This window comes from Tachypleus tridentatus, chromosome 1 (genome assembly GCF_004210375.1).
Source record: "Tachypleus tridentatus isolate NWPU-2018 chromosome 1, ASM421037v1, whole genome shotgun sequence".
Classification (NCBI taxonomy): Eukaryota; Metazoa; Arthropoda; class Merostomata; order Xiphosura; family Limulidae; genus Tachypleus; species Tachypleus tridentatus.
The window spans coordinates 153,334,206-153,467,064 of NC_134825.1; the positions used below are offsets into that span (position 1 = coordinate 153,334,206).

The 132,859-nt window shown below is 32.5% G+C and overlaps 1 protein-coding gene across 1 annotated transcript; it reads left to right on the forward strand.

The window, feature by feature from the left end:
- Positions 1 to 3,318: 3,318 nt before the first annotated feature.
- LOC143227681 (cAMP and cAMP-inhibited cGMP 3',5'-cyclic phosphodiesterase 10A-like) lies at positions 3,319 to 93,141 on the forward strand. Its single transcript, XM_076459024.1, has 20 exons — positions 3,319 to 3,344; positions 10,554 to 10,653; positions 18,109 to 18,142; positions 18,981 to 19,043; positions 22,835 to 22,944; positions 28,927 to 29,037; positions 37,419 to 37,546; positions 43,074 to 43,166; positions 43,710 to 43,837; positions 45,711 to 45,769; positions 50,932 to 51,074; positions 55,003 to 55,089; positions 56,629 to 56,779; positions 57,696 to 57,851; positions 66,625 to 66,675; positions 72,326 to 72,447; positions 73,015 to 73,126; positions 76,211 to 76,291; positions 81,022 to 81,110; positions 86,635 to 93,141. Exons 6-20 carry the CDS (start codon positions 28,930 to 28,932, stop codon positions 86,948 to 86,950), a joined length of 1,824 nt encoding a protein of 607 aa, XP_076315139.1. The 5' UTR covers positions 3,319 to 3,344; positions 10,554 to 10,653; positions 18,109 to 18,142; positions 18,981 to 19,043; positions 22,835 to 22,944; positions 28,927 to 28,929; the 3' UTR covers positions 86,951 to 93,141.
- Positions 93,142 to 132,859: the final 39,718 nt, after the last annotated feature.

Here is a 132,859-nt window from a genome sequence, read left to right on the forward strand (position 1 = left end):
ATTATAAAGTTGAATCAGAGAGTACTTTACAGTATGTGAGAATTAACACAGACTTAATTATGAAGAAAAACACAAACAATTATAGCCCAAAACATGCTTTCAAATATTATTCAGGCAGCATCAGGAAACCTTACAAGTGTTTGTTCGAAACTAGCCATAAAATAATTCCTAAAATACTAATGCTTGGATCCAGATCAAAGATAATCAAAGTTCAACACTGTCTCTCCACTTACTGTTTGCCAGAACACAGATTGTTCTAACTGGCCAAAGTTATAAAGGATTGCTTGATACAGAGTAAGATTAAATAAGGTATTGACAACTCCAATATCCATTAAAAACTCAACTTTACATCTATATGTCATTATTATCATATATTACGTGACATTAAGTCCATGGTTTTCCAGACTAGTCATCATAACATTAGGTACAAATAGACTGCTGCACTCATTAAACATGGTAGCTGGGCCCAATACAAGCTTTGTTAGCTCCAAAACAGTGTATGTACTCCTCGCACATAGTAGGTATTCTTTGCATATCTGTATTTGAGATTTTGCACATGCTGATAGCCTTAAGCTACCTCCTGCCCAAGACACATGTTGTAGCCAACAGAAGGGTAAAACACCTTCCAAATGCAGTAGTTTGTTGTAAGAATATATATGTGTAATTTACATCATTCTTGTCCTCAACATTGTTTTTATTGGACATGTTTCTTTATGTTTGAAAATAATTTCATAAGATCTTTGATTTTTCACAATATTAACTTTCTCCAGTTTCTTTTCAGTTTGTTTTAACTCCAATTTAAAGCTACATTGCCATTAAATAACTAAATGAAAATTTTTTCCAGAGAATTGCACACTGACAGTCAATTCTCAGTGACATCTACTTGCTAGTTTATCCTGAGATTATGGTGATGGTGCTGACACTGCCCTTATTTGGTTTGCTACAACTGGAGACTCATTGACTGTGGATAATATTATTGTCATAGTTCTAATATACCTTTTTTGCCCCATCTCTTTGTCCCTAAGTCTAATATGTTTTCTCTTACTTCTGAACCCAGTCATGAGGATAATGACTTTGATTGGCTTTTTCCATCTCTCATGTTTGCACTAGGTTGTTTACCTGGTGAGGACAGTGTTCCTTCTTTAAACCTCTACTCAGGTATATTCTTTACTTTCTCTTTCCCTTATGCCTGTAAATTTTTCTTTTTTCTTACTGTGTGATCTGATATTGACGATTATGTGCTCTTTCCTCTTTGTCCAGATGTATGTATCTATGTGATGTGCTCCTAGATTAGTTTCATTTCCACTTTCAAAAGCCTCATTCTCCTCAATTCCAGGATTCCTTCATCCATTTTGGTGCTTACTCCTAGGCTCTAGCAATACTTTTTGTGCTCAGTTTTTTCCAGACTTTGCCTTTTTTTTAATCTTCTTCATTATATATCCTCTTTTTATCTCTCATCTGAAGCCAGACCTTGTTATCTCATTTGTTTTTCTGGAAATATATGGTCAGTTCTTTTCAGTACTTTGGCCATTGTTTTGTCTCTACATGCTTGGTTTCTAGTGTTGTTGAGACCTTCTAGGAGTTGATGCTCTTTCCTCTGCCATTTGTCATCCCCGTACTTATCTCGTGACTTCTTTTCTTCACTCCAACATCTTTGAGGGTATTTCTAACACCATGGAGACTTGAACCAAGGCTGAATGATACCGGTCCTTTCTTTTTTTCTTAGAATTAAATCCCTCAGAATTTGTTAATCCATTCCCATTTCTTTAAAAAATGAACTTTCTATCTCTCTCTTTTCCTTTCTTGTATCCCTCTACCACTTCTCATCATTCCATTGGGTTGGCCATTACATTTCTCATTAGTGACTCCCTCTCTTTTTTACCCAATTAGTTTAGACCCTTTAAAGCATAACTGTTTCTGTTTGTAGTCCTTTAGACCCCTTTTGTGGCTGACCAGAGGGTCATTCAGTTTCTTTTTGCTTCTCATTTTTTCCTTCTTTGCATTCCTTTTCCTCTTCCTTCCCTTTCTCAGTGCCTTATGCATCTCTAAGCTGCAATAATGGATTTTTGAACATGCTAACCATCAAGAGGGTCTTTATCTTCTCTTCAGTGTTTTAGTATCATCTTTTTGTTGTTCCCACATAGATCAGGAACTTACATCCAATCATCATATTTTTCTCCCTTAATCACTATCTGGTGGTTTTTTTGGTTCTAGATATAATTTATTTTTCTCTCTGCTGGTTCTTTCCTTCTGGAGTATGGATGACCAAGGTCAGTGTATTGGATGTCTTTCTATATATTCCAATTGCAATGTCTTTCCACCATTTCCTTTGTTTCACCAGAATCAGAGGTACCTGTTTCAAAGTCTCTCCTTAGGCATAGTTTCAGCTCCTTATGTCCTCATCTAAGTCATGGGAGTATTTTCTCACAACATCCATATTCTTGGACTTTGTTTCAGTTATTACAGAGACAACTGGCTCCTCATCTTTTCTCAGTAAGTCTTTCTCATGGCCACATCCTCCTGGAAGTGTTCTGCAGAGGAACTTCTTTCTCAAAAGAAGTCTTGATTGATGGAGGGACCCAGGTTACCTCAGAACTAATGTGAGAGGTGTGGAGACTCACCGGTACTAGGAAGTTCTTTAACCTGTCATACAACACTAGATGTAACAGATTTTGTGAGAGAGTCAGCAGAGTGTTAAAGAACATGCTGAAGAAGGGCCAGGAGAGATCATGTGACTAGGACAGGTACCTGCAGGTAGTAACATTTGTTTGCTGAAAAGTCCCATAAGCAAGTATGGGATTTTTACACTTTGAGTTGCTGTACAGAAGAACATTATGAGGCCTGATGGAAATATTGGAAGAACTGTAGACAGAAGAAAAAAAGTCAGTTAGACCTCAAAAACTGACTAGAGGAGACCTGTCAACTTATTTGAGAGCTTCTCTGTAGTTGAAGGCAGTCAGAAGCACTTCTGTGACAAAAATGCCAAGGATCAACATTTCAAGGTTGAACAAAACAAATTAACCCTGCAGTGTCAAGGACCTTTTGAAGTGCAGAAAGTAGTCAACAGATTGGACTATAAAACAAAAGTGGATGGAAAGACTTAAATCTGCCGTACCAGTCTGTTGAAGAGGTACATGTAATATTAAAGAAACAAATATCAGATTGAAGTTTGATACAAATAGAACAGGTTTTAGAAAGAAATATATTTTTAAAATAACTACTACTTGTGCTGTATTCTTTAATTATTAACTATATTTGATCAAAATATAAAAGCTCATACAGTTTAAAATATTTCTAAAATTCTTTTTTAAGGAATTGGTGGTCCATGACTTTGAAAATGAATGGTAAGTTACCTTATTTCCGTGATTTTGTATGCTATTAAAATCCTTAGAATGTTAATGTTAAAACATTTTACATAAATTACAAGCCTTTGTGAATACTGAAAATAACAAAAACAGTTATTAAATTGCTGGAAGAGAAAATGCATTGTGTGGTACATGTTTTTGTTAAACAAACAACCTTTGTAAGAATCAATGTCAATCATTTGGATGAAACATTGAATGAGTAACTTATTCTCCCTTATAGTGATTTTAATCAGTTCTCTGATATCGAGTAGACTTACTTATAAAATACTAAAAGTCTTGTTGTGTTGCTCTTATACTGTTAACAGTCATGTAATTGAAAGTTCTGAATGTCCTTGTAGCAATGCAGAACATGCTTCAACTTACCCATGCTTCTTTACTTTCCCATTGTTCATGTGACATATAGAATATGTATTAGGAGATCTTATATAAGTTCTGTTTCCCATTGTAATTCAAATTTTCTGTTTATAGTTCTACTGTTAACTTCTTGAACTTAGTAACCAGCATTACTTCTTATTGAAATTCATCTATAAATATTGGACATTCTACTCATTCTTTGGAGACATTACCCACTTATCTTGATCACAGTATGCTTGGAGAAACCTATGGCTGCATCGTAAGCATTCATTGAACAATGTATTTAGGCAGTTAATGCTGAATTATATGCTGTGTTCATGATCTTGTTGGTGTTGAAGTTTCAGAATGGTCAGCATTTATTTTTTATTTTGAACAATATTATTTCCTCAGCCTTTTTTCACATTCAATGCATGCATAACAGGCTTTATCTTCCAGATATAATCCTGAAGAAGCTTCTATTCATATGATTTCCTTTTTCTCTCAGGTATTTTCTGTTTTAGATCTTGACTTAACTTCTGTTGCACATGAGGGTAAGATTATGCATTTCTTTTACTTTCTGATACATGGGATGTTGCTATAACGCTTTTAGAAAGTAGAAGAATGTTAATTAACTTATTATTATTTGCATTCATCATATGAGTGGCATTTTAGTGGGGTTATTTTCTACTGATCATCTGATTTCTCAAGTCCTTTTTCATCAGATGTGTTATTGTGTGGGCACTCTTCCACTTTTTTCTGCTCTACAGGCTGTTATTTATCTTGTTTTCAGACTTCCTTCTCCAGTGCAGTTATTATCTGTCAGCTATCTTCATTGCCCTCAATCTTTTAAGATAGAATTTCTACTGTATGGTCTTTATTAACTGCAAGTCTTAATAACAGTTTCCTTTAGCAAGTGTCTTTTATATTCCTTTAAACTTTAATCTGTCTTTCTTTCTTACAGGGAAATTGTCTATTTCAGTATTTAAAATGACCTCAAAATAACTTCTCTCCTGCATCATTTTTTGTCTTTGCAGGAATTTTGCTCAAACTAGTTTCCTGTTCAGGAAATTCATGTCAGCAGCAGCTGATTAGGGCTTTAGCATTTTGTCTGACATCAAGTTATCATCCTTCTTTGAGGCAACCAGCTCAGCTCAGTCTCTCATATGAACTCAGTTGACAATCTAGCTAGCCATTCTTCATGAGAGAATCATCCACAGTTTCAAATTACATTTAGTGTCAATACAGTATTTAGTACCTCTGGCATTTTTGGTCAGCATGGTTCATTTAAGGAACACTCCAGCCATCCGTGACATTGTATCTCAGAACGACTGGTAGAGGTATTAACACTTTTACTAATAAAACAGAGAACAACCTTTAAACCTTCCTAAGTCATCTTCAGGTTAACAAAGAGAGTTTGCAATTGACTGTTGCTTGGCACATGAATTAGGGATGAAAATATACATGTGTACAGGATTGTAATTGTAGGTGGCATTGCAGTCGGATGTTAGGTTATTAATCAGTATAGGTATAAAGGTGTTCCTTTATATTGATTTAATTTTGGTTTTAATTGTTGTATAAGTAGGGCTTCTTTGATTTTGCATTTGTTTTTCTACTTAGGATCTGGGGTTTTCTATGGTTATGCTGTGTTTATTTGACTTGCAGTATTCGATGATTTTCTGTAAATATGATATTTTACAACAGCTGAATCTCATTTTCTTTTCACATGTGATTCTTGCACAGGTTGAGAAATGCTATGTTGGGAATTCAGTGTTGTGTTAGTTTTTGGACTTCTCACAAAACAGCAGCGTACACCAATGCATTAGAAAATTGGGCTGTTTAGCATGCTTATCTTAAGCATCTGCGCATTCTTCACCATCACTCTATGTTAGTTATGACATATCTGGTCACCAGGTTTTCACTTTTCATATTCTCTATGCATGAAAGGTTTTTTTCCTCATTTTGTTTGGGGCACACTCTCGTGTACCTCCTACAATGGATTACATGGACTCATTGTATTCTCTCTGGGGTTCTTTGTTCTTTTTTGTACACCTTTTATCAAGGTATTGTTATAATGATTTGACCCTGCTCATACTTCTTCCTACATTTCCTTATTGTCTATCAAGCCAGATTTCCCCCTTCTTTGATGCTAATCTTATTTATTGAGGTAAATCCTTTGATGAGGATGGTACTTCCAGCATTTGGACAATGCACAAAAATTCACTACATATCAATGTACGTTTACTTTCTTACTTTTTACTAGGCATGTTCCCATTCATGCTCATACTGATAATTCACTTAGTCAAGTTCTACTATTCCATGGTCTTGTGCTGCTCCAACCATCCTTTTGGATCCTGTTTCAAGGCCTTTTTATCTCTGGCATTAACTATACACTTTTGATGCCATTCATACGTTTTGTCAGAAACCTCAGTCACGGCGGAGGACCACATCTCTTGGTCATTGTGAGGTTTGCCTTTGGTTGGACTCATCCATCTTGGATGATTTGGCCACCATTCTCAATTTTGGGATTCCTCTCTCATGGTCTTACTGCTTTCTCTGTATCTCTGTACCTACTCCACTATTCATCTCCTACTTTCAGGCGACAGATTTACATACTACTCTCCTTTCATGGCCCTATTGTTTCTATATCTTTCACCATCTAAATCCACTTGACATTTAGACTCCATTATCCTCTATTTCCCTTGATTCTCACTCTCTTGCTTTCCTTCATAGAGAGTGCAGATAGCCCTTGAGTAGCTTTGCACAAAGTTCAAAACAAACCTTCATAGAGATATCTTCCCTCCAACCTTATGCATCAAATTCACCCAATTTGCCATCTGTTGAGTAAGACTTTCCATTTATGTAACATTATTGTTGTCACATTCTTGTCATTTTTTCAATGTATTTGTCTTTCACTAACTTTTACCCTTTTCCTTCTAGCATTAATTTTCCTTTAATTACTAGACTGTTTATCAGTGGATTCTTGGTTCAGCCTTTCCTAGTTGTTGGGTTGCCCTATTCATGGCTTTCTCCTTTTTTTTTACCAAGAGGTAATTCTTTCCCTGTTCTCTTCAGTCCTCCTCACTCAATTCCCTTGCCTGACTGAAACCGAAATGAGATTTTGCATGATCTTGTGAATGCCCTATTTTAACAATTTACTTCCTGGCTCTTGAACCATCTTTTTCTTCTTACTTGTTTCTTCCTACTTTTCTCTTACAATTACTATTTTTTTCTTTATATGCATCTTGCACATTTTTTCACAGCACTTATCTTTTACTCTTCCTGGATATTTTCTTACTTGGACTTTGACTTCTTAGGATGTATGCCATGTGTCTCTTTTCCTATCTCCTTTCCTTCTGTCTTTTGCCTATTGAACCATTTGCACCAGGCTCGAATTCTGTCCTTTTGAGCTTATTGATGTGCATTATCACAGATCTGTCCCTTTAGGGATTTTTGCCTTCATCTGTTCTTGTCTTGTAACCCCTATTTTTCCATGGTCCTCTTTCCTTTTTCCATTTTGGGATTGGTCCATCAGCATTTTTGTCTTGAGATTTAAATGCTTGCAGATTATTTTTCTTTTCTTCACATTCAGTTCTCTTCCATCTTTTTTTGTTGACATCTCTTGGATGAGTTTTTCCAAGTAGGCATGTTTATTCTTTACACAATCATCTTTTCTACACTCTAGCTATTTTATCTCCTAATGTTTTTCAACTTCCATATGTCACAATTCTTCAACTATCCAGTCATTTTTTTGAAAATAAAACATTTTCTTTCAGAGTCCTTCTTTCATTACATAAGTCTAAGGTGTTTTATGTTGCTTCTCAGGGTGTGCTCACCCAAAATCTGTATCAGGAAATAACAACAGAAAGCACTAAGACTGTGTACCCTGGTTGTACCTGTTCTCACTGTGAGATGAGCTGTTACGCAAGACCACTTTAAGTATCCATGTAGTGTTACTGTATCTCTATTCTATTTCTTGTCTGATCCAGACCATACCTGTTTTTTAAAATATTTATTAAAGAGCCAGTACCTGAGAAATGTTTATGTCCACTTTCCTGGCTTTTGCTTGCTGGCTTTTGCAAATAGTTTTGCAGTTACTCATTTCACTGTTTTCACAAGAAGTCTTTCTAAACTCAAGGGCCAATATGGCTCTGGGCACCTTCTCTAAGTCTCTACAATACAAATTCTCCCCTTTTCATGTTCCTAGCCACTGGGTTGGTGGACCTTGGAGAATCCTCACTGATTAGAACCTAACCACGGGGAATTGAACAAGTGTTTCCTCATCCATGGTCAGATAGTTTGTCCTGTTGGGCTATTGAGTACTAGTGTTGGATGTTTTTATTGGGTGTTGTGGACATTGTATCTGATGCTGGTGTTTGGGTATAGTGCTGATAAAACCACAGCATTGCTGCAGTGTCCTTGTTTGGCATTGTTGTACATTCATTAATAGGACTCCATGGTGGGTGGGTTCAGTGAGCACTCTTTCTCTATTTATTATGGATTCTCCAATAATTGAAAAAATAATAAAATTGTAAAAAATAACAGCTAATTGGAAAACAACCACTTCATTGCAGATCCACCATTGCAGTTGGATTCTGTACCTTGATTTCTCATTCTTCAATTGTTATCTGAGAAATCCTTAGAGCAGATGTTTCTCTTTTTCATTTAAAAGGGATTAAAGAGTCTTGCTGGCTGATCCAAGTCAGTCAGTAATTTGCACTCTAGCAACATTTTGTGGAAACATCTACACCACAATACATTGAACTCCTTCTGAATTCAAAGGCCATTTGGGATATACCCATAAAAGTTACTCCCCATGCTACTTTGAACTCCTCAAGAGGAGTAATTGTTGAGAGGGATTTAAAGAACATTCCCAAATTGGAGATTAGAACAAGCACACATCAAAGAACCATCACATCATAGTTTTGAATGTCCAAACATCAAAAAGAGTTAGCATTGTATGGTTGTACCTAACAGTTCAAATAACCTGCCTTGACAGAGGTAGGTGTATGTAGTGATGTGAACATCAAAATTAAGATGCCTACGAATGCAAACTGGAACCACACTTAATTAACTGTAGTGATTCCCACCTCTCTTACTTTTATTTTTGTCCAAAATGGGTGGAGAAAAAAGAGGTACAGTGTTTAAAAACTTTTAACAACATACCTTACCCTGAGGCTTGGAAGTTTATTGTCCCAAACTCCATCTTGGACATATGCTGCTATGCTATATATCACTGTTACAGTGGGAGTGCATATAGATCTTTCTATGCCTCTATAAGAGTGATTCTTAACCCATGTGAAGAATCTTTTGCCCTATATGGATAAGCAAGTTGACCAGTCACCCTCTACTCCTGTCTATATCCCCATAGTTCCTTCCAGTGATTGCTCGGATTCAATTCTTTCAGGCTTGGCTTCTGGCATCTTCTCAGGCCCACCTTCTTTGGTCCTGAGATGTATAATGATTATTTGCTCATGCCCTCAGTCACTGGAATCTCCATGTACTTACAGATACCTGCCCACTTGACCTAGGGTAAAATCAATGGACGTTGATAGACCTCCTTCTATTAAAGTAAAATGACATGGTCAAAAATAGCAGTGTTCTCCACTCTGTTCTTTTCCATCGAAGTAAGAGTGGCCACTTTCATACAACAGAACTGTCAATTTTTCTGTTTTAAAGTGGATAACATTAAGGATTTGGTTGATTCTGGTCATCCTACATGTCTTTCCTTTCAGAAATATTCTTGAAACCTATCAACACAGTTATCTTTTGGCAGTTTCTTTTATGCCAAAATAACAGGTTGTGTGATGGACAAGTGCATGGAGGGATTGCACTACTGGTCTTCCAGTACATGTCCACCCTGTCTTTGCCACTTAAAACTGTCTGACCCATTTTTCTTTATCTTCCATTTCTATCCAGTTTTTCTGGGTCATGTTGGTATTTGTGGGAATGAGCTTGCTGACACTGCAGCTAAGTTTGTCTGCTCTGGTGTTATCACTGCTGTCCCTGCCCCACATATTGGCTATGGCCCTGTATTCAAGGTTTGGCTTTGCACCAGTTGGCAGTCAACATGGAGTGAAAAATATGATAACAAGTTTTTCCTGATAAACCTTCTGTTGCTTTTTGGCCATTTTGTTTCTGTAAGGATCCAAAGGAGGAAGTTGTCCTGGGTAGACTATGCATTGGTTACAGTTTATTATCTCATTGTGTTCTTTTACCTGGGACTGATCAACAAATATGTGGCCTTTGTGACACTCACGCCATAATAGCCCATGCTTTACTGTCATGCCATTGTTACAACTCTGAACTGTGGCACCGTTTTCAATGTTTTTCTATGGGTTTACCCCCCTGATGCTGGACAGCGTCATTGGCAATGGTGACACTGTCCAACTTACTTGCATTTATACATTTTTAAGAGTCATTGTCGTTTTTACTTTTATTTAAGTTTATTACCTGCTTTTTGAACTTTTTTGGTTTTTACCTTGATTCATTTTTACATTTTGTTATGATTTTACCTTTATGTTTTTTTACCGATTGTTTGGTGTAGATAGCCTATTTGTTTTGTGCCAATAAGTACCAAAGAGCCAACCTTTTTGCATTAAATACAGTGACAATAGTTTATTGGTAATTTGAGAACACCATGGTTTTTATGTTTCACTAGTATTGTGAACCAAAAGGAACAAGTATTATAACAAGATGCAAAGAAAGAGTACATTGGCCTTTTTTTATATGTTTTTAACCAAGATTTTTTTGCAAAGTTTTATTCTTCTGAAATTTATGGTAATCTGAAGTATAATTGTTTCTATTTTGAATATACTTTAGGTGTATTAAAAGTTTTTCTGCTGTTGTTTTTTACAGTGAAGACTTTAATTTAGTCATTCCAATTACTGATGGTGACACTGCTGCTGGGAAAGCTGCTGCAACACTAGAAAGCATCATTGTAGAAAATCTTCAAACTGTTTGTGTTGAAATTTATATATATTGTATTTTAGAATTAACAAGAATAAATAATGGGCATTGGAGTTTTATCTAGAATGAAATCAAAAATAAACAACATAATAAGCTAAGAAATAAGGGAAATGTGACTTCTTAGTTTTAATACTTTTCACTTATAAACAGTAGTAAGGCTATAAAATTGCTAAGAAAATTATTGTAAAGTTAACTTATAATTAGCATTTTATAATTTCCATTTCCTATTAACTTAAATTAAGTACAGAGTTTTTGTAATTCTTTTATTTTGTGTGGTACATTGTATATTGTATGTCTTAGTAAAGAAATATAGGGCTTATTTATGGTATTTTTATATTTTATTTACTTTTACAGTGTGGTAGCTTCTTAATAATTTTGTTGCATATATATTATGTATGTATATCTTTTTACATTGATATACTACACAGTTTAGGATAAGTTAAATTTAATTGATAACACTATGCAAAAGCAGTATTGAGAACTGATAAAAAGCATCATTATGATATTTACTTATAAAAGTTACAGATTCAAATAATATTAGGAATTTCATAGACATGTAGTGCATGTATTATTTATCACTGATGGTTTCATTTGAAAGCATCTTCAGTCTGGTCAAAAAAGAAGACAGGATGCATTCAGTGAATAAACAAATGAAATCAAGGAGTAAGCTGTAGGTGGTTTGAGGCTCTAATTCCTTCTGGAATCTTTACCAAGATGTATTGGTGATGCATAAATGAAGGATAATTGGGACTGCTTGTTTCTTCTTGCAACTTAGTGGCTAGTGAGAGAGATTGTTTCTTCTTTCCCAGTTCTCTTCCATCAGCGTTAGCTTTTTGTGATCATACTGATCCTGACTATCTTTTATGTCCAGTTTTAGCAGTCAGGGGCTGCTTGGCACACACAGACTCATTTCAGAATATATTCTTTCTGTGGGACTATTCTTTTTTCAGGGATCTCTCATCTTTTATGCTTACTGGATGGATTTATCAAATCATCTGGATCATATATTCCTCCCTCAGTGGAGATGTTACTGTTGATATGTGTTTATTTATTCAGTACACATGTACAGAAAAAAAATATAAAGTGTGACATCACAATAATTCCTGTTCCTGTGATGAATGTTTTCCTACAGGTGGCAGCACTTCCCTCAATATTTTTAACACTCCCACTTAATTTTAAGTTTTACACAAACTTACAGTTACTGTCAATCTATTATTATAATTGTTACTTGACATTGCTTCACTTAATGTGCTTGGCTCTAACATGCTACATAAGTTTGCAGTGTGACAAACTGATTCATCTGCTACTGCCATATCAGCATACTCATCATATCCGTAGCAGATGGGGGTTTCCTATTTCTTGCTGGTCGTTCACCTTTATCTTTAGCTTTAACTTCTGTTTCTTGGTGAACTATCTGTTCACTTGATGAGATATACTCATTTGTCACAGGCTCTTGACAAAATTCTGTTTCATTAAAGATAACATTTTGCTGTATGAAAATCTTCCTGGATTTTTCATCATACAGTCGATATCCCTTGGTGCAGTTATCATATCCAATGAAACATACTTTCATAGACTTCATGTCTAATTTCTGTCTTGGCACATCTGGCATGTGCATATGCAAGACATCTGAACAATTTCATGTGTTCTACATCTGGTTTCTTCCCATACCATCTCTCATATGGTATGCTACCATCTTTTATTGCTGATGTGGATATTTTGTTACCCACATATGCTGCAGTAGCTACAGCTTCCGCCCAGTACATTCTTGATTACTTAGCATGTGACAGCATGCTTCTTGCTGATTCCACAAGAGTTCCGTTCCTTCTTTCAGCAACACCATTTTGTTCTGGACAATATGCAACTGACATCTCATGATGAATGCCTCTTGACTTCAAATATTGCTGGAACTCATTTGACGTATATTCTCTGCCATTATCTGTGCACAGGGTTTTTATGTGCTCTCCAGATTCATTTGAGTACAACTTCTCAAATTCCTTGAATTTCTCAAAGACTTCTGACTTCTGTTTCAAGAAATGCACAGGAAGCCATTTAAGTCAGTAGGAGAAATCAGATCAAAGAGAAGACTGCAACTGGTACACAGTGATATCTGTGGTTCTATGCAAACTCCAACTATTGGAGGTAGCAAGTACTTTGTTACATTTATCGATGATTACTCAAGATGCTGCAAAGTGTATTTCTTGAAACAGAAGTGCATCACTCACAGAAATTGGCTTCATCAGACTTCTGGAATTTGATTCCACTTACATTTCCACTCCTGACAAGCTTCTGTAACTATGAAACACTGACATGCCCTAGTTGTTGATGCCATATATATCCAAGCCATTCATGCTGCTGTTTGAGGCTACTGAGGCATTCTCATTAACACTGGTCTTACAGTTCAGTTGGTATAGACCATCATCCTTTCTTGAACCCATGCCATGGAGTTGCCCTGATTTACCTCGGATGTAACAGCGATGAACTCCAAACTGCACAATATTTCCTTTTTCAGAAGCAGCTCCTACTGAAAATACGTTGCTAGCTAATTTTGGTATATGAAGGACACTTTGCATTGTGACATGCTTTGAATTACTGACATTGAATGTCATTTCTAGTTTACAGTTTCAAACTCCAAGAGCTTCAACAGTTCTTCCATCACTAATCCTAACTTGCTGAGGTGTGCTAAACTTGTGATAATTTGATAATATTTTCCTCTGGTGTGTCATATGCCCAGATGCACCAGAATTCACCAACCATTCCCCATTTCCTATTCCTTTATCCTAGTTTGTTACAAAGCAACACCATTGTTTCCATCAGCATAATCTTCTGCCACATTAATATCCACATTCTTAGCTTTGTGGACCATTTTCTTCAGTGTTGGACAATTGTGTTTTATATGCCCCTCTCTGCCACACTTGTAACACTTGAAGCTGTTACCCCTTTTCTTTGTTTCTGGTGTTCCATGTGGTTTGAAGTTGCTGTGAGTGGCTAATATAGTTGATGATGTTTGATTGGATGTGGTCTTTTTCTCTTTTTGTTCTTCTTTTATCAGTGCCTGTTGCACAAATTCTAATGAGATATCATTAATTTTGGTTTCCAGGACTGTTACAATTGTATCATAGACAGCTGACAGACTACCAAGTACGGTAACAATCTGATCTTCTGCTATTTCTGCCCCAACTGCAACAAGCTGATCCTACATTTGTTTGAAATGTTCCTGGACCGTCATGCTTTCTTTCATCTCACATCGAAAATATTTCGTTTTCAGGAATAGCTTATTGGCTAGTGTGTTCCTATCAAAGTGAGCACATAGTACATTCCATGCTTCCTTAGGAGTTGTGCATGAGGTGACAAGATAGAGTTGTGCACTTTGAATATTCAGAACAATTATTGAAAATGTTCTTTCCCTTTTCCTGTTGAAATCTGCCCTTGTTTGATCATTTGCTGTCTCTGCCATTACCTCTGTTTCAGTCACATGGCCCCATAGGCCTTTTTCTCTCAATAAATGTTCCATTTGAAATTTCCATGTGGCCCAATTATTTTCTCCCAACTTATCAATTGATATTTTATCTTCCATTGTAAAACTATTTCATCCACAACTGGAATATTCCTTTCTTTGATTTAGATCTATTTCTCCCTTTATATGACTTGAGAAAATAGTGTCAATCAATATTTTACTTACAGTTTATCTTGGTATTTCACAATGGCTTTCAGACAAAGAAACGAATCACCCAGCACATGTGATAAAGTATCCATGTATAACATTGAAAATATGTGCCATCCAACAAAAATTGTCATCCAAAACTGTTCTACAGTAATCCTCAGTATCTCCTGGATTATTTGTACTAACAATTTTAAAACAGTTTCATCTGTTTAAGTGCTATTAGAGCATTCCTGGGCCAATAACCTGTTGATACGTGTTTATTCATTCAGTACACATGTACAGAAAAAAATATAAAGTGTGACATCACAATACTTCCTGTTCCTGTGATGAAGGTGTTCCTACAGGTGGCAGCACTTATCTCAATATTCTTAACAGTTACATTGCATCAAATCTACTATTTGATCCACTTTTTTTTTGAGTGGACAGCATAGTGCATTGGGAAGTAGTACAAGTGTCCATGTCACTGTGGTGTGGATTACCACCTCTTATATAACATGCAAATTTCTCAGCAGTTTGATCTGCTGGATGGGGCAAAGTATTTTTCTTTTCTAACAGAAAAGAACCTTTGTTCTTGTTCCTCTAATGTACAGTGGGTAAATGATATATCAGAATGCATACCCAAACTGTACAGTCTAATCATTGCCTTAGCTATACTACACATCATGTCTTACTGACTGGTTGTTTGCAAATGCTTATTTGGTTACACTTTTCCACACATTTCTGCAACACATTGGCTTTGCCTTCCATTTTTCATACTTTCATCCAGGTGAAGATGAAATGGCGGGTAAGCCTCGTCTATAGGGTATCATACTCTGTGGGCCTTCCACTTCAGTTTCCTTCTAGGTTTTCTCAATTACACAGCCCCTCCACCACATCAATGAAATATTCTAGCTATTGTGTACAGAATAGGTACCTCACAGAGAGGTGAGGATATTGTTTTGGAACTCAACATTTTCCTTACCTGAAAACATATTTCTGATAAATACTTGCCTCTCTGTACACATTTTTACTGCCATAACTCATTATTTTTGCCTCATCTAAAATTAGTTGGTATTAAGTGCAATTTCTTACAGGATCTAGTGTGTATTGAGAATATGTTGCTCTCCTTTTGGTGGAGGGCAATCATCTCATGATTGATTGCATTACCCACTTGCACAATTCATGTTAAAACATATTTCTAAGGTGGAGGATTACTCAATGTTCATGGCAGGTACAAGAAATAGCTATTGCATGCAAAGGTTTAAATATCTACTACAAATGTAAGTTCTGGTAAGGAAAATGTTAACATCTGAAATGTTTATCATAGCTACCACAAGAAACATTACTGCATTTCGTTTAACCTAAAGCTATATCTTTCTTAGTATTTATAAAAATAGTATTGTTATTTTTGTGGGAGCATAATGTACATTCTGTATACAAAATTTCTATCTTTATAAAATATTTTCAGTAAAAACAAGCAAGTTAAGTTTTTTTTAGCCTACAGATGTGTTATGTAGCTAATTATTTTCATTAACATGACAATAATTGGTATTTCAGCATGACATACACTAAATTTGAGCATTTGTGATTGTATGTATTTGAACAACAAATGTTGAAGGGAGCAAATACTGATTACTGACTGAAAAACTACTACTAAACTGTTGGATATACAAAACTATTTAGTTCAAGAGTTATTATATAGTGATTTAATATTTAATGACTATTTAGTTTTCATGTTATTTTGAAACAAGTGGATTATGTGCCATCTGTTTATTGTTAAAATTTATCGCTAACAAATCACAGACATCTTCTGCAAAGAATCTGACTCTATAAAACCTAACATGAATCAGTTCTAGAAATCAAGTAGTTTTAGTCACATGACCTGTTGTGAGAATATGCAACTGCTATGATACATTTTGTGCTTACTAATTACTCTTAGAAAGTAGTACCATATTTCATTTTCAGATTTTATAAACTGCTGCATTAGTCATTATTTCAGTTTTGGTTATTGTTTTGTACATTTGTTTAGAAACTTGGTTGTTCATTTTGGTGTATTCAGGACTGGACATACTAACAGGTAACTGGTCAGTACATTGAACACTAAAGAAGGTTGTGAAATGGCAACTATACAGTGTAATAATCACTAGCACATTAATTAGGGAATGCTGGTTCATTGATCATGGCTTTAATATGTACTTCAAGGTAGTAACTTGAGTGACTTATGAATATGATAGTCTGCTTGTTTTCTGTAGATAGTACCATACATCTAAGTTGATACGTTTTTTCTAATCACTTAGAATTTTTACAACCACAACTTGATATCTATACTTCTTTCTCTCAGATGAATTGATGTTTAATGTGTGTATTATTAATCAAAGGCCATTAGTTTTATTTCTGAAGAACTAGGTATAAAGATATGCCCAGTGTAACTGTTACATTTAACAATTTTAGTGGCAGTTCATTTCAATGTAAAGTGATGTATAAATGTTATTGTGCTTCCAAAAGCCAGTTTAAATGTTAAAAGTTTATTAACCTGTTCAGTGCCTTAGGCGAGATAACTTGTCCAAGCCAATCGGTAACACAGTGCCACGGAAGAGTTAATTTGTTCTCAATAATACCTAACTTCAACGCTAGATGTCATCACCATACATGCATTTGACCTACTTACAAATTGTATCAATTTCGATTCAAAATGGCATCACGAAAAAAAGTTACAAATTGAAGAAGCATTAGAGTTGTATTGTAGCAGCTGAAATACTTGGCAGTCAACAGGTTAATGTAGTACTTCATTGAACTGGGCTTAGTCTTGATGCATTTGTTCTGTTGGTAGGATTAGGTTTGACTGCCTAAAAAATGAAACCATAGAATTTATGAATTGTTCTGGAAGGAAGTCTTGATCTAAATCACAAAATACTACTACGACCTAATCTGACACTATTTACATAAAACTTAATCCACCATTTGATATCAGAGAGCCTGGCATTACATTGACTGAGGAAAGGAACAAGATTCTTTGTAAGGTCATCTGTTAAATGATCAAGAACATGCCTGGCTGATGCACAGATTTTATAAGTGCCAGAGGCTCTTGTACTCGTTACTAAGTTTTTTTTTCTTTTTCCAAATGTGGCTCTTCCAAACAAGTTGATTCAGTCAGACCTTATAAATCTGACCACTTTGAATTTGTTAGTGAAGCGGTTATATATTAATTTAGTTTTTCTTATGGTTCAATGAAAATTTAACTACAATAATTTGCTGCTCTACATTTTCAGAGCAGTTTATACATGAATAAAACTACAGTAAATTATACACTTTCATTATAGTTCATTATTGCAATTAAAATAATTTTATAAGTGCAGAAAGAAAATTTCTGTGATTTAATTTCTGTGGTGGTAATTTTTTTACCTCAGTTTATATAAGTTTTTAATGCTATTACCTATAGCTGTTGATTAAAAAAAATATTTAAGGCCTATGAATCTGTATTAATTCAAATATTGTTGTTGAACATGCAGTTTATTAGGATTTTGTAATAAATTTATATAATTATTGATAATGAAGGATGTAATGAAAAGTAATATTATGCAGAAGCATTGTGACTTATTGGTCAGAATGTATGATGCAATTTTTATTGCAGTAAATATCTATATTAACATTCATGGAAAGAAAAATTAATGGAATTAATGTAAATCAGATGGAAAATTAATATATGGTTTCCACTTCTTATTTATTTAACAGATATTTCATTTTTCTAATTGTCTTAAAAATAACATGTCAGTCATCAATAATTATTGTTTTTTACACCAGGATTACAGGTTTAGTAGGAAAGTTATTTTTGGAAGTAAGTAACATATTTCTCCTACATTAAAAAAATCATTTGGTAGATTTCAACTAGAAAACTGGTTAAAGAAATTCAACACAAAAAGAATAATATGACTTGAAGGTTATTAAAATTTAGAATTGAAAATTATTTTTGAATACTTAATTGAGTGAGGCATGGTTCTTGGATTGAAATAACCCTTGTTTCCTTAAAAAATTAAGTTTGTTTACAGACTGGAAAGTTTTATTAGTCTTTTGTTTTTGTTTTTCAGAGTTTTTATGGAAATTTTACTGTAATGTTTTTTACAAGAGAGAGAGTAATTTATTTTTATAATATACAATTCAAGTTTAATTTAAGAAAAAAGAAAAAAAATATATTTTTAAATATATTAATTTAGTTTGTGGAACAGCCTCAGTGAACTACTAAGCATCTTTTTATGTTTAAATGTTAAGGTAAATTTGATTTTTTTGTTTGTAAACATTTTATTTTATTTTGCTTATGAATATCTCTTATTATTTAATGGTTACTAATATTTGAAATCAAATAGAAGTATTATTTGTTGAACAGGTTAAAAAAAATGTAACAAGCAAGATTTGTAGGAATTAAAATAACAGTTTTATTACATTAAAAATGGTTTTTATTACTTTTGATTAAATGTTTTTTGTTTTTTTTCTCATTTCCATATATTTTATTTACAAATGTATCTGTATATATGTATGCATGCATTCACATCAAGTTGAGATGTATAGGCATTTATAACTATTTTACAGATGAAAGTGATAGCTATCTTTCTGCATGGATATTTTTCCATTGCTAGATACTTTTCTACCTTGGTGATGATTGTTTTCTTATTCCATAGATGAAAATGATATTCTGTCACTATTATGTTTACCTCTGATACATCCAAAGTATAATTTGCTAGGTATGTGTTGTGATATATCTTGGTTATGTATGATGGGTTATCTTGTTTTGTAGAGTGAGGCCATTGTTTATATAGACAAATCTTTTTCATAAATTTGTAAACTCCTGAGAACCAACAATTTGTACAAAGACTTGTGTGACTTTAAGTGCAATCGTAATAACGTTTTCCAAAATAAAAGTTTTATCTGTTAAGAGTGAAAATATTTTTATTCAGAGATGAACTTAGATATATTTTATATTTATTATAGTATTCCAAAACAGGTTTCACAAACATTAACTAATGTAATGATGTAATTTAAACAGTAATCTAAATTATCACCAAGAGTTCATTCATATATTAATCTCAAAAACATTTATCTAAATTATCACTTTACATAATGTGTTATATTGTAAGTAAAAATTTTTACTGTGTACTGTAAAGTTTGAAGAAAATGTTCGTCTGTCTATATAATAAATTGCTTTGAACAAAATATTTGATGGAAATATGTACAAATCAGTATGCTAATATTTTTCATCTTCATTCATGTAATAATCTTCATATTTTGGTCAGTTGTGCTTACATATGATAAGCAGCATCTTTGAAAAGAGTCATTTAGATTTTACTTACTAATGTATTCAAACAATAGTACCTAGCTTATTTTAAAGTAGTACAGTGCTATTGATATAAAAAGCAATCATGTATCATGCATTTACTTTGCAAAAAAATATGTTTCATATTCTATAGAATTTTTTATTAGAAGATTATTATTTTTTCTATTAGAATATCATATGTTTAAATTTTTAGATAGTAAGTTGCTTTTTACAAAGATCAAATATACTAGCAAAGATGCTTGGCAGTGCTAAGCTTAAAACTAATTATCTAAATAGAGGCAAGGTCCTTTTCACCATTTGAACGATACCATATATATGTTCTTCTGAAGCCAAGTTATTCTTGTGTTTGGCATTAGCTTCATTATTTTGGTAGTGACCTTCTTTTCCAATTCAACTCTTTTTTGACATTAAGGTGTTGAAATTTAGATGTTGTGAAATCATTTGTCCAGTAGCTTATTCATGAAAACTGTTGGTTTTATGGAAGCTGAAGAACTCTTTACAGTAAGTGTCTGTGATTTGTTGCCAATAAATGTCAACAAATAAACAAACAGCACACTTCTAAAAATAATTTACTTTAATGCTTGCATTATATAAATTAAATAATACTTTTGTGTTAAACTTGAAATGGACAGCGATATATATCTAATAAAAATTATCTTTAGGGGTGATTGGGTATACACCTGAATTTCCCAACCAAATTTCATCAAAACTTGTTCAACCAGCTTCTCACAACAACTTTTGACATCAGACAGACATATGAACAATTCTGCTTTATCAATGGATAGATAAAGTTCTAATTACCTAAATTAAAGGTTCATTAGCACTTTCCTAATTATTTAGTCTCAGTGTCTGTGAAAAATCACCTCTAGGATAGTCTCATTTTTGACACTCCCAATGACTTTGAGCATATTAGGAGAAATGTTTTTGTTCAGTGGTCAATTTTATGAACAGATTGTTGGAGTCAGTAGGAGGTATAGCTTATCAACTGTAATGGCTAATGTTTTCATGCAGTCTCATGAGAATATTTGGCCAAAGGATTGTCTCACTGAGCTCAGACTGCGTATTTATAATCACTATGTGGATGATGTATTTGTAGTACTCAATAATGAAGACCAGTTAGTGAAATTTGTAGAATATATAAACTCTAGATGTGTGAATGTTAAATTCACCAATGAACACCAACCAGTGTACAACAAACAAGGAAAGTCTGATATTGATTGTAACCAAAAACCCACTTACACCAGTCAATACATTCATCTTGACAGTTCTGATCCTCTGCATTTCAAATAAAACCTTGAGAAAAGTCTTGCATCCCATGCACAAGGAATCACCAGTTTCTATGAACTGTAACAGCAAGTGTTAATTAAACTGATATCATTTTTATAACTTAACTCCTCAAATAACTTCATAGATTCTATAATCAATTAAAAACCATTTAACAACGAAACTCTACCTAGATCACTGAACTCTGATGTCCCAAAGCTACAAGTAATTATCTACCATATACAGACTCACACTCACAAACCTTGAAAAAAATAATTGATTGCCATAATTAGCAGAGTCCATTCACAAGTTTACCTTCAATGTTTGTTTAGAGAATTCAAACTTTTTTCAAGTTTAAAGATCAAATACAGTTCTTCCAACAGTCTTGTGTCAATTCTGTTGCTCCATGTGTGGAGGCACTTACATTGAATTTATTGACAGTCAGAAGACTGGGAGATTGTTTAAGGGAACACTCTAATCCTAAGTTCAAGCATTGCTCAATATGTGCTAGGCGAATGTGATATGGTCCTGTCCCCCACCCCAAAATGTTTAAATTATTTGAAAATGCCAAAAATGAGATTATGCTAAAGGTGATTTTTTTTCAAAAGAAGCCAGGATTAAACAATCAACAAAGCACTACTTAATTTTTATTTCAGGTAATTGAACATTATTTCAACTTTTGAGCTCTATATTGTTTGTAAAGTGTATTTAAGACTTTAAAGTAACTCTGGCTAGACATAAAAATGTTTCATTAGAGTTTTCATCTAATTTGCCTACTCTTATATACATGTTCATGGAATGAGATCTTTTTCCATGTTGTGATTCACTGTAATGTGATTTTTAAAATTTATATGAAAAATAGGATTAAGGGCAATAGAGAGAACATTGCATTAGGGAAATGTTTTTTTTTTTCTAAAGAGTGAGTGATCCTATTCATATCAAGAGTTTCAGTAATTTATATAACACTGAACATATTACTTTAATCAAGAATGTACTATCATAACGTTTTTCAAGGAGAATACTGGTAATCTGAATCTTACTGAAATTGAAATTAAGTTTTAAACCAAGCTAAAAGTGTTAGGAAAATTTGTACTGACCATGCTTCATTAATTACTTCCATTAAGTTCTTGATAACAGCTTTATGGTATTTACCTTCTTGTGTTTCCTTACAATTTCATTAATAATGTTAAACAAGGTCAAATGTTAGTTAGAATAATAATAATAAAAAAATTATATGTATATATCTGCAGTGTAAAAGTAATTTTTTCTAAACTATTTCATCAAAATATGTAAATTCCTCCAGTGTACACTACAAATTTGGAAAAAAAAATAATTAATTCATTTTTGGATTATTAGTCATAAATTATCTCAAAGTAAGCATTTAGATAAATAAGCATATATATTAAATATTTATAGATTATAATTAACAGCTTATGTGATCATACAGCAAAATGCTGTATGAGCTCCTTTGTGACTCATAATAAATATTAAAATAAATTTAGATAGAAAAAGATGTTTACATAACAGTTTGGGACAACATGGAACCTATTGGTCCATTTTTTCAATTAAAATAATTAAAAAAACAATTTGATTATCATGTAAATTTTATTAAGGAGTTTTTTGCTTTAAAATATTTTGATACCCATATGTTTGCTGATGAACCTTCTTGTTTTTAAGGTGAACAGTTGTTTTCAGTTTGTTTGTAGGCATAAAAGAGGTGTACATGTACAAATACATAAACCGTGAAAGAGTTTAGTTTTTTCTGAGAATAAGAAAATTTATTTTTCAAAATATGTTTGAAGGAACCTTAAGGTCTATAATGTCTTGCTTTTCTGAGTTTGACCTATTCTGTGTTTATAATGTGAAATATTGATATTATGAGAAATATATGATTAATTATTGTTGTATAAACAATGTTGTTGTTATCACTCTAAATAGGTGTAATTGAATTGAGACGAAACAAAACCAAAAAACCATTCAACATAACAGATTTTGAATATTTGACAACACTTACAACATTTTTGGGGATCTGGATAGGTCAGAATCTGGTTAGTATTAAAAGCTTTTTATAGTAGTAACAGAAGATATATGTATAAATAGATGAAATGTTTAAAATTCAATTTGTAAGCATTGCAATTCTATCATTATAAAGATAAACTTTTAACAATGTGATTCAAATACCTGATCATGATATTTAGTGTAATCTTTATAATTTAATTTTCTGAAGAAATTATAAAATTTGTTTAATGTATTCTTTAAAAATAATGAACATTTTAGTATATTTTCATATGTAAGATAAAACTTAAAATTACTTAGCCAACTCACATCTTAATTAAAGATGGAATATTTGTTACACAGTTAATTAGCAGAATGTTAGTGTCATGTTTTTCTTTCTCTTTTTTCAAACATAACATAAGCATTATTAATTACATCTATAAGGAACTTTATTTTTTTTCTTCTTAAAGGGTTATTTTGTATTAATTTAAAATTTTTGATTTTTAGAGAATTTTGTGTTATCTCGAACCACTAGCAATGTGTGATAAAGAGGACTTTTGAGATGATACCTCATCTCAACACAGAATATAGTTTCATTTGACATGCATTTATCTGTGAAATTTCTGTACCACTGTTATTGAGCTAATTCCTCCATAAATATAACATGCATGATGATATGATCATGTGACAATAGCCCTTCATTAATTGGAGGGCAACACAACCTCTTCATATGGTAATTCCTCTTAAGCAATTGCACATAAAATTGTTTCGTTGGCATTGTCTTGAGCAGACATGTTTTCTTTTATAATAACACAATTCAATTTTGTGAGATTTATGGTAATAAACAAAACTTGAATTTTGTGTTAGTTTAACTATTGCTCTATGTACTACGGTTTTGAAAAATAACATTTACACGCATTCTCAAGTGATGGTAACAGTTTTATTAACATGATATCTGTGTTTCATCTGTGGCTACTGGGAGCCTGTTGTCTGTTGAGAACATTACAGCTATTATTTAATGTATTGTGGGTTTTTTTATGCATCCTGGACCACCTCTTCCCATTAATTAGGCAGATGATTTTTCTTTTCTGTTTGCCCATAGCCTTAACTTGTGCCTCTGTACTATGTGGTACATTTGGGCATGTTTTCCAACTCTCATCTCAGTGTGGCTCAACCTTCTACACTTTGTCTTTGAGCAGTGGAATATCTAATGGCTAGGACTGGCAGTTCTCATTTACATCATGCTCACAATGTTTTTTTTCACTTTTAGAGACTCTCCCTTCCCTGGAACCACTTGATCCTTTGAATCACAAGCATGTGTCTCCTCCAGTGGATCTTTTGGAACCAGTGAAACCTTTCTCAAGGTCTTTTGTCCTTGACTGTACATCCCTTTTTCTTTTCTTGAAGACTTATTATGTCAGTTTGATTGTGCCAATACCACAGGGATGTCTCTTTGCTGCCCCCTTGAGCTGATATCCATCTTTTCATTGATGCTTTCTTGATGAACTTGTGTATGTCTCTGAATGACAACATGACTTTTGGCATGTTGGCACTGGATGAGTATTTATTTTACATCAAAATACTGAAATTCCTTATGTGTTGTTATGCATGTAAATCAGTTGGTTTTTATTCCCTTCAACACTTGCATGGTTGTTTCTCATATCACCCTTCAGAGGGTACCTGTTCTAGGAGTTTTTGCTTCCAGACATTGGACTTGCTGTTCTGGACTCATTTCTATCAAACAAATCTCACAGCTAATCATGTAGGGGGATCTGAACCTAGTGGTAGATCACCTTTCCTGGCCTGTCCAAATAATGCCCAGAAAGTGGTCCCTCCATGATCAGATTTTTTATTGGGTTTACTATCATATGGGCATGCTCTTTATTGATGACTCTGCCACTCCTTTCAAAACCAAACTTTCATCTTTCTGGTCACCACTTTCTCATTATTTAGCTTTGGCAGTGAATGCTTTCAGCCAGGACTGTTCTCACTATTTTTTCTGCATGCCTGTCATTCTTTTCACCTCCTCTCCCATGTCTTGACCCTGATATCTGATATTCATTGTCAAGTCTTGTTGGTGTCCTCTTTTTGTCCTGCACTTCCTTAGTTAGCATCTATGCTCTCCCTTTTTTTTCTGCCCATTTCCCTCTCTCCTTTGCTTCAAAGCTTCAACCTCATGTTTCTTTTTTATCAACATGTGAAATTTGTCCACTTTGTTACCCACTAAACCTGTATCTTTCATGATGTAGCTTTCTTATCCCATACCTTTCATTCTTTAACTTTGTACCTCAGTCAATAGAAGTGGTCAGTTTTTGATTTTGGTTCATCTGCTACTCCCATCCTTCAGGCCCACCCACTGTGGCAAAACTTTCAGCTTTTTTCACATGGTTTGATCATGGGTTGTTATTCTTCACAGCAACTGGTTGCTGTATAGCATTGTATATTACCTTATGTTTTTATTTACCTGACCTCTCCACCTTGTTACAGTCCCTCCTTCTTTACTCATCCCCCCTGGTAGCACAGTAGTATGTCTGCAGACTTTTACTGCTGAAAACTGGGTTTCGATACAAGTGGTGGGCAGAGTACAGATAGATCTTTGTGTAGTCTTATTCTTAATACCAAACATTCACTGACCCACACATCCAACTCCTGTGTCTGATAGGGACTTTAATACAGTTTTGCATACTGTTACAAATGCCTGGTTCAAGTTATTGGTTTCTTGTTCTTTACACCATCTTTCTCTTAAGATGTAACTTCCTTCTCGTCTATGGTTACCATCATCAAGATGCTTATACCATTGGCGACTTCCATACTTCTTCACTCTTCTACTGAGACCCAACTTTCCTTTCTAAGACCTCAGTTGCTTAGGAGGGAAATTATTTTTCCGTTTTGTCTCTCTCCTTTTAATTATTCATCTCTGTGCTTATTTGGACTTGGAACATCTTCTGTATTTAGACCATGTTGTTTAGTTTTACTTGGCATGGATGTCATCTTTTTAGGGTTTCCACCATTGTTTATTTCTGCTCTTGGACTCATCTCACTTTTTACCCTGAATGTTGATACTCACATTTTTCAAATTTCATCACACAAAGTTTGTCACCTATTTCATTTTCGTTTGTTTCATTTTAACCACCTTTGGATAAGATCTTTCAAAATGGCATTTGGACAATTCCACATGTATTCATCATTCATTATTTTCACCATCTGGCTGTTTCGTTTCCTGCAGAATTTCAGATCCCTTCAGTTACTGTTTCTCATTCTACCTACTGTCTTTGAGAATGATAAGTAAATTTTTTGTTTCAGCACACTTATCAAATATTTGGGTCCTGCCAGGTGGCTGATAACACTTCCAAGGGAATGCTTATTTCCCAAAATTTACCTTGGCCCAGGAGTAACAGAAAACATTCAACCCATCTACCCTGGTTCTAGTAGTGTTCACTGTTGAGATGAGGTGTTTCACAAGACTACTAGTGGTATTCTTGTGGTATTCATATTACTCAAATACCTGATCCAGACTGTATCTTACCCTGGACTATCATCAAAAAGTTAGAACCAAGGTTGTGTCTGCCCACTTCTTTCTCTTTCACTTGCCAGCTTTTAAAAATAGAATTTTGCAGTCATCCATAGTACTTTCTTCAGTAAATGACAATTTAAACAGGTATCAGACGAGGGTCTGTGCATTTCTCTGGGTTTTTCCACTGCAAATTCTCTCCTTTTCTTCTAGTAGAGCATAGGAGACCCTTTCCACTTACCAGTTTCTAGCCACTTGTTGATGGATCTTGAAACGTTTCTCATCATTGTACACAGCACTGGTGGGAAGTAGTGATACTTTTTGCAAGAGGATAAGTCTGTAGTAAGGTAGAAAAAGTGAAGAAACTTATCTATCATTTTTTGAGATAGTTGCACTGTTTTCCTATTTAAGTTTTTATACAGGAGATAATTTGTAACTGCTGTGTAGAGCAGAGGTATATTCCCATTCTAGTTTCTGTTTTCTGATTGGTCAGCTACAGAGAGAATGCAGTCTTGGCATTCACATATCAGATTCATTTCAACTTTTGAGGTAGATAATTTGTTTCCTGAATTTAAAAGAATTAATAAAGATTCTCTGTAAAAGCTGTCTTTTGTTCCAATACTTTTTTTTTCCTCTTGCTAATTGTCCTTCTTGTTTTAACTTCATTTTACTTTCAATTTAAGTTTGTTTTCATTTGTGTTTTTATATAAATATTGTTAATTTTTTGTACCTTATCTTCAAAATAAAATAGTCATCATTATTATGACCAGAAGTGACATTTTATGTCACTCACAATTCAAGCCTTGTTCCGTTCATTTCACCTGTAACAAATCAATACTTCTCTTATTCTGCTTGTAAGATCCACAAATCTTTCGTCTTTATGGAAATTACACGGCTTTGTTCTGGGTTTACTTGAGGGATTACATAAAATTACCAGACAGACAAACAATAGTTATACTTTAATGCTGGTTTAGGTTAAGTTACTCATTTTTCTTGGACAGTGTAATTTCTAAAAATATTTAGTTATACTGCTGATTAACAAACAATATGTAGAATCATATGCTTTTCTGCAGAGCCTAATTTTTGTTGCTATGAAAAGCAGCTTTGTTTATTTTTAATCTACAGTATTATATACAACAGTCTTACAATTTATATTATCAGCTTGTCATACTGTTAAACCACTGATATTTTGTTTGTGTATTCAAAAATACGTACTTTTGTTACACTATATTGTCGACAAAGAAAATAGTATATAAATAACTTGTAGAATCACCCAGTTCTGCTGCAGAGCAATAGCTGTTACTATGGAAAGAGAACTATACGTTATTCTTCTGGAACTTCTTTTGTAAACTGCAAGATAATATATCATGATCTGTATTATTTATGATAGTATTCTTAAGTTGATATTTTTTCTTAGTCGTGTGTGATGTACATTATTAGTTACTATCTAAGTTTAGAGACTGTGAAGTTGTACATGATCTTTACTGTTGTTATGTCTTATTGCTAATTCACTGATTATTTGCATTTTTTACCGTGGTTGAGAAATAAAATGATAATTCGTAATCAATAAAATGTCACTACTAATTTGTGCAGAGTCACAGTTATGTTCAGCTGGTAGTGGGTCTATATACTTAATGGACAACTTAGTTGAGTAGCTAGAACATACTGCATGAATTTATTAAGCTGTGTGTCATTTTAAAAAGTCATTGGTTTGTTTGGTGATAGTGGAAAAAGTTAATCTCCTTGATGGAAAGTAAAAAAAATGCTAAATAATTTGAATAATTACCATTTTTACTAATGAATCACCAATACATTTTGTAGTTGTGGCCCTTAACATTCTTGGTGGACATCTTGTTTGAAATGTTGGGAAGTACTACATTACTTAAATATTCACCCAGGTATTTTCTGGAATTCTGAGATATATATTCTGGATAGACAGCCTGGATTTAAGTAACTATCTTATCCTTAGTATGTTCTGTATTTAAGGGGTTGTATAAATCACTTGTAGACAGTATTTTTGGAAACATTGAAAATACCACATGACTTAACTTTTGAGTACTTGGAAAATACTACATGACATAAATAACCATCCTGTCAGGCTAGTAAATCATTGGTTTGTTACAGTAGTATTAAGGCGTGTGTATTCTTTATGGACTGCTTGCTTAGGAAATATTTTGTGACATACACTGTATTCTAGAAAAATTACCAGTATTGTGTTCATATGAAATTTGTATTAGTATCATTGTTGATAAGTGTTGTAATTTTCATTACTACTTTAAAAACATAAGCTTTCTTTGAGTGTTTTGATACATGTGACTACATTCAATGTTGTTGACTTTATTCTTTCTGTGAAATTTTGAATAAAATTTAGAATATTTGTTTGAGAATAAAGTTTTTGTATATGTTTGCTGAAATGAGCCTAAACATGTACTTGTATATTTTAGTGTTTTTTTTCTATTTTTATGTGTTATGTTAAACCTGAATGAACAAAAATCATTATTTTTATCTTGTTTCAATATTTTAGGCAATGGAGAACATGAAAAAGCAATGTGAACTTAGTGACTTTATGCTGGAGTTCACGAGTCTTCTTCTTAATGACTTAGGAGTTGTTCGTAAGATTATTTGTAAAATATTGGTATGAATCTTTTAAGATGTTTTTAGAAAAATTCTCATTAATCTAAAACAAATCTTACATTTTTTCAGTAGAATAATTAAAGTTAGGTTTAGAATCCTAATAAACAGTGATTTAACTAAATATCATCTTCCTTGAGTGTCAGTAATAGATTTCTTCACTTATTGTCTTAAAACTAAGTACCTAATGGCTTGTTTTTTTATTAAAATTGAAAGGATTTATTATGAACTTTAGTTTTTCCAGAATAAAATTTAATTTGAGACCATGAAACTAACCTTGATCTTCACTGAGCAGTTAGGCCTGGCATGGCCAGGTGGGTTAAGGCGTTTGGCTCTGAGGGTCGCAGGTTCAAATCCCTGACACACCAAACATGCTCGCCCTTTCAGCCGTGGGGCATTATAATGTGACGATCAATTTTGCTATTCGTTGGTGAAAGAGTAGACCAAGAGTTGGCAGTGGGTGGTGATGACTAGCTGCCTTCCCTCTAGTCTTACACTGCTAAATTAGGGATGGCTAGTGCAGTTAGCCTTCATGTAGCTTTGTGCAAAATTCCAAAACAAACAAACAAACAGTGAGCAGTTAACCAATGGCTTAATTCTACTGAAGAAAATTTTTTGCAGAAGCACCAATCCACTGAAAGAGCTCTCACCTATGAGTATAATGATGGGTAGTATTTTATTCTCTGTTACAAGCATCGTTAAACTATACTCTTTCACCAATAAGAGGGTAACACAACCTCCTTTTTTTAAATCTAAATAGGGATTTTGAACTCTTTGCAACATCTGGAATCTAAATTGCTCAACATTGTGGGTGAATTCACATTAGTTTTAAGGCTATGAGGAAGTAAACCCAATATAATATCCCATACCAAACATTGTAGTTCCCTAGTATTTTAAGCACTACAAAATCAGATTCTTCAACTCTCTAAAGCTGATTTTTGTATAGAATGTTATTAGTATAGATGGCCAAGGAAGGCTCAACAAAACCTGCTTATTGCTGTCAGGTGGGTAAGTATAATACCTGCCTTAATATGGTCAGCTCTACTATTTTTTGCATGAGGAACACTGTCTAGCCATCTTCTTTAATTCAATATCTTCATGGACAAACACTACTAAAAGGTGGATTCTTTTGGCAGTAAAGTGTGGTTTATTGAGATTAATAGCTTGAGCCTTTAAACTGTAGCTCACAGTTCACCTTAATTAGGTTGTATTGTCTTACATTCTGCGTATAAAGTCCAAGAAAGATATAAAAAATATTATTTCAGTTCCATCAATGCTGTTAACTATGAATTCTTTTATTCAATATTTCTGAATCTTATAAGAACCAGACACTCTTCAACAAGAGCCATTTTATTTTATTTCAGTGGTGACTGGAGGTACTCTGACAGTGAGCAATGTTACAGTATTTGTTTATAAAGTAATTGGCTTTATCCTACACTTTTATCTCGGCCCCAAAAATCATGGCCTCTTGTTTTTGTTGAGCCTGCTCCATATTTGAACAGTTTTGACCTACCTTTGCTTTTGATTCTTCTGTTTCCAATGAAAATTAGGTAATCCCTCTTTTCCTTATTTCTCAGGTATCTGGACATTTTTTCTTACTTTAGTTGATTTACAGAAAACTTTTTTACATCAGTCTCAAACTTCCTTTCCTTTCCTCTTTCACATTCATGGAAATTATTTCTGCTTAAATTTCACATTGACTCTCATTTGCCTTGACCTCCCCAACCTTTAGATTCCATGTTCTTTCATGGAACTCAATGCTTTCTTTATTTTTTTCTTTCAGCTTAGGTGAAGATCATTTTCTCTTTGAGTCTTCTCTTTCTTTTCCTCTATATACTGTTCTTCATCTTTTATGTACCCCATTTTTTTTGTAATTTGTCTTTTTTATACCTCTTTCTCAAGTTCTGCATTATGACTCTCACAGCATTGTTGAAGAAAATTGGTCCTATTTATTCTCCATGCTTGTATCATTAATTTCTTACTCAACAGTTGCCCAGTTAAGTTTTCATTTTGGGGTTGCTTGGTTACACTATCTTAACTACTGTAATTTGACACACTCAGTTTTATCCTATGGAACTATTTAGTACTCTTATTTCACCTTGACCAGACTTACATCTGACAGAGGGGTGTAGCACTGGAATCTTCACAGTTTCCAGTATTTGTTCTCCAGAGGAGTAATCTCTGCATGTAAAGACCCTTAACAAGTTGCATTTAACTGGGTTTGCCACCACCTTGTATCACATTTGTTTGATCATCTTATTTTGATCTATCCAGACAATATCACTGTCATTTCATGTATCAATCAAACAACAGAGAGGTTCTCACTCTTGGGATCTCTGATTTCTCATTCTAGAGTTTTTCTCTTGATCTCACATGCTGTTAACATCTGAGTTTTGGTTTGCCATGTCTCAGGAGCTTTAAACTTAGTGACAGATCAGCTGTCTCACTTGAAGTAGATTATTTCAACAGAGTAGATTTTATATCCTTTGGTATTTCAGTGGATTTGTTTGTACTTTGAATTTTCTTTCATTAAAGCATATTTGACTTCCCTCAAAATCAAGTTTCCACTCTCTTGTTCACCACTTCCAGAGTCTACTGCTCTAGTAGTGGATGTTCTGAGTCATGATTGGTTCAACCTCTCTCTGTCCCTTTTTTTTTGTTTTTTTTAAATCCGTTCTTAGGTTCTTTCTTTAAATTTGCAGCATTCCATGCCAGGTTCTTTTCATATGGCCAGCCCAGTTTTTTATTTATTTTGTCTCGTGATCCAGAAGTCTCTACATATCTCATCTTGGAGGTCTCTCTTTTGTCAGTTTTATCCATCTTCCACTAAAACATACCATGTTTTCTTCCTTGTGCATAACTTTTGTCTAGTCCCTTCCATAATGGGCAGAATATTTGCAGAGAGCAACAGCCTATTTTTGTGTTCTCCACCATTGCAGTTTTTCAGTTCTGGTTCAATTGGTACACTCTTTAGGTTGTTCAACTGTTTCACATCTCACTTTTTTTAATCCAATATTTAGAGATCAGTCTACTGATTTCTGTAGTTGCTGGGTGTAAAGCAGCTTTGTTGATATCTATCTTTTCTCCCTTTATTTCTCTAATTCTAGAGGACCACTTCAAAGTCTTTCATATCAGTTATACCTCTTCTCTAATTTTCCTTCCAGAGTGGACAGTTTAGTTCTCATAGCTGTCACAAGTCTTCCATATTAAACTTTGATCACTTGTTCTCTATATTACATTTTTCTCTAGAGATATTTTCTTCTTCTTATAGCTCATGGGAAATATTGCTCCATTATTTTTGCTATAAGAACCTCTTACACACTTTTTGTCAGGGTCATATTAATTTTACTTGTAGACCACTTCTTTCTTTCCAAAACTTGAGCTACCTAGGAGGGTGCTCATATATTTCTCTTCTTTTGTATACAAACATCTTTGATTCAAGCCATCTCTTTAGTACTGAATGGGCAGTACAGTGTTAGCTCACGTGCTCATATCTGTTTAGATGCAGTATAGTATATGTCATCATTAATGTCTCAGCATGAAATATTGAAAGAAAATATTTAGCTAACACCTGATACATGTGGGTTATATTACTTACATAACATTGTGGTTTTCTTTCTGTTTATATGCCAATCTTAGTTCTTCTCAGAGGCTTTAAGAAGGTGAGTTGCTCACAACTGCTTTTCATTACAGCTTCATCATTTACCATTTAGAACTGATATAAAAAAAAAGAAATAAAGAAATTCATGAGAGACTAACCTAAAAATCCATATCTAGTGAAGGATAACAGAAAGTTATTTGATGTTACAACATGCCCAGTGTTAAGATAGGATTTTCTGTAAAACTTCTATGGCAGTATATATTTTTTTTATTACTTTCCAACTTGTACAAATGAAAAGGAATGGCTAAACAACTGCTCAGTAAACAGGTTCTTCCATCAATATTTTCAGTAATCCATTGTCTTGTCTCTACTTATGGGACCTTATACAGGTGAGATAATTTGTGTTTGGTTAGATGTTTCATCTTTCCTTTGTGAATTTCTTTCTTCTAAGGTTTTTTAAAAAAACATCTTCCCCAGTAACAAGGTCTGGGGAAGGGGTTAGTAACAGAAGTGGATGGATCAAAAGTAGGGCAGGAGTGTCAACCTGGAAGAACAATATAAGTCACCTCAACACTAATAATCAGACCATTCTTAGTGGTTGTGACAGCCAGATGGGTATTGAGTTGTTCTATGAATGCTGATGATAGATGTTTCATTTTTGAACTTGCATATTATTGTAGGTATGTTACATACCTATTTGTTCACATATTATACATCTTGAAATGTTAGACGTTTGTGGAACAGAGGAAAAGCAAGAGAAATGAAGCTGAAATGGTTTGGTTAAGTGAAGAGAATAGAAGAACAAGCAATAAGGTGTATGTATGTGTGTTTTTCATATAGCAAAGCCACATCAGGTTATCTGCTGTGTCCACTGAGGGGGATCGAACCCCTGGGTTTAGCATCATAAATCCAAAGATTTACTACTGCTGTCCCAGTAGGGGACAAGTAATAAAGAGAGCATCAGAGCTACCAGTAGACGGAAGGAGAAAAGAGGAAAGGCCATTAAAACATGAAAAAGATGTGATTAAAGAACATATGAACAAGCAAGGAGTTCCAGAAGATTTGGTACTGAATATTTATGATTAGAGGAGGACGACACGTGTGAAGGATGGTAACCCCTCTTAAAAGAAATGCCAAAGAAGAAGCAGAAGAGAAAGAAGTATTGTTCTAGCAACACGTAACTTCTGTAGTCTGTCTGGGATACAGAGAACAGTTCAGCAACTTCCACATTTTGATAAGCTTTGCAGTATTTTTGCTAAAAAGGCAGGAAACCCTTCTGACTGAACCTTTTTAAACAACCACATACATTTGGTGAAGAGTATTCCCTGCTTAAGATGGATGCAATCTCTTACTGAATCCTGTTTCCACAAAGTCCTCACCCATCTTCTTTCTAGTTGCTATAGTCCCAGAAATTCAGCTCATATCTCTTTGTTTTGTTTACACTGACTCTCCTACTACCTTTTTATGTGGGACTCCAGCTAATTGCTCAATGGAAAGGTATCACAGTTTCTGCACTGCTCTTTAAAATGAGCATAAACTCACTCCAGAGTTATGCACCATACAGAAACTGGGCCAAGTGAGTAGAATGCTTTATATAACAATCATGGTATGTAACATTTCTCTAAGCAAGAAGATTAGTGCAAGTTTATGACCTTTGAAGACATAGTTTCCACAGGATGTCACTAGCTATGTGCAAAACACCACAATGGAAGTTTGAAAAATATACCTAAATAAAGATATATTCTTCACTTGTTATGGAAGGGTAAAATGTTATATTTCTAATCATTACATGTTTGATGCTTAAATAAAACAGATGAAGTATATGTCAGCTAAGAATTTGAATTAGTTTAAGAACCTATAATATTAAAATTAAAACATGTTAAAGTTATTTTTATATTTATATTGTTAATTGTACAACTGATATAAGGGTTAATCTAATGTTACAAACTACCCTGTGAAGTGATCACCTGACCCTTTTTTGAAGGAATAATATAAATGTTTTAGACCGTGAGATAAATATAGTAAAAAAGAAACATATTTACCCATATTGAACATTTATCATATTAGTACTGCAGGTTAGAGCTGTATAAGTTCTCATCAGACCAACCAGGCTGATGATATGGAATATTATCCAATTGGGCTATATATTTCTTTAGAGGTTTTTAACAGCTTAGAAGACTGGTGTGGTCTGCTGGTTAGGGTACTCAATTCACAACCTGTGGGCTATGATAATAAAAGCCATTCTCAAACATGCTTGCCATTTCAGCAATGGGAGCATTATAATGTGACCGTCAGTTTCACTATTTGTTGGTAAATGGTAATCCTAGTGTTGGAAATGAGCAGTGTTGACTAGTTGTCTTACCTCTAATATATTAAATTGAAACTAAAGATAGATCTCAGGTTGCTTTGAGTGAAATTCAACAAAACAAACAAAACAAAACAGCCTGATGTAAATTTTATTTACACATGTACAACTTTTCATCGAGTAATAAATATCTTGAGACTATATATATATATAACAATTTGTTCACCTTATAGCTTGAAATATAAGGCCTTGTTGTTTATATTAGATGGTAGATCACATACAATGATCAGCTAAGTATTCCACTTTTTACACTATGTTAGCTGTTATCAGTCCAGTGAAATTGTTAACATTGAATGTTTTTGTTTGTTGAAAATCCACAGTTTATGTATTAATTATTATAGAAAGTGTAAGCCTACTGATATATGATGAATGCTCATCTATATAAAGGACTAAATAATAATCAAGTTTCTTTGTTTAAAGTTAAGCATCAAGCTACACAATGAACTATTTGTGCTCTGCCCCCTCTGGGTATTGAAACCCAATTTCTAGCATTTTAAGTCCACAGACATACTACTGTGTTACTGGGGGGGACTATAATCACAAGTGCAGTTACTTAACACAAAAATAAAAATCTAAATATATGTGGAATGCCGTTTAAATGAAAATAAAAAGAATAGGCCTGTTGATTGGGCATAGTAAAACTGTTGTTGCAAACTTCTTAAAAGACCCTGAGGGATACGGAACGAGAATTTCAAGTGGTCGGCCCGAGAAAATTTTGCTGGCATTGAGCAGAAGGATTCGACGGGTTGTCTAGCAAGACACCAGTCGATCGTCGAACGAGATTAAGGCCCTTACAGATGCAGGATGCATCTCAAGAACAATAAAACAGCATCTACGAGAGAAAGGCTTTAAAAACTGTAAACGTCTTCAAAAGCCACGCCTACTTCTACACCATGAAACAGCTCTGTTAAACTTTGCTGAGAAGCACCAAACATGGGACATAGAAAAGAGGAAGAAGGTTTTTTTCTCTGATGAGAAAACATTTAACCTGGATGGTCCAGATGGTTTCCAGCGTTACTGGCACAATAAAGATATCGCACCAAAGACATTTTTACACAACACAGTGGAGGAGGTTCCATCATGATCTGGGATGCTTTCTCCTTCCATGGAACAATGGAGCTTCAGGTTATATAGGGGCATCAAACAGTAGCTGGCTACATTGGGATGTTGGAGAGAGCATCCTTATTGACTGAAGGCCCTCGCTTGTGTGGAAATGACTGGATTTTTCAGCAGGACAACACTGCAATCCATGATGCCCGCAAGACAAAGTAATTTTTCATGGCGAATACCGTGATTCTTTTGGATCATCTAGCGTGTTTGCCCAAACTGAACCCCACTGAAAATGTTTGAGGGTGGATGGCAAGGGAAGTCTATAGAAATGGACGTCAATTCCAAACAGTGCATGATCTTTGTGAAGCCATCTTCACCACTTGGAATAACATTCCAGCCAGCCTTCTGCAAACGCTTATATTGACCATGCCAAAGCGAATGTTTGAAGTTATTTTCAATGATGGCCGTGCAAGTCACTACTGAGACCTCTTGTTGGGTATTTCCTACCCTGTTTAGGACTTCTTTGTGGTGCGGTCTTAAACATTTGACCAGCTGGTATTTAGGCTAATTTTCCCTATGAAATGCTAAAAAAAAATTTTATTTTTATTTTTCCTATTCTTATTTTCATCTTTTGAATTTCTACTCAAATAAGTATTTGAGTCTAACAATGCAAAATGCATATTTTTTCTTTATGTTCATTGGCCTTAAGATTTTGGCCAGCAGTAAATTTGTTGTAACTTTATTAACATTTTTACGTGTATATTGTGAGCTACAAATGCATGCTTCTATAATTTCATCTTTTTTATGAACTCATTGCTGTCATAAATTTAGAATCTTCTTTTTAACGAGTTCTTAAGGATGTTAAAAAAAAGAGAGAAAGGGGGTCTGTTAAGGATGTTTGTCTGGGGGCCCATGATGCTTCTGAGAATTAAGACAAGTAGGTTTTTCATAAGTGGATGATCTTAAACTATCTATTTATTATCAGATTACTGTGAAACTTTAAGTATTATTATTGATAAATATTGTGAAGTCAGTGAGAAGCATTCAATTAAGAAATGTGGCAATCTGTTGTACTTTTATCATCTTATATATCCCTGGCTAGAACACATGAAATGGTGTGTTTAGGTATCTGATGACAGCTCTGACTGAGCAAAGTATAAAGGTGTGTTTCTTTTTTTTAAATCTTTTTTTCTAGATTTGAAGAATTACTTTACATGAAATAGGAAAAAGAACAAATTTATAACTAAGTAGAGCAAAACTACAAAGGTTTTAGTGAATATAACAATGGATCGTAGCCTAATCTCTATGTTTTACACAACTTGAGTTTGTGTAGATTTATTATTGAAAAACATATACCTCTTTTATTTAGCTTCATGCACGTCAATTGGTTGATGCAGAAAGAACAACTTTGTTTATGTTAGATAATGAGAAGCAAGAACTAATAGCAGAATATTTCAATGAAGGAGGAGATATGATCAAGTACAATAAAGAGATTAGGTGAGAAAACTAAGGTGATTATAGAGTGGTATATGTTTTAACTGTTTATTGGAAAAATAATTCTGTAAGATTAATATAATTCATAAATTGTATGGTTAAAGCAAATATTAGAATCCATAACTTATTTTCTGTAAATCACCTGATTTATAATATTCAGATACATTAATGCAGTTATTAATAAAATGCAGGTTCAGGACTGTTAACCAAAAAATAAATTGAAAATCAACAACAAAGGAAAACAAGTAAACACAAATGATCATATGAATATTTTATTCTTTAGTTACACTATAGTGTATTACCAAACTGTCTGAGCTTATGTTCTGTGAGGTTTAGCCAGCCATCATACCAAACATGCTCACTCTTTCTGCCGTGGGGGCATTATAATGTGAAGGTAAATCCAACTATTCATTGCTAAAAGAGTAGCCCAAGAGTGGGAGGTGATGATTAGCTGCCTTTCCTCTAGTTTTACACTGCTGAATTAGGGACAGTGATTGCAGAAAGTCCTAGTATAACTTTGTAGGAAATCCAAAAAAACAACAACAACAAAGGTCTAACCAATAGTCAATTACTGGAGCACAAGAGCTGTCAAGACCAGAAACAAGACAGAAGTGAAATCAAGAGACATAATAATAATACATTAAGACTAGAGCTTGAGTTCAGTAATTTTTCATTCACAGAATAATCTGCCTGTTACTATTTTAATCAAAGTCTTCAGAATGTTGCTTTTATTTCTTAATACACATCTACAAAATGGAATAATAGCATTCTTTCTACCATAGAGAATCAAATCCTAGTTTTTTATATGTACTAAGTCCATAAAACTTATTGCTGAATTATAAAAGGATCAAAATATTTAGAATATTTATTATGCAAAAATGACTTTGGGCATATCTGACAATTATAAATTACCTTCAGGCAAATAGTTTTCAAAAGTTATGTTAAAATGTACTTTAATTAATGCCATATAAAAAGATTTTTGATGTAATTAGGTAATAAAATGATAAAAGTAATCTCATTCTGATAAAACAGTTATCTGGTTGTTATTTTGTAATATTAACCTCTTTGCCCATGCATGTATGTAATTAAATGGAGTCTTGTTAGCTTATATAAAATTTATTTTCTTGGGGACTCGTTTATTGCATATATTTTAGAATTGACTGAACATTGTTGCCAGCATGCTTAGTTTAAGACATTTATTTTCAAATAAGTTGTATTCCTTCTTTATGCCCATCAGTGGCACAGTGGTATGTCTACATACACCAGTAAAAACTATGTTTTAATATCCATGATGGGCAGAGCACACATAACCATTGTGTATCTTTGTGCTTAATTCCAAACAATCAGTCACCCCTTCCTTAAAGTTTTTGTCCATATATTTTGTGATGAGGTTTCGTGGATGAACAGTTTCAACATTTTTGCATGCTTAAGTTTCCTTAGATCCTTCAGGTTATGATTTCTGTACTTCTCTTCTTGAACATATTCTCTTGCTCTCTTATTTTTGTTCTTTAATAGCTTTACTTTTTTCCCATTTGACCTAGTATGCTTGGCTTATTTATAAGAAGTTTCAGATATTTTTTATTTCAAATAAAACAGGCAAGTTGCATTAAATAGTCATTTTAAGAAAGGAAGCTAATTTTTGTTTTTCCCTATTATTAGGTTGTTTGTGACATTTCAAAAGCTAAGAATGAATCAGTAAAATCACTAAGTAACCCAGCTAGGTTTTTTTAAGATACTCACTCTGACTTTAATATAATGTATCTTGCGTATATACAAAAACTTTAAACTGTTCTAAAGTTGTAATTTTGAATATATAAATCCATTCAAGATTGTATACTAATTCAATCACAGGTGTTTCTTTCTCTAGTAGAGCCCTTTCATAGGAATGTTCTACTACCTTGTTTTAGCATTTTTTAGCTAGCTTTATTTCTATGTGGGAAGAGACAGCTCTTGCTGTAAAGTATTGTGGTTATTACTTTTTGATTTTAGATTATATGTATATCATCGTCTTTTATTTTAATTCAGTTTATTTTCAATTAAAGTTTATTCTTATATTTTCTATTATTTAAACATTTAACATTTTTCCTATGTATCGCTGCATCATAATAGTTCACTTGACATTCTCCTGACTTTACCTTTTGTTTTCAGTAAATAGTATTTGTTTTCATTTCATTTTTACATTATGTCTTGTCTCTCACTTTGCATGCATCAAATCACTACCTTTTTCCTTCTACGTGTTAGGTCGACAAATTATCAGATCTGGTAACTTTATGTTTGGATAATCACTTGGAATACCAAAGCTTCTTATCCCTCTTCATCCTAGTTTATTTGTGTATATTTATATTAGAACATGGTATATTAACTCTACACACTTCTGTTTGATTAGAAAATCATTTTAAAATTTTACTAGTGTTCCAGTGACTCAGCAGTAAGCCTGATGACTTACTGTGCCAACAACTGGGTTTTAATTTCAGTGATGGGCACAGCACAGATGGTCTATTGTGTAGTTTTTTACTTAACAAACAAACATACTTTGTTGGCTTTATGAGCAAAGGATTGATTTTCTTTTCTTATTTAACTGCCCCCCAATGGCTCAGTGGTATGTCTGCAGACTTACAATGGGTTTTGATACTCATGGTGGGCAGAGCACAGATAGGCCATTGTTTAGCTTTATGCTTAATTTAAAACAACAACAACAACTTATTTAACTTATTTTTTGCTAATATGGTTCAAATGAATTTGAACAAACTTTTTAATAATAATTCTTATGTGGTAGGTATCTCCACATACTAAGACTAAATTAATATTCTATGAACATATACATTTTCAGTAATCATAAATCACTTTTACAAAATAAAATCACACTACAATTTGAAATTGATTTTCTGTAAATTCTTATGACGGATTGAGCAGCTGTTTATTAGTATAATGATACAGTTGTGTAGGTAACTTGATTTTTTTATGTGGATTAGGGTTGTACAGAGAGGATAGATTTTTAATGGAAACCGATGAAATTGATTTAAATTCTATAATAGAATATCAAGATGGTAACAGTATCAGAGATTCAAAAGATGAACAAAATGGAAAAGATAGTGAGGAAATAGAAATTATCTACTTCATCACATGTGTTAAGTTATAGTTCTGCTATCAAATTGTATGCAAAAATGAAGGGAGAAAATGAACTTAATGAAAGGCCATAGAATTGGCATTCTCTTTTAACTGCATGAGAAAGCCCATTAAAAAAACGAAACAGTTGTAATTGAACACTTTCTTCAAATAAATTTGATAAAGTTTTGTGTTCCTATGTACATTTTGAATGTATATTTTTATTCTTATTCTAATAAATATAGCATAAACAATATAATAACTTTATTCACAAACATCTTACTTCTCATGAGTCAAGCAAGTATAATATTTTGCTAAAAAATTGTATATAATGAAGGAAATATATGTTCATTGTTTAAGTTGGAAATTTTACTCAGTCCTGTGTGATTCCACCTTAGATAGGTTTTACTGTATATATATATTTATGGCCTTATATCTGTGTGACATCATCATGCAGTGAAGTCACACTCATTTCAAGAGTGGCACAATCTTGTATAAAGGAATACAGAGAGTTAATTATCCTTGAATGTTTTATAATGTTAATGCTCATTGATTTAAGTAATCTCGGATTATGGGATACTGCAGTAGGATTTTGCTTTGACTTCAGATTGTAATACTGTCATGATTATGTTCCTGGTAACTGTTTCATTCAGATGAGCTCTCTTCAGCTACTGCATCCAGAGAATTTCTAGATAATGAATATAAAAACTGCCAGTGTGATGAAGACCCCAACGTTTATTTGCTGTGTAAATAAAGATTTGATTTTATCTGTCCACTTGTTATTCCTCATTTTATTTGATTAATATCTTCTGAACCTTGACACTTTTCTGTTGGTGATAAATGTACCTTAACATAATATATTAAGTTATTAAGTCACATTTTGCTATCGTATTTTTTAGTTTATTACTGTGAAATTGAATTTGAATGTTCTTGTATTTTTAAATTTGACTGATTCTGTTATGTTTATAAATTGTGGTCATAGAAGGGTAGTCTCTATGACCAGATAGATCTTATGGTAGAGAAGAAGTAGGCTGACTGAAATAAGATACAAACATTTTTTGTAAACATTTTCTCATGTAACACAAGCTTTTGCTAGTCATGGTAAGAGCTGTGTGTGTATTCTTTACCCATTCTTGGAATTGAGAGACTTAGAAGTATTTAAAAGAAACCCAAGTTGCTTTGGTTTGACCTCAAATGGCACATAATGTAGGTTGGACAAAATTGGTCACCATTGGAATGATCACACTGGATATCCCAAGACTTATTGTAATGTCTTATTTGAAACTTCTAGCCCAGGTATTGCTAGACACTGGTCAAAACTACCTGTGAATAAGAAGAGAGAAATATTGTTTATAGCATACAATGCTCACTAGGAAAAGCTTAAACATCATCAGGAGGGGAAACCAACAACTAGCTGTGATTCTGCAAACTTTTAGTGTCGTCAAGAGCTTTTCAAGCTAGAATTTGAGCATATTTAAAACACTGAATCCTTTTCTAGTACCTAAGGTCAATGCAAAGATGATAATCCGTGTGCATCATAGTTTTCTGCTGTCATTTTATCCTGGGCCTCTGTATTTGTCAAGATGTTTATATCTCCTGGCTTGAACAAAGAGAGTTACTTTACTTCAAGGCAAAGTCAAATACATCTTTTGATAAAGTGATGATTACTAACACAGCTGAGAATGTTTCCACAAGGACAGATAAGCTACCTAAAACAGCAGAAGTCACTAGGAGGCTCAAATGTCTGTGGGACTGTATAATTTATGTGTTTCTGTATTGACATAATTGCTCAGTAGAGCCTATAAGCAAGACATACACCCAAACTATAATAATACCAAATGTGAGGTTGAACCTTTGATGGTGTCACCTAGACTGTTTGTGATAATTAATAAAAGTTAATACCTTGAACTAGTTACAGATTTATTAAAGAGCATGAAAGTTAAAGAAAATAAAGTTTTTGAAAATATTATCTTAAACTGTTAGTTTTATCTATAATTTATACTATAAAATTACATAATATGTTTTGTAAACTAATTCCCATGTGTAAAGGAGATTCTAAACTGAGCTGCTTAAGGTTTGGTGACAAAATTTGATACCTGTAGTAGTCCTTTGTTGAATAAGGAAGTGATTAAAATACAAACATTATTAAACATTTTTTTCATTTCCAGTTTTCATATGATTGTTGGTAGTGCTCGGATTAACAGGTATCAGGTGTTTGAATGGAGTCATCATTCATTTCAGTGATAGAAGGTATCGAAAGCTTTATGTGGTTTCTATTACAGCAGTGTATCTTTTGTAGACTAATTTTAAAGTTTCCATGTTGGAATATATTAGTCAAGTATTAATGTATTAAATACTTTGTTGAATGTTTAAGATTTAGCTGTGGGACATTGGCTCTTCCTACACTTATATTTTTGTTGTGCAGGGTTCCTTTGGATAAAGGAATTGCTGGTTATGTTGCCATAACTGGTTCAACCATAAACGTCATTGACTGTTATTCTGATCCTAGGTTTTTAAGGTAAGATATTTTTCTTTTAATTAACTTGGTCTTAGAACTTTATTTTCATTCAATGGACTGTAAAATTTATAATATCAGTGGCAATTTAATAGTTTTTGTTTAATTTTAAAATTGCATAATTTCAATACACTACTCTATATAACTGTGGTAATATTTGAATAAGGCTTTTTTCAACAATTTTCATATCAGAATGAAGTGTAATTCAAATATCCCCAATATGATGAAACAATAAGTTATGTGTGTGTATTTAATCAAACAGTTCTCCTGTAAATTCTGTTTTTGAAAAGAAACATATGTAAATAAGATAATTAAATTTTCCTGTTTTATAATAAATGACATATGATAAATGTTTATTTAAAAAAGAATTTCTTCTCTTAAGATAACGTTGTTACCTTATATCAACACTGTAGATCCAATAATATACTGTATTACCTCAGATTTAACCAAGTTATAAGTTGGATAACTGTTTTTGAAGTGATTAATTTTTTGTCATTTATGTTGAGGGTATGCTCATAGTAAATTATTGTTTTTCTTTTGAAACAGTACAATAGACAACAAAACTGGTTATGTGACCAGAAACCTCTTATGTAGTGCTGTTAAGACTGAGGGAAGTGTTGTTGGAGTGCTGCAAATCCTCAATAAAAAGGCGGGTACTTGTTTTACAGAATATGGTATGTACTGAGAATCAAACTTTTTCCTTCATGTACTGAAAACCTGTATTTAGTTTTGTCATTTATAAAATTTGCAATATTTGTTTTAGAAGTAGGAATGGATACAATTCTCTTATACAACAGCAACATTGATTTTATGTATTTTAATCATGTTTTAGAATTATCATCATGGACATTAGATATCCAAAACATTAGGTTGAGGGGTCAATAAGTCAAAATAAGCATGTATTTTCTTTAATAAAAGAACTTATATGTATAAGTTTGCAAACTCTCTTTGTTAACCTGAAGATGACCTAAGAAGGTTGAAACATTTTGTGCTTGAGAGTACATTTTTACTCCAAGTGGGTTTCTCGTCATCATGAAATCCAATACTTCACAAAATAATGTGTCATGCTAATGATCTGTGATAGTTAATATGACTTCGATTTTAAATGTATAAATTGTACAGGAAGTGTTCAGAGTAAGTAAAATTCAATACTGTGTTCTGTTCTTTCAGATGTTGCCAAAAGTTTCCTTGTTTCTTATGCTTTCAAGTTTTGAACTTAACACTGAACTGAGTTCAAAACATTTTAAGGGGCTTATGCTCCTCAAGCCTAATGATATTGGTTACCAGTATGAGTATATATCAAAGTTGTATAAATAACACAAAAATTAAAATGAATTGAAATGTAGAGGAAATTACCAAAGCAAAAACCTTTTCCTTTTCACTGTATCTACTGAAATTAAAGGTTATAATAAAAGCCAGCTAATTCTGTGCAGCAACTTCAAACTCACAACATTTCTTTTCAGTTGAAAAACAAGTTTATGTACAAAACGAGTCTAATTAACTTAAGTCATATTTCATTTAGCATTTATTACACTTCTCAGATAACATTAGATGTGTTACAATCATTAGCTTGATATGTTAAATCCAAGATGCAAATTAGTAGTCTGCTTTGTCTTGGATTTGAAGTCAGAATCTTTAGAAGTCTTGCAAGTGAGCTGTGCAGACTCAAATTTCATGTGACAATTACCAATCCTTACTATGAAATTTAATAAGAAGTAGAATACTTTGTAATATGAAAACATTTATATTTAATAACTCATCATAGAAGAGGATTTGAACAGTGTGTAGTTTAACAGAATTTTAAAATATTTCATTATTTATTATAAGAAAAAAATGGAAAATCATTTCATATATTGGTTTGTGTGATAATTAAGACAAAGAAATGGATCATAAATAGTTAACTAGAAATGTTTTGATGTTAATTTAAGTGACCTAATATGCATTAGATTCCATGTCTGTACATGCTAATGTTGACAGTCTTGCTTTCAGCTGTGGTACTGATTTTATGTATTATCACAATGAATAAACATTGCAGAAAAGCTTGAAGTATAAAGTAAGTTTGTAGGCTAATTTCATAGTGTTCACATTTTCACTATTAAATGCTAAAAAGTTTTTTATTTTTATTTCCCTTCTCTTATTTTCATCTTTTGAAGCTCTACTCAAATAAGTGGTTGAGTCTAACAATGCAAAATGCATATTTTTTCTTTATGTTTATTGGCCTTAAGATTTTGGCCATCAGTGTATATATTATTGACTATATTAATTTTGTGTACATGTTTGCATAATTAGAAATAAATGTAAAAGAGAAAATGGAGTGTATAACTTTTAATTTGTTACAGTATTAATAAATTGTTATAATACCTAAATGTGCATAGATAAAGATTTTTTTTTTTTTTTAGACCATCATTTGGTACAATATCAAAGATTTGATTATTGAGAATTTTCTGAGTAATAAGATATTATATAACAATAAAAATATTATGAACAAGAGTGTATTTTTGTTTGTAAAAGCTTATATGCTTAAAAATATTTATTTTTTGTTTTTAGATAAAGAAGCAATGGAAAAATTTGCAAAATATTGTGCACTAGCTTTACATTATTCAAAGGTGGGTTTCTAATTGGTTTCATCCAGCATGTTTGAAGACTTTAAATGCTTCTGAGCTGGTCAGAGTCATAATCTTAAAAGCAGTGTTCATCAGTAAAAAAATATTGTTACTGTTTTAAAGTTCAAGTTAAGTATAACCTTCAGGTAATAGACCCCATGTGTTTTGTAAAATGGTAATATAGTTTCTTGTATCACATAATCAGTAGTCTTGTCAACCCAAGATAGATCACTATCAGTTTATTATAATTTTACTGAGACCAATCTGGGTGTATCATCATGCAGCTTTAAAAAAACCAAAAACCAGAATAATTATTATGCTAATTGTTTTAGTTTTTTTACATATGTTTATTATTTTTTAGAGTATTTTTATAACTACTGCTTGATTCTAAGGACGTAGTACTGCATAAAGTTTAGTGTAAGAAACCAATTGAAGGTACCAACTGGAATACAATTCAAACTAAAGAGGTCCAAGTACAATTCAGCTTGCATATATAGGTTTGTTTGGTCCATGTGTTGTTTCAAAATAATCAGACATGCTTGTGGTAAGTTAGTTTCACTGATGATTTTCAATAGAGCAAATCTTTAATGTATAACTTTATTATTAAGATAAAGTAATATTATGTTTTTCAAGTTTGTTCATTAGCAGAACATTTAACTGTTTATTAGCTAAATATTTAGGTTTTTAAGACAAATTAAATTCTAAATATAATTATCCAGGATATGTTTTCATCAAATACAATGTTTAATCTTTCAAGGATTAAGCTGTCTTTTGGGTTTTTTTAGTGCACAGTTTAAGTTATTTATGGTTCTGTTACGTTTGCTCACTCTCCAGTCTTTATACATAAAAACTGTCATCTAACATTTTGGAACGTTAGAAACTGAGTTATAAGAATTACATAAGTAAATATAACTATGAGATAGTTAGAAACTGAATTATAAGAATTACATAAGTAAATATAACTATGAGATAGTTAGAAACTGAATTATGAGAATTACATAAGTAAATATAACTATGAGATAGTTAGAAACTGAATTATGAGAATTACATAAGTAAATATAACTATGAGATAGTTAGAAACTGAATTATGAGAATTACATAAGTAAATATAACTATCTCAGTTCTAGAATATTGATAACAAAGTGGTAGAATAAACTCTTAATAAACTTCTCGGACTGTCTACTTCTGTAACATTATGTTATTAACATTTTTTTTCTGTTACTTTTAAATCTTTGTTTTATGTGCATTTTAGTAATTTTACACTTTATAGTTTTATTGGGTTAACTTGGAGGGCTGGGAAATTTGGTATTACAAACCCTGCTGTTTAGAATAAACATCTTGAATGTTTTAGACTTTTTTTGAGATAGAGAATGTATGACCTTGAAGACTTTATACTAAATACTATGAGATTATCTAATTAATGCTGTACACCAGTTAAGTACCCAGTACTTCAGTAGGGTGGAAATTCATAGTAAATGTGGATTTTTTTATCTTGATATACTCATCATGGTTTTAAGATATATATAACATTAACACTTTTTAAAAGTCCTTTAATTAGTTTTTGTGCATGGTAAAATTTGTATTTTGTTAGTCCTGTAAATATATTTTTATTTTTAATTATTTTTGTAGGTTTCAAGGAGAATATGAAATGTTTCAGATGTTATATATGTTTAGTAAAAAGTTTTGTTTATATACATATATATCCGTAGTTGTCAATATGAAATAGCCATCATAGCTTACCAAAAAATTCTTTTAACATACAAAAGTTTTTTGCAGTAACTGCTGATGTGTTCTGGTAGTGTATCCTGTTCTTCTGAATTCCGAAGCTATTGTTGAAATACTAATAGAAAGATCAAAACTCTCTTTACCCTGGTTTAGATAGAGTATGTTTTGTTATGATGCTGATGCATGCTTTATTTGGATTATTAGTTGTATTGTTTCCAACAACAATTGTTTTTGAAAGAATCACAATTTAAGAGATGTGGTATTTAGACACAACCATCTCACTCTGTCTTACAATGTGTAATTCATATTTCAAGATTTTTTTGTAGAGCTTTAATTTGATACAAAGTAAATTTGTTTGAGGTCATGATTCAACACTAGATGCTATTCTCCACAGTAGTCTTTGTACTCTTTTGTGCAATTTTTAATTTTTTTTATTTATTGAATTAGTAAATAAAGAAAACAAATAATAATGATATAAACAATGTATGTTAAATATGTTATACATTCTAAAGGAAAGAGAATAACTCAAAATCTTTGACGATAACTGAGATGGTCAAAGTGCCCATAAGGTTCTGAGGGCTTGGATGGCTATGGTTAATTATATTCTATTAATCAAGGTTATTTATTATGCCTGACGTCCATCTTATGTACATATAATTTACTCAGTGCATTGTATACTTCACACTGTCATGTTGTTTACTCATATCAGTCTCCTGCTTAACCAAAGAATTAAATTGTCATGCATTTTTTGTAAACAATGTAGTAGTTCTGGCATTAACTTTAAATTAAATATTCCTTCAGTACAAGTCTAAAGTAAAGGAAGAATGGGTACATTGTACAGATATTATATGTATCCTACCCTCATATATATTTAACACAACAAGAAATAGTTTTCAATTTAGTCTTAGAAGTATTCTTAAGTGACTCCACCTTTATTCTGTATAATGAGTCAATCAAGGATGTTATCCCCTGCTTCAAGGGATATTTGTATCCAACATTTCCTGAATGTGAAATAGGATATTTTATAAAAACCAGCTTTGGATGCAATTTTCAGACCCTAACTGTTTCCAAGAAATGGAAAACAAGATGCTCATAGTTTGTGTGTTTTTAAAACTATATGCTGTGTGCTATTTTACATGTAAACTGAGCAGGGTTTTATTCATGGAAAAGTATTAGCAACTATTATCTTCTGAGAAAAGCAGTTTATGAATAGAGTGGCTTACAAAATTAAAGTAATTTGAACTATGGTTGAAAAATTAATTCTGCAGTAGATAGTATATAGTTCAAACTTTAATCAGAAATGAATGGAAATATATAAAGAATAAATTTATTCAATAATTGAATTTGATAGAGATAAATCAAGCTTTTCCAAAACAGTCGATAGATTACATTGCTTCAGAGACAAACAGTTTTTAATCTCAAGTGGAACTGATGGCATAGTTTGTTCATTAGTGAGTGAATGCATTCATAGGTTCATAAAGAATGAAGTAATTGATTACTGTTTCACTCCTGAAATCCATAATGTGGCAGTACAAATGCTTTCAAAATCAGGTATTAATGGAATTGTTCTAAAAATTAAATTTATAAGTATTCATAAGTAATGAAGTAATTGATCACTGTTTCACTCCTGAAATTCATAATGTGGCAGTACAAATGCTTTCAAAATCAGGTATTAATGGAATTTTTCTGAAAATTAAATTTATAAGTATTCTCTCTATGTTATTGGACTATACTTATGACAACGTAATCAGGAGTAGTGGTTTGTATTTTTAAAAATGATGAATATTCAAAGAATGAAAGTAGATGTTAAATAAATTTCCTTCATTCCTGTCTAGAAGGCAAAGACTGTGCTCTAAGTCATACTTGAAGATCTCCTATGGCATGAAATTACATTACAAAAATTGCTGAAGTAATGGATGTGATAATATCACATATTTGAGAGGCTAACTCAACATTATGCAATCTAGGTTCTTGCAGTAAAAGCAGAATGATAGTTTTCATTCTAATGTGTGTCACTATTTAAAAGTTGTACTGTGTGATGCTGCAAGTTCCTGCATCTGGTCAAAAGTTGTTTTTTTCTGTTTGATTCAAAGGATAAATGTGGTTTTGTGGTGTAAATTGGCAGATGAGCACTTTTCAACTTCTTTGCCAGTATCAATAGGTATGTTTGGTCAGATACTAAATCAAATAAGAAGTTGGTAGAATTAATGAAAGTGAACTAAATAACAATGGATAGTGTAGCCTATTCTGAAGTTGGATTATAAGAAGATGAGTTAATATATGCAAGTATCTAATTTCTTTAGTAGTTTGGTATTGTATTCTTTTACAAGTCTCATCAACAGTCATCTTCATAGCTCAAATATAGGAACTGAAATTGCTAGTAATTATGTTTTTGAAAGCACTATTACAAATGCTAAAAAACCTATCAAAATTGAAATGTTATCTCACTAATGTTAATAAAAATAATAGGTGAACTGTATCTTCAAATAATATCCTACAATTCAGTAATTATGATTCACTTCATGTCACAGTATATTAATTGTTTTTTTATTCATATGTTCCTTAAGAGCTGTGCTCTTTTCATGATTGCTTTATTCATGTTTCAAACACTGTTGATCTTATGTAGCATTTATACACTTATATGAAATTCCACCTATATGTTTATTTATATATTTGTATTGTTATTTACATATATCACCAATACATATTGTCATATACATTAGTAGCAGAGGTCTCAGGGAGGGCTTTTATAAACAATGTTCCAACCATTACTCTGTGTGTTGTAACTCGCCAGCCTGAAAAATTTCTAGATTGGATGAAATGCATAATTAACAATTTATATGTCGACTATAACATAATTAGAATAATATTGTTATACATTATTCTAGTTCTTGAAAATCCCTATTGGTCTAGATTAAGAATGTAGCATTCAAAAGTAGAATAGGTCTAATAACATTGTCATATGACAAGTAAAAATATTATTTCTGTATAGGTAAAAAAACAAAAAAAAAACTTTTATGGCAAAAATATGTATGTTTATAATTAAGCATGTCTTTAGTATTTTAATATATGCTGTACATGACTTGTATCTGCATATTTGCTAAAATTGTCAAAAATATATAAAGAACAACATGTTATCTAAACATTCCATGGCACAATCTAGATAAAGAATGTTTTTTAATGACAGAATAGATTCACACTGTGACAATTCTTGAAGAAGAAAAAAAAAACTTTAGCAGTTGTTGTTGAGGAAGTTTAGAAACCAAGCAGATGAAATTTGTGAATAACAAAAATATCATTAATGCAGTACTATCCATATGTAAAAGTATTATCAAAGATTTATAACTGAGTAAAAATGAATTTTCTTTCTTTTTTGTATGTGTGTAATAAAGTCAAATCCATAATCAATTAAAAACCCAAATTTTCTTTATTTTTGTAAGCTTTTTCATGAGACAAAAGAAAGAAAGGAACGACTAACTGTTGTGCTGGACATGTTTTTCTACCATTGTACTGCAGCTGAAACTGATGTTGAAGAAATGTATGACACTGTACAGAAATCTCATTTAATTCCTCATTTAGATGAGTATGTTAATTACTAGGATATTTAAAGGTCTAAGCTATTTTTAACAAGTATTAGCTAAAGTACCTTAAAATTTAATTTTTTTTTAAAAGTTAAGCACAAACCTACACAAAGGGTAATCTGTACTTTGTGCACCAGGGGAATCAAAACCCAGTTTCTAGCATTTTAAGTCCACAGACATACCACTATGCTATTTTGGGGGGTATTTAAATGTGAGTATCATGTTTAAGATAATATTTGTTCATAAAGAGGTTAATAAAGATATGACCTGTGGCACCTGTTGATGTTTCAAAAAGAAAATATGCTATCAGCTTTTTAGAACTTGAGGGAAAAAAATCTAAATAATTTTTTTCACAGAAATGAATAACTGATTCTTGGAGCAGGGGGGGAGAGTCTTTGAGAAAGAATGCATTTCTTTTCATGTATGCTCATGTGGAGTAAAATTTCTATACTCTGAAAATAATTTTTGTCTGCTCCTATTCTGTTTTAGTATATAATGGAAAATTAATAGAGTACCAAACTTCTAAGAATTCAATGGCTTTATCAGAAAGCTGGATTTTGCATCATAAATAGAACTTATGAGGCAGGTAGCTTTCATCTGATCTTGTTCTGTTAGACCATTCTGTACACATCTGATGTTTAAAGATAAATGAAAGCATATTAGTTAATATAACTTACTGTTGCCTTTGTTAATGTTTATACTACTTTTGTTTTTGTGATCACAAGGCACATGTTAATGATATTAGAGACTGTTGGCAATAGAATGAATATATGTAAAACCCATTTATAACATGTTTGTATTTGCTTAGTTATGACATTCAAGGGATTCACGTTTTTATTGTCTGGATATAGGAAAAAAAATCTTTGAATCAATTCCACTCTCTTGTGTTTATATTTCCTCAGGACCATTGTAGTTATAGAAATAGCAAGGGACCTGAGTTAGGATAATTTGTAGTTGTATTTTCATTTACATGAAAAGCATATACTTGAGACAAATGAGTGTGAGTATATTAAATAATAGCTAGTAGGCTTCAAGTTACAAAACAGTTAATCAAATTATCCTAGTTAGATTCTATCATATAATGGTACCAAATATGTAAAAGGGGAATTTATAACCCATATCATTTTGCTTGCAAAATACTGAAAGACAGTATGTATACTAGCTTGCATCAATTTGCCTCTAATTGGTTCTCAAGAGGAGAGTGCTTGTAAGTGGCTATAGATACACCACATTATCTTAGCTTGTCATATTATCTTTAATGGCGATACCTGCAGTTTTGAAAAGGTTTGTGCTTTAAAGCTTTAACTTCAGTGAAAATAATCATTCAGTGCTCTGAAAGACAAACTAGTAATATTTAAGTTTAGTCCCAGAAAAGGGTGACTGGATACTTGATCATCTGGAACACTTACTGTTTTTCATACAAATGTCAGAAATCCTATCTTTTTCTTATATTTAGTTACTTATGCCACATTTGGCCCAGATCAAATAATTTGTTTTAATCATCCAGCCTATTAATAGTATGTAATTACATTACATTAAGATTTGATCAGTAGTCATTTTTAATCAATTATGTTATTGCAAACTTGTTACTTTTATTTTATTGATGAAGACTGACAAATCTTGAAAGTTTGAGATTAAATAAGTTTACACAAACAAAACTTGGTGAACTTACATACTTTGATATATCGAGAAACTGTGATGTTCACTTTTTTAGTTACAGCATAAATATTCAGTCAAGAGAAAATATACACCATGATTTTTATTATTATAGGCTACTTATTAGTTTATAACTTAATTCAAACTTACGTCTATAACAGCAATAAAAAGAAGTGTTGTGCTCCTTTTATGCTATTTAGTTTTGTGGCACCCTCTAGTGGGAACTTCAGGACTTTGTGTAAGTTATATTGGACTGTTTGGTTATGCTACTCAGAAAGAAAGGAGGAGAGATAGTATTTTATTTTCATCTATAGTTTTCAATATTCATACATCTTTTATCTAACATTGGAAATATGACAATTTCATTCCAGTTAACTGTACTCTGGGTCATTCTATTTGGCAATATGGTATATATAATTCATATCATGCATTTTCTACCTTCTTATTTCAATAAAGCATTGTTGTCTTATTTGAAATTTGTCAGTTGTGCTGGTATGTGCAGTTTTCACACAACAGATGATCAAAAAAGATGTTAAGTTGCCTTCATCCCAGCTGCTTTTGTTCATTGTCATTTTTTTTGAAGTAACATCTAGTCTGTAATTCTGTACATTGTATAAGAATACATTCATCCTGAAAATACAGCATCATAAAATCAGTTAATTCTTTCTCAGGCTCTTAGTTTGGTAAGTGAAATTTTACTTCTTTCCGTGAATAGTTATACTCTCTTAAGATTGAATTTATAATCTTAAATAACTCATAATAAATCTCTTTGTAAGTTTTTAGGAAAGTTTAGGGAGTTAGTTATCAAGTACAGTTATTGTTCTTCTTCCATTATGCACATTACTGTGATGTCCTGTCTCTTTTTTTTTTCCTCAATTCAGTCAAAAATTGAGGACCAAGAATTACTTTTCAGTAAATACAGATCTTCCATTAAGGTTAGATTTTATAAGGAAATGTTTGTAAACAGTTACATTTTTTTATATATTTGTATTCTCTTAGTCTCTTCTAGAGTTTTTCCATAACTCTTACTATCTTGGTAAGGTCTGCTTTATGGATAAGAACAGCACTATCCAGTTTCCTGTGTTCTTGTTAACTTTGATTAGTAGTTCTAGTTAGTAAAGATTATTGCCTATTTTGTTTTTACATTATGTTTGGTCTCATTCACCAACTCAGTTTGTTTCAGAAAATTCTGATTTATTCCTGTATAACACTTTGTAATGTTCCTCCAGCTTCTGAGGAACATATAATCTTATCTGAATGAAAAGTAGTACATGTGGAAGTATGACTCGCTTTTAAGTACAAGAGACTTGGCATACTCCAATTTAAAAGATACACAGGTGTGAAGAATATATCAAATATTTTAAATTGGGTTTATACAGAATGCTTCTGTTACTTTTTAAATTTATTAAAATAGCTCAAATGGTTTTGAAGTTATTCCAAAAAGGTCTTTTCCTCACTTTTTCATTAGTGTTGTTTTCTGATAGTAGTATTTTGAGTATGCAAACTAGATTTTTTAATTTTCAGATGACCATTTATATACTTAAAACAAGTTTATACTGGCTGTGTATCAGTTAACAATGAATAACAGCTTTTGACACAGTATTAAACCTTTATTTTATTTTAAGGTTAGCTGAATTAATAAGGTTACTTGACATTTTTAATTTTACATATTTTTCATAGACATGAAAACATAGATGTACCTAATGAAAAAAATTGTATGCAACTTTTTGCTGTCATATTTTATACTGACTATATTTATTGCTAAAAGAACTCCTATTCTCAGTATTTTAGTATACTTAAAAGGCTGTGAGATATTTTGTAGAAAATATGTAGAGTAGTAATTTCTTATTTTTTTTATTAACAACACTTATTCAATAATTTCTTTATATTTTTTCAAAAGTTTTTGTTAAAATGTTTTATGGAACGTTTAAAATGTCAGAAATAAAAATTTAGTTAGTACAAATTTATGATTCGATTATACATGTGAAAAAACTACATATTTTTGTATCAAATTAATAATCTTCTGAAGAGAATTTTCAGTATAAACTGACAATTGATAGAAGAATTGTTTCATTTTGATTTGTAAGTCATAATTGATTTTAGAATGAAATGATCTGCTGTTTATTGAAAGTGAATGTGTTCATTGTACTTGAATCAAATGTAATGAGAAATACCACTGAATAAACTGTGAGGGATTTTTCGTGTATTAACACCTATGTAGTAATCATCACTTTCTAAACTGCACATAATTTCTGTGTGTCTGATCTTTTCCAGGTTTACAAAGTCATTACATGATCTAACAGAGAGAGACTTACCTTTAATTTTTGTACAGATGGTGGAAAACTTGTTAGGAAAGAACACGTAAGCTTTAAACATTTAGACAAAATGTACTTTTTTATACCCATTACTTAACATATAGTTACTTCATATGGCTTTACGATTCATTAAGAACTTATTAAAAATCACTATGTGAGTCTGTTTTTAACCACTAATAATATAAAATTAGCATTTGTTCTAGAAGAGACCTGTATTTTTTGTTATGAAAGAATGTTAATCTTGTTAGAACATACATTAAACACTGTTAAAGCAAACATGAGTATATGATTAGTTATTATAGAAAGAAATTATTCTCTGTAATTTGTACTGATTATTAAAAAGGTAAAGAGAAAAAGTATGTAAGTGTCCTAAGAGCACCTAACCCTACAAATAGTGTAGAGACTTATAGGGTTAGGAGTAACCATTTAGAAAAACTTAAAGAGGAGATTGTTGAATTGAGAATAGCAACTGCATTTTAATGTTTAGTGATAATTAATTCAAACACACCATAGCAGTAACTTTTTCAACAGGTAACTTCTTATTTTAATAATTACAACATTTCAACTCATAGTGTTAGGTCATCATCAAAGCACTAATAAAGTATTTGTATTCACACTTGACTTGCAAGAAGACTTACCTGTGTTGTGTGTAGTATAATGCTACAAACATTGTTTGATTCCTTTTTTTTATGAACACTGCAGGAATACTTGGTCTAGATTACACTAATTCATTGATGCATTCCCTGACCTCTTGTGCAAATAGACTTACCCTTGAAGTATAGACCATATGTCCTCTGTTTGTGAGAAAATACTGTTGATTCAAAGGATTCTATTGTAGTAGCAGTATAGTGAAAATGAATTATGTTGAATACAGAAAAGAAGAAATTTCAAGATAAATGGGATGAAAATTATTTTTGTTCAGATATTAAAGAAAGGACTGCCTGTCTAACATGTTAGAAAATCACTTCTATAACAAAGGAGTACAATTTGAATTGGCATTGTGAAACTAAACATTTATTGTCCCTCTAGCTACATTGTAGAAACTCTAATGACCTCCAGGCTTAAAAGCTTGGGAACCTTTCCTTCAAATAGATTTTCAGTCACTTTTTGAGGACATTTGTGGTCTTGACTTTATGCCAAATGGAACTTGTGTGAGTTTTATCATTATACAATATTTACATTCCTCATTCAGTAACAACTATATCCATACTGTAGAAGTTATGGTAATATTTACTTATCAGGATCATTACTAAATTATTTTTTGTTAAAGTTGGATACTCAAAAGTAGCACATCAAAAAATTCAATTTCCACAAGAAAATGTCTTCATGGTTCCAAGTACTCCCTTTAATCTTCTTACAGCTGACACCAAAGCTGTACGTAGGTACTTTCTGTTTATACAGCCACAGTCTTATAAGCAAAATTAAATTAACAATATTAAAAGTTCTCAATTTATATATTTATTTACTTATCAAAGCTCAACAAGCATTGATATGAATAATTTAATTTTAGAAGTCATTCATGTTGTGATCATTTAGTATTTTTAAAGATAAAATACTACTCTATACTTAACTGTATTCCCTGTAGCTTTTCAGCAAAAAAATTGTGCCGATTTATTCTGGCAGTTAAGAAAAACTATCGTCCTATGCCATACCACAACTTTAGGCATGCTGTCAGTGTGACTCATTGCATGTATTGTATACTGGTACGTTATCATGAACAATTCACTCAACTCGAGGTAAGTCATATCTTTATGAAGTGTAAATTTAATAAACTGGTAATTTAAGATATTTCTAGCTTTTGATATTTCAGTGGTACAATTTTAGGTATTTTTTAAGGAAACTAAAAATGTTTGATTAAAATTATATGTTCAGAAGCATGTTTATATATGTAATAATATTTTAAAATGCAGTGAAGTTTGAAATTATTTACATAAAACAACTGAAAAAGTTTTATATTTCAATTATACTGTGTGTTTTATTCCTAAATGCTAAGCTATCTTGATTATTAATTAATGTGAATGTAATTCTTCACTGGTACATCATATAACAGTACTATATGTAGCTATGGAATACTTATTTTTTTCGTTCCCCAGTGACACAGTGGAATTTCTGCGGACTCACACCCATAGAAACCTGGTTTCGATAACCGTGGTGGGCAGAACACATATATCCCATTGCGTAGCTTTATGCTTAATTCTAAACAAACAAACAAACTTTTTTTTAAACTACTAAACAAATTTTAATTACTTTTTACAAAAGCTTAAAGGTCCTTGATTCATTAATTTAGTTTGGATAAGAGTAAGTCAAAGGTTGTAATTTCTAAAAGAATATTTATATCTAATGTTAAAAGTCAAAATAAGTCATATTTATGGAATGTTTTAACAGACTCATGTATGCATTTTATTTTCTTGTCATCTAATTTTAAGTTTTGTTGTTAGTGAAGAATCTGTGTCTCAAAGTCAACTGTCAAAAAATAAGGACCAATTCTTTATATTGGTTTTTTTTTTCTATTGAGTATTATTAAATATGAATACAGTACTTTATAAGATACATCCAGTAATTATACTGGAATTATATTTTGAAAATAAAGTTAATTGTTTTAAATTATATTACTGTGTAATCTAGAGTTTATAAACTAATTTATTTTTCTAGTGTGAAGCACTGTTAATTGCAGCTGTATGTCATGATATTGATCATAGAGGACTAAACAACAGGTTTATGGAATTCACAGAGTCTCCACTGGCTGCACTGTACAATGTGTCAATAATGGAACAGCATCACTACCAAGTGACTGTTTCTATTCTCCAGGTTAATATAGATAGTTTTTGTTTGTAATCTTTAGGTTACATTGAAATCTGACTATGTATATGGGAATGGAAATTGAAAGACTTTGAAACGTGGAACACTGAATATTAGTTGATGTTGATTTTTTAGACAATGGACCCAAAACAATGAAATGTAGACATAGATACAAAAACTTGATGTATAATTAGTTCAATATTATATAATTTTAAATAATTATTATAGTCAGTTCAATGCTGTAAATAACTTGTCACTTTACTATCATAACTTTAAATTGCTAATATTTGATACTATCAAGAGAAACTAATTTCATGTAAAAGTGACAAGATAGATCTGCAGGTTAATAGGAGATTCAACAAGATATTTATTGGGAAATTAATTTGAATTATCATAGTAACTGAGTTCTTGAGAAAGGGATAAAGAAACTAGACACAATTGTACAATGGAACAGTTTTTTTTTCAAACAGTACACAAATACTGTATATTTTATTTATCAAAGAGTACACTAGCACTCTCTGTATAGGAATTGCATGGACACCTGTACTGAAGCAGTACAAAAGTCACCTGGATTTTTTTCTCTAGGTTATCAGAAGCCAGATATGGAGATCTACCTGGTGTAGTTACTTCATCTCTGGTGTATATGCTAATTTTCAGCTATCCAAAGCATCCCAAGGTCAGAAATGACAAATAATCAAAGCTGAAATTGCATACTTTAATTCATCATTATCTTTCTTCAATATGCCTAGTACCTACCTAGTTCTACAGTAATTATAATTTTATCATAATTTGATAGAGCAAAAGAGTCTTCATGATCTTTGACTACCTATTTTTTTATTGTTCTATGAAAAATGTAAAAAAAACAAAAACATTATTTTAGTGTAAAGGATATTACTACCCCTTGGAGATAGCTTTCTTATAGAAATATAGTGTTTCTATAAGAAACTTAAATACAAGGTGAAACAGGAAATTCAACCATTAAGAGATAATTGTAGCATTTAGAATATTTAAATATTCAAAACTTTGTGCACTATACAAGTGGTGTCTTTAAGAAACCAACCTTTATATAATGTATGAAGTGAAGGAGTTAACACAACATGTACTGGTCATCAGACTTTTCATAGTTGCTCTATCTCCAGTGTATATGCTGTTTTTTAGCTATCCAGAGCATCCTAATGTCAAAAATAGGCAAGTTGGGCCAAAGCCATGGTTTATTATTTTTATTCATTATCATCTTCCTTCAACAGGCTTAGCAGCTACCTAGTTCCAGCAGTTACCATAATTTTATGAACATTAGATATAGTAAAGCAGTCGTTCTGATCTTTGAGTATCCATTTTTTTATTATTATTATATTGAAAAAGTATTAAAATACAATCTATATCCAAGTAACATATTTAAGCTATTTTATAAATAAAAGTAAGCAAACAGCTATTAGAAAAACTAAATAAAAATGACTACCTACTGTACTTGAAAAAGGAACAAAACAAGATAGGGATGGAAGTTGAAATATCACTTGATCTGGCTAATGATCTTACAGCAGACTAAGCTATGTTGACTTTACATAAAGAATAAAATTTCTAAATTACTGGCTTCTTCACTGGAAAAACAAATCAAACCAGAATTTCCAGTTGTAAAATGCTATTTTATTGTAAAATAATCCTAACAATAGTATTCTAAAATTAACTAAAGGAACAGTATAATGATGAAAGCTGAGATTTTATTCAAACACTAAGCTTGCAGTAGATAAAGTGAGGGAGCCAGTAATGAGTGGTCATTTCCATTGTAACATAAAGGAGGTTATAACTTCAAGTAATCACCTGTGTGCCAGTGAAAACAGTAAGTGAAAAAAACAATAGACAACTAGAGTAGCAGTAACATCATGACCAATATGTTATGTTGCAACTGCAAATATGTTTGCATAATTGAAAGATTTTGAAAAATTCTGGTATTAAAATAAGATTATAGAGAACTTTAATTCACGCTTGTCCTCAAACTAGCATTAATCTTGAACTTTAAAATCAGTTAGATCTATGTAAGTACAGTGATCAAATAGTGGTGTAACTATAAAACACTTACATGTAACGCAAATTACAGCAATGCGATACAACAGAGAAATATTGTTAAACATAGATTCACTCTAAATGAAACATAAGCACTGTTTTTTTATGTTTAAGATTTTTTTATGTTCTGAAATGCATATTTAGAAATTTTTAAATTATTTTTGGGACATTCAAATTTCTGAGTCTCATTGAGGCTTGAAGAATGGTTTCAAGTACAAAAAATTGTGAGTAATACAAATCCTTGTTTTTTTCATTAATTTTATTAACACAAGTATCTAAAATTTATAAATTTCTTATCCTAGCCTAACAAAACTTGAGTGTCTAGAATTATCCAAATTCGAGCTAACCTGTGCACATGTCATGGAATCACATGCTGTTTATATTACAGTCTGCTGGAAGCAGCTAATGTTTGCCACTGAGATTTAGTTCTTTGTAGAGATGATGGTTGCTGCTTCAGTAGGTACAAAAGTACTTCAATAAAACCATATAAGTAAACATAAGTGAAAAGGTTAAAATAATTTGGACATTTCTTGTCACTAATGCAATAAATTCACAGAAAATAATGATATTATTAATTTTATATCATATGTTTGAATTGTTCATTAATGATTTTATTACAGACCCAAGAATTATTAGTGTTAGAGTAAAAAGAATAAGATATTAAATATAAAATATTACTGTTAAAAAACTAATTACATCCCTTAGAAACAAGTATTTTTATTCTTAAAAATGAAAATTACCTTTTAATGAAGTTTTACTCAGATTCACTTACTCGGTAAAGCTTTTCAGAATTCACAAACAGATATTTAGTTTATTTATATCTGTATATAGTTGTATACACATTTCACCAATACATATTGTCACATACACTACTAGCTTGGAACAGACTGTGTAAATAATGTGGCAGTCTTCTCAAGTTGTCACACACACTACTTCTCCATATATATAGTACAGTAATTCATAGGAAAACACATATTTTCAATAAATCAATTTAACACAAAAATATGATACCCTATAACCTTTCAAAATTACTTAGGTTATATGGCATTATGTTTTTATGGTACAGTAGTATGCTGCTATGTAGTTTGATTTCATTTTTAGACATACAAAATAAATAGTCATTGTCAGAACTCAACCTAACTAAAACTTTTCAGGTAAAATTCTTGTCAAACTGAATTACGATTCATGCTGTTACTTCAATGAATATCAACATACAGTCAAAGGAAACATAAGTTCGTCATTGCATGTGGAGAAGTTATATAGACAGTTAAAAACTGAAAAGAATCTAGCAGAAATCATTTGGTATATTTCATAGACACTCGTCACTCAGCTATATTAGTATAGTGATTCTCCTAGAATATCTTATGATATTTTATTTCAGAAAAATCACTTCTTAACTCAGAAAATGTCATATGACTATCTAAGCTTATGATAAGCAATAAGTTATCATCTGAAACTGCTGACTAGTTCAGAAACAAGCTCTTTTAGTTCCATTATTTCGTAATTATGATTAAAAGACCTTCCTAGTTAATGTTCATCAATAACTCAGCCATATCGGTTGAGAACTTGTCCTGTTGGCAGCAGCTCAGTCAACTGTATAAGCCACCTCTTGTCTCTTTATCTGGCACTTCCTCATCTGGCTCATCATGAACAACAAGATAAGCTCATTCTTTATCATCCTCTTGTTCAAGAGGGATAAAACAATATTTTTGTCTTCCTCTCCATCATTGGTCTACTCTGATTCCATTGTGAAGGTGGCTTGTCTGTAATGTACAGATACAGCTGTTTAAAAGATGTTATGAACTTTTGCATACCTCTCAACTGTTGTAATTAAATGTCATTCATCTGGTTTGTAAGAGCACATAATAAAATTCTGTTCATCACAAGCTGAGCTGCATTCATATTGCTGATACATAATAAAATCACACCAACTTTCCACAATGGTACATCCATTTCTTCACTGTTTTATCATGGTACATCTTAATTAATGTGGCAATCTTTCCTGGTTGTTCACGTGTGAACTTATGTGTTAATTAATAAAAACTAACCACTCCACATATCTTTGTAGATTTTGTGAAATGTCTACTTTAAATGGAGGACTATACATCATATCTGCAGGAAGCAAGGTTTTCCACCTGAACATGAGGATCTTCAGCCAACAGTGTAGTGATATCTGTTCAGTTGCTTCATATGCCATCATAATATGTGCTAATGTTAGTCAGTTTTTTTGTAATTAATAAACTTTGCAAGCATACAATTGGCAGCTTGTATTACCCATTCTACTAAACAATCAAACTAGGATTGATAAGGTGAAGCACACATCTATGTCACACCTAATACTTAACAAGATTCATAGAAGTTATCTTTCTGTTCTGTATGATACCTCTCTTTTAAAGTACTACAAAGCAGGTTATACAGTGCTTTACTAATGCATCAGCTACAGACTGTGACAGTGTGCTGGTCAGTGGATAAGCTCAAGCTTACTTCATTAAGAGGTTGATGAGCACAAATCAGTCCAGACAATTTTGTTTCAATTATGAGGGCCTGAGATGGCTTGATGGTTAAGGCACTTAACTCACAGTCTATAGTTTACAAGTTTAAATCCTGTCACTTTTAGCCTTGGAAGAATTATAACATTAAGGTCAGTCCCACTGTTTATTGGGAGATAGTGATTCAGGAGTTGTTGACAGGTGTTGTTAATTAACTGTCTTCCTTTTAGTTTATAACTTGAAAATTATGGATGGCTAATACAGATAGCCTTTTAGTAGCTTTACATAAAATTCTTCAGAATATACCAGCAACATCCAGGGCTATTTGCTTTAAAGGAGAACTTACACCTTTTTATTGGAGTTAGGTCAGTTTTTCCTAGTGCCATATATTACGTATGCTTCATTTGTTATTATGGGGAATGACCCACCATTATCTCACTGCATGGCAAGGAGTGTTTTTCAGTTGCTTTTCCCAAAATTCCTAGTAATGTTACTTCTTGAACCTAGTTCACGTGAATCAAATACTGTATGGCTTGACTTTATTATGGTAGAAATAGCTTCAATTCCCACAGAGTGTCCAGGGTCAGGACATTTCGTGGATGTACATGGTCTCACTATAAGGTGAGATATTCCTTTAGCATTTATGCTGTGGGCCCAAATTATGCTGTGTGTCTAAAGCTTGCTTCTGTACTGCTAGTATCAAACTTGTAATCATCTCTATCAGATTTCTAATGTTCAGTAACCATATAACCAATGAATGGTTCATCAGAATGGTTAACTTTCTATCATAAAAATGGTGTCAGTAGTGTTTTACAAAGATTACAACTGAATGCAGTTGTTCCTTTGTCATACATTATTTGCATGAACAACCATAAAAATATGACTAGCATGCATGATTATACATTCAGCTCTATCTTTCAACTGAGTTAACTGCTACACAGTTTCACAATCACTAATATCAGTATCTAATGATTACAGCATTGGAGCTTCTACTAAAGCATGCTTCTGGGATTAGAATGCTTTCTCATATTTCTCACTCAGTCTGAAGCCTGTTTCTATTTCAGTAAAAGCAAATAATAATGTCACAGGTTTGGAGAAGTTGGCCCTAAATTAATGATGATATGATTCAAAACCAACACAGCTGCTGACTTCTCACTTGGTCACAGGTTAAGGCTATGCTCTCACAGCTGTTGTTTTAGTAGGATCTATGGAGAGTCTTTTCCTACTCACAATATGACTGAGATATTCTGCTTCCATACATGTCTGCACATTTTCATGGTTTCATTTTCAATCCTGCCATTTTATTTGCTGGAACACTTTTTTTAGGTTTTCTACCATAAACTCAAGCAAGTTGATCACAAAGACCAAATGGCATGACATAAAATCATACAAGCTGTCTTTCATGCTAAAAGTCTTAGATCTGCTTTTCTCAATCATTTTGACTTGCCAGTATCTCAATGCTAGATCTAAATTGCTGAACCAGGAAGAATATTTCATAGTATCCAAACAGTCAGCTGTTCATAGAAAGTCAGATATCAGTACAGAACATGAATATACTTTGCTTAACATGTCAATGATTATTTCAGCTGTCACCTGAATAATAACTGATTACCCATAGTTACAGAACACCAGGACTGTTTCCCTTAATGGAGATACAAAGTGGCCCAAAAGTAGGTATACAATGCATTTCTTGAATCTGTTGAATTGTTTTGAGTTGCAGAATCTATTAAATTGTTTTTAGTGATGAGAAGATAATGAAATGTGTGCCCGAACATGATTGAAAATCAGAAAATGCTGAAAGTGACAGGATGGAGTGGACTGAAACGTTTGAGGTTTCAACTCCAAGCAGGCTGTCAAAACTGTATTTTTTTCTTAAAATAGTGTGTAAAAGCAAGGTAGAAATAAGAATATATAGGATGCAGGTGGAGCAAATGAACTCTTTTCCTAAAGGTTTGGTCAGTGTGACTGAGTTCGTAACCACAAATTAACCATCACATTTTCCACACTAATTTATAACAGTATACATCTGTTTATACTTTATTGTTTTATCACCCTTTGGATGGTGTCTAACTAATAATTCAGCAAATGTGCAGCTCATGGTACCACATTATATTGTGTAATATACATGCTGCTCATACATATATTTCAGGACATTTTTTAAAATTATTTTACCTATTATAACCTAATAAGTGTCTGAATTTTACATTCTAGCTACTTTATAATAATAAAGAATGAATACACATGAAAAGAAAGAAATATATTACTTAGTTTCCAAAATTTTGCAAGCCATCCCACTTCTTCTTTTCCTTCTTCACACACTGAATATAAGAAGTTTATTGTGACCCAACATTCTACAGACAAAGTATATTCTTTTTCCTTTCCTTGGAAAACAACTGGATAGAGGAATAATCAGCGTTGGTTGTAGAATGAAAACCTTAGACTGCAGCACCAGGATATGTGGATGGTTGGTTAACCCTTGCCGTGGCTGGAACTTGGAGGTATCTGGGCTGAATAATATTTCTGACATTTAACCATAGTAGCTGCAGCTTATTCCCATCTCTGTGGCAAATGGCTCAAATTTCTCACTTTGTACCTTGTCACAAGAGAAACTGTCATTGCAGTTTTTGTTGGCAACCCCTTCTCTGCATCTTGAATGCAGCCTGATTTACCACCAGCTTATATTTTTGGCATAATTCAGCAATGAATGTCTCTTCAAGTGTTTGATAGAGTCTGGGGCTGGACTATTCAGACTCAAAATCAAGCATTGGACAACTTGTTATGTGGATCAGCCATTCCAGGAAGCATAAACTGCTTTACTCCACTCATGGGTTTTCATGGCAGTAACCAAAGGTTCTCCTCTGTGAACTCTAAGCTAATATCTAGCAGAGATGTCATCAATGTAACAGATAGAAAGTAGTAGGCATTCTGAGGGACCCTCTACTATGGACAAGTTGGTGGTTTTCTGGTCCATGACAGTACAATGAGAAGCATACTGAGGATGCCATTCATTGGCTCTGTTTAACCCTTGTCTTCTCACTTGGTACATGGTTGCTCTGGAAGGATACCTCTCAAAAGATGCTCAGGACTGCCCCATAGTTCACCATCCTGACTGATTCTGTTGATGGAGTTCACCCACCAGTGGCATTTGTAGTCTTTTTTGACTATTCCTGAATGCTTTTGACCAGACCTTGGGTTGAGTTACTCTGGCTGGTAAAGGCTTGAGAGTTATATTCAGGCTCTCTCATTTAGTCTGACTCACCAGCATCACAACACTATGACAACTTTCAGTCATTACTGCTTCCCCTGCATTAAGCTTAGTCTTCAAGGGGAGAACTTGATTAATTTTTCTGGGTGCACTAGATGTTGGTAGTTCCTCTTTCTGAGCTATTAGTTGGAACTTGAAAGAAGACATAGATGAAACTAACAAAAGCCCTACATTCAGGAGAATATACCTTCTAGACTTAACAACTCTATGTAAAAAACATCTTTTTCATGGAAAATGATATTTACTTAAAAAGAAGCTTTTTTAAAAATAACAATAAGTGTTGGAGCAAAGAAACAAAATGTTCGGTTTCCTGTACCGTTATTTTGATAATAATAAATAAATGTTCGGTTTCTTTTACTAATATATTTGTAATAGTAAATAAAGAATAGAAATGAAAAACAAGAGCACAGAAATAAATTTTTGAGTTTCCTATAACATTGCTCAAAATTTTATTACATTTCAATAATAATTTTTAGCTGCTATTTTTAATTTAATTAACTTGAGGAAAAGCTGAAGTATCTTCATTATATGAAGTAAAAATTAAATTCAGGTGCACATCTAATAAAGATACCTTTATTAAGTAACCCTTGTAACTTTAGAACAGGCTAGAATTGGTGATTATTCAGCAGTTGAAAAAAACCTTGAAGGCTTGTTTTTAAATTCTTATTACTTCTGAAGTACCTTAAATTAGTATTTCAAAACTCTCACTATCAGTATCTAAAAATCAACTGAAATAGTGAAAAAAAACAAACATTAAAGCACATTTTTCATTTGTCTGTTTGATTTGATATAGAAGGTTATCTTTTTTATTTTCTTTAATTTATTTGGATAAAAAATAAAACCTGAAGATTTATTTTTGAAAATTAATAGTAACAACACTGATCTAGTAAATAATGTGTACATATTATGTTATTGATCAATAAAGGAAATACTGATAATTAATTTCGCATTATTTTCTTCTATGCAGCGAGATGGCCATGACGTTTTTAGTAGTCATTCCAATGAGGAATACACAAAGGTAATTGTGTAAAATGCTGTAGTTAGTTTTACTTTGGCTCTAAGAAGCAGTCAAATGAATCAGGTAGCTCATAAATTAATAAAAAAGGCATAATTATTTTTTTTTACATACAGATAGAACAAAATTGACTTGTGAAAATTTAATTGAAGATGTTCAAATGTGAGATAGTCTGTAAGAGTTTTTTCTCATAATGGAAAAACGTTAAAAATTCCTTTAATATATGTTACACAGTTTTATAATAACTATATTCAAAAGTTATAGACCTTATAATGTGTTTTATGGTTTTTTTTCTTTTTTTACTATCCAATGTATTGTTTGTATTATGTTTTTAATCTTTCAACAGAAAACATTAGTATCAAATCTTAGTTCAAGTTTTTACACTTATTTTACTGTGTAAAGTATTTACATCTGACCTGGTTTGTAAGATTAGTAATTTTTCAAAATAGTAAACATTGTTAATTTCTTTAATATGTTGCAGAGTTTTCTAGTATTTGCAAATTGCTGGATCTGTAATGAGTTATATGTTATGTTATTTTTACAGTTGCTATATCTTTGTGTAGTTTATATTTTTTTATTATTTTCACAGAAAATTATACTACCAAATTTTAGACCAATGCCGTAATATGTGTTTTATCTATTGAGTAATAATATTTAATGTCATCTGTAAACAGTTATAGTAGAATTTGTTTTGTATTGTAATTTGCAATAAAAATTGTATTGTCCATAACAGCTGCTTTGTTTAATTTATCACATGTTTATTTTCAGAATAAACATTTTCACTTGGTTTTTAAAGTTATAAAAAAAAATAAAACAGTTAAAAAGCATGAAAAAGATGCTATAAAACACAAGTAAAAACTAAATTTCGAGTTTAATTCGTAATAACTTAAAAATGATGATTTAACTTTCTATCCTGAAAGACCATTTTTAACACTTTTATATTTAATTTGTTACCTTGTTGAAAACACTTTAGGCAAAGAATTATTACTAAAACCAAATTTTTATTTTATATTGTATTTCACTGTTTATTTCTAGTTCCACTATAGTTTGTAATATGTAATTAATTCATGTTTTTATCAATTTATGAACTTAGTATCTAATCATATATAAGTTGCTTCAATTTAAAACTCGATCAAAACACAGAATTATGCTATCATATTTATGAACTTTCTTCATATTACTTATTCTGAAAATTAAAATGCATTTGACACTTATTTCCAGAAAATGGTTTGTAATATAGTTATATATTATAAATAGGAGACTATTAATAATAGATCTGTTTCCACTGAGATTATACATAAAACCCATAATACCATGCTATCTTGATAAATTCAGCAGCTGTTACAGGAATCTCTTGGAGTCAAGAAAGAAATTAATGGACTTTCAAAGGGAGTTGTTTACATATCAAGTTTTGTTAGTTTATGTGTGTGTAAAATTTCACCTTGTTTACTCATACCTATATTTACCCTTATCTCAATTTTACCTCTTTAAGTCTATTCATTATGCAATATTTGAAATATTTTCAGTCATAGACACCTGAGAACTACTAGCTTCACCATGTTTCAGCTATCATGTTTTGGTATTACATTGGTTCATAACAATAATGTAATGCCTATATAGTTCATTGTCACTGCTACTGCAATTTCTTTAACCACTTATGGTATTCAGGACGTGAATGTTCAGTGAACAGAATTACAACACAAGATAGAGAGATAAATCATCAACGTTTTCATACTGATGACGTAGATGGTATTGTTATTTGTATGGTTGCAGCCTTGTTATCTAATGCTCAGTCATATCTTTCATATTTTGAAATTCATTAGCCATTTCAGTGACATATTATGGTTAAACAAATGCTACAGGTGTAAGCACTTCTTACTGTGTCATTTAGGAGCAGTTAACACATAACTTTCATATGTAATTACTATTCATACCATCCTGTACATATGATGAAGCTTCACCTGTATCAAACTCCATTGCTTCTGTATCCAGGAAGAATGAACAATCTTGATAACAAAACCCTAATACCAGTATTTTTACTAAGGTGACTTCAAGGACTAGAATGCATCTTCACATGCCCACACAAATCACATGTCAACCTTGGTTAGTGTATATAGCACTACAGTTGTATTGTGGAAAGGGACTACAAACCATTAAATATAAAACACAATACCTAGAAAATTGCAGGTTTCTAATTTATTAGAAAATAGATACCAGACTTAGACCACTACAATGTTTACAGGATCAGTGCATGCTCAGTCTCTGTTGACTTATGTGGCCAAAAAAATTAATTTACATTTCTATGAGTGCACAGTTTCAATTTCAAGTTTTCAATTTTGATACTCAGATAGTTGCATATTTCTTCTCTGATATAATAAGGTGGCAGTTAACCTAGCCACTCATCAAAAATGTTTTGTTTCTGCCTCTGATACCATATTGATGGTCATTCCAGTTTTAATCTGGATGTCTTTTGTTACAGATTATACTGTTGCAATACATGGTGCTGAGACAGATCCTCATTCCATCAAGTGCATGCAGTTTTAACAGCCATAAAACTGTATAAACTGTATATTTCTTGCATCATTGCTTTCACATCAGTAGTGCACTAGAATTTCCACAATACACTTTGGGTTACTGCTTGTACATTAGAATGTGTTTGTTCATCTTTTTTTATGGTTATGGTTATGGAACTGTTTCCACAGTTTCCTGTCACTAGATGAATTTACTGCAGAACTACAGTTTTGCTGTTTCCCAAGCAAATGTGACTGACAACTTTTGCAAAAGATCCATCCATAAGATACCAGTGCCTGAACCCAGATCAGAGAGAAATAACTTCATTCATTATTTTTCAAAATGAATTTGGCAGTACTTGTCCAAATTAGTGGCTTTCCATGGAATGCCTGATACATGATATAGTCAAGTAAGGTTCTGGCTTCTCAAATATCTACTAAACACTCATTGTTCTACCCATGTAACCTTTTGGGTACAAAACACAGGTGAAGCCTATTCCACAGTTTTCTGAATCTTCCACCATAATGTTGCATGTCAGCTTATTACTACACTTAGCCAAGTTAGAATTCAGATCTAACTCAGTTCTTTTAATTTAAATTAGCTTGAATAGCTACAGCCACAGATTATATTGTTCCCTCTTGCATTTTATCACAGTGTTAATTGGAATGACACTCAAACCTGATTGCCTTTTCTGACAACAGGATATGGGAATTCATGACACCAATAACCAGTGAAATTGCATATGTAGCAGATGCTGCATCACTCATGCTCTTGGTGCCTTCAGAGATCCAACAGTGATTTGACTGGACTAGTTGTGCCATCTGATTATAGATTACCTAATTAATGACTGTTCCAACTAACATTTACAAATGAGTAGACCCCCAACTTCTATAAGTGTTTGTGTTACCTCTTGAGAGAGGTCTGCCCAGTACCAAGAGTTATATACAGACAGGAGTTCAAACTAGTGCAAATCTCCATTGTTGTATGTGACTTTTATGGAAACAAAAGCTGTAGTATGTGTGTACAGCTATTTAGTATTCATTTTACAGTGATGTTATTAGATACATATAGAAAATACACATTTTTTAAAATCTCATGAGTATACCTTACTAAAGAAAGGCTTATAATTGTAAACTTCTGAAGAATGATACTGGCCAATTAAATGTGGATTTTTTTTTCTCCACTGGTTGCAGTTATGAGTCATGAATGGCTTGTTTAAACATTCTGTATGCACTGAAAGTATCGTATAGAGGAAAAGCATACCTGTTTTTTAGGTATAATTTACCCACTTATCAAGTGATTATTTGAACCAAATAATGTATTGAGTCTACCATAGATAGTCCAGAGCTTTAACTTAAATGTTATTAAAAAACTCAGAAATATAATGTAGCGCTGCTGTAGTTTTAACAGTAATGGTGCTCTATTCCATCAGATTTGTTCCAGTGTTTAGTGGTACAAGTTAGTGGGAGATAAAATTATGAGTAAGCCAATGTGTACAGTACCCCACCTTATTTTCAAGCTATGAAGTTTCAATATTTTCACATACAAGTTTTTTTTAAAAAACTATAAAAATCTTATAAGTTTTCAGCAATGTAAAATTCTTCTTTCCAGTACTGATCTCAGTTAAGTAATGTATTTATTTTTAAATAAAAAATATTGCTAGTTACTTCTTTTCTTAGATTGTCATATATTAATTCATTTCTTGTCCCCTGAGGGCTCAGCAGAATTTGAAGATTTCAAACTAATAAAATTCAGTGTCTGTTCTTTGAGGTAGACACAGCACAGTTTTGCATCTAAAGAGAGATAAATCATATTCTTAGTATGAAATGTTCTTGTTTTTTTGATATATTACTATGGTACAAGCTATTTTGTAATAGTTTTCTTCATGTTTCAGTGAAATTTTTGAATAAGTAATTAGCATTGACAGTGGTATTTTAAATCTAAAATATATATAAGTTTTCAGTTTCCTCTCAAAAAGTGTGAATTTGTTAATACATGTGGTAAATTAAACAAAACCTTTTTCAATTAATAAAAGTATTTGTATTAAACTGAGTTCTTTGAATAGTTATAACAATATGTTAACATAGTTCTCAGTACTGAATAGTAAATAGCAGTTATTTTAGTAGCTTTGTAAAGTTCTAATGTATGTGTATAACCAATATATAATGTTAGTTTAATGTAATTCTTATAACTTCAGTTAACTGCTTTTTCCATTGATCTGTATAAGTGAAGTATGCTTAAACTTTATTGGAAAAATTCTAACAGTGGTAACAGTTCTGGATTTCTTTACCATATCGAAACATGAACTTCATGAATAAAAAATAATGTAGTGGCTTATTCTTTGATTCAGTATTTACGCTGCAGCAGGCTAGTTTTGATGAATTCAGAGCTCATAAATTATGTTTGGAAGTGTAAAGAAAATAAACAAAGTAGGCCTCAGATGTGGTGGAATACAAGCAGTTTGAGTGGTTTTAATGTATAGTCCTTTACTAAAACCAAACCAAGCAGCAAAAGCTGTTAAATACCATTTACAAGTAGATAATAACGTAATGTGTCTTGTGGAATGGTCTTCACTTCATATGTTTTTCATACAATTTAGACTTTACATGGATGAAAACATAAAGTTTTCTAAGGCTTCAAATATGTTGATGATGAACTTATAATAAAAATTAATATCAATTAATTTGAAATGCAAAAGGTTGTGATTATATAACGTGTAATTATTCCTTATCCATTGTGTTACTGTTGTATATGAATATGCAGTAAGAAATGTAAATGTTTATGAATATTAGTGTGGAATAATAATTAGTTATTTAACATTTTGGAGTCAAAACACTGTTCTTTGTCTGGTCATTTGAAGGGGATAAAAATTTGGAAATGTTTTCAGTCATGATTATCAAGTGACTAACAAACATTGAAATTCATTAAGTGGTTGTAACAGCAGGATATCTGTCATATTAAAGAAAAATATTTTTGTTTTCATTAAGCTTGTACAGAACTACCATACACTACAAAAATATGAAAAATTGATACAAACATTGTTTTTCTTACTTAAATGTGTTGAAATTGTAATCCAAAAAGAATGTTTAAAAGCTTTGTTGTCTATATTGTTTACAACAGCATGATTTTGTTTTTTTTAAAGATCCTTCGTATTATCAAGAGAGCTATATTAGGAACTGATTTTGCATTTTCTGTGAGTAACAATGATAAACTAAAGCAACTGTTGGATGCTGGAACATTTGATTTGACAATTCAGGACTGTAGGTAAGTCTTGATAAAGATTATCCTAAGAGTTCTTCCTGGTTTAAATAGTTTGTCTATAGCTTCTACCTGTTTTTTGAAATAAACATACTTTTTCCTCACATGTGAAACTTACCTATATAAACAACATTTTCTTGAATTGAATCCATAGACACAGAGGTTATTTAGATTTCCAGCAAGAATCATCACTATATCTTCTGTTTCATGTATGCTAAAACTCTTTATTGGCTAAAAACAACAAAAAACACAGTTTTGAAATTCATGTTTGTTTCTTGAAACCTTAATGATGTATTTGAAAGCATAAAAATTCATAAATATACAATTGTCTAGCTGCTAACCTTACAATTCTTCTTGAACAAATTGTGGAACTAATGTCTTACCATGATAGTATTGGTTTGATTGATTAAAAACACTAGAAATAGAATAAATGTCCTTAATAAATTTTACATATGAAATTTTTGTTCATTCTTTGAAAATTTTCTTTGTGTTACTTATAACCACAGGTTTCAGTGGTTATTATCAAAACTTTATCTGTTTAAGTAATTCTTACACATACATGGTAATATGTAGAAATGCTCTGATACCAGTGATGATGACCTGCTGTGATTTGGCTTCAAACTGTAAAGTCTGGGAGGATTATCAAAAGATCTTACCCTCAATTCTTGAAGAATTCTATACCCAGGTACGTGATTGAAGAATAAAACTCCATTTAAATCTATATATATCTTATACAGGGCATGGCCACTAACTGTTTTGGCTGAATGGACTACACATGGTGTAATCCAGTGTAAACCAAGATACTTCCCTTGGTACATACATTTAAGGGAAAATGGTTGCATACACATGAAAAAAAAAAACGTGAGAATTTGTGGCACATTTAACTGGTACTTGGAAATTTATATGCAAAAACGGCTCGTTTGGGTTGAGAAAATATTTTACATAGAAGGGCGAACAACGTTTCAACCTTCTTCGGTCATCGTCAGGTAAAATATTTTCTCAACCCAAACGAGCCATTTTTGCATATAAATTTCTCAACAAGTGGGTTTCTCGGCATCACTGATGGTACTTGGAAAGTAATGATGCCAAAAAGAATATTAATAGTTTTTGAAGTACTGACTAAGTAAACAGTATATGTTGCATAAAACAGTAAAGAACTAGCTGTTTCAATTGGATAACAAAATATCACATAATAAACAATTAATACATAAGTAATAGCTAAACTATCAGCTGTAAAACACATTATAATTTCATATATGCATAAAGAACATTATACTTTAATGCTGACCATTTTTAAGCATTCTCCATTGTCATATTCAATTCCTTTAAGCTTGTCATGATATGAAAGACTATTTAGTTTACCTATTATTAAATTTGTTTATTTTGTGAATGAATATTTTATGACTGCTCAGTTGTTTTATTATTATTATTATGAGTTAAAATCAGATGACTACTGGAAGTTATTTGTAACTCATCAATTTTAACAATACAATGAGCAGTCAATTTAATAATAAATATATAAATAGAAAGACATGAGTGAGAAACATCAGATAAACAAGAGTAGAATATTTTATTTTGTCAAAAAGAGTTCTAAAGTCTAAATTCTAAATTAGCCTTAATGGGCTTTGACAAATAGACAAACGATTCCCAGAAATATAAAAGAAGAAGGGGGAGCAGACAAGTTTTTATAAGTATAGGACACAAACATGGTAAGTTAATGACAAAGTAAGTGAACTGTTATTTGGATAATTTAGCAACAACAATAGAGAAGATAGTTGGCTTGTAAACTGAAATTCTGAAGTAATTGAATAGACCTAAGTGGACTTTTGACAAGAGGAAGAGAACTATATATATATTTTTTGTTTATAATATGCCTGTAATCTTCACAGTGTTAAGAATTTGTAGTACATACGTTTAACTTATTCTGTATATATATATTATTTTGAAAACAAGTGAAGTGCATGCTGTTCAGTTATCATTGAATTTATCACCAGCAAGTCACAAACACCTACTGTTGAAAAATCCTAAGCTCAACAGCAACACAGTATACATTTATACTATTTAAAAGTATAAGTAAAAACCTTTTTATTCTGAACAATATTTTTAATTTTATTTTTTTGCTTGTTGTATGGCCTAGTTGCTTTGCACCAACAAAAGCTGAACAACTAACCAACAGACAATTGAAGAAAATAATTTAATTTTAATATCTAGCAAAACTTGGTGGCAAACTTGCATAAAACAAATCAACGAAATACCAAAAATAGTTTACATTGCATATTTACATTTCAAAAGAGGACTGTATTAAACAGCAGTGATAATGATATATAGTAAAAGGTTATATTTTACTTATATACTCATTCATAAATGAAGTCTATATCATTCTGTCTTTTTGGACAAATTTTTCACACTGACAGATAAATGTCATTATTTTAAGCCCTGCAGATTGTGGAATCTCTCCTGTTTTGAGAGTAAAACCAGTGCAGAAAGCTCTGTAAAACCTGTCTAATCGTGACTGAATGTTTTATCTATTTTAGTACAGAAAAAAGTTCCAATAATGTTATTATGGTAGAATTTTTACTTCAGGTAAAAAGAATAAAATAAGTTCTCAATTTTCATTGAGCCAATTTTGAGACCAAGAGACATGATTTATTATTTGGTGAATTGTAGTAATGAGTTAAAAACTAATGAAGAGAAAATTCGTAGAAATTGTTTAAAATTTATTACTTTAAAATCAAGATAGGTATTTTCTTGAAAAGAACAAACCTAAATGGCATATTAAAGGCATAAATGAGAAAATCAGGCATAAATACTGTTAGTTTAACCCTATCACCATGAGTCAAAGGCCAGGTTATTACCTTTGTTGACTTGAATTCAGAATGTTACTGAAACACTTATGAATTTATGTCAATAAGTTTGGTATCAAATTGTATGTTATAATTCAAGTTCTAATAGTATGTATTAGTTAATTTTTAACTTAAAATTAAATATTAAAAGACCAAACCTAAATATTGATTTATGTCTTACATGGTATGTTGAATGAAGTGTTGGTTCAACTTAAATGTTTGTGATATCCAAATACAAAGTTTACAGTTTCATACGATTTAGAAACTCAAATTAATGATATTAACAAGTTAGAATATAAAATAAGAACCTCATATCTTTTCTCTTTGTTAAGATATGGCTTTTGTACTGGATCAGTCTCAAAGGTTCCACTAACCACTTTCAGTTTTGGAAACAGTCCCTTATATATACTTATTTCAGTATATGACATGTGAATAACCAATTGAAAGCCCAGAATGTCTTTCTAGTAACTTTCTCAGCCATTTTAAAGTTCTAGAAATCTTCCTCGTTCTTTCAAACCAAGAGTTCAAGTTGATATGTTGTGTCTTTAGTTTGCTCGAAATTGCATATTTTTAGACAAAGTGTTGCTTAGTTACTGAGCCTGATAAATTATAGTAGAATTCCATGTTATCGCTAAATAGTTATTTATATTTTTTTTGTTTATTTCAAATGTATGTATAAAACCTAAAAAAATTATTTTGTTTCACATCCTCTTCTTATGAAATTTGAAACGGCTTAGCAACCTGTGGCAAGCAGCAAACATGTACATAGGTTTTTGTAACTAGAACGAGAAGATATTATTGTTTGCTATACTGTTATTATTTGCTGTTCTATACTTTAAGAAGAGTTTAGGAACTGTATTTGCAAATAGTAATGAATCTCATAAAGCCTTAAAACATTGATTGGATGTCATATTGCTTATTGGTAGGGAGATAAAGAAAAACAGATAGGATTTAAACCTCTTCCAGTGATGGATCGTGATCGCATTGACAAAATGCCAGAAGATCAGGTAAAAATAACTCATTTTAATTTTCATTGTATACATACTATGTTTTTAATGTTACTTGAGTATGATGTAAAATAAATGTTTTTGTTTGTTAAAGATTATTAGAAAAATACATTACAATGAAAGGGGATAGATAAGTATTTAACTTTATTACATCTTTTATTTCTTGAAGCAACCTAATGAGAAGGGTTAAATAAAAACTTCACTGATGTTGCAACAAAACATTAAAATAATTATAGGTGAAAAAATTCTGTTTTTGCATGCCATGTACTCAGGATTGAACTCAGTATTTGTTGCATAGCAAAAGATTATCAGGTGAACTAATGAGTTAACCCACTAATAATCTTATAACCTTATGTATGTGACAAGGTCAACATGTGGATGTCTTATCCTTTCAGAGAGTTATGTTCAAAATTTATTAAAACAACTTTGTTGTCAGAGTATGCTATTATTTGTGGTATCAACATGCACACAGAATAACTTGAACCCGTATGCATCTGCCTGTGAAATTTATATGCCACAAGGCTTGAGCTAACTCCCACATAAAAATTGTGTTAATGTGAACTGCACGAGTGCATGATGACATCATTCTCTATCAATAGGAGAAGGATGTATCCTACTTGCTCAGTACCTTACCTAAGGACTTACACTCAGAATAACTTTCTTTCCTAAGCATTGTCTTGAACATATGTTTTTTTACACATTGTCAGTTTTTGAGACTTGCAATACTTGAAAAAACTGAATTTTGTTCAAATTTTACTGATTTCGTTTTTTTCTAAAGTAAACAAGAAAAATATTTTTTTTGCTTACCTACAAATTCTCAAGTGATAGTAATTTTTACTTTGTTCTATGATGGTGATGATTTTACGTGGGATCTATATCTACTGTGGTTACTGGAAGTTAATCTGAGGAGGATATATTAAACATTGTTCAACATGTTGTTGGTTTCCTCATCTACACTGGGTCTCCTCCCTTTCATTTGACTGACATTCCTATTCTTCAGTTTGAATGTGAAGAGGATAATAAGTTTTGACCAGCTTTTTTCCCTATTAGGGTTTGCTCTTGGTATTGCTTTATCTAGAGGTATGTTGTTTTATTTTCTTTCTCTTGTGACTTTCGACTACTACTGTTTTTTTACAATAAGAAATTTGTTCTCAAAGTACTTTGTCTTCCCCCTTCACATGATGTTATGGCTTATACAGACTTATTTTTTGAAAAACTACATACTAATACGTCTGGTCATCCTATCTTACTTGCTTTCATTCTGATTCTTAATTTCATTTTCTTGATCCCCAGTCTTTGGAACCTTTTTTATCTGCTTTGAAGTGGAGGGACATATTCCTTAATTTCTACTTCACGTTTTAGTACTCAGCTTTGATACTTTTCTTGTTTTTTCCAACACTTTTCTACATTACCTTTTGTTTATTATTCTACCTTCCCTTATTTTTGAGGTACTTCATGTTCCAGAATGGTTTTCTGGAAAGTTCATTTCCTCATTTTTATCACTTTAGCTTGTACTAAATCTTCTGTTTTATTCTTTATTATCTGCTTCTTCTTTTTAGGACTTGTTGATTTGGAATGATGCTCTCCTCATTGATGTTCACCTGCTTAATTCTTATCTTTGTGATTGCTAACCAGAGGATTTTGGAGGTGTCCTGTCTCCCTGGAGACCCACCCCGTGGTGTCCAAGCATCAGTTCTTGTCATCTTCCTAAAAATTTCATTTTTCTCTACCTCACCCTTTTGTTCCTTTTCCAAGGACTGCTCAGTATACATTTTCCCTTTCCATTTCAGTTTCCCAATCTTTTTCCTGTTCTTGCACTTTTTGACATCAAGGTTGTGGATAGTCAATGATGAAACAAACCATCTATTTCATTTTAGAAACCTTGGGTCTTCATTTTCAGCTGACAGATGGGTTGTTCTTGTTCTTATCCATTGCCTGTATCTACACTTCTTTTCCACCTCTTTACCCATTTCCTTTCCTCTTGTCACCAACATTTTCTCTTCTCATTTATATGCTCTGCACAAGATTCTTTTGCATTTAGGAACTTTGGCTTGTGAGACTCCCTTCTCTTCTTAAGGACCTATCTTTGGTAGTTTGATGTCTGTTAGGTTGGGGTGCATCTTTGAAAAGTGACTTGAGTTTGTTTGTGTGGTCTTCTTAGGTGCACTCATTCTATATCAATATATTCAAACTTCACACTGTTAATGAAGAATGTTCTCATTTCATATCTCTTCTCATGAATCAGTTGGTCGTAATTCACTTTGAAAATTCTGTGGTCATCTCTCATATAAATCTTCAGAGAGGTAGTTGTTTCAGGACTCTTTGCATTGGACCTGCAGTTTGGACTCATTCTAATCAAGTATTTCTCTTGGCTTTTCATTTGCCAGAAACTCTGAACCTAGTAGCAGATTGCTTTTCTTGACCAGACCAGATTCTACCCACATTGTGGTTTCTCCACCTTCAAATGTTTTGTTGGGTTTTCTCTCAGTTGGGCATATCCTTCATCAATGCATTTGCCACCCCTCTCTTCATGAAAGTTACACTCTTCTAGTTCCTAATTTCTCATTCTTTGGTCTTGGAAGTCAGTGCTCTCAGCTAGGACTGGTCTCATCTTTTACTGCTATCCTCCTCTTTTTCTCCTCCCTCATGTCCTCACCATGGTATGCAATGCCCTTTATTGTATCTTCTTGGTGTGTCCTCTTTGGCTAGCACAAATCAGGTTTCCTCTGCTTCATCATCTGGTATCCAGGCCTCCTCTTCTTCTGCCTTGCTTACCATTTTCTCTAACCAGACACACTTCTTTTTAACCCAGATGTTTTGTCCTTTCATCTTCGCATGTGGATTTTGTCTAGTCCATTACCCTAAAACTGGACATGCGACCTATTTCTTTCCCCATTCGTATTGTAATTCAACTTTTTTTATCTGTCAGTGGAAGTTACAGTTTTTCCACATTGGGCCACCTGCCACTATTTGTTCTGAACTGTCCTACTGTAGCATCCCTTTTGGCCTTTTTCACATGGTCTTTTGACCATGGAATGTTATTTTCTGTCATAGCTGTTTATCAAGCTGCTTTGCCAACTGTGTTTTGGATTTCCTGTTATCACCAACTGTTTTTTCCTCTATCCTTTCCGCTTTCTCCAATCCTTTCTTTTTCTTTGACCCTTTCATCTAACTCCCATGTCTTACTAGGATCTTAATGTGGTTTTACATGCTCTCACAGATGTCTTGTTTGAGTCATTGGCTTTTGCCCTTTATATTATCATTTTCTGAAGATATACATCTTTATCCTTCTCATCTATGATTGCCATTGTTTGAATGTACAGGTCATCAGTGCTTCTCACACTGTTTCACCATAATTATTTACTCTTCTACCAGACTGGGCTTTTATTTGCAAGGCTTTGACTGTTCAGGAAAGTGATTGCTCTTTATCTCTTATTTATCCCTTTTTTTATTTTTTATTTGTCCAGGGACTTATTGCATTCTACCCTTGCTGGATTGGTCTTCCAACTCCTCCCTGTGTTACGTTCTTCCATTGATATTGATACCCACAGGCTTTTTCTCATTTTGATGTATCAAATTTGTCACCTGTTTCATACTCTTGCATCTCATTTTTACTGACCCTTGAAAAAGATCATTCAGGCTGGTTTGTAGATGATATAGATGTGGTAAACTATTGTATGTGTCCAATAAAAGACTTTTTCCAGCAGGTGTTTGATAGGGATCCAGGCACTTCTCTGAATATCCTCTGTGTGAAATCTTCTCCTATCTTCAAGTGGACCATGTGAGACCCTTGGCAATTTTCTGTTCTTAGCCACTTGTAGAATTCCTCACATTGTACACACCACCAATGGGAAACAGGACAGTGGTGAATTTAGGTGCATCATGGATAGCTCCTCAAACAGCTAATGTGCCTTCTTCCTGCAGCAAGATTGGTTGATTGACCACACCTCAGTATATCTAGTTCACTGTGTGAAAGACACACACAGTACAATCTGATTGCACCCTAACCATTCTACACTTCTTGACTCACCAACAACTTATATTTGGGTGTTCAGTTGAATTTTAGGTGGAAATTAGCTGAAGGTTAGTGGAATGAAAATTTCTTAATAATTTTTGGACACTTTATTCTAATTTTTATGTACTTTTGTGTTCTTTTGTGCATATGCGAAAACTAGATTAACTAGTTTTTGTATAATCAACACAGTGAGAAAAAGGAGGATTACTGAACCTATGACATCCAAGCACAAAACAGGCACAAGTGTTAAATTGCTAGTATATGCATATATTTTAACAAAGGAACTGAAATGAAGAAATAAGAAACTTCTCATGTAAAATATCATAAGATCATTTGATTTGGAAGCTACTGAAACTAGAGGTGAGCGAGTGACTGTGACCTGATCATTTTATTATCCTAAACTTTAATTTTGTGATAGTTAAAACAACTGTAAAATTAAAAGAAAGCAGATGCAAAAAAGTTAAAAGGTGGGGCTATTTATTACAGTAAAAAGGCATTACTGGCATATGTAAGATTTTTCAACTTTGTATTTCACTACACATTGATTATTATGTTAGAGTTATGTAAAGCTTGAATTTAGTGTTACTGAAAATAAATTTGATATTCATTTATTCATTTATGAACAACTGCATTTCCAATGTAGGCAAATAGTGCATTTGGGATATGTTTATAGACATGTCTTTTGTGGTAAGTGTGAAATGTCTTATTATTTCAGATTTTTTTCCTAGAAGGAATGTGCCTTCCTCTTTATGAGACTTTGGTTAAGTGTCTACCTAAGACTGAAGTTTTACGAAATGGTATAAGGTAAGTCCATATAATGAACCAGCAACTTCCAAAAAGCACCTGTTTTACAATTTAAAATAAATATGTATGCTAATTCAGAATGATTTTAATAAAGTTTTTTATGCAACTGGTTTACAAATAAATTTGCATTTGGAATGAGTATGTATCCCTTTTTTGATATTATACTCTTGGTACAGTTATTTGTACTTTTCTGATTTAAAATTTTATTATTTACACTCAAAGTAAGTTTAAATTTTAGGAACTAATAATAACTTTGTATTTTAAGTAATAAAAGTAAGTTTTTTTTTAATTTTCTGGATATTTGAGCTGAGTGTGAACACCAAAAGGCTTATAGTGAAATTGTTTAATGTAATGGTTTGAAGTACGTGTAATCAGTAGTTTAAGGTAAGTGATTATAATTAATTCATATGTCATTTTATGTTGCTATTTGCTTGCTAATTAGTTTAAGAAGACTATGTCCTGGTTTAAAAAGAATACTGTTTAGTTGTGTAAAGTTATTAAACATACTCAAAGGTTTGAAACTAGTTTTTTTTTTTCATGATATTAATCATTATACCACATAAAATTGTTTGATGTAAGTACACACATTGTAAATGAATGAATAATTGAGTTATACTCAGTGGTTTATTATAACATGTAGTTTGTGACATTTTTTTTTTCTTATAGTGTTGTGCTTAGTGGTATAAAATTAGAAAATTGTATTCATTACTTTAAAGTATCTTTCAGGGACATTAATTATTATACTATTTTTATATTGTAATAATTTGAATAGATGTGGTTGGTGAGGAATTGAACTTGTTAAGTACAATTTATTATTACCATTATGAAAAAGTCCTGTAGTATTTCCATAGAAAATTGGAATATTTATTTATAATTTTAATTTTTTTCCTACAAATAATTTACTATTATTCTATAATGTATTTACTGCACTTTTATAGCTAAATTACTTAAATATACAGTTTTATAGGAAACTGTAATATCAGTGTGCTTGCTTAGTACAATTACTGTAATTTTATAGAAGCATCACTGCAGTGTTACTACTATTTTTTTATATTAAACTTATTGTAGTATTATTGTTTTCATAGAAAACTTAATTCAGCTTTTATAGTAAAATTTCTTTGGTGTTACTGTTGCATTGTAAAATTACTCTAATATGTTTGTCCTTTTACTGCAATGAAGTTATAATTTTATAGTATATTTACTGCACTGTCTTGTAAAATTTATTAGTATACTGTTCAAATGTAATTTTCTTGCAATATTAGTCTATTTTCATAGTAAAATGATTACATATATATATGCATTATTATATACTTTCATAATAAATTAAAAATTGACTAACTTGAACACTAATGGTGACAGAAGACACTTATTAACACTCATAATGAATAATTTATTATATTTTAATGAAATACAATAGATATTAAATTGTTGAATCAGATTTTTTTAGTATATTAATGTCTTGTCTTGTTTAGTTTTGAAATTATTACTTGACAAACATCTCTCTTTTTGTCATGAGGGGCTGTAAAGAAAATAAACAAGAAGTTAAATCATGTGGCTTATAATTTAAATTTTAATGTTATATAAGTTTCAGTGCTTTAATTTAAAAAAAATATTTAAATAAATTCCCAGAATAGGTGTCATGTGATTCTTCTCTGCTCCAAAATGTTAATTTTAGAATTCCTATCCACACCAGATTTATCCTTTTAGAGTCTAAGGACTCACACAGTCATAAATTTGATATCCCTGAGCTAAAATGAAAACTTTCCCTCCTATCACATGCTGTCTTTAACAAATGTGAATAACTCTTTCTGCATCTGTTATTGGATTATGTATTGACAATAAAATAGAAAATATTTCAATTTACTACCTTATAATTTTAGCTTGATCGTTCTTACAATCGTTTTTGAGTTTTTCTACATTAATTTCTTTAGTTGCTATCAACATGATCATCTCAACTAGATGAAGAAAATATTTTAGCATACATATAGAAATATATATAGTTTAATTAGAAAACCTGTTAAAGTATGATAGTTTTGGACAGTATTCTATATTGTGTGTTCTAAGTTTCATATTTAAAATACTAGAAAATTAAAGTGTTAACATCTCTACAAGAAATGGGGTTAACTTTCCTCGATACTTCCATAGTAAAACAGTGCAGGACCGAAATGTAAATGTTAACTTTCGTTTTGTTTTTTTCATGTATTTTTTATTTACTGCTATCAAATTAACAAAATATAAATATTAAAAACTTATTAAGTTAGATAAGAAGAATTTTAAAAACAAAATAAAAAACACTTCATAGTATGTTTTTGTCTGAGCATCTTGTAACTCAATGATATGTTTATGGTAGACTTCCCCACTGTGATAATTTGCTTTGGCACTAATCTGAGTAGGAGGATTAGAGTAAATTAATCTGTGAGACCTTTGGCATGTTCAAACACATTATAATGAAGGGTTTGATCTCCTGAGTCTAAAACTGTAATTAGATCTCAAATTGGTCAAGAGATGATAGAATTATGAAATATAATTTTGTACTTCAAAAAAAACAAACTTGGAGCCATTCTATGAGCTGCTGTAGTGCAGCAATAAATAGTAATTTAGATTTCTTTCATGTTTAGTTATGGTAGTTACAAAGTTTGTAAAACGGATCTAGCCTGTATACAGTACTAGGGATGAAAAGAAAACAGATAAATATAAAAGTTTACTTAAGAACAACTTATGACATCTTAGGAGGTTACTATGCAAATGAAACCTGAAAACTATACAATGAAATAAACATTATTTTAAAACTTAACTTACCAACCACTTTGCACTCAGCCTAGTCTGACAACAAATCTTTAGTACAAATATTAATTTTAAAAAATCTTTTTTTTTCTGTTTAATGTTTACTAGATATTTACCAAATCTTCTGAAGACATACTATGCACATTTTCACACGGCACCTTTTGTACAGTGGGTTGTGGGGGTCTTTCATGATTCCTGGACCATTTTTTCTTCTTGACATACTTTCACCTGTGGTCCTTGTTTGTGGCAGAAGAGTTTTTGACAGTTTTTTCTTTCCAACCTAACTTTGCCTCATCTTATACCTATATTGTGTTTTTAGCCTTTTTCATGATTTTCTGACCGTGTTTCTCAGGTATGTTTTTTACATATTCAGTTACATTTACCACTACTATGGGGCATACATGCCTCATTCCATTTATTTTATTATTTCCTATGACCAAATGTGCTTTATTGCTTTTGTTTAGCTCCTAAACCCTTGAGTATTTTCTTCAGATTTGGAGGTCATATCCTCTGTTTTTTGTTCATTTTACATGTGATTAGGTTTCCCTGCCTTTGTCTTACACACACTTCCCTTTTCCATTATTTTTCTTCTTTCCATGTTATTCCATCATTTCCCCTATATAGTTTTTGAAAGATGCTCATTTACTTATTTTTTTCTCAGTGGTATGTGTTATATGTTGTAATTTATCTCCTGCAAGCTTCTAATTTATGTTATGTGTTATAATCTAAAACAGTCCAAAATTAAGTTAAAATGTAATTTAAATTCAGAAGTTAATTAAACGTTGAGGTGTATCAAATTTAGGATATTAGTCAACAAGGAATGAAGACAGCTGGAACACTTCTGATACCATAGACCAGATAACAAATACTCAATGTCACCCAGTTTTGAACTGTAGTCGATCTAACAACTACAGTCAGATGCATTCTAGCCTCTCTACACTATCCTATTATTGATTGGACTGACATCTTTTCCACTCAGTTTCTTGGCATGTTATCTTTATAACTGGCAAAGAGTATACCTGATACAGATGGATATGGTCTCCCACAAGTGTGTACTCTGTATATTAGGATACTTTACTCCATGGACATTCTTTGAGTTAAGATACTTTACTCCATGGACATTCTTTGAGTTAAGATACTTTACTCCATGGACATTCTTTGAGTTAAGATACTTTACTCCATGGACATTCTTTGAGTTAAGATACTTTACTCCATGGACATTCTTTGAGTTAAGATACTTTACTCCATGGACATTCTTTGAGTTAAGATACTTTACTCCATGGACATTCTTTGAGTTAAGATACTTTACTCCATGGACATTCTTTGAGTTAAGATACTTTACTCCATGGACATTCTTTGAGTTAAGATACTTTACTCCATGGACATTCTTTGAGTGATTTCAGAAGAACCTCATCATTGACAGCATCATCTTCAAGGGTCAGGAAGAATTTTATGACCTTCTGAACCTTTTTTGAACACAACACTGTACTTGTGTTTTTTCTTTTCCTTTTTTTAGCAACCATTTCTCAAATCTTCTTTTCATTTAAATGAGAAAACTTTTGAGAAAGAAACAAATCACAAAAATAGACATAAATATTTACTTTTATTGTAAACATGATAGATAACCTTTTAAAAATTGGAAAATGACAAAAATAAGTTTTGTGTTTATTAAAAGAAATACTTTTCCATAAACAGAACTATTTTAAGTTCAGATTAAATGTAAGTGAAATATAAAAATATACAACTTTCTTCAATCATTTTTCATGAAGAATAAATAATTGTTTGCAGAGAAAGAACAAATACTGTACTCTACTTTAGATTAAAGTTTACTCTGCTAGGTCTGAACACAGAATGAAAGATAGCAAACACAGGAATGCTGGTCAGCCTGTGCCTGTTGTAATTGATGATGTGATACATATTATTTTGCCCTTGTTATTCATTTTCTCTAATGTGACATTTGTCAAATTGTCCTACATAATTCACACGAGTTCCTTGTTTATTTCAAAACCTAATTGATCTTCACTGCACCTATGGAAAGAATCATGACCATAAGGCTGCAATAGGTACAGATATTCTAAATGCCAACAGGAAGAAAGTAATAGATGACAAACTATATTAGTACATAATAAACTACATTGTTGCTGTTTTGGACGAATACATCATGTGAGGCTTGGGGCCCAGATAAAACTGGCCACACGGCCCATAAGTTATAAAATGAAAATCAGTGTTAAATATTAGTAGTATATTCAAATATGACAGGATCCTGGTGCAACTGCACTAGTGTGCAATAGTGAGCCTGGCATTGAAGCTACCTTCTACATATTTTGAGTTTGTGACATACTGAGATAAAAATTTCTTTGAAACAAAAACTGGACCTATCCAGTATTGAATAAATGATCTAAGAATATTATCAGTGAAAATAGAATAACAATTTTAATATTGCAATCGAACTTCCAATATCAAATTAGTTATTGCAATTTTTGTTGATAGTAAAACATTTAACATATCAGATGCATATGTTGTGTAGTACCAGCATTTACAACAACAACAAAATTTCAGTATTTGCAAATGCATACAGTCATTCTGTGATTCAGTGGAAAAAGCTATAACTTTAGTAAATTGTTATTATTAAATGTTGTGTGTTTTGGAAGGTCATGTATTTCTGCTAATTAAATTGATTTTCTCTTTTGGGGTTAAAAGCTTCTAATTGTGACTTTCATTAAGATTAAATTCTTCCTAGGGAAAACATCAATAAATGGAAAGTTCATCTACAGAGTAGTAGTAAATATGGTGAAGAACATGAAACTTTAGAAGAAAAGGATGAAACTGTGGAGAATTCAGAATTTAAAGAAGATGACAAGATACAAACCAGCTTCTTAAAAACCAATGAAAATGAATGTGAAAATAATGAACAGTTATTTTCTTTACAAATAACTGAAGAAGAGCATGAGAAAACTGTAATAAGTGACACGACACAATCATTAGTGGAAGAAAAATATTATTCAGTAGAAAAAGAAAATGACAACAGTTCTAAAAAGTGTTGCTTTTGTTTTTAACTATTGTTGTGTTCTGATGTTGACATTGTGATAATTTTAAGTTTGATGTGTAAATAAATATAAAACTAAATTATCATAACTGTATTTAACTTATTTTGAAAATATTATAATTTTTCTATTTTCATCATGTAGTGTATTTTATTGTACTTGTTTAGATTTTATTAATCTTCAATGGATATTACAGTATTATAACATTTGAATTATGTGTTTGTTTAAATGTATTCGTAGACTGCATGTTTGACTCATTTAACAATTTCTAAAATACTTGGAAGTTGTGTTTGTTTAAATGTATTCATTTGGAGTATTTTGTATCTTGTTTATTTGGTATAAACACTGCAACAGTGTACTTTTAATAACCATAAAACGTGGAGGTGTATATTTCTTGAAATTTCACTTTTATTGTCACATCTTTTTTATTAAACTTGTATATCTATGTAAACCATAATAAGTTTTATAGCCACTTTAAAATCTTTATGTTTGGTACAGATACTCAAAGTGAATTGTAATTATAATGCATGTAAAAACAGCTTTAAATGTTTCAATAAAGGAACCCATTAATAAACATTATTTATACAGATATATAAATGTATATTTGTTAACCTTGTAAGCAGGCATGTGGATGATACTTAGCAATATAGTGTGGACTTGGTTCAGGAATGTCAAAAAATAAGTTTATGGAGGTGGCTGTAAAAATACTTATGAAACTTTAAAAAACGTTTTTACTTGAGAAAGTTATTTTTAACATATCAGAATGCATTTATATTATTTTTATTTTGGAACACATCTGGATATATCCTTACAAATAATCTAATTACAAAATCACTATAATTACAAAAATATACATTTGAAAAGGAAAATTGTACTTTAGACATAACTTAGGAAATCACAATGTTTCAAAATAAATTATAAGAGTTTCAGAGCACTATAAATTGAATCACATTAATTGTGAACAAAGAATTTTGTATCACGTGATTCTAAAAATAGTGTGAGCATTTAAATTTAAAAAAGAAACATAGCTCAAACAGTACAACAGAAATAGAAGTTACTACCTTTAGTATTATTACACAGCAATGTTAAATATGCATAATTATGGCACAAACTTTATAATACCATATGTTAAAGTTAATAAAACTGTATAAGATATTACTGTATTCCCAAATGTTTGACTTAAAACCTGAATAGCATTAAAAAAAAATCAGTGCCTTTGTCAGTTGCAAAAGACCTATCTGAAGAAATTTACAAATTGGGCTGGTGTGTGCATCCCATGCATATTTTGACATATAGGGTTTTGAACTTGGCTTGTTGAATGTAATCTTTGAGGAGGAAAAAGAAAGATCATGACATAATGAAAGTAACTCCTAGGAATGTCTTCCTGTTACACTTGCATGAAACCTTTGAAATTTCACTTGGCTTATGATGCCTGTATGAATAAGGATCACCAACCTTTGTCAAATGTGGAATTCTGACAAAGAATGTGTTACAGTGTTTTCCAAACATTTTCAAAACAGTCATGAACAGGTATGTTGATTTCCATTTCTTTGTTCCTGTTTTGTAGTTGTCACTTATGAAATAAATGCTTATTTCACCCTTTCATAGCTGTTTTAAAATATTTTTCTGTCTATATAAATATTATACATGTATTTGACTGTCTGTCTTAAATTTTTTTTGCACATATCTTGATCAAAAGCTACACAAATCTCATATCATTAAAAAGACCTTTATTGAAGGATTCCAAACTGCATATTTGGAAAAGTAACTTGTATTGAATGTTATACTTCTTAGAAGAGTGATGAATAGATTAGAGAAGAGGGGATGCATAGAGAGAAAATCTCACAATTTTCTCACTAGAGGAAATTCGGAATTTTATTATTTGGTTGTAAGAACTTAAAACTTGTATACTATTAAAATATGCATTATTAGTTACGTTTTTGTGCTGTGTTTATTCACATACCATGAAAAGAAAGTAGTTAAATAACATTTTGAATGGAACTTACTGAGACTTCATGAAATGGGTAGAAAGGATACCCATAGTGAAAAGGTTGTATAAAGTTATGTCAATGTGAGTTTATCTGTTTGACCACATAAGGTTTTTCTTAAATAGACTATGCAAAGTTTACTGATCTAACACATAATGCCTGTAAGAAAGTATAGGTAGCCTGAATGGTACTTATGAAAATGACAGAATAAGAAAATTCAAGTAAGAGCCTGAAAATTACCACAAATGTTTTGTAGGTCAAGGCTACTTTAGTTATATTCACATGACTTTTCAACATTTTTGTTTAGGTGTTCTACAGTAGTTAATTGCATCCTTGTAAACTGGACATGCATATTGTTTTGCTAAAGTAAAAGTTACATGCTACAACAGATATTACCTAAATGCTTGTACTAGTTTGACCTTAAATTTATATCAATTCCCTCGGATAAGGCAAGGCTTTCTTGAGGGATGACATAGATAATTATACAAGCTAGTATGAGCTCTTTTACTGTGCAAAGCTTATTATTATTTGTTTGATCCTTGTCCTATCCCAGTAATCAGTTTGAGCTTGAATGAATAGAAGCTGACTGTTTTGGTTCCAAACACATATTATTATTGTGTTTGACATCTGTTTTATTTATTAATTTGTATTTTCCTTTTTTTGTCATAATATTCTTTATAAATCTCAATCTGCTTAACATTTCTTTAACCTGCATTTTGCAAATGCTTGAACGTATTAGTCAGGGGTCATTGCACTTGAATATCATCCAGTCATTTCATCAGTAACTCTGGTTAGATGGAGAAAGGAGATAAACATTTTCACTCATGTTGTTGTAGTCTCACAGATAATTATTGTATTTATACCATTGATACTTATACATTCAGTACAGTTCTCTGTATGCTTTGAACTTCATACAAAGACTTATCAAATGTATATAATCACTTAAAAGTTTTACTTTATTTACAAATATATCATTCTGCATTAGGTGCAAAGTATAAGGATCCCTCTGAATATAACCAGGTGGTTGGGGCACATGACTCACAACCTGTATGTCATGGATTAAAATCTCTGTCCCACCAAACATGCTCACCCTTTGAGCTTTGGGGGAAGGAAGCATTATAATATGATAGTCCATGCAAAACTACACAAGGGCTATCTGTACCAGTTGTCCCTTAATTCAAAATAAAACCAATTTTTCAAATAACTTATTCATATCAATATCAAAAGCACTTTGAAAACATAGAATGATAAATACAGTTAAAAGATAATTAATAACTGTAACATACCAGACTCTTTCTTTAGTGCTGTTTTTCACAATCACAGAAAATGTACTTTAAAACTTTTTTTTTTTTTTTCTTACACCTGTGATGTCAGTGGTTAATCTAATAAATACAAATAGTAGTTTATATGTCTGTTATAAAATATAACCTTTGCTTGCTGCCTAAAGTGTTTAAACCATTTAAAAACATTTTAAATGCTTGTAACATTGTAGCTCAACATGTTTGATTCTGGTTCAATGAAAAGTAAATATATGCCAGTTGGTAAGTTTTTCTTTGGACATTAGCTTTTGATAGTTTTATATCATTCTTCTTCAAAATACCTTTATCTTTGTATTAACACAAAAATATGCTTATTATTTACCTCAATATTTTGTCCACTTTATGTTATCATTTGGCAAATGTTTGAGTATAATGTCTCCATACTGGAAAATACAACCTTCTTCACCCATTGTTAGATAATGACTCTGTGACCATATAAACATATTAAGTTTTTTAAGTGCATATCTACCTCAAACTTTATACTCATGTGATATATCCCTTCAAAACACTGCACAAGTAAAACATAAAATATGCAATTTTTTTATAATTTATTGGGGAAAAATTATGTGACAAATCACAGCTTTTTTTTTAATATATCAACAAGCTTCATACAACTCTATGTTTGATTTACAGGGCTGCATTTTAGAAAATCTAAGGCTCAATATAATACATATACTTAACTTTCTGCTACACAGGGGTGCTCTAAACATGATGCTTAGTCTATTTGGTTAACTTTATGTGCATGGGTGAGAGTCAAAGTGTGTATGCCACAATGTTTTTCAGAGTGCCATTCAACATTGTATTATGCAAATGATGTTATAGTTATCAACTATTCATTTTACCCTTCAGATGAACATCACCTTCCACACTGACTATTGTTGTCAATTCATGGACATCACTTGAGTACAACAGACTTATACATTCTATGAAAAGCTCACCAAACTTAGGGCAGATACACATAGCAAATACAAATACATAATTATATTCAACATTCCTTCTACAGTACATCATTGATGCATTGGGCCAATCCTGTGCACATTCTGTTCAGAGCATCCTTGAATACATGGCATCATGTTGAACTTACTACTTTGCATATCAGAAAGTTCAAGGCTCAACATGCAATATAATAATAAAACATTTTATTATTTTCACTATATCAGTGTGACTAGATCTTGACAATTGATGCAGCTATCCATCAAAAGTTTAACCATGAAGGCAGTGGGTGCTGTTGACTGGATATCATCCCTCTAGTGAGTAGTTTTAAATTAGGGATGGCTATGCCTGAACTATGAAATGTTTTGACTAGGTTATTTAGCCCATTTGATATATAAATTTTCACCCATGTTGTAAATACCAATTTTAATCTACACTTTCATATTGGTGTTTTCCTTGTCCCTCTTTTTACAGTAAGAGTTCATAGAAATCATAGTTATCATCACTGTAGTGGTCTAAGTCACATGCAACACTTATAAAGATAATTACATGTACATAGAGTAGTATGCTGTAGTAGTTTGTTAAGAAAAATCAGATGAGACAGAGTGCATATATGCATCCTTTGTTGAGAAATGTGCAACTAAGTTATGAAACAGTCATTAATTTGGATATAATAACTTATAAATCACTTTATTACCAAACTAAATATGAGCTATGATCACCATATCCTATGTTGTATTGTGATATTAGTATGGTAAGTTTATATTATACACTCAAGCTTTCTGTATATTTTTCATAAAATTAGAAATACATTTTTTTCTAATAGCTTAGTACCTAAGAGTAAATGAACATTTTAACTTTGGTTTCTGTTAAACACTTGAAGAACATTCTCACAGCTAGGTGTGGAGATGTTAATAACATAACTAGTAATGTTGTAAATATCTCAACTTCATTATTTTAATTCAGCCTGTTTAAGGTTATTCACATTTATTAAACAGTTTCATGCCTTATATGTTTACTTTTCATTTTAGTTTGCCTTATAACCTAAGTGAGACAGTGGTGAGTCTCCAAACTTATAATGCTAAGGTCCAAGGTTTGCTTCCCCACAGGAGATAGAGCACAGATACCCCATTGTGTAGCAAAGGTTTTGGTTTCTCATATATTAATTTTAACGTAAACATTATTATAATGCAGTTTTTTAGTATCTACCTAAATCCTTTTACCTATCAGTTATATTTGTTTACAAATTCAACTAATTTTATTTGTATCACAGAATTTTATATGTTTTAGTTAAGACAAAATCATTAAAGTGCTCATGTATTACAAGCTGAACTTGAACCTGTTTGTTAGTCCAAACTGTTTCTGCAACTGTACTGATTGTTTGGACATTGATAGGTCATACGTAATTCTTTGAGACTACATGTCTGACAGCCACATTGGTTGGGAGAGCTGGTATGTTAAAGCTGGCATAACTTTAATTGGCAGAGCTACCAAGTTGAATGTTGGCTTCTACTTCTATAAAAGAGTAGACTTAGGTTAGATTGCCAGGCAAATGGTTCTCTAATATGCTCTTGTTTTGCTTTGTTCATTTATAAGCTAGTTGATTGTGTGCTTTATTTGCGCTTTGAATTTTACCTTATCTTTAAGTTTAGGTAGATTTATTCAGTTTTTAATGTTATGCTAACTGTAATTCTAACTGTAAATTAGTGCTTGACATAACATAATAGTTATTACTGTCTAACCTTGAGTCTGTGTATTTACAATTTATTATAATCCCTTGCCAGAAAAATTTGTTTTGAACTATAGGACTATGGATGTGTCATAAGAATGATGATCAAATTCTATTACTTAATATAAGAAGAGCTGCCCAGAGTTGAAGGTTGATGCACTTGACTAGCTATGAGATTGTGTTCTTTCATGTGTTGTGTTATTTATTAATAAAGTTAGTATTTTCACTTGTCAACATTCTGCTGTGTCTTTATTCATTTCAATATGAAATTAGCCAACACATTTTCACAAAATTCTCAATCTTCATGTCAGTGATAAAGATAGATGTGTCCTTACTTTTATACACATCTCATGCCAAAGGTTATTATTGTTATCAAACTATTACACACTCACGTAGTTGATTGTTTTTGCTGTATGAACAATTTCCAACGTGAGCTAATTATTGTTAAATATCTTTATTTTGGACTATTTTTACCCTATGTTATAATTTTATTTTACTATGCTCTCATTTGCATCGTATTTTGAATGTCTCAATCTTAATTGATAAAATACTTCCTTGTAAATTCAGCAATTGATATTAAAACTTTTGCCTTATTGTGGACTACCAACTAAGGAAATCAAAGATAAGTACTATGGATTTCTCAGGAGCTAAACATAAATGTCATTTACCCATAAATGAATTGCTTACAAGAACCTTAATACTAACAGTACTTTTAACAATACTGACTGTTTGGTCGTTTAATGTTTTACACATAATATATTTATCCCATTGAGTGAGAATTACTATAGAAGAAATGTCTTCTTTTTCATAAAATTTATGTACTACATACATTAAATATGTGATGGATAAACATGAACAGTAACTTACATAATGTGCAAGAAAATGTTTAAATAACTTTTACCTAATACTTAATGGAAGGTAAACTAAAGAAGTGTGGAACATCCTATACACATTAGTATGTTTGAGAAATTTAAAATTTTAAAGTTTTATTTTATGTTGCACATGGAAAATGTGAATATCTAATCATAATGGTCAATATGTATGCATCTAGGTACGTTGTACCAGTGGTTTGTTACAAAGTTTGACAGTTGCCTGTAATTTGTTATCTATATTACTTGCATTGTCTTAGTTAAGTACTTCACACTTTAAAGTACTTTTTCAATTTCTCAGATTTGAACAACTAAATGGCAGCTGACAAGAGAAGTAAAACATAAAGTTAATGTCTGTGTTTTATTAATGTTAATTTGTTATGTTACTTTGCGTGTAATATACTCAATAAAAGAAATGAAGACAACATGTAGTACTCAATACTCACGTTCCTTTATTGAATTATTAATATTTAGCAAAAACACTTTATTAGAAATTTTAATTTTTTTCTGTATGGGAGACTCATAATGTTTACTGAAAGCTTGCCAAATGTTGTGAAGGTACAAATTGTATAACATCACAGTTTCAAGATACAGTGCTCTTATTGTATTGCTGTATTGCCACATCTAAAATATAAAACTCATTCTTTATGACCATATTAAATATAACACTAGGATTGCCATTTCTTATTGGTTGCCAGTGCTAGATAACCTTATGGATCAGTTAAATTATGATGGTTTGAATTTTCTCTTGGAAGTACCTATGCAGTTGTTACATAGAGATAGGGAGTCAGTGTATATCAGAGATACCTTATTGTGATTTTGGTCACTCTATAAAGATGATACTGGTTTTTGGACTGACTTTTTGTTCACTTTGACCACTTTATTTTCTGAGATTTTACTTGCTCTTCATATTTTTCTCTTTAATTCAGTTGACCAACATATTTTATTTTCAGTTCATTTTTAATTCACTTTTAATTTGTTTGCTCATTCTTTGCAAGCTTGATATAGTTTAGTTTATTGTTTTCACGTTTTTATCATTATAACTGGCTATGTTGCATGTACAGTGAGGTGTATTTTGTTTTATGTGGCTTGTTCTGGCTTCCATTGTATCACTCACACCCTTTTATATCCACTTTTGCCAACAAAATCTGCATTCCTCCTGCTATCAATGGATTCTAGCTAGCACATTGGACATTTATATAGTCTCTAACTGAAATGTCACAAAATAAATTGGAAAGTTTTAGCTCTCATAACCAGAATTTTGTTACAGTCATATTTTGAAAAGTCACATCAGGTTTTTCCTTTAGTTTCTTGTCTCTTTATGATAGGACTGGTTGGTTTCCAAGGAAGAAAGCTAACTGTTGTCAGACTATTGTCAGTAGGCCCATGTTAGGCACAAAGAAACCTACCCATGAATATGAAATATTCTTCATACTCTGCTTAGAGCTGTAAAGAATTATAATTTGGCCTATTTTCAAAAGCACAGCTCTTCAACACTTAACCTGAAGATTACCCGGGTAGGTCAAAACGTTGCTCTTTCCTTTATCAGTAAAATGTTAATACCCATACCAGCCGTTCTGAGATGAGATTAAGCAGAAAATTCTGTCATCTTTGAGATGCAGTAAAAAACTAATCTATTTTCTCAAACATTTTGACAAATTGTTGCCTTTAAGAGCACAATGCAAGAAGAGATAGTGCCATATTTGCTGTTAATGTATGCTCCATCCTTATAAGTCAGTTAATACCTTGGTAAGACTCAGCCTGTAGTTGGAATATTATCACAGGAGAACTGGAAATTTCTGAGACAATAACTCTACGCTGCACATGGATTAAACATCTTACTCAATGCATCTGTCAAAGAGATTTGTATGCCACTAGCACTTCCCATCTAATTTCATGTTATTTTATGTGAATTATGCCACTGAATGATGACATCATCATGCAACATCTTCAGGGCATTTTATGATACAGATGTATTTACATTTCTCATCCGTGTTAAAAGTATTGAAATTTACATCATTAATGAAACTCACATTTATTTAGCTTTTGTTTGAAAAGGTATAATCTTCATAATGAAAATCTACATCATTGTGATTTGTATGTTGTCCTGAGATGGGATGTTGTTCACTCTTAAGCCTTATTTCTTGTGACTTTGGAGGCAAGGCCATTTTGGCCATCATTATTCATGCTTAATGGGCATACTACTACCACCTTGTAAGCTGAAATTTTTTTTCTTAGTAGGAAGTGGTCTATTAGACTATGACCTTTACCTTTTGCTTGCTTTGGGTAGTACCATTCACAAAGCTACCTTAACCAGGGCTTCCCTTAAAATGAGGCCACTGAAGAAACTGGTGTTCAACTGCCTCAGTAGATGAGTCAGTTGCGTACTTCTAGTATCTGCACTTGAGAACCTAATCCCACAGGCCTTGCACTCTCCTAAGGTTGGCCCTGACCTTAACAATTCAATCTCTTCCCTTTTTATGTCTTTTTACCTGTGTTATTTATAGTTTTTCATTTTCACACTTCCTTACCCACGACCTTTGGGTTTATCTTGTTTTTATCCTTAATTTTTATTAGGTTTTTACTATTTTCTCTTTCTAACAGCTTCTTTCCCATGCTCAGATGCTTTGTCCCCTTCACATTTGTAACATCTCTTGTCCTAATTTGTAGAAAAAGACATGTCTGCTTACACTTATAGTTACTCTAAATATGCTAATGCAGCATTTAAGGCAACCATAATAAAATTCACTTCACAACTATGTAGCAACACACCAGCAGAGAATCTTCTGCAATGTGTGCAAGACAATAAAAAAAACTTATGTTCTTGTTCTTGGGGATTTTTTTCTATTTGCACCACATGAACCCTTAATAACATAATGTAGTTTCAAAAGGAACCATGACAAAATAAACTTCACACTATGTGAATACTATTTTAACATAAGAAAATAGAAGACGTGCATAACCATAAATGTTACACATTGTATGAACTAAGAATTATTTTGTAAACAATTTAAACAGAAATTGAAATAAATTTTAAGGCAAGTTGTGCACCAAATGTATGACTAGTAGATGGTAGAAGAATGTGATACTTCATAATTAATCCCACAGTGGGCTCAGTAGATAGCCCGATGTAGCTTTGCTATATAAAAAACAAAACAACCACATTCATAATTCATATTTGTAAATCGTAAGTCATAAATGTTACAGGAAGTGTTTTATATTACTGAAAGAGCATTCTAGAATTGCAGTTCTGTTGTTTTTTAATGAGTATACATCACTTCAAAGAGTGATTAATGAGAGAAAAATGATATTCAGAGATGAATTTTAGCAATATGGATTATTTTTTCATAAGTATTATACTTATCATGTAACATAGTATCAAACAACCTTCATATAAATATGTTTTGATTTGTAACACAAGCAGCCCTTTAATTAATACAGGTTCAAAGAGTAAGTAGCAAGGTTTACTTATTTATTAAAGATAGTGTGAAAAAGAGTTTTATATATCATATTGTAATGTTTTTAGTAGTGTTCATAAATTTTTTATTTGTGACAGAGTAAGCCTTAAATAAGGTAATGTAGTTTGAAAGATTGCCTAATGAAGTGAACGTGATATTCATTGATGAATTTTAGCATAACTGACCCTTTGTGTCAGAAAGTGTTATATATATTATGAAAGAGCATTAAGTGTATTTAAAAATGTGGTACAATCATAACATGGATTTTTCTTAATATATTTTTTCTCATGTTAAAAACGTTTTTGTAATAAATGTAAGGTTTTCTGTTGTTGTTTTTTGAGTAATATAAGAACACATTTGGTTAGCAGAGGAAAGTTAAAAGATTTGACATTAGTATTACATTTTAAGTAGCTTTAATTACATGTGACGTTTCTTTAATGATGCCTTCCACAGAGTTGTGTGGTCATTGTTTTACTGTATGTTCTGGCTTCTTTCCTTCCTTACAATCAGACATTTAAAATCAGAAATTGCTAAACCTGAATACTAGGGATATCTAACATGACTGTTGAGAGTATATGAATGAAATTTTCAATTCTGCTTATATTTTTAGTTGAAACTAAATTTAAAAAGTGTAATATATTGCATTTAGTTTATATGGCACTAACTTCACAACTATAATGGAAAAAAATGTGAAGATAGTCTGTTGCTTTTGTCTTGTAAAAAGTAGTTTTACTCTTTGTAATGTAAGAACTTTTTCTATTGATATTTCTTGTCTGTATTTTCATATATAATAGTTGGCAGACAGTGAGGACCTATTTTCAGAGAAGCCATTTCCAACTACTAGTTTTACCCCAAGTAGTTTCAACATTTACTACCCCTTTGGTAACACATGACCAGAGGGCCTTTTGCAGTATGTGCAACATATTGAAAAAACCTTGTGTTCTTGGTATTGGAGACTTGACATCTGTGTTTTATATATTATGGAAACATTTTGGATCTCACAACAGAGAAAAAGTGTTTGATGCAGTTACTTTTGTCCTGAATGACTGCAGTGCAGGAATGCTTGCCCTTCATATCTTAATGTTGTATCTTGCAATGACAAGACCATGTACTGGAGATTCTCTTGAGTATAAAGAAATGGATAGGAACTTTATTGAGTATTTGATTTTGTCATGAGTTGTTGCCACAGCATAAAGAGTTTCTGGTGGCACCTCTTGAAAACTTTTATATTGGTCTGAGATTAGACAAAAGTAGTGAAGAAAATCCCTTGCATTCTATGTATACTTTAAACACTGAATGTGTTTAACTCAGTGTGAGATTAGTGGAAGAAAGTCTGGGGCCAACTTCTGTAGAAGTAATGAAGACCCTGTGTAATGAATACTGCAGTTTATCCATAAAAAATATGCATTGTTTCTCTTTAATAAAAGTTTCCAGTTTTGAAAATGAAAACCCATCAAATAATGTTGTAAAAGAAGTTGAAAACTATATTAAAAATGGGAGTGTTTTTGCAAAAAATGTTTTAAACATTGTGACTAACTTCCCTAACAATGAAGTCAATCGAACATTCTTTAAATCATCAAACCAACAGTATAATGTTTATTATGGCTCACTTTCTTTTAACTGTTTCTTTCAACACATTTGTCACAAAAACAGATCTTTTAAAGCTCAATTCAGTAAGAAGACACCATCAATTTTTCTGGATAGTTGTTGTTTCACTGAGACACCATTATTAGCTAACAGTGTTCAACATTTTTTTTGTGAATGACATCATTTAAAGAAATTGTCCAAGATTTTAAAACATCAAGTTTTAGTTTTATCATGGAAAACACTGAGGTAATGACCTTCTGTCAAAAACTTCAAATTGATCTCAAACTCTTTCTGTTCATGTGTGGATTTTTTTCAGAATTTTCAGCTGTCTTTTCATCTCAAATCTTATAGACCAAGTGCTCCACCAGCTTTAGTGATTAATGCAGTACCACTGCTTTCAAGTGGTGTTTTTTTTTCATTCACCACCAAACTATTATGGGAAGTTGAGAACACCAGTGGTGATAAATATGTCAGTGACTTGTTTGGTATAGACATAGAATGGTTATCAGCTTTATTAGGTATAAGATGTTTAGGTTATGATGGCAGATATAATCACATATTAAACATTATAGAATATCTACTTCAACCAGGTTTTTTCTAAAAAAGAAATTATAACAAAGAAAAATTTTAGTATGGCAAAATGTTTATGTACATCATTACAAACACAGAGTTTGCCATCCAATATAGTAGAAGTGCTCTATCCAATGATAGTTACACCCCTAACAAATATTTGGCAATACATAGCAGGAGTTTGGATGTGCACAGAATCAGTCATTTTAATGTTGCTTAAATTTGTAAAATCTTTGAATGCTGATGATGTGAACGTCACAAGCTTCATTTTCTGGGAACTTCTAGCTGAAAAATTGAGGGAAGATGACAAAATCCATACTTACATGCTCCATCTTCAGACACTGTATTTTCTTCATGGTCTTCATCTTTACCTTTTTGTATCACAAGAAGACTGTCTTGTGTGCACAGAAAGCTCACTAAAAAATTATTTAACCTCAGCAGAGTTGTTTATTAATCATCAAGTAGAAACATTTTTCCCATGTCTGGAGTCATAAGGAACATGCCTGTGATTATAACAGTAGTCTGTTTGTGAAATACTTGAAGTCAGATTTTCAGTGAATTGATTCTTTGGTTCATGAAGAAGTTAATGGAAAATTCAAGTTAATATTTTTTATCCTCACAAATACTTGAAAAAAATAATTTCTCTCTTTGCAAAATTACTCTGAAGTAAATTGAAAAAGTAAAATTCAAACAATCAGAACTAGCAAAATCTGAGGCCCTTTCAAGTTTGTATTAAAATAATTGTTCTTTTCTTCTTGAAACTGTTGGAGCCAATTGGACCAATATCAAAGAATACAAGTGTGGAAAGATAAAACTGAGCCTGTTCTGTTTAGCTCCAGGAATGTAGATCCTTTAAGTACTTCTTTTCTCTCTCCTCCCAAAATATCTGTTTCTGTCAATACAAATTCTATTGCTCTTCAGTATCCTTACCCTATTAACCACTCAAAAACATGCATTCAGATTTCTAAAAGTAATGGTGAATTGTGTATCTTAGTGACACGAAAGCCACTTTGTCTTTTTGAAGACATAAGCAGACCAGTGCTGAATTAACCAGATTATATAATGCCTTGTAAGGAGTTAAAAATGTGTAGTATCTTTTATCTAGGTTTACAGTTCAACCCAGAAAATGTAAAGCGAGTTTTATGTCAACAACAACCAGTTTGAAAGAAACAATAACTGTATTGCTACAGGCATCTGAAAAGTTTGTGACGTTAAAGTTAGCTGAACCATACTCAAGTAGGTCTGATTTATATCAGTTAACAACCATATGTGTGATGTGCAGAAACCTCTAATAGCAGTTGATTTATATTATTGTTTTTTTTTCAATTGACTCAATCAGATGAAAGGTATACCACACTTATTAAATATGATAAAATCTCAACAAGTGAAAGCAATATTGGTTATATAAGCAGAACTTTCTTTACTGAGAAATGTGCTTAGTTACTTTCGTAGCTGTACTGTCACAACTAATGCCAACAATCAGTTTTTTAAACTGTTAAAATCCCATCACTCCAGATAGTTGCTTCAAGCATGTTTTAGTTTATCTCCTTTTCATAAATCCTTATTTGCTTGCAAATACTTTTTGTTCTCTGAGTAATCCTGCAGAGAAACTTGAATACACAGAAACCAGTTCAGCTTGCCAGAAGAAACCCAAGAACCTAAAAATATTGTAAGTATTGTAATAAACAATGTTAAACAAAAGATTGGAGAAACGATAGGAACTTGTGTACTCAAAAGTTAAAATAAACCAGAAGGGCTTATTGCATAAACAAAGTGAAGCACTGGTATCAAGTTAGTATATGTTAACAAAAAATAAGAAACTGCTGGAAAAAAATCAGATAAAGAATAGAGAATAAACATCAGTCCATCCTATTTATTATGGTACCAAAGTAATTTAGTTTTCATCCTATTATGGATACATATAACTACTGTAAATTTGGTTTGTTTTAGTATATTAATCTTATTTCTGATTTATGTTACAGTTTAAACTGAAAAATGTTAATTCCAATATGGTACTATCCCTCCTTTCACAATATTAGCTTTTTTTTTTGTGCTGCCCTCTATTTGCAAACTTTTTTGAATGCATGCCACAAGTATTCAACACTCCTTTTGGTGGAATCCAAAGTTCAAACACACCTTTCATGTAAATCACTATGCGTCATCTCTCCACCAATAGAAGAGCACTAATATCATGTGATTCCTTCTGTCCACCACTACCAAACTATCTCTTTTTGTTTGGAACCAATAGTATTCAAACTTTGTTTTGTTTACACAAATGTTCACTCTAATTGTTTTTGCTTTTTTGTGATTTGTTTTTCTTCTAAATTAACAATTTTATTAGTTATGGACTTCTTCACTTTGTTTGTTTTTCAAAATTATTTTTTTTTTGTTATTCCCTTCCCCTATTGTCTCTTTATCCTGTTTCCTTCCCTTCTCCTCTGGGCCATTTGTCACACTAGCATCTGTCTAAGGAGTTTCAGAATATTTTTACACAAACCAGCTCCACCAGGCTTGAAGGTATATTATTCCTCTCTGTTTGTGGTTCTGAAAGAAACAGGACTGTCATCAATTTGTCCCATCTCCATCAATATTTTCACACATTTCATTTCACCATGGAGACATACCTTTCTCTTCAGTGGGCATTTTCTCTTGGCCTTTGAATGACCAATGCCTACCTACACATTCCTGTAGCAGAATGTTCCTGTTGATTTCTTCAGTTTGTCCATCAAGGAGTTGTGTACCAGTTTCAAATATTATCTTTCAGCCTGGCATCAGTGCCATACATGTTTTGTTGCATTGTTTGCTCAGCATGTTCATACTTTGGTCTATGCTTCCATGTTTATAGGGATGACTGACTTCTTATTCCTTCTGAATGCTTATCAGTCAGTCACACACAGCAGCTCTTAGCTGAAGCTGCATAATTGGGCTGGTTGATTGAGTTGGAGAAATCCTTCCTTCATCTCACTCAATACCTTATTCATTTTGGTGCTTTCTTTAACACCAACTTAGTTGGGTCCAGCCTTCTCCTCTCTAGCTCCATTCTATGGAATGTACCATTTGGAAAGCCCTGTCTGTTCCCTTAGTTTCTACTTGCAGGGTTCTATCACTTTGGAGATGTGGACTTCCATGATTCCTCTTATGCTCTACGGCAGGGCCATATTTCTTTTATGAGCCCTTTATGATCAATGGAACCTTGCATGGGATCCCTTGAATGCTTCTATCACCATTCCCTTTTCCTTTGTAGAAGATCCTCACTGATAGATGGACAAGGCCCATACATCCACGGGTGTTACACTTCCTCATTCACATCCAGATTTATATCTGTTCATACAGGCCTTTAGGGTGGGGTACCTGGATGGATCACAAGGAGGTTTCAGGTCATTGGTCTGTCAAAGAGTGTTCTCTTTACATTAGTTTTCTCAAACTCCTGACTATGGATCATGTTCTTCATCTTGCCAGCCATCATCTAGTTATGATCTAGTCTGACAATTCTACTATAATGGCTACTATCATTCACCAAGCAGACACCAGGCCCAGTACCCTGTACTTTGGAACTCTAGATATGCTTTATTGGGCTCACATACACATCACATTCATTTGATGGTATATCATGTAGCTGGAACTTTCAGTCTTATAGCTGATAGTCTTTTCTGACTGGATAGGTTTACTACATGGAGCAGTTCCTCCATCTTACTCTCTTTCAGTGGCTCTGTTTACATTTGAGTACACCTCATATTGATGGCTTTGCCACTACTTTCAGTCACAGATTACCTCATTTTTTATCCCTGGTTCTCTACCCTCAAACCTTGACTGTATATGCCTTCAGCCAAGATAGGTCTCTTCAGTTTCTTTATGTTCATCCTCCTATATGTTTACTTTATCGAGTGACCTCCCTCCCCACACTACTGTGTGCACGGTCCTTCTGATTGCTCCTTTCTGGTCTGGTCACTCATAGTTCCCTTGCTTGTTTCAACTGCAAATGGTACCTTCCCTTTCCTGATGCTCCAACTTACATAGTCCATCCTTCATCTTCAAATCTGGTGGATCATATCACCCATGGAAAGCATGAGTAAAGCAAAAATGGATTGCTATTCATCTCTGCCATGCCTCAATTAAATAAACTGGTATGGCCTGCTTTTAAAAATAACATTTTGTGATCACCCATTGCACTGTCTCAAGTACTTCAGTCCCTTAAGACTTTTCAATGCACTTTCCCTCCTTCCAATGGTGTGCAGGAGTCTTTACAACATACCAGTTCCAAGTTACTGGGTTGATTGACCATGGAGGCAACCTGTTGGATAGGTTCCACACAGATGGTTATAACTATTTAGTTCAGAGTAGGGTGGTGATGTTCTGTCAGTGTAAAGGGAGTTGCAAGATCCTCCAGTTGGGTGATTTTCTCAAAGTTCAGATACCCAACTGCAGTTCAACCCTCTGATTGAGTGCCCTTCTCCTACCTTGACATGGATATCAGTATCCAGCATTGAGATCGAGTGAACCAATCAGATAAGTCCCCACACTGGTTTCAGGTTGTCCATTTTCCCATCTTGATGGCTCTTCTGTGCAGTGGGTCACAGGTTCTTATGATATGCTTCTGCTTCTTTCCTGAGTCTTCCTTCGTCATTTCAGACTTGTTCATGGTTGCAGAGGTTGAATGCAAGTTTATAAAAATATAAGTAAAATTCAGAGAACCTAGGTATTAGGGAACATTGTATACGAATGTTAATTTTACACTGTGTAATTGCACTAAACTTATTTCAATTATCAATTCAATGATTTAATTTTTTGTCAAACTAATGTACTGAATTTGTAACTTATACCATTCCAGGGAAACTTTTTCTATAAAATAATTTGGCAAACAGTTCATTCATGTTCATGGAGTTATGAGTAGGAATCAACAATTTATAAACATCTGTATTGCAGCTAAATAAGAAAATAATTTATATTGGAAAAATATTTTGAAAAATGAAATCACAATCGGTTATAGTTCTGTAAAAATATTCTGATATGTGTCATTTCCTAATTTTGAGTTTGTTTGTAGCAACGTCTTAGCTAAAGAGTAACATGTGCTAGAATTTTCAAAACTTTTGTTTCATTTCACAGTAAATATTAGCCTCATAAATGGTTGTCATAGTTTTGTACCACTGATGCATGCTACATGTGAATATCTAAATACATATTTTAGCAATGTATTCCTCATTTTTAAACCAAAGAGTTCTTTAGTTGATTCAGTGTGCTTGGTATTTGATTATGTAAAGTCCACCCTTAAAGCTGTTACTGAGGCTAAGATAAATTATATCAATTACATATTTCCAGTATTTTCCAATTAAAGTCAGACATTTATGATAAATGCATAGTGTGGATGAGCATTATCATTCACAAAAATCAAGACCAGGAACAACAGTGAAAATTATAAACAACTGTGAGCTTAAAAAAAGTAATATTAGTTGAGTGCTCAATTTTTTTAAATGTTATATAACTTGGCATAGATTAAAATAGAGAAGTGATAAATGAATATTACATTACTCTTTTAAAATTCTTTTTGGATGAATTTGTCACAGTTTATGTAATTTTCTTGTCATATTACTAAGGTACGTAATCAATGTAATAAACAAGGCCGGATTAATCTAGTGCGGGGCCTGTAGCATGTGTTATAAAGAGGCCCTAACTTAAAAAAAGAAACAATATAAATATTAAAACACGGAAATTTTTAACTTCCATTTTAAGTAATTGCATTTTTCATTTGCTATAAAGCCAGATAATATGACAAATATGCCTGACATTTTAGTAATAGTATTATTTACACATAGGTATCAGTTTCAAAGGTCAAAAGTAGCAAAAGTACAACTTAAAGGTTATATTTTCGAGATTGAGCATGAGCAAATTTGTTGATGAGACTGGAAATGTCTATTTCACACAGAAGTTCATGCTCAATGCTCATTAGAGTGAGATTGTGCAATATGTTTTGACCCATGGTCTTCTTAGTTCATTTTTAACACTTTTCAGTTTTGAAAATGAGTGTTCTCCACTGCAGTTGGTAACCATGAATAACACATAGATGTTCAAGGCAATTTCTACATTTGGAAAGCAGGACTCCAATGAATTGTCAATTATCAAACGTCAAAATTGTAACTCTACAAGGTCTTGTTTAGCGCCAATATGAGAAGCAAGATCAGTTTTCAACAGCTCAGTAAACTGCACAAATTCTTCACCAAGAATTTCTTCCAGATCTTCTGAATATGATTTGATAAGATTTGATAACCTCTTCACAATCTTTTCAGATGTAAACCACTGTAATTGATAAAGAAATCCAAATATATCATTCACCTTTTGATAAGCTTTCTGTCATTTTGACAGGGCAGAAAGCAAGCTATCAATAATGACAAGAAATGTTCGGCTTTTAAACTTCTGAGAAGGCATTTGAGATTCAAGAAGTGGATAAAGAGTGCTGGAACCACTGAAATCATCATAATTGCGATTTCGCTCCTGTACTCTTGGAGTTGATGATCTTCACACTCAGTCAGATCCTTGGCTTTTTGCTCAACATCTGAAAAAATAGACTGCATAGCTTGAATATACCTGTACAAGGATTTATAGAGTGCACAAGCTGTGTTCAAGTCTTGGTCAGAAGATTGCAAAGAAGCACTGGTCATTTGAAAACTCTGTAATACTTAATCCCACAATATGACCATTATTCCTGTTTCCAACTTCATCATGGTTGAAAGTAGTCCACAAGTCTGTTGACGAAACTATGCCTTCTGAATATTATTTGAAATGCCATTTGAGACCTATTTCATTGCAGAAAAGCTGTATAAAAGTGCTTTTGTTGCATCTGCACGAGTTGACCACCTGGTATCTGACATTCACTTCACAATGGGGAAATGAGCACCACCATCAGATAATGCAACAGAAAGGAGACCCCACCAATAGGTGGAAGCAGAAAAAAAAGTCTACAGGCTTTCGACAAATTCAAAAAAGTGAATGCTTCTTGACAACATTCAACAGCGCATTTTCCAACCAAATTTAGTGGATGTGCAAAACATGGAATGTAATCTACAAACTCGTTCATCTCTTTAATTTGTGCTTGTAAGCCACTATACTTGCCACTAATGTTTGTTTGTTTTTGAATTTCGTGCAAAGCTACACTGGGCTATCTGCACTAGCCATCCCTCATTTAGCAGTGCAAGACTAGAGGGAAGGCAGCTAGTCATTACCACCCACCGCCAGCTCTTGAGCTACTCTTTTACCAACGAATAGTGGGATTGACGGTCACATTATAATGCCCCCACGGCTGAAAGGGTAAGCATGTTTGGTGCAATGGGGATTCGAGCCCACGACTCTCAGATTACAAGTCGAACGCCTTAACCCACCTGGCCATGCCGGGCTGCTACTCATATTTCTGGGATTGTCATAACTTTGACCACGACAGACTATGGACCAGTGAAGTGCAAGAAGACCCCATTTTGAGCCAAAGTCCTACATGGTGTGTAGGGTTCAACATCTTCAAGGCATAGACTATACACATTATCCAACTTACAGATATTAGGTTATAACAGATCTTGAACATGGAATATCGATTCACTGCCCAAGAGGTGAAAGAAAGAACATGGAAAATATTCAGTACCAGTTGGCAGGAAGCTGTTTAATGCAAGGAATAACTATAAGCTAACAGTCAAAGACAAGCCTCAGGAATAAATGTAAATGCAAGTCAAAGATAAGCCACAGAATTTTAATCTAATCACCATTGGAATGGCATCACTACCAAGAAGGAGCTCTGAATCAGAAAGCAAACTACTAGCAACAAAAATGAATGGAAATAGTTTTAGAGAAAGAGAAGATGTAATTGTTTCCCCTGGTTCACCCCCACATGAGAATGGTAGAATCTGAAGCTGCTGCTCAATAAATCTTATGTTCAAGGACCAACAAATAATGTGAAAGTCTTTAACGTCCTGGCTGTTAGTAACAATAGGAACATATTATTCACTGATTGCATTGATTTTAATTCTAAAATGTGTGATGTTCAGACACAGCCCAGATCCTCCAAGTTCCTATGAGAAGGAATGGAACAGTCGAACCCACATTCGCCAAGAAAATCCTGTCAAGTAGAAAGTTGCAAATACAAATGGGTAAATGGGAATACAATCCATAGGGATGGAGGTCCCATAAAATGCCATACCTCCATATAGAGTCACAATCCTTCTCAAGGTAAAAGGAAATAGACACAAGACGCTCCCTCTTGAGGAAAGCTTCCTTAGTTGAGGTTTGAAGATGAATTAGATGGTCAATTTTGAAGTGCTGTCATCGAAACCAACATTTAGTGATCAAGAGGACGTTATTTAATTCCATGATCCAAACAAGACAGATATTAACCACCTTCTCTAGAACTATGTAAAGACAGTTAGTCAAAGCTAGATAATGGTAATTAAAAGTGTTTCATAATGAATACTGTCAGGTCCAATTGAAGCAATGCTAGACCAGTGAAGAGCAAATTTATGTTCCATCAGCATAAATGGAAGATTATAATCAGAGGGATGATCTGCCTCAAAAGAAAGTGGCAATTGCTCAACCTGCCACTTAATGGCCAAGAATGCATGATAAGAAAGAGAAGCACTGGAATGGTAAGAAAAACACTCTTCAACAGTGTTGATGATGTCACAAACATCGGCAGCTTTCTGGCCATTGGAGAGCTATATCAAAAATAGATAGGAAGTACACTTACCACTGACATTCCAAATCTTGTCCCAGATGACCTAGAAGTAGCAATAGATGTTGGTACTAAGTTTAATCCATGATTTCTTCTAGCTTTGATGTCAGACAAGCTAAGCATGGACACGAAGTTAATGAATTTGGAAAGAGTAAAATACGTGGAAAGATAGCCCATGCGTGTTTGTGAGCCTTCTTCTGCACCTACTGGAATTCAGGAGTCTACCTTAAACGACGATGTTAAAAATAGAATTTTAAATCATATTTGGACAGATCTCATCTGGTGCATTCCAAAAACATATAGTTTTACATTTGTTTTGTTATCTAATGAAAGATATAACAAATGAACGACATTTTCAAGGGGACCACTTTTTTAAGTCCACCCCTGTATCTTATAAGGTCAAATCTTAAGTAGTTTTACAAACAAGATGTCTAGCACAGAATTCTTTTACTCTTATCTATGTGTGTTCCTGGTGGGAGGCTACCTAATAATTTATATATTTCATTTATCGAGAAGACAAAATTAAATATCAATATGGTGTATTATAGGAGATTGTATTATAATTTATGTATCTTGTAAGAAAGAATCTCAAATAGTGTTACGGACAAGCTATTATTATTATGCACACAAAAATGTATTGTTTGCTTCTTTATCTATATGATACCTGCTACTGTGGAGGTCTCTTTCAGAACCGGTCCGGTATGGCCAGATGGTTAAGGTGCTCGACTCGTAATCTGAGGATTGCGAGTTAGAATCTCTGTCACACCAAGCATGCTTGCCCTTTCAGCTGTGGGGGCGTTATAATGTGATGATCAACCCCACTATTCGTTGGTAAAAGAGTAGCCCAAGAGTTGGCTGCAGGTTTGTATTATGACTGTGATTTGTTCTCTCTCATGACTTTACATTTAATTATATTCTATTTAGAGTTTGGTTATGCTGCGTAAGATTCGTGCTATCCTTCTTTTTGGTGTATATTTTTAAGCTTTATAATTTATGTGTGTATGTGTGTATATATATGTCAGACATATATGTATATATATATATGCCTGTGTGTTTAGATTCATTTCTGTATTCTCATGTAGGATGAAACAAATAGAAACAGTGTTCTCGTCCTCCCCCGACTTATCTCCAATTTCCCGGTTAAGTCAGTAAACCAAGGGTTTGTCTGAGGTGTGTGGATACAGCTAATTAATGTGTTCTATATACTGTTATAAGCATTGCATCTGTATAGACCGTACATTACAGGGTAATATTGTCAGTGAATGATACATACCAATCAAGTCTGATCCATATTGTTTTCATGCTGATGGTGTGTACTACAACCACTCAGAGTCATTACATTTGGGCATCTGTTATTTTACTGTATGATTCTAACACAAAGCAATTTTCCTGCAACATTAATATTCAACGTGTTATCATCCCTTCTAGATTTTTAAAGTTCATTAACCATTTCAGTGAATTTCCTGCCTTAGTAGTAGTTTCAGTTGTGTTTTATGAAAACAACTTTTTTCATCACAGTATCTATATTCAGAAGCCACGAGCGTATAAAATTAAACGTTATTTCATCCTGCGAAAGAAATAACACTACCTTGATTCTGTTGTTGTTGGCATCAATGTTTAGGAAAAATTAATAGTCCTGAGAGGGATAGACTAGCATTTGAACATCCATTAAAGCAAGCTATCTCATAGAAGTTGCCCATAAATTATAAGTAATAAGACAAATTAAGAAGACTGTGCACTTCTTGCTTTGTCACCAGCAAATTCATGTCATCAATACGTCATCTCTTCGTGAAATATGACTCACATCTAATTGCAGGAGTGACACTTTCGTAGTTTCAGTTTTAAATTTGTCTTTAACATGCAGTGAAGGAGTATCTTCAGGTTCTTAGATCCTTACTTAAAAGTGACGCCAAACACCAAAATTAGCTGGTGCATTACACAAACCCCATAACATAATCCAGAATTCGTACAGCCTATCTTTAAAGGTAAAAAATGAGTCTAAGCCTTGCTTTACTCATCCAGCTCAACTTGCCAGTATTAAACCATAGAACAGTGCTTGAGGATCCATCATCACCTTCTCTACATACATTCAGGCATTCCACTGTTCCTTGAACTCGATCTGGGAAGAACTGAGTATATTTTCTATAAAACATCAGCTCACCTATTTCAAAACAACAACTGACTAACAAATTCCATAGTACGCGGAATCTAACCAAACTGAGCTGGACATTCACTTCTCTTCTAATGTCTAGGTTATTGATATTTGTCAGAATGAAATCAATATTCACTTCCCATTATGAAAAAGTAGAATAGGGATTTTAAAAAATTACAAGAACAATATAGGTGGTGTAACGTGAAAATGCAATAACAAAAAAATTAATCGAACAATCTTAAACTTTGAAATGTGGAATAAAATGTATTCGTTCACGCTACGAGTGTTTAACTCTTCTAAAAAAATCTAATATTTACAAACAGAGTTAAAATAACAAAATTTCAAGCTAAAAATTGAATTTCATACAGCTAAGCAACGTCGGATGAGGGAATGAAAACAACTCAGATATATGATAAATCGTAACGCAGATAAACCAGTGGCCCAGCACTTCAGAATACTTGTTTTGAAAAAGGTCCCTACAAACAAACATAATTGTATTTTACAAAAAAACAAAATGGCTAAATTATATTTTTAGTTTCTTGTAATATTTCTCGCTTTAATTTTACCCACATTAAAATGGTTTTATATGGTGAATTATGCATTTATTCATTTTTTAAAATCATAATACATGTATTGTCATATATGTGTGGAAATTATGCAGATATATGAAATACAGGGAGAGTTATATTTTTGTTTGTAAGCATTGTTGTAAGCTTTAATTTGTTACATTATTACGAGACATTTGATTTAGAATGTTTTCATTTATGGATTTACTGTTCAGTTAGTAATACTTGAAGAAGGACATTTCTGCAAACGTTGTGTCGACAATATCATGTATATATGTGTGTGTGTCTGTAATTATCTTCTTGGTGGTTTTTACCTACACTATTTTCTTGTATCTCTTTTAACAACCACCTTGCGTAACTTCCAACAAAGTTTCAAACCAACTTTAATATTACAACAATAAGAAAACAATGTTATACATTGTCAGATACATGTTACGACAGACTCGAGAAACAGAACATTACAAGAAATTTTATAATTTAACGAATATTCTAATATCAAATAGTTATGTAGTTATGATGAGCCTGCAAAAGTGAAACGTTACTTAAAATAAGGAACATGTTCCTTTTTATTCATATGAAGTGTAAAGGTTGTTTTTTTATAAACTTTTACGAAAACAATTATGTGCTTCCCTGCCACAACAATTAACAGATATTATAAAAACGTCACGTAGCTAACTGTAAAGGCTTAGATACTAGAACAGTTACCTCTAATTCTTATTAAATACTAAAACAAATCAAATATACTGCAAAATGACATCTGGAGAAATGTGTTCACTTTTCAAACAATTTCCTCTTAACGTTTTTGTTAAGAATATTATATACTTATTAGTAGTCAGTCACTCAAGTTGCTGCTGCGGTTTCTTATTACATTAATGATATCAGCCGAATTATTTTTATTCATTCCCGGTGGTTAGAAAACTTGCTACCACTCGAAAAGTTATATCTACTTTGTGTTCGCTTTCATTTATTTCAGACTAATCGTGTCAGGATATTCTAAATATAATATTCTTAGATTTCTCCAGTCGGCAATATAATCACTTATTACGGCTACACTTCTTTTTAACATTCTGTTTCTGTCATATTTGTATAAAATAGCCCATGAAAATAATAACGTCGGCTGGAAATTGAAAACAGCAGTGACCTCTATCATGAACAAAAAATTCCCTCATTTTGGGTAAGTTATACGATTTAATGAAATGTTTTTTATACTCTTTGAATAAAAAATTAGCTTGATTATCTCACATCAGAAGTATTTGACTGTGAAACATATAATCGAATTAAAGCAACAAAGATGATGTTGCATGTCTTTATTAGACTGGATCCGTCATTAATTAACTGTATCTTTAATAAACATGATACGGAGTTAGTAATTAATGAAGCAGATCTTTTGTGTTAATTTTCACAGTTACTGTATACTTACACGTATGTATTAGCAGTTGTTGGTTCTACGGATTTCTGCAATATGTATTATCGGTACGTCTTTGAAACTAATGATTCATTCACCGTGATACGAAAATTACAAATATGGTTACTTAACAACTTTCAATCTGCTTTCTATTTCAGATATCCCGACTATAAAAGATGCAACCAAGGCTGCCCTGAAGGAGAAACGTATTTACGTAGCTTAAACAATCTTATCTTTTACTGTGCAGAAAATGACAGATGATGAAATTATGAAAATGTTAAAAAGTGTTGTTTCTGTGGGCGATCCCTATGAAAAATATACCATGATAAAACAAATTGGCTAAGGGTAAGTTTAAATGTAATATGTTCACCAGGAGCTTTTTCTGCATTGAAGTTTAAAGAAAAGTTGTGATAAGTTGAATATGGTAGGCCATCGTCAGGTTTACCAGGTACAAAACTAAGGTCTATACTATGTAAAAGCTACACTGTCAAACACAACAGCAACACTTTAAATCAAAAAAATACAACATAACCATAGAAAACACCCAAATACTAAATAAAGAAACAAACGCAAAATTAAGGAAGCCTTACTTATACAACTCAAGCCCAAAATAAGCCAATATAACGGAACACCTTTACCTGTATTAATAAATATAATCCAACATCTAAACACGTCCTCTACATTCCTACACTCAATTACACAACCGCCTTCAAACATGTGGTCAGTTACCTCTTTCTTTTTTTGTGAACTTAACGATGACCAAAGAAGGTCGAAATGTTGTTCGCTCCTCTGCATAGAGCTTTCTCTACTCATACCATAAGTTTTTACATATATATAATTAGACTGATTGGTTGATTTAGTGTTTTATGGCACAAAGCAGCCAGACTATCTGCGTCAAACGTCCGGTAAAAATAAAGTAAATGTAGTAAAATTCATAAAAGTAAATTAAGGTAAAACAAAACAGTAATTAAAAACATAAATGACATAAAACCAATGTTGAAATCCAGTCTACAATGTTGAGAGAAACTACAGTGATAGAAGTTGTAAAGGACTTTCTGTAGCATAATAGCAATTATCATAACCCGCCAGGAAGACTAACAAGTGCAAGAACCACCGTCAGTCACCTGAAGTTGGCCTTTCCAGTCCTGGTTCCGGGTTATGTGTCATTATGGCCAATATCAAAAAGTAAAGTAATAGAAGTGTTGAAAGACATGCAGCAAAATTGTAATAATAACTCGCCAGGACGTCAAAAGTACCTTATGCATTACACAGACCTAATTACATAATGCAGAATTCAAACACCCCACCTCTAAAAGTAAAATGAGCCTTAGCCCTGTTTTATTCATCCAGCTCAACTTACCAGTACTAAACCATGGAACACTGCTTGAATACACTGAAGAGCCTTAACTCTCTTCTGTACATGTACTCGAACATTCCTCTATTTCTTGGGCTCAATCTTGGAAGAACTGGATATATTTTCTACAAAACATGAGCTCGCCTATTTCAAAAATACAACTGACTAACAAATTACATAGTACGTGAAATTTAACCAAACTGAGCCGGAGATTCACTTCTCTTCTAAAGTCTAGGCAATCGATATTTGTCAGAATGAAATCAATATTCACTTCCCATAGTGAAAAGATAAAACAGGGATTTTCAGAAAGTTACTGGCACTAGATAGGTAGTGTAACATAAAAAATTCAATAGCAAAAAATGAGAAAACATACATGTTTAATCTTTGAGACATAGAACTGACAGTATTCCTGCAAGCTACAAGTATTTATTTTGACACTTCTATATATTAGAATTTTTAGAAATTGAGACAAAATAGCAATTTGTAGGTAGAAATGGAATTTCAGACCAATGCAGGGAAGAGCACAAATGGCTCATAATGTAGCTTTACCCAAACAACAAAATAAATGAACAAGTCACTTGTGATAAATGACTTTAGGTGTACTTTGAGAGGATTCAAGTACAGATATAAAGCAATAAGACTTAACAGAAATTTGAATAAAATTATATATAAATACAAGAAGAGGAATGTGTGTGATTGTTTATGTATATATACACACAAATTCGTATTGTTACACATGTTAGTAAGCATTGTTATACACATTTGTTTATCAACTTGCCATGCAGCATTTGAATTAGTTTTTGTTTATGAATTTGCTATTCAGGTTGTGATAGCTGAAGAAGGGCATTGCCCAAAACACATAGAATTATAAACAGAGAAAGAACTCTCTCGTACATTAAACGCTTCCAGAAAAAAATAGACAAACAATAGATCACCTCACTGGATCAGTTTACAAAGCATTCAATAAGAATTATATAACTACAGGCATATTTTTAGATGTTAAAAAATCATTTGACAGTGTTTGGCATAACGCCATCAAATACAAATTATCCACCTTGAAAGTAAATCAAACTATTATAAGATGGATATCAAACTTCCTTACAGATAGAACAGCTCAAATAAGAGTCAACAAGACCTTATCAAAATTACTGCAGGAGTGCCCCAAGGATCCATCCTCTTGCCACTCCTTTACGTTATTTTCGTCACTGATATGCCTTTTCCTAGTCTAACTTACACTTAAAATTCATAATATGCTGATGACACTGCTATCTGGAGCACTTCTAGAAACCTACTAATGGCCATGTTTTGCGTTCAGAAAACACTAAATACTGTCGCAACTTGGAGCAACAAGTTGAGAGTGGTTTTAAACCCCAGAAAAACACAAACAGTCACTTTTTACACGAAACTGTAAAGGCACAGAAAAACGTTAGAAAAAGTAAACATCTCACTCGGCAACTCGCCCATTAACATGAGAAAGTACATCATATTCCTCTGCATCACATTCGACTCCAGATTAACATGGGAAAAAACATGTCAACAACACACATTTATCCATCAGAAAATGCATTTCATATTTGTTTAGCATAACTACCAACCACTCATTCTGCTCACCTGAAATCATTATCCAAATATACAAGGCATAAAGCGTCCGTTAATAGAATATGGATGTGAAGTCGCATACAGCATGTTTAACAACACATTACAGAAGACACAAATACAACAAAATAAAATATTAAGAGCAGCAAACCGACTACCAACATACACACCTGTCAACTATGTACACAAAATCAGTAACCTACCCACCCTTAGGAATAGGCTAACAGATATAGCATACAAATATTACTTAAAAGCAGAACATAGAAACGAACTAACTGCGTCACTATATAAATAACCAGCGCTCCTACAAAATACATCTCACCATACGTCATATTTAAACAATCACAAACCACTCAATAAAACATAATTATAAATAAGGTGCATATATGTTTATACTTATATATGTTTGTTTTTTTCCAGCTCCTGGCATAAAACAGGTAGAACATTCAGCACCTATCCTGTGAAAGTGGGTTTTCTCGGGGTACTCCCGTTTCCCCCACAACAAATTCTGAGGCACTTGGATTTATAGCTCCCAACCACTCCGTGGCCCTGATCATGGGACGTTCCACTAATTGATGTGGAGTTGGTCTTTGGCTTGCTTCTTTTCCGCCAGTGGGCTCAGGACTTGTCCACTTCCTTTTTGAGGACTTTGTCTTGCTCTCCTTTCTCACCCGTCATTCTCATACTGCCCCATCCCACTTCATTGCTTCAAACAATGCCAAATAAAATACAGGAAAACTCCCACATACAGAGAAATAAACTTCTACGAGCAGGGATGAAGAGAAACTACAATGTTTTATGAACACCCTGTTGGGGAGAGAATTCCTCAGACTTCTCTCTCTCTAAACTAAACTCCTGCCAAGGTTTCGTTTGTTCGTTCTCGTACATTGGCCAATCACAGACTGTGACGTAATGGAGATTTCAAAATGGCCATCAATATGGGAACAATGTCAACAACACACAACCAACATACAAGCACATATGAGCTTCGAAGGGAGTGAAAATTTTCTGAGAAAACTATGTAATTGACTTAACATGTCTGCGATTATAGCAACTATGAAGTAAATTGCGTGCATGAAATATATCTGTGCAGTTAATTGCCGGACTTAATGACGAATAATACCGGTGGACATCATAACGTAATTGTTTCCGTAGAAATTTAGTCTCTATGTTTACGTATGAGTACAAGACATACTGCCTAAATTAGCCAAAGAAGTTGTGTATATTTCAACAAATAAATATCCCCTACTTTTTTTTTAGGATTTGTAGCACTTTTGCGATAGATTCAGTTTTCATTTTTTGCTTGCATACTCTCAAATCGTTTTGTACTTTTTTTAGCGTGTCCTTAACTGCTTCGAGCTGATCTTCCACTCAGACAGTTGAATACATGACATCTGTCTTTTTACTTCTTGGCAGATACTCGGCATGTTTCCTTGATTTCAGGAACACGTTTTCTTGGAGATGGTTTACTTTGAGACTGTACAGCTTGCTTATGTTGAGGATGACATGGAAAGATGGTAGGCACTGCCTGAGGTTTCAGTTCATACTTAAAGATGTCTTCTTCTTTTATGTCTCTTGGGTGCACACCTGCAAATAAATGAAGACTATTTTTTTTAAGTTTTGTGATTGCAGCAGGTTTTCACAAAGGCCACTAGTAGTTTGTTATCTCCTTTTTTAAACAGACTCGAAATTAAAGATACATGTCTTATAAACAGTAACAAACATAGGCAGTCATTATTATGTATTTTACATATGTTATAAAGTTACTGATTGTAGTTGAGTGAGTAGTTTTCCGAGATCTGCGACTGTAATATAAATCACTTTCACGTATCAGTCCCCAATTATAGTCTGACATCATGTTTTCGTTATACGCGGACTGACGTCATAAAACAAAATGTACTTTATTTAGAAGTTACAGGTCTGGGACTCCTTCAAAGTACTCTCCTCCCCAACGCACACACTTATTCCAACGGTGTTTCCACAGTCCTGGGAAGCTTCTTTTGTAATGTCCTCCAGCTCCTTCGTCGCATTTGCCTTAATCTCGGAATCGTCTCAAATCTTCTTCCTTTCAAGGGTCTTTTGAGTTTGGGGAACAAGAACAAACCGTAAGGAGCAAGGTCAGGTGAGTAGGGGGGGGGGAGAACAGTGATCGAGTGTTTGGCCAAAAACTCACGAGTTCTGAGGGCTGAATTTCGCAGCAACGCGGTGCATCTTCAATTTTTCGGTCAAAATCTCGTAACAAGATCCAACTGATATCCCACACTCTTCAGCAAGCTCCCTGACAGTCAGACGTCGATTTGCCCGCACCAGGGTGTTGATTTTGTCGACGTGTGGGTCGTCAGTTGACGTGGAAGGACGTCCAGGACGCTCATCATCTTCAATGGACCCATCCTTAAAACGTCCATGTCACTTGAAACATGCCGTACGCTTCATAGCAACATCATCGTAAGCCGTGTTAAGCATAGCAAAAGTTTCAGTCGCAGATTTTCCAAGTTTAACACAAAATTTCACAGCAAGTCGTTGCTCCTTCAGGTCATTCATTCTGAAATCCGCCAAATGAAAAAATCGCACTTCATTTAAAACCGCGTAGCTAATACACAAATGAAGATATCTGCAATCTGGAAATGGCGTCGTAATCAGCTGATCTGTGCGAACCTAGCGACACCAAGCGGATTCCCCTGTAACCAACTAGAGCCGCGCAATTCAAACAGTCCGCGTATTTTTTGAACAGCCCTCGTACGCTCCCAGGTCACAAAAGCAAAGTTTGAAGAGAAAAACAGATCTTTTCCATTTACTTTAGGCATAAGCAATTGGGAAATAACATTCTCTGCCAAGGAACAAGAAAAAGTAAACATTTTGTTACATCGTGTAATGGCATATTTAACACCTCAGTCTAAATCAGTACCATATCAAACTCAATTCTGACGTCCAATATCTTATTTAGGCCTAAGGTGTATAACCTATTAGCCCTAGTAGAAATTAGTATCTTACAATGCAGTTTGGGCCTTCACAGAGGTAAAGCAGACGAAAGTTTGCAATAGCTCGAGCTTCGAAGCCTTTATTTTGAAAGAAAATTTCATAAATGTGAATACTTACTTTGGGAAGGATATTCTTTCTCTTTATAAATAACTCTTTGCCGAAATATTGTAACGACAAAAGTATATATATGGATATCTGTACTTAACTTTTAGGTGATTTTTAACTTCATCATTTTATTTTACCTCTTTTAACAATCATGCAGTTTTAAACAAACCTTAATATTACAACAGTACGGAAAGAATAATAATAGATTATACAATGTTAGACGTTCGTTCGTTACGACAGACTCAAGAAATAGAACATTGCAAGCAATTTTATAATTTAACGAATATTCTAGTATCAAATAGTTATGTATGTTAGTTATGATGAATCCGCAAAAGTGAAACGTTACTTAAAATAAAAAAAAAAACATGTTCCTTTTTATTTATCTGAAGTGTGAAGGTCGGTTTGTTTATAAACTTTTATGAAAACAATTATGTGCTTCCCCACCACAACAATTAACTACCTGATACCGTGTTTCTCCGAAAATAAGACAGGGCTTATATTAATTTTTACTCCAAAATATGACACTAGGGCTTATTTTCGGGGGATGTCTTATTTTGATATATTAAAAAATGAAGTTACAAAGTAAAACTATTAAACTAAACTATTATTAAACTATTAAACTAACTGATTAATACTTAAACCAGCTAATTAACTAACTATTAAACTGATTAATAAATTAATTTTTTTTATTTCTTTCCTCTTCCTGCCACTCTTAACTAGGGCTTATTTTAAGGGTAGGGCTTATATTAAAACCATCCCCCAAAATCACACTAGGTCTTATTTTATGGGTAGGTCTTATTATCGGAGAAACACGGTATTGTAGCTAAATGTAAAGCTTTATAAACTAGAACAGTTACCTCTAATCCTTATTAAATACTGAAACAAATCAGATATACTGCAAAATGACATCTGGAGAAATGTGTTCACTTTTCAAACAATTTCCTCTTAACATTTTTGTTAAGAATATTATATACTTATTAGTAGTCACTCAAGTTGTTGCTGCGGTTTCTTACTACATTAATGATATCAGCCGAATTATTTTTATTCATTCCCGGTGGTTAGAAAACTTGCTACCACTCGAAAAGTTATATCTACTTTGTGTTCGCTTTCATTTATTTCAGACAAATCATGTCAGGATATTCTAAATATAATCTTCTTAGATTTCTCCAGTCGGCAATATAATCACTTATTACGGCTACACTTCTTTTTAAAATTCTGTTTCTGTCATGTATGTATAAAATAGCCCATGAAAATAATAACGTCGGCTGGAAATTGAAAACAGCAGCAGTGACCTCTATCATGAACAAAAAATACCCTCATTTTGAGTGAGTTATACGATTTAATGAAACGTTTTTTATACTTTTTAAATAAAAAATTAGCTTGATTATCTCACATCAGAAGTATTTGACTGTGAAACATATATCGAATTAAAGCAACAAAGATGATGTTGCGTGTTTTTATCAGACTGAATCCGTCATTAATTAACTGTGTCTTTAAACATCATACGGAATTAGTAATTAACGAAGCAGATCTTTTGTGTAAATTTTCACAGTTACTGTATACTTACACGTATGTATTAGCAGTTGTTGGTTCCACGGATTTCTGCAATATATGTATCTGTATTATCGGTACGTCTTTGAAACTAATGATTCATTCACCATGATACGAAAATTACAAATCTAGTTTCTTAACAACTTTCAATCTGCTTTCTATTGTCAGATATCCCGACTATAAAAGACTGCCCAACCAAGGCTGCCCTCAATGTATCCTTTCCTGACACCCACATTAACTCAACTAATGAATACATCTTAGCTACAATAAATCTATCAAATCAAACAAAAATAGCACTCCTAGCAATTTATACTTCACCTTCTACCACTCCGGACACGACCTTACTTTCTCAAGTAGTTAATAGCTTCCCAAATACAGTTATCCTTGGCGATCGTAATTCCAAACACCGAAATTTCAACTGTAGAACAAACAACCTTAATGGCCTCATTCTAGATAACTTTATTTCCCAGCATAATCTCATATTAGGTAACAACAATACCCCAACCCATACTCACCATGATGGGACCCAAGACATCCTTGACCTCGCACTATACACGACAAACATATCTCCCCACATACAAGACTTCATAGTGCACAAAGATATCGGAAGCGACCACTACCCCATATCCATAACTATAAATAATGTCCATCTCAAACCTCAAATACCCAACCATGCATTTTTGATTACTCTGCCACTAATTGGAACTCTTTATGGGGATATATTGACGGATCTTTACCACAAGTTATCACTCAGACAAATAACCCTAAAGCTATCGATGACTATCTGTTACTCATCACCAACACGACAACAGATGCTATGAACAAAATAATTCCCAAGCGTCGTATCAACAATTAACCAAATTCATGGAAACTCACTGAGGCAATACATTCACTGATTACCAAAAGACGCAAACTCAGACAACAATTTATAAATTCCCGAGACCCCACGATTAAAACCAAATAAACAGAGTAACCAACCTCATAAGACGTAAAATCAGCGAACAAAAAGATCAAAACTGGTCCGAGTTTTGTGCATCACTAGACAGTTCATATAAATATCCGGCTACATTCTGGAAAAAGTTCAAAAGCATATGTAATGACAACTCAATCAATAGAATTCCCACTTTAAAACACAATAATAACTTAGCAACTAATAACCTCAAGAAAGCCAACCTATTAGCCGATTATTACAAACAGGTTTTCACCACTCCCAACTCACCGCACTTTAATCACAATCATCTATGCACAGTTCAAAATTTTATTAAAGATAATATAACATTATTCAGTTCGCATTTCCTGTGCTTTCTACCCCACAATAGTAATGTCTACACTACCGACCTCCAAAAACTAACCAGACCAATAACTCCGGTTGAAATAAAACTAATAACCAAAACACTAAAAAAACAGTGCCCCAGGTGAGGATAGTATACGTAATATTATTCTCAAAAAAGCATCTACTTCATTCTTGAGACATCTAACAGCCTTATTCAACCTCCCTTTTTATTCAGGCTACTACACGCCTCCGTGCAAATCAGCCATAATAAAAGTAATACCTGAAACAAACCCTGCATCCAACAATCCCAAAGACTATAGACCCATCAGCTTAATTAATAATATTGGTAAATTGCTGGAAAAAATACTAGCCACTCGCATTACATGGTATTTGGAAAGTAATATGTTACTTTCTGAAATACAAAATGCCTCCCGGAAAAACAGACAGACGGCTGATCATTTAGTTCGATTAACGGAATCAGTTATTCAAGGCTTTAATAAAAACCACACCACAATCGGCTTATTTTTAGACGTCAAACAAGCCTTTGATTCTGTCTGGCACCAGGGGCTTAAATTTAAACTCCTTCAATTTAACTTTCCGTCCACTCTAACAAGAGGGATAGCCAGCTTTCTTGACAATAGAACAGCTAAAGTAAGAATCAACAACGCTACATCCCACACTGTTCGCCTCTCAGCAGGAGTTCCCCAAGGTTCAGTACTTAGTCCTCTGTTGTATATACTCTGTGTTACCGATATCCCCTTTCCTAAGCAAAAATATACTTATGCGTCGCAATATGCCGACGACATCGCTGTATGGAGTATGTCACGTGAACCCCTCCTCGCCGTCGCGAAAGTCCAATCCACACTAAATAGCATTACTACTTGGTGTAATACCTGGCGGGTAGCGCTTAATGCCACTAAAACACAGGCCATAATATTCAAACGCAGAATTACGAGGAAAAACAAATCTATCTCCAAAGTTAAACTTAAAATGATGGACACCGAACTCAAATTTTCGTCGACTGTATAATTCCTTGGCATTACGTTTAACAGGCAGCTAACGTGGACAAATCACTTTCAAACCATTCTCTCTAAAGTCTATAAACGAATCTACTACCTCAGAAGAATTAGTAATATAGTCGGAGGATGTAGATCTAAAACGATTCTTGCCATTTACAGAACTTACATTCGACCGATCATTGAATACGGCAGCATGATCACGGCAAACGCACCCCCCTCCCATCTTAAGAAATTACAACAGGCCCAAAATCTCGCCATTCGCCTTGCACTTCGACTCCCAGGTACACCCCGATAGAATACATCAATAAAGCAAGCTCCATCCCGTCTCTCAAGAAGAGACTCATCTATCTTGCAGCCAACTATTACAAAAAAGCAAACAACCGTACGCAATTAACAAGGCAAATTCCACGAATAGCAGCCACCCCACGATCTTGGCAGCGATACCTCTCGCCATATAATTACATACAAGCCCTGAATGTAAACTCAAGTGACAAACCACCCATGTTCTCTTTTTTATTTCCAGCATCGGGCACTGGTGAGGTTGGTTTCTTTTGGCGCCTCACCAGTGAAAGTGGGTTTTCTCGGGGTACTCCCGTTTCCCCCCACATCAAAATTCTTTTTACTTAGGATTTATAGATCCCAGCCCTGAAAAGAGGCCAGTCAGAACACAATTTAGTCATCTCAAAATTTTAATTTCAAAATTTTTAATATGTTAATAGAAAAATCATAAGTTGTAACCAAGCTGACGCACTGCTTGCATCTCTCTGCTCACTCCACTTCAACGTCGATTACATCTTCTTTCCCGACACGATTCTTCAAACACTTGTGAGTGTGGTGCTGAACCTTCCTCGCCTTTCTTCGTGGTCTCTCCGACCGGCTGAACTGCTTCTCAGCTTTTCCCGACGCTCCTCAATTAAATTCAATAAACTATCAACTTCCAGGTCATTCGTGACCATCGCGTTGATAAATAACTTGCATGCCACTCCTGTCCACTTAACTTACTCTGTAATCAGTTAACTAATTTATTCTTGCCTTGTGTGGGGTGAAGAGAAACAATAGTTTCTGACCGCCCCTGGTTATTTTTCTTTCGATTTTTGGAGAACGAAAGAATAATTTAACCTAAATACCTACCAAGTCTGTCTGTCTGCCCTGAAGGAGAAACGCATTTACGTCGCTTCAGCAATCTTTTCTTTTACTATGCAGTATTTACAATATCCATAGCTCTTTGGTTATGTCAGCTACTCCTTCATAAGTTATTGGTGAGATTTTAATTTAAACCATCTAATGTAGTGTTTTTATTGAAAATGTCTTTGTCAATTAAACAAGAATACATAAAAAAATAAAAACACTTTAATTTGAACCAAATTACATTGATTATCTGTGGAATTATTCATTGATTATTGTAGACAACACTTTTTTTATAGTGATTAAATTAAATTACGTTGCATCAACAGCAAAAACAATGCAAGAGGTGTTATTTATAATAAAAAATGAGGGATTGATTCTTTGGGTAAGTAGGATATTTAACTTCATTCTTAATTTAAATTGTGTAATGTCGAATGTTCCATACAATAATCTTTGTTGACAAATGCATATTTGTGTGGTGCACTAATTCTTGTTTTATACTGTTTGCTCAAAGAACAAGAAAATGACAGATGAGAAAATTACGACAAAGTTAAAAAGTATTGTTTCTGTGGACGATCCCTATGAGAAATATACAATGATAAAACAATTTGGCCAAGGGAAAGTTTGAATGTAATATGTACACCATGGGCTTTTTCTCCATTTAAAGTTAATTGTTTTATTTTTGAATTTCGCACAAAGCTACTCGAGGGCTATCTGTGCTAGCCGTCCCTAATCTAGCAGTGTAAGACTAGAGGGAAGGCAGCTAGTCATCACCACCCACCGCCAACTCTTGGGCTACTCTTTTACCAACGAATAGTGGGATTGACCGTAACATTATAACGCCCCCACGGCTGAAAGGGCGAGCATGTTTAGCGCGACTGGGATGCGAACCCGCGACCCTTGGATTATGAGTCGCACGCCTAACGCGCTCGCCCATGCCGGGCCTTCCATTTAAAGTTAAAGAAAGTGAGATAACTTGAATACGGTAGGTTCTCTTATTAATACTTGAGGTTTTGGTTTGAGGTTCTGTACCTGAGTTGTCCAGAAGACTGAGTCCAAAGAATGAATATTTAACATTTTGTGAAAAGTTGCAAAAGAACGATTTAGTGATTGAAAGGTAAATTTGTAGTAAACGGTAAAGTATTAGAGATGAAAAGTTAATTTTTGAAAACAGCAATAATTAATTAGCAGATATTATTTTATTTTATATATATCACTTCACTGTATATTGGTATTTTGCTTAATTTTTGTTGTACATTCATTAGCTTTTATAAAAACTTTCCAACTGAGTGAGTATGTGATATTAAGCTGATAATTTTGTGAAATTTACATCGTAATTTGTTTCTTTCTGTATTAAATACATTTATGGAACGGGAAACTAAGTTTGAATTTTTAAACAATGGCTTAGAAACTATCATATAGTTGCTACTGAAATGTGAAGCAAGATGATTTGAGGTTCGCTGCTGTGATTTTTTTAATCAGGTTCGTATGTGAGCTCTTCACGAGGCTTTGGAGTGTTGGTTTACAGATTAGAGATTTATTATATCGACAATCTTGAGCTTTTTGCTGTATGTCAGTCTTTGGATTAAATCCTTTATCTGTCCAGACATTATCTTTCCCATCCAAACAAAATTGATCCAATGATGTGATATCTCGATTCTTTGGTCTTCCACTGGCTTTGACTTCAGTGGGGTACTCCTTATCATCGATTCCTTCACTACATCCTTCAACCACAAGCTTCTTCCATTTTAGTCTATAGTCTCTCATCCTCTTGCCCTGGCTATTAACACTTTTAATCAGGATTAAGTCGATAAGTATCTGAATGTTAATTCTCTCATTCAACTTCTTCATTGGATGATTTCATTTCGTCCATTCGATTCAATGACTAGTTCTTCTGATTGCTCCTTACTGGCTAGTTCATCTATGTTTATTTTAATGATCTAGCTACCTGTGTTTCATTCTTTTCTATGGCAATATTGATCATATCACCATTTTTCCCTCTGTGTTCATGCTTGGTTTTAATCTGGTCCTTGGGAGCAAATCAGGCTTGTTGCGATATGCAGGTTCATTTCTCTAATGTTCCACTTGCCTTTCATCCTTGGAAGTTTATCACCATAAATGGAATGTTTTCTGCCAATCATCTCTGGATCAGTGGTCTTCATCTGAGTGGCTCAATGTTTCTCGCATTGTTCAGTTTCTTACTAGAGCTTTTTATCAAACATTTTCTGTCTCTTTGGTTTAAAATTATCAGATGGCTCGCCCAGCACCTTCCATTTTTTACCAATATCTCTGTATTAATAACTTTCTTCCAGATTCATTGTCCTCTGTGGCAGGCTGCTCTTCTGGACTGAGATGTTAATGTGGTCCTTCACTGCCTTACATTTTCCACCTGAACCTTATTTTTCTGTTCCCTTTAGATTTATTTCATTTTTTGTCTTAGCATATGGACTTTGGTAGTTTGACTTATTAGCCACTATTTTAAGTACTCTTTATCATCCTACATATCTTCTCCTTTATCTGAATCATTCGTTCCTCCCAAAAACTGCAATGATTAGGGAGTGTAACTCTAATTAACCATCTTTCCATTTCTCACCTTTATCATGGTACTAATCTGGAAAGACTTCTTTTTCCTGTGTGTGCTAATTTTCAATGTTTAGTTGCTTACATGACTTCCGTATATAGTGTTCATTCCCCTCTCTTTACCCCTTTACAACCATCCTCTATTTGTAATAATTCTCCTTTCATCCTCACCAACTGGAATTGCACTTTTGATTCAATTGGTGTTTTGCTCTCTTTTATTATCTACCCGTACTTTTTACAGATGTATTCTCATTATATTTGACACCTTACCTTTTCTCTCGTATTTCATCTTTGTCATCCACTGGAGAAACTTCTTCGACTGCACATATGGACTACTTTTAATACATTCGTCTCTCACTATTTGCATAGCATCACTGTTGCATCCTCTTTTGACTATCGTCTTCCATGCTTAGCCATTCTGTAAATTTCCATTTAAACTAGGTAAGTTTTTGGTCCCCTTTATTTTTTCAGGGGTTTTATTTCTGTTTTATTGGTAATTATTCATCGTTTGGATTCTGCTTGGTGACACTTTATGCCTGACTAGGTATTATTTGACCTATAAAATCCACACTGTTCAGCCATGTTGACTTGCTTATTATGTTCCATAGCTACACAGTGCAAACTGACATGAAGGGGTATTTCACAAAGTCACTTGAAAGTTTTCCTTTCTTACAATGAAATTTTTTACAAATATGCATCTTCTGTACCATACCACACGTGGACTACATGGGTAAAGGATAAAAAGACAGATGCTCATTAAGTTTGTTAAGAGAAATGTGAACAAACTAAATAAAAGGAAAGAACACTGATGTGAGACAAATATGCATCCTCATTCATCTTAATTCTTTATTGCAGTCTTATATATATTGTTAACACTAGCATGTTAAACTTTTATAAAGTATAAATTTTCTGGTTTGTTTTATTTTTATTAATGTAAGTTGGCTATTAAATTCCGCTATATATATATGTATATGTGTAATTAAATTTTATGATGTTCTATATTATCATAAAATTGGATTAATGTTGGGGGGGGGGGTTAATTTAAATTGTTTAAAATTAAATTATTCTGTACACATTAGCATTGTTGCACTATATATATATAGCTTACAAACTATTGGTCATATTTATAGTTAATAAGCAATTAAAACAGCTGTATAAAGTAATAATTAATTAAATATCCCATACCATTTTTGGGCCAGGTTGTTAACTTATATTCATAACAGACAATTTTTGTGGTTATAGCACCTTAATATTGATAAATAAACAGAAATAAAGAAGTTACAAATAGTTTAATTGGTATTTCCAAAGACATCCCAGTTCTACACAAAATATTTCGAATAACATATTCCACATCTTCATATTTTGCTGTTATATCACCAAAGTTATCAAAAAAATACATCTTTGTAATAAATAAGCATGGATATTGAGTATTTAACAAGAACACTAACTATAAATCTTGCTTATTCCATCTGACACTGTCACTTTCACACTCCTCTTTTTAGTTCGTGGTTTTAAACTTTTGACAAAGTATACTGAAGTTGGAAACATAATTTATCATTATATACCCTGGTATTCTGGAGATTTAAAGTTGTTACTTAAAAATATTGAACAGGTGAGATCGTCTTATTTAGTTGAAGTATAATTAAGCTATTGACGTCATTCCTGAAGTTTAGGACTTATCCGCATTATAACAAATATATCAAATTACTCCAAATATAAGCAAATCAGTTGGAACTAATTTCTATTTACTATTTTAAAATGGAAACTAATACTTTATATGATTTATAATATTTTTATTTGAATTTGATATTCAATATATGAAACTAATATTTATATACCCAAAGAAATACTATATGTGGAATATTATTACATTTTATCTACGTAGTGGCATAATGTTATGAAGTTACGTTATTACTATATATATGCTACATATTATTTGGGCATCATCAAACCACTACTATGTCACTACATGTTGTTTATGCTAGGAAGCTATTAGAATTTTTTTTTGTTGATGTGTAAGCTGTTGCTGAAGTATCTTTTTACCAAAACTTAAGAACATGCATGTGATTCATCACTGTATTATTGAGGTGTGTATATGGTTTTAAACAAATAACAATTTTGAAGACAAATAACCAGTTAGATATTAATTAATGACCATAAAAGAGTAAACAATAAATGCAAACTCTTGCCCCATTATAAATGATCTAAAAACATTAGTTAAGGTGGCAGAAAAAAGGGGGTCTGTGTTCAATATCATATAACTTATATATGTTTAAAATATATTCCAATTGTTACATAAAACATTAATGCAACAAGAAGGAACAGCAATTGCAAATCCTATTCACAAATACTTCAGACTGAAGTTAAGTGTGAGATGCACAAATCGAGGTATACCCATTAGAATTAATAAGTGATATTCCCAGAAACTCCATGAAACAAGTAGAATACTATATATCAATAAGAACAGTAACTGCAGTTTTTATTCATTTTATTAGATAATTAATAAGTTTCAAAGATCATTCAGGTGTCACAATTTCTGGATCTATACACAATGATAAGTTGTAATTTGGTACACTAATTGCACACACAATTAAAACAGGTAACAAAAATATGAACAAAACTTAGTTTAAGTATAACTGTGTCACTAGAAATGTTTATTAACTTTGGATAAACTTCAGTTTTATACTTTATTCATCATCTCCATCTGATTTAGAAATGTTGGTTTCTTCAAACTAAACAAGATATCTTATTCTAGAACATTTCTCCAGAGACCCTGTACACTTATATCCAATTTAACAGGGCAACTGATTCTTAGCACAAGAACGGTTTTAGTTGCTGTCCATTTTACAGCTACATGAAACTTATTGGTTTATCTTCTGTGATCAGAAAGGTAAGCTGGTTGTGATTGGAGGTAACTGGTCACCTTTTATTGTCCATCTATGATCAATGAGAAGAGAAATTGATATTTTATTAAAATTAACACTTTTGTCAATTAATGTAGCAAGAGCAGCTCCTTTGAAGCATTACACAAAATCATTCTTTGTTGGGGGAGAAGATTTAGAAAGTGGTCTTATTTGTGAGAAACATCTTTACTCTAACTTATAATAATTCAGGTTCAAATATTTCCACATTGTTTTTGTATACAGTGATGAGCAAGGCTCTTCCTTGAGGTACTAACTCATCACTAATGGAAAATGAACCGTAAAAGTTATATATATACGTGTGAGCTGTTGGTAGGGTATCTTCTTCCAAAAGATAGGAACATGCATATGATACATTACTGAATTATCCATCTGAGGCCTTAAAAGAATTAAGGTGTGTATATTGCTTCAAACAAATAACACTTTTGAAGACAAATAACAAGTTCGGTATTATATAATAAATATACATGATTAATAGGTCATCAGAGCTTTGAGATACTTTACAGTTTCCTTTTATAACAATATTTATTCAATAACTGAGCTATAAGTTCTGGAAATAATTTTAAATAATTTTAAAACTTTGAATTTCTTGTTCTTCTTTCGTTTAGTTTTTTTTTTTATTACAATGATAACTAAAACCAAACTAATGGTGTGAACCAATTTCATTGAGGTGACATAGTTTCAAACGGAGTATCCGCTTTTATAAGCATCATTAATAATGGTTGTAGTAATTTGAAAAATCATAATTATAGTGAAAACGACGTTATCATTATCCCTTGAAGTTGACCTTTTACATAAATTTGATGTTTCTTTAAATAGCTGATAAACGCATTAGTATTTAGAAATTGGTTATAAGTACACCCTTATTATGTTTATTGACTGCATTAAAACAAGTAAATAAAAACTTTTCGAAAAAGGAAGTAAATGCAAGGACGACTAATATCGATTCTTCAAAAATAATTTAAATAAAATTGTAGGAATGGCTAACACATATGGCCTTTATGCAGCCTTGCGCGAAATTCGAAACAAACAAACTTTAGCTACTCCACTGAATCAGTTTCGTTTTTCTTTAATGACATCCTGAAGTCCATTGCCTCATTTCGGTTATATAAAAGACATGGAACGCGTACACCGAACTTTCAACAACTTTAAATTATCTAGCAGTGAATATTATAGATTTACCATGGACATATAAATACTCAAAACATCGATTCTCGTAATAATGGTATGAAAGCCCTGAAACAATACCTGAATATATGTTCTTCACTATCTTTTCACACGTACCCTCTTACGTCTTGCCGAACTTGTGCTGAAGCTGAACAGATTTTCATTTAACGGCAAAGTTTACCGACAAGTGTTGCTATTGGCACTTAAACGAGTCCTTATTACGCTTCATTGTTTGTTGGTTGCATAAAGAATCAGATTTTCTCCATTATCAACGAACACTTCCAACTTATAAGGGTTATATTGATGACTTTGTTGGTGTGGTCAGCATACCCTTATGCGACTTAAAGAAATTTTTACATTTCGTTTCTTCTTTCTATCTTGCGCTACCTTTACAGGACGTTTCTTCTAAGAACTTACATATTTTTTAAACATTTTCGACTTCACTGAAAACTATCACTTATTGGCATCAGTACATTACAAATCCACTGATTCCTATTCTTACATCTGCTATGACTCTTCTCATCCATTTCATATATTTCAGCCACTTATTGAGATTTTGTGTTCATCATTAGTTAGGCTACAAAGTTTAGGTTTATTTACTATGTTCACTTTGTTAAAATCATTTCGACATTTTTGTATAAAATATTTTAAACTAGTGAATGTTCCTGTGAGTGGTGTCCATTTTGACTTCGTTTCCTTCTTTCTGTTGAAATTACAATGGTGGTTTTGATTAGGAGATGAACTAAAATATTGAAGGTGTTAGTGAATATTAAATGAAGATTACTGTATATTGAATTTCAACAGAGTCGAAAACCTCACAAATATTACATATATATCACAGTTATAAAAGGCCTAGATGTATGTCCTTGGTTCGCTGTTTCAAACGGTGTTAATATGGCTTGAATAAGCGAAATCACTCCACAGCAAAATGTAACACCAGTCAAGTAATACATCAAGTATCTACGTCGCCAATTATCTTTTCACTTGTATGTTTAGAAAAAGAACCAGGATGGCCAGGTGGTTAAGGCACCTCGACTCGTAACCCGAGGGTTGCGGGTTCGAATCCTCGTCACACCAAACACGTTCAACTTTTCAGCCATGAGAGCGTTGTAAAGTGACGATTAATTCCACTATTCGTTGGTAAAAGAGTAGCCCAAGAATTGGTGGTGGGTGGTGATGACTAGATGCTAGAGCAGATAGCCCTCCTGTGGCCCTGCGCGAAATTGAAAAGTAAACAAACAAACGCAAAAAAATAAACAAAAATAAAGCACATATATGACATATCCATTTGTATCATAACAAATATCCGCCCGTATTTTTTGAACAGCTAATCGCATTAAAAAATCATTAATAAAAATGCTTATTTTCAAGAGTACTTTATTTAAAATATTAATTTTCTGTCATTTATAATATTTCATATGATATTATCATCGATCCATTAGTTTTGGTATGTGCTGAAAGACCAATCTGAGAATACATAAAATACCCATTAAGATATTTAAAAAAATGTTTCTTTTGTGAGAGAATTTCAAAAAAAGTAATTTCCTACTTTGACTGATTGAAAGTAATATTTTGAAGGCAGTAGCATTAAATTAAAAAAAAATGTGTAAAGAGAAGAACTTGTTTGAGTATACTGGACAAAAGTTATGTACATTCATGATTAATGAAAGGTTATCTTAAAACATGAAAAGTTGTTTCCCTCATATGTAATTTTAAAAAACTGCAAACACAAATGTGAATCAGCAAATTTGTATGTATATCCGCATGGGCCTGACAAAGCGTCATGCGAAATTTGGCGGATATTCATCAGTAGGGGGCAAAGTAAAACGCACAAACGCTCATAAAAAGCGCAAAATGCAAAATTGAAAATTTGTTTGTATCTTCCCATGGACATAATGAGCCTCCATACCAACTTTGGTAAAGATCCATTCACACTCTGCGAGGTAGTTGCATGGACAGAGAATCTATTACGTTTATACAGATACATCGTTTCAATATTATATACATATATGATTTTATTGTACCATGTTGTATAAATGGATTTTAATTTATTTGAATGCCTTTTATTTGACTCTTATAAAAATGGTAATGTCAAAAAAGCGCACTCTTCGATAGTGGTCGATTTTCGGGGCTTAGTGAAATGAAACGGAACAGTAGCGACCAATTGAAAAAAAATCCAGCGGCTACCTAAACGCTCTATTGTGCTGGATGTACCCATTACATAAAATCCTAAAAGCTTTACAAAAAATGTCAGCTGCACAGAAACAAAGTTAATGCGTTTTCCTTTTTGAAATAAAAAACTAAATGACAAAACACGATTGTAAACGGCCCACTAGAGAATCGTATCACACGTACTTTTTGATTCAAAGCAGTGGTTTAACTGCACATTTTCTTATTATTTGTTACTATTTTTATGAAAATTATCTTTGAAAGGTTATATATATAATCATTAAATAGTTGGTCGGTTTTATGATATTGAATAATTAATTGAGCGCAATGTCATAATATTATTTACTGCTCAGTGAATTAAAAAGGACTCTAAAATCCCATAAGTATCAATAGTATATTTATAATTACTAGATGTTGTATTTAAAATATAACATATATTTTATATTTTAAGTCACTGCCACAGCGCCATGTTTGCGAACTAACAACAGTAGAATCCTAATTTTGATACCCGTAGTGGACACAATAATAATAGCTTATTGTGTAGTTTTGTGCTTAATTCCAAGCAAACAAAACAAACAAATGTTATTACTAATAATAAGTTTAGCCACACTTTCTTTATTTGAAAGTTTCAGATATGGAAGATATAATTTTTGGAGAAATTGAAAATTAATAATTCTAGAAATGTCAAATGAACTATTAACATGTATACTGTACCATAGCAACTGCATACATACACCTTAAGTAATTTAACGTCAACGAAACAAATTAAACTCACGTAACTTCGCAAGCTTGATTAAGATAT

Bases quoted from the DNA above. Each gene is read 5' to 3' on its own strand.
- LOC143227681 (XM_076459024.1), top strand. From the start codon at position 28,930: ATGGAGAACATGAAAAAGCAATGTGAACTTAGTGACTTTATGCTGGAG. The intron at 37,547-43,073 runs GTGAGAAAACTA...TTTGTTGTGCAG, and splicing joins AAGTACAATAAAGAGATTAG to GGTTCCTTTGGATAAAGGAA. The intron at 76,292-81,021 runs GTAAAAATAACT...TTATTATTTCAG, and splicing joins ACAAAATGCCAGAAGATCAG to ATTTTTTTCCTAGAAGGAAT.